At 33.5% G+C, this 142,692-nt stretch overlaps 13 protein-coding genes and 1 pseudogene across 22 annotated transcripts; 7 read left to right on the forward strand and 7 right to left on the reverse strand.

Annotated features, from left to right (window-relative positions):
* The first annotated feature begins 8,286 nt into the window (after positions 1 to 8,286).
* On the forward strand, positions 8,287 to 20,840 carry LOC112726498 (protein REDUCED CHLOROPLAST COVERAGE 1). The gene is made up of 26 exons (XM_025775903.2): positions 8,287 to 8,710; positions 8,932 to 9,037; positions 9,288 to 9,349; positions 10,063 to 10,155; positions 11,055 to 11,127; positions 11,255 to 11,548; positions 11,922 to 11,989; positions 12,100 to 12,231; positions 12,375 to 12,416; positions 12,553 to 13,077; positions 13,174 to 13,334; positions 13,917 to 14,442; positions 14,542 to 14,604; positions 14,702 to 14,803; positions 15,168 to 15,485; positions 15,818 to 15,910; positions 16,130 to 16,231; positions 16,350 to 16,454; positions 16,542 to 16,675; positions 16,770 to 16,953; positions 17,095 to 17,226; positions 17,428 to 17,540; positions 17,729 to 17,816; positions 17,974 to 20,249; positions 20,359 to 20,409; positions 20,526 to 20,840. The coding sequence occupies exons 2-24, from the start codon at positions 8,977 to 8,979 to the stop codon at positions 20,092 to 20,094; spliced, it is 5,592 nt and encodes a 1,863-aa protein (XP_025631688.1). The 5' UTR covers positions 8,287 to 8,710; positions 8,932 to 8,976; the 3' UTR covers positions 20,095 to 20,249; positions 20,359 to 20,409; positions 20,526 to 20,840.
* LOC112729545 (cytochrome b561 and DOMON domain-containing protein At3g61750-like) lies at positions 20,747 to 25,535 on the reverse strand. Its single transcript, XM_029291008.2, has 7 exons — positions 25,305 to 25,535; positions 24,785 to 24,930; positions 24,446 to 24,589; positions 23,841 to 23,961; positions 23,049 to 23,471; positions 22,016 to 22,276; positions 20,747 to 21,514 (listed from the first exon to the last, which is right to left on the reverse strand). Exons 1-7 carry the CDS (start codon positions 25,533 to 25,535, stop codon positions 21,209 to 21,211), a joined length of 1,632 nt encoding a protein of 543 aa, XP_029146841.1. The 3' UTR covers positions 20,747 to 21,208.
* A 10,260-nt stretch (positions 25,536 to 35,795) lies between these two features.
* On the forward strand, positions 35,796 to 37,177 carry LOC140176579 (serine/threonine-protein phosphatase 7 long form homolog). The gene is made up of 4 exons (XM_072208103.1): positions 35,796 to 36,092; positions 36,173 to 36,516; positions 36,598 to 36,702; positions 36,802 to 37,177. Exons 1-4 carry the CDS (start codon positions 35,796 to 35,798, stop codon positions 37,175 to 37,177), a joined length of 1,122 nt encoding a protein of 373 aa, XP_072064204.1.
* Positions 37,178 to 40,776: 3,599 nt separating this feature from the next.
* Positions 40,777 to 46,030, reverse strand: LOC112726499 (dynamin-related protein 5A). The gene is made up of 16 exons (XM_025775904.3): positions 45,815 to 46,030; positions 45,456 to 45,519; positions 45,055 to 45,159; positions 44,578 to 44,679; positions 44,396 to 44,446; positions 44,216 to 44,277; positions 43,955 to 44,045; positions 43,537 to 43,601; positions 42,951 to 43,145; positions 42,685 to 42,804; positions 42,526 to 42,596; positions 42,199 to 42,424; positions 42,067 to 42,117; positions 41,690 to 41,918; positions 41,362 to 41,501; positions 40,777 to 41,262 (listed from the first exon to the last, which is right to left on the reverse strand). Exons 1-16 carry the CDS (start codon positions 45,950 to 45,952, stop codon positions 41,134 to 41,136), a joined length of 1,839 nt encoding a protein of 612 aa, XP_025631689.1. The 5' UTR covers positions 45,953 to 46,030; the 3' UTR covers positions 40,777 to 41,133.
* Positions 46,031 to 48,492: 2,462 nt separating this feature from the next.
* Positions 48,493 to 51,384, forward strand: LOC112726500 (calcineurin B-like protein 7). Of its 2 annotated transcripts, XM_025775906.2 has the most exons (8): positions 48,493 to 48,774; positions 48,876 to 48,958; positions 49,069 to 49,128; positions 49,285 to 49,393; positions 49,491 to 49,543; positions 49,721 to 49,801; positions 49,991 to 50,103; positions 51,197 to 51,384. In XM_025775906.2, exons 1-8 carry the CDS (start codon positions 48,633 to 48,635, stop codon positions 51,255 to 51,257), a joined length of 702 nt encoding a protein of 233 aa, XP_025631691.1. In that variant the 5' UTR covers positions 48,493 to 48,632; the 3' UTR covers positions 51,258 to 51,384. The 2 variants fall into 2 exon arrangements, with proteins under 2 accessions (XP_025631691.1, XP_072064671.1); XM_072208570.1 differs by lacking the exon at positions 51,197 to 51,384 and having other exon boundaries at positions 49,721 to 49,846; positions 49,991 to 50,109.
* Positions 51,385 to 51,522: 138 nt separating this feature from the next.
* Positions 51,523 to 58,311, reverse strand: LOC112726501 (methylthioribose kinase). Its single transcript, XM_025775907.2, has 4 exons — positions 58,198 to 58,311; positions 52,479 to 52,787; positions 52,180 to 52,262; positions 51,523 to 52,087 (listed from the first exon to the last, which is right to left on the reverse strand). The coding sequence occupies exons 2-4, from the start codon at positions 52,746 to 52,748 to the stop codon at positions 51,820 to 51,822; spliced, it is 621 nt and encodes a 206-aa protein (XP_025631692.1). The 5' UTR covers positions 52,749 to 52,787; positions 58,198 to 58,311; the 3' UTR covers positions 51,523 to 51,819.
* Positions 58,312 to 58,850: 539 nt separating this feature from the next.
* On the forward strand, positions 58,851 to 66,422 carry LOC112726503 (uncharacterized). Of its 6 annotated transcripts, none has more exons than XM_025775909.3 (17): positions 58,851 to 59,351; positions 62,669 to 62,794; positions 62,876 to 63,060; positions 63,239 to 63,318; positions 63,401 to 63,499; positions 63,597 to 63,717; positions 63,915 to 63,973; positions 64,076 to 64,141; positions 64,218 to 64,288; positions 64,427 to 64,523; positions 64,805 to 64,879; positions 65,101 to 65,199; positions 65,309 to 65,452; positions 65,533 to 65,562; positions 65,658 to 65,720; positions 65,837 to 65,914; positions 65,999 to 66,422. In XM_025775909.3, exons 2-17 carry the CDS (start codon positions 62,682 to 62,684, stop codon positions 66,071 to 66,073), a joined length of 1,455 nt encoding a protein of 484 aa, XP_025631694.1. In that variant the 5' UTR covers positions 58,851 to 59,351; positions 62,669 to 62,681; the 3' UTR covers positions 66,074 to 66,422. The 6 variants fall into 6 exon arrangements, with proteins under 6 accessions (XP_025631694.1, XP_072064675.1, XP_025631693.1 ...); XM_072208574.1 differs by having other exon boundaries at positions 58,853 to 59,367; XM_025775908.3 differs by having other exon boundaries at positions 58,853 to 59,351; positions 62,633 to 62,794.
* Positions 66,423 to 66,675: 253 nt separating this feature from the next.
* Positions 66,676 to 72,928, reverse strand: LOC112726505 (nuclear pore complex protein NUP96-like; annotated as a pseudogene).
* Positions 72,929 to 75,637: 2,709 nt separating this feature from the next.
* Positions 75,638 to 77,802, forward strand: LOC112726506 (H/ACA ribonucleoprotein complex subunit 4). Its single transcript, XM_025775915.2, has one exon. It carries the CDS (start codon positions 75,753 to 75,755, stop codon positions 77,490 to 77,492), a length of 1,740 nt encoding a protein of 579 aa, XP_025631700.1. The 5' UTR covers positions 75,638 to 75,752; the 3' UTR covers positions 77,493 to 77,802.
* Positions 77,803 to 81,031: 3,229 nt separating this feature from the next.
* Positions 81,032 to 88,486, forward strand: LOC112726507 (protein HIRA). 4 transcript variants are annotated; one of them, XM_025775917.3, is made up of 11 exons: positions 81,032 to 81,549; positions 82,714 to 82,954; positions 83,262 to 83,537; positions 83,705 to 83,956; positions 84,033 to 84,430; positions 84,543 to 85,560; positions 86,127 to 86,337; positions 86,486 to 86,726; positions 86,988 to 87,110; positions 87,249 to 87,366; positions 87,588 to 88,486. In XM_025775917.3, exons 2-11 carry the CDS (start codon positions 82,847 to 82,849, stop codon positions 87,987 to 87,989), a joined length of 3,147 nt encoding a protein of 1,048 aa, XP_025631702.1. In that variant the 5' UTR covers positions 81,032 to 81,549; positions 82,714 to 82,846; the 3' UTR covers positions 87,990 to 88,486. The 4 variants fall into 4 exon arrangements, with proteins under 4 accessions (XP_025631702.1, XP_025631701.1, XP_072064676.1 ...); XM_025775916.3 differs by having other exon boundaries at positions 81,088 to 81,549; positions 82,647 to 82,954; XM_072208575.1 differs by lacking the exon at positions 81,032 to 81,549 and having other exon boundaries at positions 82,459 to 82,954.
* Positions 88,487 to 89,704: 1,218 nt separating this feature from the next.
* On the forward strand, positions 89,705 to 92,627 carry LOC112726509 (phosphatidylinositol 4-kinase gamma 4). Its single transcript, XM_025775919.3, has 2 exons — positions 89,705 to 91,889; positions 92,026 to 92,627. The coding sequence occupies exons 1-2, from the start codon at positions 90,489 to 90,491 to the stop codon at positions 92,410 to 92,412; spliced, it is 1,788 nt and encodes a 595-aa protein (XP_025631704.1). The 5' UTR covers positions 89,705 to 90,488; the 3' UTR covers positions 92,413 to 92,627.
* Positions 92,628 to 94,324: 1,697 nt separating this feature from the next.
* LOC112726510 (uncharacterized) lies at positions 94,325 to 98,987 on the reverse strand. The gene is made up of 5 exons (XM_025775920.3): positions 96,282 to 98,987; positions 95,449 to 96,062; positions 95,064 to 95,273; positions 94,722 to 94,939; positions 94,325 to 94,642 (listed from the first exon to the last, which is right to left on the reverse strand). The coding sequence occupies exons 1-5, from the start codon at positions 98,851 to 98,853 to the stop codon at positions 94,606 to 94,608; spliced, it is 3,651 nt and encodes a 1,216-aa protein (XP_025631705.1). The 5' UTR covers positions 98,854 to 98,987; the 3' UTR covers positions 94,325 to 94,605.
* Positions 98,988 to 100,335: 1,348 nt separating this feature from the next.
* On the reverse strand, positions 100,336 to 104,839 carry LOC112726511 (E3 ubiquitin-protein ligase SINAT5). The gene is made up of 3 exons (XM_025775921.3): positions 104,023 to 104,839; positions 101,016 to 101,402; positions 100,336 to 100,846 (listed from the first exon to the last, which is right to left on the reverse strand). Exons 1-3 carry the CDS (start codon positions 104,236 to 104,238, stop codon positions 100,484 to 100,486), a joined length of 966 nt encoding a protein of 321 aa, XP_025631706.1. The 5' UTR covers positions 104,239 to 104,839; the 3' UTR covers positions 100,336 to 100,483.
* Positions 104,840 to 117,753: 12,914 nt separating this feature from the next.
* Positions 117,754 to 119,514, reverse strand: LOC112726512 (aspartyl protease family protein 2). Its single transcript, XM_025775923.3, has one exon. The coding sequence runs from the start codon at positions 119,361 to 119,363 to the stop codon at positions 117,906 to 117,908; it is 1,458 nt and encodes a 485-aa protein (XP_025631708.1). The 5' UTR covers positions 119,364 to 119,514; the 3' UTR covers positions 117,754 to 117,905.
* Between the last annotated feature and the right edge of the window lie 23,178 nt (positions 119,515 to 142,692).

The following is a 142,692-nucleotide window of genomic DNA, read 5'->3' on the forward strand; positions in this document are numbered from 1 at the left end:
CACAAATAGAATTTACCCCAAACGTTGGGGACAAAAACGATACTTTACTCATGTTAGAGGTGTTAGAGATATAACCATTAATGTTGTCTTCTCCTATCAGTTTAAGCTTTTGGGATGAGTGGTTTCATAACATGGTATCAGAGCTCTATGTCCGAAAGGTCAAGAGTTCGATCTTTGGAGAACCCCAAAAGTGAAAAAAATATAAAATCAAGCAAACCCAAAAAGAGAGGCTCTTGCTATATATACCCTTAAATTAACCTGAATAATACACAAAACACTTTTCTCATATTTCTCTCTTGTTTCTAACAAGGTATCAAGAACTTAGGCTTTTTTTTTTTTTCAGAAACAATTGGTTTCTATCTCTTTTATCTTGTCTCCTCCGACAGTACTTTGTCCTCACTTTTCGAGTCTCTCTCGACACTTTGATTATACGGTTATCTAATCAGATTTATATATGTAAATAATTTTTAAAGGATAAATAATAAAAATACATTTAAATTATCTTAAGAGTGACAAGAATATTTTTAAATTTTATTATAGATAAAAATAATTTTAAAACATAAAAAAAATTCAATTGTGATCAAAGACTTATTCCATTAATAGAAAAAATGTGGCGTGGGCGCGTGGCTAAATCTGGCGTGAACGCGTGGCTAAATCTGGCGTGGTGTGGGCGCGTGGCTAAATAATCTGGCGTTAATAGAAAAAAATCTGGCGTGAGTGCATGGTTAAATCTGGCGTGGGCGTGTGGCTAGTATAGCAGTTAACGTGACAAATAATGAGACTCTAACATTTTCTGTTTCTCATTGTTAGAATATAATTAGGATCAATTAGGATCAATTAGTATTATTTAGTATATCTGAATATTTATTATAGGAAATTATATCTTTATTATTACGATTCTCTTAATACCTATAAATACCCTTTCATATTGTATCATTCCAGACAACTTGAATGCACTCAATAATATACCATCCTTTCTCCAGTTTAGTCTCTTGTTTCTAACATGGTATCAGAGCCATGATATCCTCTTTGAAGAGGATAAGTTGTTTTCCTTGTAGTGAAATTACCGTAATTTTTGTATTTTTTTTCCCTGTCATTCTTTTTTCTCTTTTGTCACTCCTTTGATACTTTTTCACCTCACCGACTAGCCTATTTTTTCTGTCTTTTTTTTTTTCGAGTCGTATGATCAAACATCATTGTCATCCGCTGCTTACCTATTCTCATGAAGAAATCATGTAGTTTTCACTCTCTTTCGGTAGTTCTGTCTACGTTCTCTTGTGGCAATTCTGTCTACATTTTCTCGTGGCAGTTTCATCTGTATTTTGCAATGTTCTGAAAACCAGACCGGACTGGCCGGTTCGACCAGGTTAACCGGAAACCGGTCATCTGGCCGATCCGGTTGAGCTACAAAACCACTTTGTAAAAAACCGGTGGTTAACCAGTGAACCAGATGAACTGGACCGATTTTTCAAAGGGCCGGTTCTCTCCTCCAGCACAAATGCGACGTCGTTTTGGTCCCTCTATATATAAGAGAGGAAAACGGTGAGACAGAGCTCCCCTTCCCTCTTCACACAAAATCCCTAATCCCTAGTAACCTAACCCTAGAGATTCAGAGGAGCACCCAGCCACTCCCCCACCATCAACCCCCGGCGTCAGCGCGGTTGTTGCCATCCTCGTTTTCTCCTCTCAAAGGTCTATTCTTCTCCTCGCATCGCCCTGTTCTCTTCGCCCTGTCTCTGTTGACAGCTCTGTCCTCCTCGCCGTCGCGAGCGTGTTTACTTGGCTGTCTTCTCTTCACAAGTCATCTCCGTTTCACTGCTCGGTCATCATCTCCGATAAGCACTCATCTACTCCTCCCTTGAGTTGCATTTTTTTGTTAATTTTTTAGATTGTTATTGTATATATTCTGATTTCTGATTTCTAAGTTAATTATATGGATTGAGTTAATTGTATGGATATTGGATTCTGAATTAATTTTATGGATATTGGAATTTAAGATTCTCTTCTAAGATCTTTGTCGTTTCAAGTTGGTTAATTAGATTTCTTAGCCCCTTTTGAGTTTTTAACCTCTTGACTACTTAGCAATTTAGCAATTTGGTCTTCAGTGATTTCTTGAAATTGCAAGATTGATTTTTTTTTCTGAATTGTTGATTTTGGGTTATGGTGCAATGTTTCCATCATTGTTTATGCTGTTGTTATAGTTTTATTATTATTTTTATAAAATTGGAATAACTGTTGTGGTATTATATGGATTTTGATTTTTGTTAGTTATAAATGTTGATTTTTAAAATTATTTTTGAATTTTTAATGGATAATTTATTATATAAAATTATAAAATTTTGAATTTTATCTATTTAAAAAATATTAAATTTAAATATTTAAAAGTATATATTAAATTTTTAATAATTTTATTTTATATTTAGTTAAACCGGTTGAACCCTGGTTGAACCTCGGTTGAACCTCTAAACCATTGAACCAGTTATTCCACCGGTTCATTGACCGGTCCGGTTCTCGCAACCTTGGTATTTTGTATGTGTTTCCTTATGACAGTTTCGTCTGTGTTTCTTTATGGCAGTTCTGCACTTCCTTCAGATAGCGGCAGTTCCGTCTGCGCTTCCTTCATACAAGCGGTAGTTTCGTTTGCGCTTCCTTCATACAAGTGGCAAAAAAAATCAATATTATTTTTTTTGTACAGGGACTAATCAGTCCCAAAAAAAAATCTGGACTGGGTTGGGTGTTTTTTTTTAGAACTTTGTTGTCCTTTCGAAGTAATTGTCAGGAGTCGGATGAATATTCACTCTAAAATTTAAAATTTAAAAATTTAAAGCAGGTCATAATACATTAATATAAGGTGAAAACTCAGGCGTAGTTGACTTTACGTGAAGTTGATATCTGAGAGCTGTTAGATGAAAATTTAGTCAAATAAGTCAAATCATCTCACGACTCTCAGGTATCAACTTCACGTGAAGTCGACTGCAACTAAGTTTCCACCTTAATATAATATTGAATATATGCAATTTCAAAAAAATGTTTATTACCATCAAATACGTACCGTCGCATTTTTTTCAATAGTAACAGTTTGTTAGATTTGTCAACCTAATTATTATCATGGTCAATTCGACAGTAATTAGCGTCGATTAAAAAAATCTATTAGTAATTATTTTTTTATGAGAATTTTTCTTTTGGATTAAATATTTTAGATTGTAATAGTAAATCCGACAATAATGTCAACGATTTTGGACAAATTTTTGATAATGTTAAATACTTAGTGTATAGACTCTTACTCTTGTTATACATTTAATATCTTTTGAAACATCAAAATTTTATCTTTTCTATAAAAAATATTTCTAAATTGTTCTTAAGAAACTGGTTAAACGAAACTCATATAATATTATTAGAATATTAAATATTTTAAATCTTTTAATATGTAAGAACATAATTTTTCTTTTCACTTTTTATAAAGCTGTCCTTAAATTTAGCTGGGGAATAGTTTAGAATACCAAAATGGATTTTTTGGGTGAAATAACATCTGAACAGGATAAATTAAATCTTAATTGTTTATATTCATTAATTAAATCAACCCTACGAAATTCAAATAAACTCCACTAATTAAACAATAAAGTAATTTATTAATTTTGATATTTTCATTATCAAAATGGGTAGTTTCTAGTTTCGTCTTGAATTATCTAACTCCAAAGTCCAAAACTCTCTAGTTTGACAATTGACATTTCCCAAGGGGAGACTGCATTTATAAAACTGATATATAATCAAAGTATTATTTTCTCATGTTAAATGAAAATGTGATTTTTGGCGAAAAAATTGATCGTCCTTAACCACTCCCTATTTCCAATAAAAATTTAGAAAAACAATATTTTTACTTCCAAATTTAATATTATCACTTTGTATCTGTGATATTTTTAATAATTTAGTTATCATATATTCTAAGAATATATATTAAATTTATTACCACTAAAAATTTGTGAACTTTTTATTTTAATAAATACATTGAAAACTAAACTTTGCATCATTTTTTTAAAAACATTTTTTAATTGTTAATTTTGACGACTGTGCTCTTAGGTAAATATTAGCTAAATTCTACTTTTAAAGAGTAATGTTAGTGAGTCATTTTTTTTTTATCAATATCAGCTATTTTTTTAAAATTATTTTATAGGTTTAGCTAATATATATATATATATATTCTAAAAGCATATAATAATATTACTATTAATGAAATTTATTAATTTTTTTAATAAATTCAAACAAATGTACTGAAAGTTTAAAGTTTTTATATTTTTAATAAAAAATTTTCTTAACTTTTAATCTCAATATTTGTACTTAAGACACAAAATAGCCAAACTATTCTTGTTTTATTTATTTTAAATTCTAGACTTTAAATTATAAATTTTTAATTTTAAATACTAAAATATAAATTCTAAATCCTTTAAAAAAATTTTTAAGAATTAAAAAAATTGACTAACATTAATTAACTAAAAGCTAGTTACTAAATTTCCTTTTTTTTTTTAAATTATTCCACATTTTTATTACTTATTTTTTATATTAGTAGAAATTTTGTTTATATACCATAAACTTAAAATAACATATATATAGTAATAAAAAATAGTAATAAAAAGGGATAATATCTGGTCTTAAATTTACACTAATTTTACATTTTTCAATTACTATCTATCTTCCTATTTTGAAGGAGTTCCTCAACGGTTCAGCAAGCCACTTTTCATTAATGCAAAATCTGAAATTCAAGCTTATATTACGAAATTCAGCCTCAAAGTTCCTAATTACGATGAAATTTAAGACCAATAATAAGGTTTTTTGACCCTATCTTTGTAATAAATGGTCCCCTCTTCTCCACCACTACATTCAGCAGCCAATAGATTCAAAAGTGAAACAATAAAATCCTAAAAAAATAATTTCGGAAAAAAAAAAAAGAGAAAATGCTAGATTATTCAAATGTTTTAATATTTTAGCCAAACTACACAATTGAAGACAGTTTTATTCAATTAAGGAAAAGTATATTTAGTATGAAAAAAAATATTCTGATACTTAGTAGAAGAAACATCTTAATGCCTAGTATAAATACTATTCACGTAGAGATTTTAGATTCATCCAGAGACATTTGGCTGGTTTTTGGTTGATACCCTTTTGGTTCCATAGCATTGTTGATTAAGGAAAAGTATATTTAGTATGAAAAAAAAATTCTGATACTTAGTAGAAAAAACATCCTAATGCCTAACATAAGCACCATCCACGTAGAGGTTTTGGATTCACCGAAAGACATTTGGCTAGTTTTTGGCTGATACCTTTTGGTTCCCTAGCATTGTTGATTAAGAAAAAGTATATTTAGTATGAAAAAAAAAATATTCTGATACTTAGTAGAAAAAACATCCTAATGCTTAACATAAGCATCATCCACGTAGAGGTTTTGGATTCACCGAAAGACATTTGGCTGGTTTTTGGCTGATACCTTTTGGTTCCCTAGCATTGTTGATTAAGGAAAAGTATATTTAGTATGAAAAAAAAAAACATTCTGATATTTAGTAGAAGAAACATCCTAATGCCTAGCATAAGCACCATCCACGTAGAGGTTTTGGATTCACCCAGAGACATTTGGCTGGTTTTTCGCTGATACCCTTTTGGTTCCCTAGCATTGTTGATTAAGGAAAAGTATATTTAGTATGAAAAAAAAAACATTCTGATACTTAGTAGAAGAAACATCCTAATGTCTAGCATAAGTACCATCCACGTAGAGGTTTTGGATTCACCCAAAGACATTTAGCTGGTTTTTGGCTGATACCCTTTTGGTTCTCTAGCATTGTTGAAACTATAAAAAAATTAAACAAACATTTACTCGTATATTATTATATTAGTAAAAATAACTCTTTTTATAATTTAAAAAAGATTAAACTACCAAAAACGTACTCAAATTATGTTGTCCCGGATAAAAATGCCTCAAATATTTGTTATTGATAAAATATCTTCAAATTATTTAAAAATATAATAAAAATACATATTTATGTACTAAAATGTTTTACGTTAATGAAAAAGAGCGATATGACAAACAGAAAATATTAGAGTCTCATCATTTATCACGTTGACGGTTATATTAGCCACGCGTCCACGCTATATTTAGCCAGGCGCTTAATAAAAAAGAGCATATGACAAATAAAAAATGTTAGAGTCTCATTATTTGCCAAGTTAACTGCTATATTTGTCACGCGTCCACGCTAGATTTAGCTACGCGCTCACGCCAGATTTAGCCACACACCCATGCCACGTCAGATTTAGCCACGTGCTCATGCCAGATTTAGCCACGCGCCCACGCCACGCCAGATTTAGCCACACGCTCACGCCAAATTTAGCCACGCGCCCACACCACATTTTTTCTATTAATGGAATAAGTCTTTAATCACAATTGAATGTTTTTTTTTATGTTTTAAGAATATTTAAAAATATTTTTATGGATAATAAAATTTAAAAATATTCTTGTCAATCTTAAGATAATTTAAATGTATTTTTTATTATTTATTTTTTAAAAATTATTTACATATATAAATATGATTAGATAACCGTATAAACTTTTTTTTGTAATGTTTAATAGTGTCAAAAATAAAAAATATATTATTTATATATTTAAAAAAAATACAAAAACATAGGACAAATTGATAATTAAGGAAAGTGGGTCTGGTGGGTCGGTGCAAAAGCGGTCGCGTGTTGAGCGAGGAGAAGCGTGGGTTTGACACGTGGAAGCGTCTGAGCCGTTGATCAAGGGTCCAATCTAACGGCGTGGAAATAATCTGGAAAGGAGAAGAAACTGATGACGATAGGGACTTCCGGTGGTGTGTGGAGGCGCGTGAGACGATTTTCGGCGACGAATTTGGTGGCGTTGGAAAGCTTGCAACGAGGAGAAGGCGAGGGTGGCGGCGATGACGAACCAAAGTGTCGAGAGAGATTCGAAAAGTGAGGACAAAGTACTGTCGGAGGAGACAAAATAAAAGAGCTAGAAACCAATTGTTTCTTGGAAAAAAAAAAAACTAAGCTCTTGATACCATGTTAGAAACAAGAGAGAAATATGAGAAAAGTGTTTTGTGTATTATTCAGGTTAATCTAAAGTACAATGTACAAGGGGTATATATAGGTACCAGAATAATCAAAGTAATAAAAGTATAGAATCCTACAATTAATATACAGATATGCTATATAAATATAAACGATACTAACTGATATAAAATGATTCTCTAACATATATATATATATATATATATATATATATATATATTCTTTTAAAAAAACCTCTTAAAACTATAAAAAAATTATACAAACATTTACTCGTATATTATTATATCAATAAAAATAGCTCTTTTGATAATTTAAAAAAGATTAAACTATCAAAAACGTATTTGAATTATGTTGTTTCTGACAAAAATGGCTCTAACATTTGTTATTAATAAAAATATCTTTAAATTATTTAAAAATATAATAAAAATATACATTTATGTACTAAAATGTTTTATGTTAATAGAAAAAAATGATGTGATAAATAGAAAATCTTAGAGTCTCATTTGCCATGTGTTGACTGTTCCGCTAACCACGTTACATTTTTTTTTGTCTCACTTGCCACGTGTTGACTGTTCCGCTAGTCACATTATATTTTTTTTTGTGATAAACAGAGAATGTTAAAATCTTACTTGACAAGTGTTGACTGTTTCGTTAGCCACGTTACATTTTTTTCTGTTAGCCACATTATATATATTTTTTTCGTTAGCCACATCATATTTTTTTTCATTCATGGAATAAGTCTTTAATTACAATTGAATATTTTTTTTGTATTTTTAAAAATATTTGAAAATATTTTTGTTGATAATAAAATTCAAAAATACTCTTGTCAAGTTTAAGATAATTTGAGAAAATGAATTTTTTCAATTTTTTAACAATTTAGGGAATAAAGTATGATCTCCCATTATTAATTTTATAAGTGGGATCAAGAATAAATATGAGAGAGAAAACAATAAAATATTAAAAATTATACTTTACACTCTTAATTTTTTTTAACAATTGAAAAGATCCATTCCCATAATTTGAATATATTTTTTACAATTTATTCTTTAAAAATTATTTAGATATATAAATCTGATTAGATAACCCTATAAATTTTTTTTGTAATGTTTAATAGTGTCAAAAATAAAAACTACATATTATTTATATATTTAAAAAAAAAAATACAAAAACATAGGACAAATTGATAATTAAGGAAAGTGTGTGTGTGTATGAGGTAGCAAGCTGCCATATATAAATGCCATATTATTATCATTTTTTCTGAGCATTGAATCTCAGCCCTTCCTTCCTTATCACACCATCCTCTATATTTGTGCTTCCTCTCTTCCATTTTGCTTCCCCTCTTATCATTTTTTCTCTCCTTCTATTCTATTCTATCTTTCTATCTTTCTATCCATTATTATTATCCACCTTCTCAGAAAACACAAAGTACTATATACTACTTCACTACTCTGAACTACCCTTCCCTTTTCTCTGCTCCAAAAACTCAACTTTCATTTTCAGTTTATACCCTTTTCATAGTTATTGTTATTGCCTACCAACTCAGCAAGCAATGCATTAAAGACTCTTACATATTCTGTCTTTGTCACTCTTCTTCAGAATTCTCATTACTATACAAAGCTCTTGCCTTCTTGGTGTTTTGGTAATTTTTCGCACTATTCTATTCAACTTAAACTTCTTCGTTCGTCTCGTGGGATAAGACTTTGTTGTTATTGCTGCTGTCGTCGTGGTGTTATTTCAATTACATATTTTTAGTTATATTCAAAATTTTTGTTTATTATTATTAGGCCATGAATAAGCCTTGGTTCATAGTTTTTTATAATCTCCCACTAATTTATAATATTTTCTTTGTATTTATATAAGAGTGCTGGGAATTAAAGCTACCAATTTGGTTTTATCAATCTGAGAATGGCACCAAGGAACAGAAGTGGAAAGACCAAGGGAGAGAAGAAGAAGAAGGAAGAGAAGGGTAATTTAATTAATTAACAAAATTTTTATCTAATTTATACAATTTTCTTAATTTCTTATTATACTTTAATAGTCTTAAACGAAGTTTATCTTAATTCTTTAAGCCAATTAATTTGAATGCGAAAAGAGACTCTGTAATGAGTTATGTCATTTAATTAGTTTTTTACTATTTTATCCCAAAAAATTTAGAATTTTCAATTTAACTATTTGATTAAAAATTTATGAAAAATGTTTTAATTATTATTTTGCAGTTCTTCCGGTTGTCATAGATATGACTGTGAACCTTGTTGATGAAACTCATGTTGTTCTCAAGGTATGCTCTTTTTTTTTTTCATTAATTTAAATTTTGACTTAATAAAATACTATATATGAAGCTTAAGTTGATAGGCTTTAATTTTTAATTTGTGCATTGACTATGGCTATTGCCATGATTCTCATTTGTTATCTTTTTTCTAGATTGTGCTTGTTCAGTGCTGAACTTTATGCTTAGTAGATTAATTAATATTATTAATTATCATTAGCGGATGGAAAAAGTGTTCAACCATTAAGTTGCTCACTTTATCACCAAAACGTTTGAAAAAAATTATTATTCCTAACGATATATTATGTCAACCAAGCATCACCAAAACGTTTTAACTAGTTTCTAAACCTATGCTTAATTTTAATTTTTTTTTTCATGTAAATATTTAATTATTAATTATATTTTATGAGTTATATAAATTTCTTGTAAATTTTTTTTTGGCTTTATTTCAATTACAAGTTGAGGCGTGTACAGTTGTATTGCATATATATATATTTGTGTGGTTGTGAAATATCATTTTGACAATGTAACATATAGACAAAAAAAATGTTTGAGAAACTAGTTTTTAATTAAACCAAATTCCAAAGCTTGAGGTCATTGTAATATTTTTCTTCTTCTTCTTTTCCAAGTTTTGTCACATAGCTTTCGCCATTTTATTTATTTATTTATTGTTACACTTAAATTGATGCGATATTATTAAAGTTTTTCCCTTTATTTTGAATTAGGGAATATCAACGGACAGAATAATAGATGTTAGACGTCTCTTATCGGTGAACACAGAGACATGTTACATCACAAATTTTTCTCTATCACATGAGGTAAATTAATTAATATATTTTATAATTTTATTAATTGTTTTAGTTTCCACCAATCATTATATTATTGCCGTATGGGACTAACTATATTGGGAAAGAAAAGAAAAATTATACTGTTTGAATTGGGACATTATGCAAGACATTCTGCGGTGTTAATTTCAATATGTTTGACTTCAGTTTGACTAATTTGAATATTGAGAACCAATAATATTCATGCACCGTCTGAGAAATATGAAATATTACCAAAAATAGATCTATATAGTTGGTATATTAGGCGAGGTCTTATTAAAATTTTAATTTTTAATTTGCGAAAAAGTTTTTAAATAATAAAAAAATATGGATGACCAACTTTCGTACGGAAGTTGTAATGTTGTATTTGGCGAATGTAAAGTCTGTATTTCGATGCAAATTATGCATAAAAAAGGTTGAATTTCAATATTGGACACAATTATGGTTGCATTATTAGTCATTAATAAAGCTACCTATTATAAACTAAACTCTATTCATAATAATAATAGAGAAATTCATAATAATTCATAATAATAGAACATTTTTTAAAGACTATTAATTTTTAATATTTTTTGTTATTATTTAATATAAATAATTATTAAATTATTTTTAATAAATAAATTTTATTAATTTATATATAAATTTTAAAAAATATAAATATAAATTATATATTTTGTGTATAAAATTTTTGTAAATATGTGAATAAATTATTATTGGTTAAAGATTGATAAAAAAGTATAATATTTATCGGTCCTGTAACATTACTCAATATATGAAAATTAATATTTTAATTTTCATATGATATTAAATTATTAATATTAATAAGATAATATTATCTTTGTTTTATTTTCTTTTTTTTTTTTAAAATTTAAAATCTACTTCTTTTTTTTCAGGTAAGGGGCCCTCGGTTGAAGGACACGGTGGACGTGTCCGCACTGAAACCTTGCATCCTCACTTTGGTTGAAGGTATAATTAAATTTAAATTACATGATTGAATTACCACACATTTTTAAAAATTAAAAATTAAATTATAAAAAAAAACAAATTATTGAAACGACGTCGTAGAAGTTATCTTGTTCCTTACCTTTCGCAGAGGACTATGACGAAGCTGGAGCGGAGGCACACGTCAGAAGACTCCTCGATATCGTTGCCTGCACCACCGCCTTCGGCCCCTCGTCTCCGACGTTGCCGGCGAAGAATCCGGCCGCCGCAACAACACCTAAATCCGGTAAGCCTCAAACGCCGTCTGAAAAGCAACCGCCGAAAGATGCGGCAGCCGCGGCGGCGGCAGCTTCTGACGGTGACGGCGAGATCAGCCACTCGTCCCCGAAGCTCGGAAGCTTCTACGAGTTCTTCTCTCTCTCACACCTCACTCCTCCCTTCCAATGTAATCTCTCTCTCTCTCTCTCTCTCTCTCTCTCTCTCTCTGCATTTTCTCTTTATTTTCACTTTCTGTTAGTTAGTTGTTAGGTTAGTTTCACCTTTTGGAGTTGGTTATTCTGCGTAACTAAGTAAGTAAGTAAATAACTAACTATTCCAGCTGAAACTAACCGAATAACTAACTCTAGTTTTGGCGCGAGCTTTGGTTGACAAATACCTGTATCCATATCGAACACATTTAATTCTTACTTGGAGAACATTCATAGCCACTAATTTGATATTTTGTATGATTTTTTAATTTTTGAAGTGAAAATGAGTGAGTATAGATGTTTTTGGAACTGTGTTGTCATACTGAAGTGAGTGAGTGAAACTGTGTGCAGATATTAAGAGGGCGGCGAGGCGGCGCATGGAGGAGATATTGGAGGAGGATTATCTCTTCTCTCTTGATGTAAAGCTCTCTGATCCTTGAATTTATTGTAGTTGCTATTTTGTTTGTTGTCTGAAAGTGAAATGAGATAATTGAAGTGCATTGGTTCTGTTTTTTTTATTTGTTATCAGGTGAAGCTGTGTAATGGGAAAGTGGTGCACGTTGAAGCTTGCAGGAAGGGTTTTTACAGTGTTGGGAAGCAGCGGATTCTGTGTCACAATCTCGTCGATTTGTTGAGACAGCTCAGCAGAGCTTTTGATAATGTTAGTGTTATACACTCTTTGTTTAAGATAGTCTCACTTGATTTTTTGTTCCGATTGAATTCACTGCAATTTTTGTGGATTATGCCTTGGTAGTTTGGTTTACTCTAATTATAACATTGTAAAGATTTATTTCTCAATTTCAGGCTTATGATGATCTCTTGAAGGCATTTTCAGAACGTAACAAGGTATTCGATGAACTTTTGGTTGTTTCATATTTTATTCATATTGTGCAATTTTCTTTGATTTGTGAGGTGAATCATAGATCATGTTAATGGCTTCTATCATTATTATTAACCTTCTTTATTTGTTATTTGTCTCCAGTTTGGCAATCTTCCCTATGGTTTCAGAGCAAACACATGGCTTGTTCCTCCTGTTTCAGCACAATCACCATCTATTTTCACTCCTCTTCCTGTGGAGGATGAAGCTTGGGGAGGAAATGGTGGTGGTCTAGGAAGGGATGGAAAGTTTGATTTGTTTCCGTGGTCCAATGAGTTTTCGTTTATTGCATCTATGCCTTGCAAGACCGCAGAAGAAAGGCAAGTTCGTGATAGAAAAGCATTCCTTCTGCACAGCTTATTTGTCGATGTTGCAATTTTCAGAGCAATAAAGGCCGTTAAAAATGTAATGGAAGATCCAAATTTTAGCGGCTCAGCTCGAGAAAACGATATTGTTTATTCCGAGAGAATAGGTGACTTGAGTATAAAAGTTGTGAAAGATGGTTCTTTTGCCAACTGTAAGATTGATACTAAAATCGATGGAGTAGATGCGACCGGAGTAAATGAAAAGGATTTAGTAGAGAGAAATCTACTGAAAGGAATCACTGCTGATGAGAACACTGCTGCGCATGTACGAAATTTTTAAACTACCTGTTTGCATTGTCTCTTTAGGTTGCTTCTTTAGTCCTTAAATATAACTGATCAATGTTCCACATTTTATTTGCAGGACATCATCACTTTAGGTGTTATCAATGTAAGATATAGTGGTTATGTTGTTGTTGTGAAAGTTGATGGTGGAGTTAATGAAAACGTGAACCATCAGTCTCAACAAAATATTGACTTCATTGATCAACCAGACGGCGGTGCCAATGCACTCAACATTAACAGGTTCTTGAACTATTCAATGTTTTACAGTTGCAATAATTTACATCTTCACATAATAGTATAATACTAATTGATTCGAATGCATTCCGATTTCATTCTTTTGTATATTACTAGCTGCAATTTCTTTTGTCTCTAAAGCTATACCGACATCAGGATTAAGGTCTCAGAAAGAGATCCATCAGCAGTTTTCATGTTTTTCCTAACTGTGGCATTGTAAAATATTTTTACCTACTTCTATGACTTTTATTTCTTATTTCTCTTCATAAATTCTGCACGAGTTTTTTGTTGTTTGTTTTTGTTCTTTATTATCTTTTTACCTAAAAAGACCATATATGAGGTGGTCAAAAGGAGATCTACCTGTCAACAGTCTCAATATAAACATGATACATGATAGGGCGCAATGGCATCATTTGATCCATATAGCCGACCCCACCTAGTGGGATAAGGCTTTGTTGTTGTTGTATTCTGTTGTAGTTTCCAACTTGCTCAGTTTTACATAAATACTTATTATTTTCCCCTCTCTTGATTGATCCCTCTCTCATTTATCAAGTCATGATAGCACCTTAATTATTCTGTTCTTTGCAGTTTGAGATTACTTCTCCATAATACAACACAATCAGAGAACAATAAACAAATGGCTCACGTGCAAACGCTTGAGCACGAAGAGGTTGGTGCTTCCCATGATTTTGTGGAGAAGCTGATAAAGGAAAGTCTTGCTAAGCTTGATAAAGAGGAAGTGAGTTTGGACAATTTTGTTAGATGGGAACTTGGAGCTTGCTGGATACAACATTTGCAGGACCAAAACAATGCAGAAAAAGATAAGAAACCTTCTTTAGAAAAGGCTAAACATGAGATGAAGGTTGAGGGTCTTGGAAAACCCCTTAAAGCCCTGAAGAACAACAAAAAGAAACCCGATTCAAACAATGCTAATTCAGCATCAGAGAATTCAAAACCCCTAGTTGAATGTGCTAATGGAGAGGTACAAGTTTCTCCATTTGTAGAATCTCAGCATGAAACTACAGCAGCTGAGAATGAGCGAGTGCTGAAGGAGATATTATCTGAAGCAGCCTTTATCCGATTAAAAGAATCAGGGACTGGACTGCACCGCAAGGTACGTCTTGTAACTGTAACAATGATCTCCTTGTTTTTTAAACTGAAATCGAATTATTTTATCCAGTTTCTTACTTTAACCATCTCATGTTTTTTACAGTCTATACAAGAGTTGATTGACTTATCAAAGAAATATTACACGGATGTTGCGCTTCCGAAACTGGTAATAATAGAATTCTGTTTGGTTGATTGTCTGAAGAGCTCTCTAGTCAAGAAGACTTGGAAGATTCATAGTTACTTTTATTAATTATGCAATACAGGTAGCAGATTTTGGCTCACTGGAACTCTCTCCAGTTGATGGTCGCACCCTAACTGATTTTATGCATACTAGGGGTCTTCGAATGCGTTCTCTTGGACAAGTTGTGAGTGCTCTGTACTTATTCCCCATTTTATTCATCAACTTAATTATAAGTCTAAGGGGTCCTTCTTTCTCCTTCCCCTTAGTCGTTATATTTGAGCTTCTAAAAAGTTCTATAGTTGTAATTTATAAATGGAAGTTTAAATATTATATTAACATGCCCACAATCCTATGACTTCAGATAAGTGTTATCTAGTTTATCCGCAATTATTCTCCTTCCCCTTTTTCGTTCTATTGCGTCATGCTTTGGTACTGTCTGCTGCATTTTTTCACAGAAGATTCAGTAATGGATTGTATCTTTGGTTTAGAATCACTTATGGTAGATTTTCCATGTTTTATGATCTTTGCTTATTGCTTGTCTTCTACAGGTAAAGCTTTCTGAGAAATTATCACATGTGCAATCACTTTGCCTTCATGAAATGATAGTTCGTGCTTTCAAGCACATCCTGCAGGCAGTGATTTCTGCTGTTGATGACAAGGGGAAAATAGCAACATCAGTAGCTTGTGCATTGAATTTGCTTCTTGGTGTTCCTGAGAATAGAGAATTAGTTAATTCATCTGAAGTTCATCCTTTAGTTTGGAGATGGCTTGAGGTGTTTTTGAAGAAAAGGTTTAATTGGGATCTTAGCAGCTCGAATTACAAGGATGTGAGGAAGTTTGCAATTTTACGAGGTTTATGTCACAAGGTACTGCTTAAAGATTCAGCTGTAATATATAGAAATTTTTGTTAACATTTAAGAATTAAGAATTAAGATATGCTTTATGTAGGCTTTTTGTTCAAGACTATCTTAAATGTGATTGTTAAACATATATTTTAAATATTTCTAACATATGTTCATATAGATATAGATACATGTAAATACTTAACCGTTTCTTATCTTTTATAGATTGTGGTTCTCCAATTGCTATAACATGACATTTATGTTTCATAGATTGTAGTTTTCCTATTGCTATGATATTGTGTAGATATCTAGAGGCTTGTTTCTCTTTTATTTCTAATAGTTACTGTCTTTGTTAGGTGGGGATTGAGCTTGTCCCAAAGGATTTTGATTTGGATTCTCCAACTCCCTTTCAGAAATCTGATATTGTCAGCTTGGTACCCGTTCATAAGGTAGAGTAAAAGAGAATATATATTTGGATAAAATAAGAATTTCATTAATATAAGGAAGAAGAATACAACTGGATGTGGATAAAAGTTTCCCATTAAGAAGCATGGCAGAAAATATTTATCTATAAAGGATAGCTTTCTGCTATATAATTATATGTTCTCTGACATAATTGTCAATGTTGATTTAATAGAACTGAACTTTGCACTCTATTATCTTTGCAGCAAGCCGCATGCTCATCTGCAGATGGAAGGCAGCTCCTAGAATCATCCAAAACAGCTTTAGACAAGGGAAAGCTTGAGGATGCAGTTACCTTCGGCACAAAGGTATATCTGTCTGTAGACCTTTTGTCCGGAAAACTTTCAGCTTCGGATAAGGTTCATATATACTATAGTTTCATTTTGGTTCTGTTGTGTGACATTTGCTACAATTTGTTGGTGACAGGCTCTTGCCAAGCTTGTAGCAGTTTGCGGTCCTTACCATCGGATGACAGCAGGAGCATACAGCCTTCTTGCTGTAGTTTTATATCATACTGGAGACTTCAATCAGGTCTAATGTCCAATGTTGAACATACTTTTCTTGTTTGAGTATCCAAGTTTACCTTAGTTTCTATAATACTTTTTTCTTTAATTGCAGGCTACAATTTATCAACAAAAAGCTTTGGATATTAATGAGAGAGAATTAGGCCTGGATCATCCAGATACTATGAAGAGTTATGGGGATCTTGCAGTTTTCTATTATAGACTTCAACACACAGAGTTGGCTCTGAAGTATGTTTTGTTGTTGTACAATGTAGTGAAGTGCCTTACAAAAATTATTTGACTTTTAATCTTATAATCGTTTTCTTTTCTGCACTTCTATCAGGTATGTAAAGCGCGCTTTATATCTTTTGCACCTAACTTGTGGCCCATCTCATCCAAACACTGCTGCAACTTACATCAATGTCGCTATGATGGAAGAAGGTCTAGGAAATGTACACATTGCTCTTAGATATCTTCACAAAGCTTTGAAGTGCAACCAAAGATTACTTGGTCCAGATCATATTCAGGTTTTAGTTTAGTCATGTTATTGAATGTACAATGTTTTTTCTTGAATTGTTAGCGCCAATAGTAACCTTTCCTCTTTTATTTGTTTATGTGATCAACCTTTTATTATACTTAACATCTCTATTGAATTTCATTCTCTGCAGACAGCTGCAAGTTATCATGCTATAGCAATAGCTCTCTCTTTAATGGAAGCATATCCATTGAGTGTGCAGCATGAGCAAACAACTTTGCAAATTTTGCGGGCAAAACTTGGCCCTGATGATTTGCGTACGCAGGTATGTTGTTACGCGTAATTTCTTCCTTGTTATGCAAACAGTAATTTGTTGAATCCAAGACTTGTTAAGTGTTAACTTGTATATTGAATTCTTAACAGTTGTCATAGATCATTGTTTGAAGAGAGTATGCCATCAGTTATAAGTAAAAATCATATAAAAATTATACCTGTTTATATTACAGTTCTGTGATAAAATGTGCAGGATGCTGCCGCTTGGCTTGAGTATTTTGAATCCAAGGCATTTGAGCAGCAAGAAGCTGCTCGAAATGGTACACGGAAGCCTGATGCATCAATAGCTAGTAAAGGGCATCTAAGGTATACCATCATTCAACTTTTTCTTATTAAATAATTTTATTAGAATTTGTAACTAATATGAGTAGGATGTGATAGAATCAATAAGGATACAGTTGTTAATAATCGTGAATATCTTGTATTGATATCCATGATAGTTGTATAATAACATCTGTAGATATTCTTTCTTATATTTCGTTGGATTTTTTCAGTGTGTCAGATCTACTTGACTACATTAATCCTAACCAAGATGCCAAAGGAAGAGATGTGGCAGCAAAGAGAAGAAGCCAGATACTAAAGGTACAAAATTCTTAACCTTTATATGGAATCAACTGCAATTTGTTTTCTGGAAACTAACTATAAACCCAAGTATGTGCTGGCTTTTTGCTGATTTGAAAAGGTGAATATAGCATAGTTGATGTATTACTAATGCCCCAAGCATTTTCTAATTTGTCAGGTGAGGGCCAAATCCTACCAGAGCACCGGATCTACGAGTTCTGATGAGTCTTCGAAGGAAACTCCAAAAGAGATTTCAGATGATGAGGTACATGAACCTGAACCTGAAGGTAGGGCAGATTCTGACCCGGGGAGCAACTCTGCATCTTATTCAGAACAGCCTATTTTAGAAAAGATCTCGGATGAAAAGCAGGATATTTCTGGTGAAGTTGTGTCTGAAGTGCATGGTGATGGGGAGGAAGGATGGCAACCAGTTCAAAGGCCAAGATCAGCTGGCTCATATGGTCGTCGTGTGAGGCAGAGACGTGCCACTCTTGGCAAAGTTTATAGTTATCAGAAGAAGAATGTGGAAGCTGGCACAGAATATCCTTTGGTAAGGAGTACTAATCAGAATAGCAGGTATTATTTCTTGAAGAAAAGAACAATTTCACATGGTGTTCATGCTGAAAATCATGCTGTGAATATCTCACAAGGCACTAAATTTGGAAGGAAAGTAGTCAAATCGGTTGCATACAGGGTTAAGTCTACGCCTGCGGCTTCCAAGACCTCCACAAATGTGACAGAAATTGTGGACAAGCCTTTGAGTTCTCATTCAGACTCTGGAACAAGTTCATCTGTGAATGATGCTAATCCGGGAAAGACTTCTCTAGTTAGCCTTGGAAAATCTCCTTCATACAAGGAAGTAGCCTTGGCTCCCCCGGGAACAATTTCCAAGTTCCAAGTCTATAATCCTCAAAGCGAGATTCCTGGTGGCGATGAACATGATCTCTGCAATGAACATGATCTTGGAAATCGTGATGCGGAGGACATTGAAGCCCATAGAAACACTGACTCAAACCTGGAAGAGGTGGATGATACACTTAAAGAGAAGCATGATGATTCACCAGCATATTGCGTAGATGGTTTACAAGATGATACTAAAGTTGCTGAGAAGAAAGAGGAAACCGAAATCATTGATTTTGTGCAAGATAATTGTGAGAATAATGAGGCTCTAGAATCTGGGGATGTAGAGGCTCAAGAAGCATCTGATAATAACATATTGGTTGGGGTAGTGGATGCTCCTGTAGACTCTCACAAACAAGAAACAGATGCAAGCAAATCATCAGGTGGTTTTGACTCGATCGATAATTCAACTCCTGTCTCCCAGGATAGTGAGAATATGAAGTTCAACACATCATCATCAAGTCCAACTCAGAGTCATGCTCAGGGCATTCCATATAAAAAATTATCTGCGTCTGCAGCTCCATTCAACCCATCACCTATCATGGCACGGGCTCCAACAATCGCAATGAATGCAACACTTCCTCCTAGTCCTGGTGCTGTTCCTACTATTGGCCCTTGGCCAGTGAACATGAATGTTCATCATGTTCCTCCAAGTCCTGCTACTGTGCTGCCTCCTCATCATGCATACCCTTCACCACCCCCAACACCAAACATGATGCAACCATTGCCATTTATGTATCCTCCGTATAGTCAACCTCAGTCAGTGCCAACCACCAACTTTCCAGTCACCACGGGTGCTTTTCATGCGAATCATTTTACTTGGCAGTGCAGTCTGAACCCTCCAAATGTATGTAAGTTTGGTCCTGGAGCCATTTGGCCTGTTTGTCAGCCTGTGGAATATCCTCTGCCAGCAGCTATCATTGAACCTCTCCAGGATCACATTTTGGAGCCACAGGTGCAGGGACATGTAACTGAAGTTTCAGGTGTAGTTCTGCCTGAGAGCATTGAAAACATTGGGGAATCCAATAAAGAAGTGAAAGGGTTGACTTCAGAGAGTAGTGAAAGTGAAGTGATTAGTGCTGTTTCGGAAGGTGTTAAAGAAAATGGTAATCCAAATTTTCCTCAAACTGAAAATGCTGGGAACAACCAAAGTCAAAGCATTGGAATAAATGATCATAGTAGCAGCAGTGAAATGAACATGGATGGTGAGAAGACATTCAGCATTTTACTTAGAGGACGAAGAAACCGGAAGCAGACTCTTAGAATGCCGATAAGTTTGCTTACTCGACCCCATGGCTCTCAGTCGTTCAAAGTTAATTATAACCGAATAGTTAGAGGAAGTGATGCTCCCAGGTCAATCAACATCTCTTCTAGTAAAGATTGTACAGCTACTGCTTAACTCGAAGTCCTGTTTGTTACTAATGAAAGGTAGCAGTTATGGTTGATAAATTGCAAAAAGTGATATTATATGGTTGGAGTTCAAGCATTTCCGGAATTCAATTACAAATTGCAGTGTATCAGCTTTATATCGACACTATGCTTTGGAAGTTTTTGGTATGTATTCTACATTCATTACTTTTCTGTTTGTTGATGTTACTATATTTGTTTGAGCTTTGAAGAAACTATGACATTTCCACGATTTAAATTCACGAAATTCATGCAGATGTCTCCTTTTTTAAGATGGAAGACTTGGAGGCTTTTCTTCAATTCAAAGGTATTGTCTCACCTACAAAATCTTTATGCTGATTCAAATTCATCAAATCTTGAACCAATTTTGTTCAAGTTGTTTGGGGAACAGCACTAATGCTGATAATCTTGCTTGGTCTGCAGCTTCATCATAATTGATTTTGGTCGTTTCAGAGATGCCTTCAAGATGAAGATTTTGGTTTAATGTAGTTTAGACAATTTTGATATATTAATTACAGGAACAATTAGACTGTTTCTAATTATTTTTTGGTTACATTATTATCAATGGCACTGGCTCTATTAGTTAATTTTGTTCAACTGTATATACTTTATTTTCTCTCTTTCTTTTTCTTTTTTCCTTCTTTTTTTTTCCTCCCTTTTTTGGTTGACTGGTTTTTGAGTTGTTATAACTGAAATAATGTGAACATATTAATAAAGATAATTATTTTTTAAATACAATAAGCAAAAGGCTGAAACTTATTATTGTATATAGTTTGTTTTCATTGTAAGCATATAGATATGTGCAGCAATGCAGGTAGGTATTTTCTTCACATCATATATCCACTTAATTATGATGCATAAGTTTATATTTGTTTTTAAACATTTAATCTTAGTGATTTCACTAAGCTTTGTACATGTTTATATTGAATTATTGATTTCAAAGTGCCTCAATTACAATGATTAGTACATTTTTTTAATGCAGAAAACTTTGTTTCTGCAAATTGTGAGACTACAACAAACAGTATTGTTGGAATGGCAATGTTTATGCACATGCTCTAAAAAATGAATTAAAATGAAAGTAAAATAAAACAGAAAATATGCTTTCACTAAAGATGAGTTGGAAATGTAGATTTTCCTCTAAAAGGGTCTATTTGGAAGTTTGGAGGCAAAGATTTCATCTCTTGTCTTCTCAAATATGCTAATACTTCAAGAACAATGGCTACAACAACTGTTATACCAAAAAGGAATCCATAGCCTATCTTCCATTCTTTTCCTGCCCCAGCAGCTTGTATTCCCAACACTATGTTCATGGTTGCAAATAACATTGCCAACCTTCCAAACCAATTGTGGTACAAATTCCAGATTCTTCGAATGTTTGAATCCTTGTTTGGTCTCAAAAATAATGCCAATATCTGAAAATTCAAATTGTACTTAGAGTGAGAGATGTAGAATACTTATAGTATTATCTAGGTTAAATTACTTTCAAGCTACTTATAGTTTCACTCAACTTTTTCAGTTAGGATTTTTATACTTTTAAGAGTTTGGAATCGAATTTCTATATTGTATAAAACTCTTTATCATGTCCCTATAATTTCAATGTTTTTAACCAAGTTCACATATTGTACAAAAGTTTTTCAGATAGGTCTCTCTGATTTTAAAAAAAAATTGTGATCAAGCCTTTTAATGGATAATATTGCAACATTTTAAAACTATTTGATTGAAAAAAACATTTATATACTAAAAAGACTTCAATAGAAATGTTTAAATTATAGAAACCTGAATGAAGACTTTTGCGCAATACAAGAACTTGATTATGAACTTCTAAACTACAACAAATTAATTGAAAGTTAAGCGAAATTACATAGATCTTCAGAATAATTAAACCTATTATATATTAAGAGTCGGTGACAAACCTGAAGAATGCTTAGTACAAAGACAAAAATGCCTATGCCTCTGTGAGCTGGTATATGAGCATTCATCTTGGTGTAGAGTTGCAATCCAAGAATGATTGTAACAAGACCAAATGTGAATCCAACAAATTGAATGGCTGCATGAAGATAGAACCACTGAGGATCTTTATGCCTGAAGTATCTAGCAATGATCACCCCCATAGGTAGGATTAGACCCCATCCTATTATACCTACAATTCCATGGTTCTTCCTCATCTGAATCAACTCATTGGATGATGGTAAAGGGCCCTTAGAATCTGATTGAAGTACAAAGTTGATCAACTATCATAAGAAGCTACAAATGTTTCACCAAGTCATATATGTAAAAGAGAAGTAACTAGTTCTTGGATTAATATGAATTTCTACTTTGGTTTGTACTTCTTAAAAGTGATAATTTGAGATTAAATTGGTGGTTAAATTTATTTAAATCTAGCGAACTCAAATTTTGTTTGTTAAGAGAAGGCGAAAAGAAAAAATTTTCAGTTAAATTACTTTAGAAAATCTTATTGTTTTATTCAATTTTCAATAATTTTTTATAGTATAAAAATTTGTAATGAAGCCTTTTTTTATTATATAAAAGTTTTAAATTAATTATATACGGTTTAAACCTTTTTTATTAAATGCCCATGTTGTTTTTCAACCAAGACCCTCTAATTTACAAATTTTGTGATCAAACCCCTATACTAGAATCATTGTTATTTCCTAAAAAATGCTGTAAAGTACACATAACTAATTGATAGTTAGAGTGAAACTATAAACATCTCCATAGTAATTAAATAAAAAATTTCTTTTGAAAGAAGAACTAGAAATTGAAAAAGCATCACATTGTGTAATAAAATAGAGAGTAATTATAAAAATAGTGCATCTGCTATGATGCTTTGATAAAAATCTTGGTTGAAAAACTGAAGAACTTAATTATAAATATTTAAAATATAAGAATTTAATTGAAAATTGCGTGAAACTGCATACACTTCAAGAATAACACTAATGTAGCAACAGTCTTATAGAGAAAAAGTTCAGTACCTGAAGTAAAATCAAATACAAAAGATGTTTTGTCATCATGCTTGGAAAGATGGTTATTGTTCTTGGGATATTTAACACTAAAAGCCAAAAGAACTTGTTGCCTCTCCAATGGAATTTCCATCTTCAACTGGAAAGCCAAATGAATTTCAGCTCCATTGGTTGCCACTGCTGCAGGCAAATTATTTAGTGGCAGTTCACCTTTGTCTTCTAAGACTTCTGACGGTTTCTTGGCGCGCAAGTAAAACTGCTTGATTTTCGAGTGGCCGTGTTTGTTAATCCATCCAACCATCACACTTGAACCAACCATCATGGCATCTTTTGAAAATCCAATTCCAACCCATCCTAGAGTGTAGGGAGCAGATAATATGATAGTTGTTGTTTGATCATTTTGAAGATACTGTAATAAAATCATCACAACACTAAACTAGTAACTAAAAGATTTTGCAAATTCAAAAGGGAGAACAATAATTTGTAGCTGGAATGTGTTTGTTTTAGCTTCCTAATAAGTTATTTTCCAATTAAAGTCTTTTTATAAAAGTTGTAAAAGTTGAAAAGTAAATTTTCTGATAAGCTGTTACTTTTAGCTTCTACAAAAAAAAGCTGAAAAATGAGTTGTTCTTAAAAAAAATCCTTATTGTTTTTTATCTTTAAAATTTATGCTAATATTTCCCTTTTCTTTTTTTTTTTTTTGAAAATTTGAAGGTAAAACACTCTGAACTAGATCAAAGTGAAAAAAATGAAATAAAAAATAAATTTTGAAACTTACCCTCAATTCATATGTATGCCATACAGGTGTGCATATCATATTGGATATATTCTGGTATGGAGGAGGCAGAAAACTTTGATAATTTGTGTTCTTGCAAGTATTTACTGATGATGCAAAACCACTGCTTCCATGATCATCTTATATATTCATCAAACCTAACGTTGAGCATCATTTCTCTACTTTATAAATTTGTTTTTGATATTTCCATGACCATTGTTTTTTGTTTTTCAATTATAATGTGTATATAGATGTTCCATGTTTCGTCTTTTTTCAGTATAAAAAATTTTATAGGTTTGTTGGGCCACCATGAGAAGAAATTTTGAGAAAGAATTAAGTGAGAGAACACAAAATAAAAAAATACCACATCTAACTCAAAACATTAAAATGTTAAGTTAATGAATATTTCTTTTAATAAACTCCTCACTCTCTTTAGAACTAATTACATACCCTTCCCACACTTTTTTTTGAAACAACGAAAGCTCAACACATTATAGTAGAGCAGTAGATTACAAAAGTAAAAACGAAACACACAAAAGAACACAAAAGGGATCAAATTTGGTCAACTCCGGCAAAGCCATCAACAGCCAAAATGATCAGTACTAGACCACTCCTTGTAGCTCAAAAACGTCCTTCGTTGTACGTCCTCAGCACCTGCTTCCCTGTTGTTGAAGATTCTATCATTTCTCTCCATCCAGATGTTCCAAATCACTGTAAAAAATCCAATCAACAACATATGCCGCTCCTCCTTCCTGTTAAGCATGCCAATCCAACTCTCAAACAGTCCTTTCATGGTTCCTGGGACCGCCCACGGTCTATCAAAATGTCTTAGCCAAGCGCACCACACCTTCCACGTAAACTCACATACAAGAAACAAATGATGAACAGATTCCGTCTCCTTTTTACACAGGGCACACATATTATCATTTTGATGAATCACACCTAACCTGCTCATCCTTTCTTTAGTATTTACCCTATCAATCAGAACGAACCAGCCAAAAAGCTCAATTCTCGTAGATACAAGTCCTCCCCAAATTGATTTAGTGAAACTATAGCTCGTAATCTCTTCCGAAAGAGTCTCCGATTGCACCACCTGCACGAAAAAGTTAGTAGAAAAAATACCTTTATTATCAAACTTCCACACAATATTATCCTCTTTACCAGTTGATAGTTTTACTGGTTTTAACCTTTCATGAAGTTGATGAGCCAATTCCAACTCCCATTGGAATAGCTCCCTCCTCCACTGAAAATTCTAAATCCATTCTAGCCCATCTCAGAACCCACAGTCCCCTATCACATATCCTTGTTAGTTTGAAATAGAGAAGAGCCTTGGAAAACTTCCTTTCAGAGGACCACCTTGCACCCAATTATATTCCCAAAACCGAGTCCATCTTCCATCCCCTACTTCCATCGCCAGGCCACTAATAAGCTTCTCTTTCACCTGTTGTTCTGCTATATTCAACTGACAGATATCTTTCCATGGACCCCCTTAACTGGTAAAGTCTGACTAGATAGCATAGCATTAGGGTCAAGATTATTACACGAACAAACAACCTTCTTCCACAACGGGCATTCCTCCTTTGATAAACGCCACCACCATTTGAACAAAAGCGCTGTGTTCCTGATCACTGCATCTCCGACTCCCAAGCCTCCAGCCTTTTTTGGAGCCTGGACCACTTCCCACTTTACTAGCGGCATACCATAGTTACCATCCCCCTTACACACCACATAAAACTTCTCTGAAGTGCAATCAACTTGTTAGCGACCGCCTTCGGCATCTTGTATAGGCTAAGGTAATAAATCGGTAAGCTATTCAAAACCGATTTGATGAGAATTAGCTTACCTGCTTTGTTTAAGACCTTTGCTTTCCACAAGCTGAGCTTCGATTCCACCTTTTCTATGATAGGCTTTCAAGTCTTCACCAACCGAGGATTCGCACCTAAAGAGACACCGAGGTACCGAATAGGTAGCGCCGCTTGTTTACATCCCAGAAGGCCACACACATGCTCAACCCACTCCTGCTCACAATTCACTGGGATCAGATTCGACTTATCAAAATTGATACTCAGCCCAAACATCAACTCAAAACAACGCAGCAACCTCTTGTAATTCACAATTGTTTATGTCTCCGGGGCAAAACAAGATAGTATCATTTGCGAATTGGAGATGAGACAATTCAATATGATCTCTCCCAACCAGCAATGGAGCAATGCGCCCGTTCCTTACGGCTTCCCTGAACATTCTATGCAAAACATCAACCACGAGCACAAACAGAAGAGGCGAGAGGGTATCCCCTTGTCTTAAACCCATTTCCATTTTAAATGCCTTGGATGGCGAACCATTCACCAGGACCGACATAGAGGCCAAACTGACACACTCCTTCACCCAGTTCCTCCACCTTTGCCCGAACCCCATCTTCTGAAGTACAATATCCACAAAGCTCCATCTGACTCTGTCATATGCTTTCTGAAAGTCTAGCTTTATGATTGCTGCCTTCTTTCTCCGTGACTTGAGCCATTGTACCGTCTCACAAGCGATGGGGGCTCCGTCATGTATCTTCCTACCCTTGACAAAAGCACTATGTGTCTCGCCAACCAAATCCGGCATCACTGTTCTCATTCTCCGTACTAAGACCTTGGAGACCACCTTATACACACACCCCACCATACTAATTGGCCGAAAGTCCTTGATCTCCTTAGCCCCCACAAATTTCGGGGCTAGCGTCACCCATGTGACATTCGCATCGGCTGGTAACTTAGCACTTTGGAAGAAATCCATCACTGCTGCAGTGAACTCCTGGCCAATATCCTCCCAGCATCGTTTGATGAAGTTTAAATTGTACCCATCACTACCCGGGACTTTAGAAGATTCACAGTCCCAAACTGCCTCCCAAATTTCCTCCACCGACGGCATCAACTCCAAAGCCGCAGCCTCTGCTCCATCAATCTGTCTCACCAACCCATCCCAAAAGCCAATCCTCGGAACCAATTCTTACCGATACAGGTCCTTATAAAACCCTCTAATTGCAACATTTATTCTTGTTTGATTCCGCACTACCCGCCCATGAATCATCAGAGCATCAATCCTGTTATTCCGCCTTCTAGCCGAGGCTATGTTATGAAAAAATCTAGTATTTCTATCCATGTACTTAGCATGCTGTGACCGCGACATCTGCTTCTAGTGAAGCTCTTTCCTAACATACCACTTCTCGCAGAAACTCACCAATGCCTTTCTTCTAGCCTCCGTCGTACCATCATAGACACCATCACTAACCACATTATCTAGTTTCTTAATCTCCTCCTCAAGCGTCTGTAGTCTCTTATCCATGTCTCCAAAGTTGTTCTTGTGCCATAGTCGTAGAGGCCCCGCCAAAGCCTTCAACTTACTAGTAAACTGAACGTCTCCCAAATTTCTCCATTCATTTTTAACCATTCTCAGAAAACCCTCATGAGTAAACCAGGAATTCAGAGTTCTGAAAGGTTGTGGGCCACCCCCAATTCTTTTATCCTCCACAATCAACGGACAGTGGTTAGACAACCCTCGAGGCCCACCTTTTAGTCGAACATCAGGAAATTCCTCAACCCACTCTATATTAACTAGGACCCTATCAATCCGACTGCAAGAACGACCTCTGAACCACGTAAACTTCCTATCGTTCAGAGGCAAGTCCACTAACTGCATATCATGTACCCAATTCTTAAACTCCTCCGCTGACATCGGTAAACTACTCGTCCCTTTACGTTCTTCCATATGTAGAATCTCATTAAAATTCCCCAAAAAGCAGAAAGGCACCTGACACAAACCCGCGACATAACTCAATTCCTCCCATACAACCCACTTCTCCTCCCTCTCATGCGCCCCATACACCAGACAAAAAGCACAATTAAAATTATTTTTCATCATCACTCCTTCAACGCACAGCCATCTCTTCCCTTTATAACAGTTGTTGGCTTTGAACAAATCATCATCCCAAATTAACAGCAGACCCCAGAAGCCCCTGCCAACTCAAACTCCCAACCCGTACTACAACCTCAAATTCTTGCAACATCAAACTTAGTAAAATCCTTCCTCTTAGTTTCCACCTCCTAACATGTTTAGCTTATAAAAATTCTTCAACGATTTTATCATATTCAATTTTCCGTCCCCCCTCAACCCCAGTATATTCCAACAACTGAAAATCATTTAACAACATTTGTACTCACCTTATTGAGATTCTTTGGCCGACTTCTTCGTGCCTTTTCTTTTTGTTTTGCCATCTTTCTTTTCACCGCTAACTCTTCATTCTTCTCTTGCAAAATCGCTATAATATCCACTTCTAGAACAGCACCTAACTCCACTGCCAAAGCCCAAGTTTTCTCATTTTCTTTCATCTGACCTTGCATAGTAGTTCTGCCATCGACTGGCCCCTGCCGTCCCTCTGTCTTTGTCTCAGCCTCCGCGTTAGCCACCACACTTCCCTCTCCATTAGCCACATCTTCTCCCACCGTGCCTATCCATGCAGCTGGTCCCGAAACTCGCGGCCCCTCATCCACCTGCGCCGGGTTTCTCGATCGGTTTCCAGAAGAGAGATATGCATGTCCCTCTTCTTCCGGTTCCGGCGGCTCCCTTATCCTCTCCAACTGCCGCGTTCTCCCCTGCCCAACATCACCGGACTTAGCCCTCTGTTGGTCGTCGCGGCCCGCCCCAGCCATGGAGCTACGTGCCTCAACCGCCCTAAAGCCCTGACTGATCAACGCATCCCTTCTTGCACCTACAGCCTCCACCCCTCGTGCGTCTGGGTAGTCTCGCACTCCTTGCGTTCCCATTTCCTTTGGCTGCAGCGTGCTCTTCCCAGCAATCTGGTTGACCCGATATCCTCCATCCCTACCCGGTTCATCACCCGACCCAATTGCTCTCCACAACTGATCCTGACCAGCCTCATCCACATCAGCCCAATCCCTTTGTGTTTTCTCCCCAATCCGCAGCCCACCTTCCTTTCCTTTGACAATTGGGCCCTTTAACACCAAGCCCAGACCACCCTCATCTTCATAACCTTCCTTAGTTTGTTCAATATAAGAGAAGCCCAATCCATTCACACCCCTTATCCTTGTAGTCCCATTAAACACCTCACCTTCACAAACGGCAATTTCCTGCGTAACTGTTCTCTCTGAATCCCCCTCCTCATTCAATCCATAACCCCCAAAATCCTCCTGTCCATTACAGCCAGTGGAGCTATCCGAACCGTAACTCCTTTATCCAAATTAGGAAAATTAAAATTTAAATCATTCAAAATCACATCGTCATTGACCATTCTACCCTCCCCCCCATCGATCATCTTATTATTGAACATCATGAGGTCTGCCGCCGGATCCCCCGGCACCACCTCCTCCATCTGCCTACTCCCACCAGCAACAGAGTTCCTTATCACCGACCAACCACCTCGGTCTCGCACCGTGCTCTATGCACCACATGCCTCATAACCCACTTCTTTAATATAAACATCAAACCCACTACCACCCACTGAGATGTGAATCCAGCCTCGAATGGCGTCAAAATTGCTTGTGTCAACTTGAATGCGTCCAGCTCTAAAGGATGAACCTGCTCCTGTGCCGATATCACAGCTAATGACGTCACCTCATAAGCCACCCATGGTTTTAAACGTCTCTGATGACCAGACATGTAACGGCACCCCATAGTATTCTAACCAAACTCGTCTGGTCTCACACCGTGCCGATTCCTCCCATCTCCAAACTTTATTAAAAAATTGTAACAGTCTATCCAGCTTGAAGGTAAACATCTCCTCTGCATGCTTCACAGAATCAAAGGTGATTAAAACTTTACAAGCGCCGAGCTCGCTTACTTCCACAACATTAGGCACATTTTTGCAAATTGCCCTTCTTAGCGATTGGAGGTCTAACGGTTTCAAAGTGCTTCCCACTAAGCTCCGCACTAACCAATCCATATTCTCCACCGCCACCGTCACTTGAACCCTCTTCATCCGCCCATTCTCGTGATTGTCAGAGACCTGCATGTCATCCTTCTTCACCTCCGCAACTTGTGTCAAAGCCACCTCTTTTCCACTACTAAATTCCTTAAAGTCCCCCTCAAGTTGAACTCCCCGCTCCACAGGCACCCGTCGGTCCCTCTCCTTCGGCTGCCTGCTGAATTTGGCTTCACCTACAGATACGATCCTTCCTCGTAGGCTCATAGGGTTTATCTCCGTAATCGCCTTCGGTGCGCCCCCTTTCGTGGTATATCGTACGAAAGCAAAGAGATAAATTAGTCCCTTTTTCTATTTACGGGCAAGGTAGATATCGTTAATTCTTCCCGTCCAACAAAACAAATGATATAATTTCCTCTTTGAAATATCCTCTGATAAATTATCCACAAACACAAAAAAAAAATCATTTTTCAAACGATGATATTCTTCTCAATTCCAAACCCTAGAATCCTTTGTGCGTGATTAGAAAACCCTAAACCCACCCCTCCCAGTGTCCCCCCCTCCCCCTCTCCTCTCATTCTCTGGCCCTCTCATTTCGAACTGTATATCTTTAGTTTAGTTACTCATTTTCATTTTGAGCTGTATATCTTTAAGATCACGAAAAAAGAGAGAAATTCTCTTACTACTTGATCTATCTGAATTAATCCATATTATATTAATATGAATAGTTAAGACATTCCAATTACAATTATGAATGTAATGGAAGATATAAGGTTGGAAGATTATGAGTTTATGACATACTAACAGAATAAGATATATGCTTATCTACATCTATTGTGTTGCTGAGTAGTACAGTGAGTAGTACAGTGTAGCAACTAATTGAACTGGAAAAAGAAAAATTATTATTATTATTATTATTATTATTATTATTTAACTAACTATAAACTAAGACTAGATAAAAACAAATAATTGTGTATGTATGTGCTCTAATAGGACCAGATGTCACCACATATAGAGAATTTATAATATTGTATCATAATGTTAAATTTATAATATTTATCATTCTCTTCTAAGTAAAAATTTATCCTTGTTATTTAGATTATTTTTTTATTAATTTAATATTAATGATAATTAATTATAGTAAAAATACATAAAATTAATTACAATTTTTGTCAATTTGTAATTAATCTTATGTACTCCTTATGTATTCCTACTCTAATTAATTACTATTAACTTTAAACTAATAAAAAATAATCTAGTTAATTTTTGATAAATAATGCATGTTGTTTCATTTTTCAAATGCGATATATATATTAAATATTCTATAATTAATAATTTTGATAGCAAGTACAAATATTAAATCGAAGTATTCATTTTATTTTTAGTGGGTCTAGTATTTTTGCACTTGTAATGTTTTTTTTTTTAATGTTCAAAAGAATAAAACAAATTATGCTAAGACAATTTGTTATAGTATATTTTCATCATATTTTTAACTACACTTACACCAGCTGTATACTTTAATTTTATTACAATTCCATATTCCTTCCAAATTTAAGGTATTACAATTTTCAGCATATAATTCTTAATAGCTAACTTTTTAAAAGTTAATTACACCTTAAGAATCACTCTACTTATCAAAAGATCAGTATTTATTGTCTCACAGCTTCCAACTTTACTTTTTTTCGAATATTCTATAATGTTAAGTAGATACTTTCCCATGGCCACCGTCTGTCCATAATCCTAAACTATTTTTTATAATAAAATATTCTTTTCGTCTTCTGTCCATTATTTTACTTTCAGGTCCAATCATCGTGAAATTCGAATATGGAGCATACTGTATGATGTACATCCTTCTTTATCATCGTGTCATTTTGATTGTCAATAATATATGTTACAAATTTATAATATTGTATTATAATGCTAAATTTATAATATTTATTACTTTTTCTTAAGTAAAACAATTATTATTATTATCGAAATTATTTTTTATTAATTTAATATTAATGATAATTAATTATAATAAGAATATATAAAGAGTACATAAAATTAATTACATTTTTTTTCTATTTAATGCTAAATTTGTAATATTTATCACTTTCTCTTTAAGTAAAATATTTACTATTATTATCAAAATTATTTTTTATTAATTTAATATTAATAATAATTAATTATAATAAAAGTACATAAAGAGTACATAAAATTAATTATAATTTTTTTATTATTTTTTATTTTTATTTATTTTAAAAATTTTAAATGAATAAAAACAAAAATTAAAAAAAATTGTAATTAATCTTATGTATTCTATTATAATTAATTACTATCAACATTAAATTAATAAAAAAAATAATTTAAGTAGCTTTTTATTTGTCATTCATTATTTAGATATAATAATTTTATGAGATATCATTCTCTCTCTAAACATTATACAACTACTTTGTCCTTTCTTAACTAACTATGGATTCAGTTATCAAAATAAATAAATAATGCATGTTGCTTATTTTTTCAAATACGGTATATAAATTAAATATTCAATCTATCTATTTTTAATATATAAAAGTATATGAATAAATTTACTCATATTATTTTAAAGACATATTTTTTCTTCTACTAATACTATGTCAACAAAGTCGTCTATTTGACAAAATTTTAGAATCAGCCACTTAATTTTTGTCAAATCACCTATTATTTTCAAATCAACAAAAAAAATAAATAAAAAAAATAAAAAATACCAATAATTAGAAATTAACAAGGTCTATTGAAAAATGTGTCGCAACCATGACACCGCTGCTCTCACCGTCGCAACAGTTGTATCTGGGAAAACTACGACACTTGAATGGTGGTAACCAGTCGGGACCTGTCATCCTGGTTTATCACCGTCATTTGCGCCCAAGAGATGCTCTGGACGTCCGAACCCTCGCTGTCGAAATAAGAGTGAAAAAAAGAAGACATTTTTTGACCCGAAGAAGAGTGACCCTTATGGCCTATATGAGTCCAGCTTTCAAGGCCAGCTTTCAAATGCCTTTCACGATTGGGCCTTTGCACGATTTTTGTAATATTTAATACTTCTTTTTAAGTAAAACAATTATTATTATTATCGAAATTATTTTTTATTAATTTAATATTAATGATAATTAATTATAATAAAAGTATATAACGAATACATAAAATTAATTACATTTTTTTTCTATTTAATGCTAAATTTGTAATATTTATCACTTTCTCTTTAAGTAAAATATTTACTATTATTATCAAAATTATATTTTATTAATTTAATATTAATGATAATTAATTATAATAAGAGTACATAAAGAGTACATAAAATTAATTATAATTTTTTTATTATATTATATTTTTATTTATTTTAAAAAATTTAAATGAATAAAAACAAAAATAAAAAAAATTGTAATTATTCTTATATATTCTATTATAATTAATTACTATCAACATTAAATTAATAAAAAAATAATTTAAGTAGCTTTTAATTTGTCATTCATTATTTAGATATAATAATTTTATGAGATATCATCCTCTTTGAACATTATACAACTACTTTGTCCTTTCTTAACTAACTATGGATTTAGTTATCAAAATAAATAAATAATGCATGTTGCTTATTTTTTCAAATGCGGTATATAAATTAAATATTCTATCTATCTATTTTTAATATATAAAAGTATATGGATAAATTTACTCATATTACTTTAAAGACATATTTTTTTTTCTACTAATACTATGTCAACAAAGTCGTCTACTTGACAAAAATTTAGAATTAGCCACTTAATTTTTGCCAAATCACCTATTATTTTTAAATCAACAAAAAAAATAAACAAAAAAATAAAAAATACCGATAATTAGAAATTAACAAGGTCTGTTGAGGAATGTGTCGCAACTATGACACCGCTGCTCTCACGGTCGCAACAGTTGTATCTAGAAAAACTACGGCACTTAAATGATGGTAACCAGTCCCAGATCTGTCATCCTGGTTTATCACCGTCATTTGCACCCAAGGGATGCTCTAGACGTCCGAACCCTCGCTGTCGAAATAAGAGTGAGAAGAAAAAGACATTTTTTTGACCTGAAGAAGAGTGACCTTTATGGCCTATATGAGTCTAGCTTTCAAGGCCAGCTTTCAAATGCCTTTCACGATTGGGCCTTTGCACGATTTTTGTAATATTTATTACTTTTTCTTAAGTAAAACAATTATTATTATTATCGAAATTATTTTTTATTAATTTAATATTAATGATAATTAATTATAATAAAAATATATAAAGAGTATATAAAATTAATTACATTTTTTTTTCTATTTAATGCTAAATTTGTAATATTTATCACTTTCTCTTTAAGTAAAATATTTACTATTATTATCAAAATTATTTTTTATTAATTTAATATTAATGATAATTAATTATAATAAGAGTACATAAAGAGTACATAAAATTAATTATAATTTTTTTATTATTTTTTTTATTTATTTTAAAAATTTTAAATGAATAAAAACAAAAATTAAAAAAAATTATAATTAATCTTATGTATTCTATTATAATTAATTACTATCAACATTAAATTAATAAAAAAAATAATTTAAGTAACTTTTGATTTGTCATTCATTATAGATATAATAATTTTATGAGATATCATCCTCTCTCTGAACATTATACAACTACTTTGTCCTTTCTTAACTAACTATGGATTCAGTTATCAAAATAAATAAATAATGCATGTTGCTTATTTTTTTAAATGCGGTATATAAACTAAATATTCTATCTATCTATTTTTAATATATAAAAGTATATGGATAAATTTATTCATATTACTTTAAAGACATATTTTTTCTTCTACTAATACTACGTCAACAAAATCGTTTACTTGACAAAATTTTAGAATCAGCCACTTAATTTTTGCCAAATTACCTATTATGCTAGGACAATTTGTTATAGTACATTTTTGTTATTCTATATTTTTTTCGATATATATTAAACCTATTAGAAATGATTAAACCAAACCATGATTATTTGGGAGCGTATCTCGTATGACTAAATTATTCCATTTTTAATACTATATTGTATATAATTTTGAGGGAATAATACATCTCAAAATTATTCAGATTATCCAAAATCAAATTTTCTTCGTGAATATTCCAAGACTTATTTCTATATAAATCAAATTTATTAAATTCAATTTAGTGAAAATAGTACTAAATCGGATCAGATAGATTTAAAATGCATGTAACTTTAGAAAGACCATAAATCGAAACAATGAGTTTTGAAGTAGGAATGAACATAAATCGAAACCATTGAATTCGATTTATGAATACATGTAAATCGAACCAATTGAGTTCAATTTATAACATGTGAAGCAAGTCCATCGAAAATCGAAGCCAATGGTTTCGATTTAGTGGTTTTTGTAAATCGATATCCAAGATTTGATTTACAAGCATTTTGCATCCCAACTAGTTTGAATCCATTGGATTCGATTTATGCACATTCAGCCTATATAAGCAAATCAAATTTCATTCATTCGAACTACAACCAAAACGAACACCACACCCAATCCCACCACTCCGGAGGCGAGATTTACGGATAGCCGCCAAGAAAAGATTGAAGCTGGAGACATGGAAGACGACCCGAATCGTCTGTATCGACTAGATGGAGTCGCGTATATTGCTGGCGCCATCCACCTTGAGGTTGGTGAAAAAAGTTTCCTTTTTTAAGCAAACAATAGTTATTCTATAAATGTTAAAATATATGGTACGGTGGTTGATTAGAGTCTATAATTAGAGATTAGGAAAAAAAATATTTTTTAATTAAACTGCATGGTATAGACTAGTAAGTTAGTAAGCGGTTAGATAGTTATGAGGAAAGGTTAGATTTTGTTAATAGGTTTTTCAATAATTTTCTGTTATGGTAAACAAGTTTTCCAAGAAAGATCATGCCGTGTTTATCGTTTTCATGTTTTTCGTTTGTTGAAGATTGTATTGTGCATGTTGTGATAAGAAATTTTCTATCGTTGTGCAACCCCATTGCTGCATCAGTAACATGAGACGGCAACACGGTATACCGTTGGATGATAGGATAGTTCTGTACTTGCAGATGGCAGGATTATACTATCTTGCGAGACTGAACGAAACATGGTTTCGATTGGATGAGCCATTGGTCAGTGCATTCGTGGAGAGATGGCGGCCTGAGACGCACACTTTTTCACATGCCGTTCAGGGAGTGCACGATCACGCTCCAGGATGTAGCATACCAGTTAGGGCTCCGATTGACAGTCAGTATGTTAGTGGATGCCTTACGGATTTTGCGCGATATGTTGAGGGTGGCCGGCCAGCGTGGGTATGGTTTGAGGAGTTATTGGTGTTTTGCCTCCTGCGAACTGCATCGACAAGTTCACGGTGAAGTGTACATGGTTTCAGGAGACATTTAGTGAGTTGCCGCAGGGGGCAGACAATGAGACGGTAAGGAGGTATGCCCATACATACATCATGATGCTCCTGTCCACACAGTTGTTCGGGGATAAGTCGGGTACCCGCCTCCACATTCATTGGTTACCGTATGTTGCCCGACTAGAGGACATGGGTCAGTACAGCTGGGGGTCAGCTGCCCTGTCATGGCTATTCAGATGCATGTGCCGTATGACGAACAGAAATGTGGTCAAGTTGGCAGGTCCGCTGCAGCTCCTCCAGTCGTGGATTTTCTGGAGGTTTCCTGGTTTTCGGCCAGAGGGGTTTGATGTCTTCCATTGGCCGTTGGCGTCCAGGTAATCTGCCTTCAGCTACGCATTGTGTATGTAAGAATATGAGGATTTACTTTATTTTTAATTAAATATTGTGCATTTCAGTTGGTCAGGTTATCAGCCGACGTTGAGCGACAAGGGGCCTCGTGTGGCGCATTGGAGGCTTAGGATAGATTTACTCCAGCACAGGAGATGTGAGTATCTTTTGTTGTAACTCTGACGAGTGGTAAATTAGTATTTACATCTTTTACTATTTATGGTGACTAATGATAAATAATTATATTCACAGTTCTTGTGGATGTCATATAGCTTGCCGGAGGTTGTTCAGGTGGTGCATCCCGAGATATTGGAGCCACGACATATGTCGTTGTGGAGGGCAGCGACAGCTTTGATCTATTTCGCTGTCATTGAGTGGCATCCGGTGGATCGGGTTCTGCCCCAGTTTGGTGGGGTTCAGGGTAGACCTCGTGCTGCCGTGAACATAGATTTTCTGATGTCGAAGGACGGACGAGGCGAAGATCGGTGGTTTCCTCATACGCTACAGTTTTGGCACCTTCATTGGGCTGACAGGGCGCAACATGTGCTGCAATTTGACGTGGTTGCGGATCCAGGGCCTTCCCATGAGTATCTTGATTGGTGGTATCAATACGGCAGAAGGTTCTTGTCACCTGAGCATCTCCTATGAGACCCCAGGGCTGCTGCAATTCCAGGTTAGGCATTACAGAGAGGTCCTAGCCGAGTTCCTGACATAGGTCAAGTCCCAGATGTCCCTGACAACCATCGGGTTGCACGGAGGCAGCATGTTGGAACATGATCGAGTCAACGTGAGTGGGTCTGGTTGGAGGAGGCCATTGATGTGATGGAGGGGAGGGGTCATGGGCGGAGAGGTGGGAGGAGTCGTGGGATGCGAAGAGGGCCTGGTCGTGGTGGTTGGCGAGCAAGGCGCAGAGGTAGAGGCGGGCAGGATGACAGTAGTGGGCAAGACGACGATGGTAGTGACGACGGGGACGGAGGTGGCGACGATAGTCACGGAGGGGGCGGTGGGGGCGGAGGTGACGTTCTGTAAGTTGGTCTGAACCCAAAATGTGCCTCCGTGGCATTCTGAAGTACCTTGATCGATACGGCAGTATCAGCTCTAATCATGGACAGTATGAAGACCAATATAACATGATAATCAAGCTTCCTATGATCACTAGATATCGATGTGGCTAGACATTTGTGAGGACCATTATATCGTTTTACCTCCCAAATACCTCTGCACTGGCGGAGGCCATCCCGAATGAGCCATGCACACCCGCTTCCAAACTCCTTACACTTCCCATAGTACTTGCGATTATCGGACTCCAATACTTTGTACTCAAATCCACGACGAATGCTATATGTCTTCACGTTTAACACGACTTCTTCTTTATCCTGAAACTGCTGACCCACTTGAAATTCAGATACAACTCCTGTATTCTGTCTCTCCCTAGCACCGAACCCAACAAGTACTCCCGGATCTGCCTCAGGTGCCATGGCATCCAAGTTTAAAGTTGAGAAGTATGGGGGGTACTGATTGGTACCCGAACTAGATGCTCCCCCACCGACAGCTGGGGTCGGCCGTGCTGTGTCGTCATCACTATCATCTGCTATTGTGGCGGGCTCCACATCATCTTCATCATCATCATCAAGTAGTGCATCCTTGATATGTGAGCATCTTTCCTACCTTTTCCTAGTGAATTTGCATTTAATTTGTTGAGTTTAATCAAGAATTAATTATCTTTTAGCCACTATGGATGCTACTTTGAGTCGTGTGTAATTTTATTTATTTTAGGTAGCATTCGGATGGATTTGATGGAGTTTCCGCAGAAAAAGAGAAGAAGGCGAATGATGTTGTCAACCCTGACCTCTCTACACTCAAACCTGAATAACTCAAGCTACAGAGGTCCAATTGACGTGATTCTAGTGGCGTTGGAAAGCTAACTTCTAGAGCTTTCCAACGATATATAATAGTCCGTACTTCTTCTCCATCAATTCGTCCAAGGCTGCGCCTAACTTGAGATTTCTCAAGTTAGGCGTGGATTATTAAGGAATCAAGTGGTCCCCAACTCTCCAAGAAGCAAGCACGCAATCTCCTATTAATTCTGATTTAAACTTTATTTTATTAAAAATATGAAAAGATATTATTTAGTTTTAGAAAATATATTTACATTAATTAGGATTAGATATAAAAGGGAAAAGAATCTATTCTCTTCTCCCTACCTCATTCCGCAGTTTACAATTTACCGGAATCCTTATTTTCTCTCTGAACCATGAGCAACTAAACCTCCACTGTTAAGGTTAGGAGATCTGTCTATTGTATGGATTGATAATATTATTTTTCTATTTTAATTCATTTACTGATTTATGATTCAAGAATTGTTTTCGTTCTTTATCTTATGAATTTAGGTGGAACGGAAGTATGACCCCTTTTTCTAATTGAATTCTTGTATAAATTGGAAAAGATCTTTACTTGAACAACAGCTTGAAAATATATTCTCCTAAATTTCTAATTATCTGGACTTAACAAGATACGTGACATATAATCCTCTTATATTTGGGTAATTAGAATTTCTGTGGCATATAAACTAGAATTAAGTTTTACCCTCTAATTGGAATTAAGTGACCAAGGAATTGGTAATTGATGAATTTTAGAGGAGACTAAAAAGGTCTAAGGAATTAGGGTTTAGTCATATATAGTTTGCCATGAATTAAATCTTGCATGATTAAAATAGTTAGTAAGAAAAGTCAATTCGAAAAATAGATAACTCTAAAGCCTTAACTGTTTTCTCCATATATTATTCACAACTTGTTTACTGCTTGCTTTATTAATTTTCTAAATTTACTGTTTAATGCAATTGAGACCCAAACGCTCTTTTCTATTTGTCTAACTATGTAATTTAATCAACCATTATTGCTTAGTCCATCAATCCTCGTGGGATCGACCCTCATTCACTTGAGGTACTACTTGGTACGACTCGGTGCACTTGTCGGTTAGTTTGTGGGTCATAAATTCTGCACCAATCCTCAGCCCCATCGGGTACTCCAACCTCTCCAATGAGCGGGACCATTGCAGGAGGTCCGGGCGTCGCAAATGCTTCTTCCCCAACGGGCCAGTCTCACCAAATCCGGGGTCACCACGACGGTTGACATTGAATGCAAAGGAAGGAGAAGCAACTAAACCCGCCTCAGGTGCAATAACCGACGCAGCCGACGAGGCACGAACAAGCATGGAACTAGAGCAGGCTGGATGTCTTAGGGATTGAGGATTCCGATTCGAACCTCCAGAACTAGATACCACATCAACAAGCTTAGCCAACAGTTCTGGAGTCCTCACTTCGGGAAACTTACGGCGACAATGGTGCAGAACTTGCAAGTCTTCGTCACTGCTAATAACAAATGAATCATACTTTACATCATAGCGTAACACGGATATCGGGATGCTATAGAACAATTTCTCTACCCATTTGACGCCAAGCAAACCTAGTTTCTAGAGTATAGTATCCTTAAACTCAACAAAACTCGTAGAAGGTTTGAGAAAAACACTCAGCGAGTCCTTATCAGTGAACTTAATACCTGATCACGTTTTTTTCTTAATGGACCCTCTATAGTGCACAAGAGCTACAAAACTCTCATCACTAGTCATTGTGAATCTCACTATTCTAAAAATTTACGTTGAGCTCGCATATATAGAGATCAATTATGTATAAATCGAATTAATTGGATTCGATTTAATCATATATTGAAACAAACACTAAATCGAATCCACTTTATTCGAATTACCTTTTTGTTCTTGATTTCTTATAAATCGAACTCAATTGGTTCGATTTATATTCATTCATAAATCGAATTCAACTAGTTCGAAACTCATTGTTTCGATTTATGATCTTTCTAAAGTTGCATGCATTTCGAATCTATTTGATTCGATTTAATACTATTTTCACTAAATCGAATTTAATAAATTTGATTTATATAGAAACGTATCTTGGGACATTCACAAAAGAATTTTAATTTTGGAAGATTTGGATAATTTTGGAGTGCATTTAGTTTATTTAAGTAAATTACCCTAATTTTGGTACAATAGAATTGTCTGCTATCCCTATAAAATTTAGGTAATAACAATACCCTAATTTTATTTGCTATTAATAATTTATCATGTGTTTCACTAATTCAAAATACTAACTTACTGCTTTTGATTAGGCACGCCAATGCCTTTATACAAAGTTAACGAAGGAATATTCCTCTTGTACATGATATGACATGACTACACATCTACTGTGATAGTTGAGATAATATAAAATACTTTCTTTATACAGTGTATCAAAATTAATCTCTGGCTATGGCTACATACCACCGTCTTCTTCTTCTTGTTTTACACAAAAGAATAAGCAAAGATGAATAAAATGGATTCCTTTATTAACTAGACAATAAAAGAATGCTGAATACAAATGAATTACATCAGGTAAAAATAAATAACTAAACCAATGAGCCTGAAACCTCAATGGTTTATGTCAAAAACTATTCTACTCTCCTCTGAGTGTTTAAAGAATGATTATGCTCCCTCCCCTCGACATACACAAAAGAATCTAAAATCCGAATTCGGCTCAGTAGCATTGGTGCTTTCTACTTATCCCATGCAACAGCTTCAATTTCTGCTTGGGCATTTCTGTATAGCTCTAGCCTTCTTGCGAGCGAGGTTCTGCGCTGCATCACTGCCGGATCCTCATTCAGCAACGCAGATAGTTGTTTTCCCTGGCGAAAAAGACATAAAAGCATGCAAAATGTATGGTCATTGCCTCATTTTTCATCTGACTTGCTATACAAGGAAAAACAAAAAAAAAGAAAACTCACATCCTTCTTCCCCAACTCTGTGAAGAAATGATCGAGTAAGCTGCGTTTAGCCTCGCGTACTTGACAATAAACTACAGACTTGGGAATAGTATTCCTGAGGCTTGCACATACCATGTTCACGTAGGACAATACAGTGGTTGCTGTTGTATTCAAGGAAACTCAGTGAATGTAAAATGCAGGAAAACAATGCCTAGTGAAAATGTGTATATTTGGGTTATGATTGTACCTATGCAATATATGATGATATGAAACACTGCTAAAGGAGTTTTGTTTGAATTATTGAAAAGAAGAATTAGAAAACAAAAACAAATATCTTATAGTTTCTTACCAATTCGACGAAGATAAGCATCGCTGTATCTGTCGAAAAGCGAGTGAGTTGGATTTCCACCCTTCTCGGCATCTTGAGGAAGTTTGCGGAAAAAGTCGATAGTTAAATAAGCACATTCCATGTCTACCAATTGCAGAGTTGCTCTCTTACTTTCTTCTCTCATCCTCTCCAATGATTCATTGGCTGCAGCTCCAAGTTCTACTTTAAGGGTGGGATATTGCTTTAGTTCCTATAATTAAAAGAGATTGCAGCCAGTAAGACGCTGAACAAAAAAAGATATATCAACTTCGGTATATTGTTGAATTATTATAAAATCACTATAGTATATATAATTATATACAGACACAAAAGATAAAAATAAACAATGAATTACTTGCCAGGGTTTCACTCATAGATGTCTTGATCAGATCCTTCAAAATTCCATGAACCTGAAAATTATAGAAGTTTAATATCAATTGAGTAACTTGCACCGGTCACTACAACTAATATTGTGTTACATGAAAACATACCATATCAACAGCTGCTTCAGCAGGGCCCCTAATAGATACTACACAAGATTCAATAAGACGGCGGTATCCTTGCTCAGGAGCGATGAGGTGAGGTTGATATCCATCTGCTTCAGTTATTAGTTTTCGCACCGTGTCCATTGAAAGATGTTTGTCAAAGTGTAGCCTTTTAAGAGCTGCTGGAAACTGATTGTCAAATACTTGGTAAATTTTATCACCACCAGGGCGTCTGTAGAAATTTAAGCGTTCCCAAAATCAATTTTGATCTGGCTGAGATGAAAGCATTCCATGTTTTTCATTGTATAAACCAAACAATAGGGAAGGACGTACATTCCATCAAGATGATCTTTAAATATCTGATCAAAACTTCGACAGATTTCCATTACCGTGTACAACTTCCCCTGAAAATGATGAAAGACAATTACAAATTGAATTTTCTTTGTTACTTTGTCATTTGGTGTTGGGAGAGGGTTGGAGGATGTGGCTTACTCCAGTATCTGCAGCAATAGGTTTCCCAATGCGATTTAGTTCCATTTCCAAATCCATGATTGTCTTACTAATTAGTGACTGAAGGCCTGGGATCCGAGACTTTATGACAGTTTCCAAATGCTGATTTAACAAGCATTGAGAAACAAAAAGGACAATAATCAACAACACATTTTTTAAACAAATTATTTGGTAATCCAAAATCAGCACTTAATGCAATTTCAAGTACTACAGATGACATTATTAAGAGAATTACAGTTTAGGCATACCTTAGATAGCACCTTTCCTAGATGCACTGAGCCCATTCTGCTTGCGAGATGTCTATATTCTGGAGTAGTTTCAAAATACTCTTGCTCTCTACGTCGAGCAGCAATCATATCAACATTTTTGTTGATATCTGCTTGGGAGCGATTGACAACACCAATCCAAGGGAAATTTAGCTTATATGCTTTCCCTTCAAGGATCTAGAAAAGGGAAACAGGAAGAAGAACTAATAAGATGAAGTGACTTTAAGAACTATAACTACATATGGTTAATTCCATTTCTTGTGTTAAGACTTGCAAAGACAAATATAAGCCAAGATAATAAATTTTTCATCGTCCAATCCACTGAGTAGATATTCAACATAAGGAAAATGAGGCTTGTCGAACTGCAGATGATAATTACCAATGTGACATACTGGCATTTTTCTGACATATAGTTGTAATCCTACTTGTATATACTATGGCCATAGTTCATACTGTTTTCACTAATCACAAACTAACTCTTCCTATGTAGAAAACTTTAAAGACACCAGAGGGGAAGGATTTTGAAATGGCAAATTTTCCATATTGTGAGAGGGAAGAGAATACTTACATCCACGGCATCCGTACCCTTGTCCATAAGATCAATCTTTGTCAAAACTCCAAATGTCCTTTCCCCTAAAAGTTTTGATAAATGAGTTAAACCGAGAAGTGTTAAAACGATTTTCAGAAACAACTAAACTTCAGCCACATGGTAATCCTACCATCCAATCAATTGCTATTAAAATTATACTGTCTTTGTTATTATTGACAAATCATATAAAAATTCCTATGCTTAGTTAAGGAGCCGGCAATAAAAACTTGAAGAAACGAAGCTTATTGTTCTGTTCTTGATGTCATAAACCTTTCTTATTATTTACAATATCAACATCTTCTATAGTTTCAGTTTAGCTAATTTATGCAATTAATTAAATATAACAAATTTAAGTAACAAATTCCATCAATCCAAGTGCTTTATGTTCAGCACTTACCTTTAGGGTCTACTTCACGGGAAATCTTAATTGCATCTGAGGTAGCAAGATCTTGATTAGCCGGAGATATTGCCAAAATGATGCAATTTGGCTGCAATAAGTAAAATTTCATAACTACTTTAAAATCTCAATTACATGATTGTAAATTTAGCTTGCACCACATTTGCTCAACAATGCAAACCTTTCATACTGATATGTTATAAGCATATTTCTTTCCTCAATATACACACATGCATGTATTCACTGTTTAAGAACTATTACCTTTTCGATAAAAGCCCGAACCATATTTTCAATGTCTTGCACAATGCTATCTGGTTGACCATCTGTAATAACCCGACCAAAATTTAGCGATTACTATAAAGGTGTCTTTTTTCATAGTATAATGCAGCTAGAAATCTGGTCTTAATGTTTTATAGGAAAAATTCAAGTTTTGGAACTCACCAACGGCGACTTTTGTAAGTCCAGGAAGATCAACTAGTGTTAGATTAACAACTGCCAAAATCACCAAATTAAATGGATGAAACAAATCTTTCAAACTTGTAAATAATTGAAGGATGCATAATAACATTGCTGCTGAAAAGAAAATGATTGCTACTAAATATGTTATATAAATCTTGTCTCACCATGAGGGGAGTAGATACTAAGATGGATAGGAACAGAAGAAATGCCCTTGGTTCGACCAGTTTCTCTGTCAGTCTCATCAGAGATCTCTTGCCTAACGGCAGCTAAAGAAAAGGAAAATTAGTATCCACTAAAGAAACGGCAGCATACAGATTAATATCAAAGTAATTAAACTCGAGAGTTCAGCTAAACCAGCGAATCGCAGGTAAAACCGAACTTGCAAGAGTTTATTCTTGAATGAATTTGGGAAACTAAACTTCTAAACTTGTTAGACTGTACAGGTTAACAGGAGAGTTTGAGAATTCTTGGTTGTTATTATTATTAGAACTAGTTATCACTTAATTATTACAAAATAATCATAAGCAACATTTATCAGATACGTAAGTACAATACATACATGACAGGGGAAAAAAAAAAGGGGGGGGGGGGGGAGATAGTGATTATTAAAAAGGGAAAAATAGATCATGTTGCACAATTACCAAAATCAGTAAACTTCTTCCTTGGAAGATGCATAAACTCTGCATACTCCCTCCCTTCATCAATCTTATGAAGTTGCAAAACAAGAGGACGCCGAGTTACGATACCTGCAATTATAAACAAAATAGTTCACTATTAACAAATTCATATCATGGAGACAGAGATTAACATCAACCAATCATAAGGCATACATAACTGTGTGCCTTGTAATTTATTAACTTGTTCATCAAAACACCTTATAATCTAAAGCTTACTAAGATAGCTTTCTTTTTCCATAATATTAAATCTAATTCAAGCATGCTCAGAAAATATGTCTGGATTAACTTACTTACGGTACATTCAATTCATATTTTATTTTTTTCAAATTTAATCAAATTCAATGTACACAACAGAATGAAGTTACCAGATCCACGAGGCAAAAAGTCCTTTCCGACAATACTCTCCAACACCGAAGATTTTCCAGAGCTCTGCAATATCATTAACTAAATTAAACAAAAATAATCCATCGCAAAAACCTAAGCTGCATTCATTCGGTGGAATCTCAGTACAAGAACGAAAGAAAACAAAGGAAACATGAGAAACCAAATGCGATCTATCAACATAAACCAAATAATAACAAAAATCATATTAATGAATCAAATTACAATTTCAATGGAGAAAATCAAATATTCCAAAAGATTTAAAACCGTAATGTATATCGCATCGGCATTGTAGCGGAAATTGTTGCAATTTAAAACCGAATGAAGAAATGAAGAGAGAAACCTGGCCGCCGACGACGGCGATAGAGGGAAGGGCGTCCCAGAGAGTGGGAACGGCACCTTCTTTGCCGTCCTCGCCGTGGTCGCCGAGGGCGGTGCATGCTCTCTGTATCTTGTTCACAAGCTGTATCAGATTCTCCATTTCTCAACTCAGCGAGTTGATTACCGAGTTGCCGGCTGAGTTAGTTAGTTAGTTAGTTAGCCGAGTCGACTCTGCGGTGACACGGAGGTGAAGAATGAAGAAGCAAGAGAGAGAGTGTAAGAGAGAAATGAAAGGAAGAAAGGAAAAAAAGGCGGTTTGAAATGTTCCAAAAGTTCGTTAGAAAACCCATTTTATAGTTTTAAAAGTGAATGTACAATATTGCCCCTCTTCTACCCGCCCTTTTTCTAACTAACCATTATCTAAGGCATATATCTTTCTTTTTTCTTTCTTTCTTTTATTAAGTTTAAGTTTAGGGTAAAGACAAAGTATGATTTTTGTTTTTAAAGGTTGTTAAAAATTTTAAAATATTTATAAATTTTATTTTATTTTAATTTTGTCTTATAAATTTTTTATTTATATTAAATATAATTTTGACAGTTAAATTTTAAAAAAATTTAGAATTAATTTATGTATGACAACTATTTTTAGTTTGTTTGTGTTGATTTGTTCTTGTAAAATTATTATTGAGTTAGTCTTAAGTTTTTTGAAAAATTAGTCGTCATGTATATATTTGATGTAGATTGAAAATTTTTTGGACAAAATTGAAATAAAATAAAATTTAAAAATATTTTTTAAATTTTTAACAAATTTTAAAGATAAAAAGATATTTTATCCTTAATTTTAACATGAATATATATATGATTGAGTAAATAAACATAATTCTAAAATATTGAAAATTGTATTAAAACTAAATTTTTATTTTATAAAAGTTATATTTTTTCTGTTACTTTGAGTTAATATTCGATACTCACAAGTTTATTAAGTTATTTTATTCATTTCATGAGCTTAAATTAATAATTTGAGTTATTTATTGAATAAGTTATACTTGAAAATTTTTTTTTTAACTTGAATAGCTAATAGTATAACTAATGAAGGTGATTATATTATTTAGAAGAGTTGATTAGTTAAATATTCATATTCTTTACCAACTTTACAACATAGCACCAAGCTTTGGTTTACTCTATTTAATTAGAGTTAGGAGTTTTGTAAAAAAATATTTCAATTCTTCCAAACAGCACCTATGAATAAAAATGTTTGGAGAAATGGAATCCAATTGTCTTTTTAATGCTTCCCATTTTAAATATTTTGATCTAAGGTGGCAGAACCATACAATAAAATTATTATTATTATTATTATTATTATTATTATTATTATTATTATTATTATTATTATTAAGGGACAGTACAAGTGTTCAAAACTTTACAAATTAGACAAATTCATTGTCACATGTCTAATGAGATAAGCATAAGCATGTTAATATTAAAATCAAACAATTATAATTATTATTATTATAATTACAAAAATTTCAAAATGCATCTAACGTAGGACACATGTACACGTATGCTCTATATTTTACTTAGCAGAAAATCCATCATTGATCTCCGAATGATCTTAGCCGTCCATTTTGTACCACTTGTTAATAACTTAATGAAGTCCACCTAGTACATTGAATCAAATTCAAGTTCCACAAGACTTGTGCAATAAAATAATTAACCATTTATTTTGTTAATTGTTTCCTTGTTTCTAAAGGGTTATTAATAAAAGATTTAATGAAAAATATTTGGGAGTCACAAAAAAAAAATGAAAAATATTTGGGGCATTATTTTTAGGGAATAAAAGATAAAAAGTTAACAATTTAATACATTTTCAGATTTAAAATAATTGTCATCGAGCCTTATCATATTTATACATATTGAGACTATTTGCAATATAAATATCTTTTTATCAATTATCACTTTATATATGGTTTTTTTTAGTCTTTTTCTTATTTTCTATCTTTTATTCCTATGGATCTTCTCTCAAATGTCTCAACTTTTCAAAAGCATTATTCTAATTTTTTTCTGATATATCTTCGTTTTTATATATATTAATTTTTTAATAGATTTAATTATTCTGTTGGTCTTTATAGTTTTATCAAATTTTCAATTAGGTTTGTATATTTTTTTTTCTTTTCAATTTAATCTCTACACTATTTTTAATTTTGTAATTAGATCTTTCTTACTATAAAAAATATTAGAGTTAACTAAATACTAATCTGCAAATTGAAGATATCTAACTATAATTAAGAATTTAATTAGATCTTTGATCACATATTTTTTTAAAAAATATTCTATTGATCTGAATATTTTTGACATAAAAATTACCTAATTATAAAATTAAAAATAGTGTAAAAACCTAATTGAAAAAAAAAATATAAAGACCTAATTAAAAATTTTATAAAACTATAGAGACTTAAACTTTTTTATATATCAAAAGTTAAAGCAGCAGTTATTTTGAAACCGCAGCAAATATATTTGAAGACAGATAAGCCTTAAACAATATCTGGTTGTGAAGTTGAAGACAAATTGAAATTTTTGTTCTGTTTAAGGATACAACTACTTTGTTCTATGCCTTTTCTCTTTCATTTAAGCATTAAGAACCTTATTTTCTCTTTTGGTCTTTTGCAACCAGTATCTAGTTCAAGAAACTGGTTGTAAATTGTAACAAGTAATAACCATTGTTGATTATATAGTGTGTCAATTGCGGCAGTTAGTTATTATTGCTGTGGTTGAAGAACTTCACAATAGGGTTATCTTGTGTGAGCAAATTTTTGAGCTGGAATAAGATTTTGGATACAATAATGGGATGCATACCCTCAAAGGTAGCAGAAAATAAGTCTCTGGATACACACACAGTGCAAAATATGACCAAACTACCCTCAAAAGGATCACAACATAGACCTCACCATGAAGATTTTTCTTTTCTTGCTTCTGAAACACCATGTGAGTAGATACATACATACATACATAGCTTCCTTTCATCATGAACAACATGATTATCTGGTCAAAATTTGATTTTTCAACTCATTTGTTATATGGGGCAGTTAGTGTAAGTGAGGTGGAATCATTGTATGAGTTGTTCAAGAAATTAAGTGCTTCAATTGTAAAAGATGGATTCATTTCAAAGGTATCTGGTTTCTAAGTCAAATATTTTTTTCAACTTCTTATGTTCATTTCTTGGTGTACTTAATAACACTAGATTTTTTTCTTTATTTTTCCAATACATGAATTTTTCAGGAGGAGCTTCACTTTGCTCTTTTTAGGAACAGTAATAAGAGAAATCTCTTTGTGGATAGGGTAAGTGAATTGAATGAATCATTTTCATTCAGAATGTTTAAAATTTACATAAGAAATCAAGAATAATGAGTAAACAGATTTCTGATAGTGTTATCTATAAATTGTATTGTAATGACCATATATGAACTTAAGAAAATTTGATTGATTCTGTTGCAGATATTTGATCTCTTCGATGTCAATCGCAACGAACACATTGATTTCGGAGAATTTATCCGATCCTTGAGTGTTTTTCACCCAAGAACTCCTGAAGCAATTAAAACAAGATGTAAGAACTAAGAAATTTGAGTTTAGCAGAACAATAGAATAATATCATTTGCATATTCATGCTTAGGACTTCGCTTATTTTCTTCTTTTTTTTGCAGATGCATTTAAACTCTATGATTTGCGCCACACCGGTTACATCGAGCGCGAAGAGGTAAATTAAATTAGTAATCACAAAAATGTTTGAACATAGTTTGGGAATCTGTATAATCAACATCAGAAAATATTGAACTTGGAACATAATAGTTGTGTATGATTATGAACTTGAAGTATTCTTAAAATGAAGTAGCTGCAATCATTTAACTTTGGAAAACTTGTGAAAATTTTCTAGTTGAAGGAAATGGTGTTGGCGATTTTGGTTGAATCTGATCTGACTCTCTCTGATGAAGTAGTCGAAACAATCGTCGACAAGGTTTGTTTTCTTGCGAGCGAAGTTATCAAACTCTCGAGTTAACTGGTAGGATCATAAGAGTTTACTAGTTTATTTCTGAGTTTAGTTTTATGATTTAAGTTTACCTGAACAATTCTTGAGTTTGATCACCTAAATCATATCTTAATTATTTTTCTATTATAAGGATTGATTTTTTGGGGGTGTTGACAGACATTTGTAGAAGCAGATTCAAAAGAGGATGGAAGAATTGATCTGGAAGAATGGAAGGAATATGTGGAAAAGAATCCATCATTACTCAAGAACATGACTCTACCTTATCTAATGTATGTTTCAAATACTATAACACAATAAAAATGCTATTTGTACAATAAAATCAACTACTAAAATTAGTCACCAATATATTTTTGTATATAAATACATGTGTAGTTTAATTTATTTTCAATATATATTTATATTCCAACATATATTTTATATTGGTGGCTGATTTTGGGAGTTGATTTTAGTGTACACATAATATAGTCGATAGTACAAACCATATTGTGTAAGGGGAAAGGAATTTAAAATTTAGGAAGAATCAAGAGGGAGAGATAATTCTTTGGAAAAATTGCAGAAAAAAAATATATCCATTACTAATTCAATTTCAATTTTTTGTTTCATTTGAGAAGGTAAAGTGTGATTTTTCACCATATATTTTGTAGGTGAGACAAAAAAAAATATAAAAAAAATATTAAAAGGTTAGAAATTACACTTTATTCTCTCAATTAAAAAAAAATTAAGAAAATCTATTTTCCAATCGCCTTTCATTATATTTTTACTCTATTTATTTATAGTAAATCAATTACTACTAAAACTATCCTAATTAAACCTTGGGCCTATTTTTACTTATTATATATATTGCCTCATGAAATTCTTCATTTTTTTTCTTCTTCTTTGAATTGTGCTCAATTAAGTGGTTTTAGAATTTGGTAATTTGTCGTATAGTTTAATTTTGATACATTTTCAATTTTTTAAAAAAAAATTATGTTGGACTTATGTAGTTATGTATAGAGATGACTCTTCAAATATTGATTTAAAAAAAAGCTATTTTTGCTAAGATAATATTAGATATTTTAATCATATTGCTTGTATACCAAAAATCACTTATTAATTAGTCACCAGATATAGAAATATGTATTTGACATCTCAATTTTTTTATTATACTATTGCAAATAAATTTGATTACTGATCTATTATAGATTTAATTATTTTACTGTAATAATTTGATTATTTTGATTATTAATTATTTAATTAAAAAATTTATGAATTAATATCTATAAATATAAACAAATATATAATGATTATTTTTAATATACATGAAAATTTTTTAAGATATATACATAATGTTTTTCTAAAGCACTATTTTTATGCCAATTTCAGGGATGTAACTCTAGCATTTCCCAGTTTCGTGCTGGATGCAGAAAAGGAAGAATCACACTAAAAGCTTCAGAATGCATAGTATTGAATGAAAAAAAATTTGTTATAAGGAAGATCATGCTAAATTGGATTCGGTCGTATCTAAGAAACAAGAAGAAAAATTTTCTCTCTCTCAACTTGAAAATTCATAATAAATTGCATTGACTTATCCAAAAAATTTTACTTTCTAGAGTTTGGCTATTCCGTTATTCGCCCTCTATTTTCGGCAGCATAAACTCGAAGGTGGTATGCACTCTACATGCATATGATAAAAACTATATAAATTGAAATTCTTAGAATAAAATTTGACAAAGTTAATAAGAAACAGTACGTGTAACGAAAGATTGATAAATAGAATACAAATAAATGAAACTGTAAAAATGCACAAACAAGACAAGGCAGGACAAAACAACAGAACAGTCCAAGGTATTTCAAAACTGTAAAAATGCACAGATTTGGCCTCCGAAAAGAACCAAAGAGAATCAAAAGCGTTTAAATCAGATTATGCAGAATAAGGGTGTGTGTGCCTGTGTGTTTTTCTATTTCATTCCTTCTTTTTTTTTTCCGATAGAAAACTTTGGACTATGCTAAGTGTAGAAGCCACAAAGAGCCACAAGAGTACACAACCAATATACATAAAGAAGGAAACCTACTTTTCGATCATTTGCTTGATCTGCATGTCCATCTTGAGAAAAGTAAGCCAGAATCAAATTTTCCAGGAATGCTCCAATATCAAAACCCATTGGTCCATAAAATGCAAATTCTGGATCAATAACTTGTGTTGATTCACGAGTAACCATAACAGAACCAGTGTGCAGATCTCCATGTATTAGAGCCTGGGCCCTCTCACAGAACCTACAAAAATGTACATTCTTATAAAGTATAAAAACCCTAACATCACAATTGCTACACATAATGCAGTAAAAGAAGTGTGCTGGTCATAATACTTGGATTTCAGCTCAGCAACTTCAAGCTTCAGCAGATTGTCTTCCCGAACAGCTTCAGCATCACGATCGAGATAAGGGGAAAACTTAAATAAAATAACCAGTTTCAGCTCAATCAATTTTGAAGCAGAGTAATAGATTGATAAAGGTGATACTATCAATCAGTGAAGATAAATAAACAATCTTCTTAGTTCTCCAATTAACAAATATATCGAATTGTCCAAAAAATGAGTTTGAGGAGTGTGAATCAATCAACAACAATTGCTAAAGAAAAGAGTAACAACGGGTAAGCTCACACATACCGTCCCTTTTGTGCTCGGAAGTTGTACGAAAAAGGAGGAAGTGAAAAAGAGTGTCTTGGCCATGAAATTAGCCATGTGCTCTGCAAGCAAAGGGTACTCAATTCTAGCTATCGACCATTTTCTTAATATTATATGTGGCGGTTCCAAGTAACGCATGCCGATCAATGACATTGTACGGTCAAAGTGGTAAACTTCAGGAACATGCTCAGGGCTCAAGCGACCCTCTTCTTTCAGCCCCAAGTATTCAAAATATGCTCTCTCCTTCGTCATCGGCCATGACTCCCCAATGCAGTGAATATAAGGCAAAGCCTTAAAATAAAAAAATCGAACTTTGAATCGAAAGCTACCAAATAAACTAAAGAGAAAGGGACAAATTAGTCCCTGAGCTTTTAAATCGTGGACAAATCCATCTCTTAAGATCTAAAAATACTAAAACGCCCCTTACTATTCAAAACGTGTGACAGATCGATCCTTCCGTGCAAAATGCTGTGCCAGACGTAACGGAGAGGGGTGATCTGTCGCTTATTTGGCGTGTGTTGGGCCTAGATGGCAAGACGGGACCGTTGAGGAAGCTTGGTGTGCCCGTTTGGAAAAAGTCTTTGACAAATAGGTCCTTATGATTGAAAATGGCAACGTTTTGAGAATGTTGGCTGTAGTCCTTGAGTTTCGTCACAATTCCAAAGAAGCCCATATCAATCACACACAATTCCAAAGAAGCCCTAGCACACATATGTATGATCTTTTTCCTCAAAAAAAAAAAAGATTGATCTTCTTCCCGTCGTCGTCTTCGTGTAATGTTGCGCTAGTGAAGCTTTGTTGGTGGAGTTGCGGGTGTCATCGGTAGTGGTAAGTACCCTTAATGAGAAAATGAATGTGACTGTTACTTTCGAACGTTATCTGCTGTGCATGTCGTGGGTTGGGGTTTAGGTGTAATGTAGTGTTGGGAGGGACATGGAAGATGAGTTGTGTGTGGTTTATGGCTTAGGTAGTTGTTTATTTGCTAATGCTTAGTGGTAATCGTTGAGTCAAACAATAATGCAGATGGTAGATATTTTCGTGATTCCTGCCACGGGGGCTACTTTCAACGGGCTCCGACTGGTGAGTTAGTTTATCTCGATGGTAAGGTTGAGAGGTTCCCCCCCCTATGGACCTGGATTTTGTAAATTTCGGTAATTTGATAACACTGTTCAAAGAATTGGGATATCAATCATACAAGGAGGCATACTGGTATGATCCAAAGAGCAAGGATATGGAGTCAGGGCTGCATGTTCTTAGGGGAGATGCAGACATCAACCAGATGCGGCAAGCAAAGATGACAAACAAAGATACTGATGAGTTCTATATATTTTTTGATCATCCTATTGATGACCCAGAGCCTGTAGATTGTGCTGGCAAGGAAAACCTTGAGGCAGAGGAAGATGATGTTGGTGTCGAGGTGGATGAATTGGGTGAGTCGTCGACGGAGCACGATAGTTACGAGAGCACAGAGGATGAGCCGTATGCACCTCCACCTCCCGGTGATGAAAGTAACAGTGATAGTGGGGAAGATGTTGTCAGTGGGTCTGTGTCTGGCAGAGGGAAGATGAAACAAGTGCCTCATTTCTCTAAGAGAACCCCTCAGCCAAGTAAGCAACCCAGGAAGCAAGCACGACGTGTGTCTCAAAGAACAAGGTCTGCTGTAAGAAAGAAAGGGCCTGCCCATGAGCCCGAGGCAGGTGGGCCTGGTGGACAGCCCAGTGGATGTAGGCCTGCAGGGGAGTCCAATATATCTAGGCCTGCAATGGAGCCCAATAGGGCCAGAGGACCAAGACCAGCACTAGTAGACTATGTGAGTGATGTAGACACGGATGGTGATGATATTGTATAGGAGTATGAATCTGAGGAGCTGCATACACCTGTCTCTTCTGATGATGAGGGAAACAAACATCATTGACCTGAGTTCAATGACCAATATAGTTTCGGAGAGGAAAGATTTGAGCTTGGAACAAGGTTTGCAACAATTGAGAGGTTCAAAGAGGTGGTAAATGACACCTTTATTGCTGAAGGCCGGGAGTTGGTGTGGATAAAGAATGATAGGGAAAGAGTTAGGGTTGGATGCAAGGACGAAGAGTGTGGTTGGATTGCCCACTTGTCTTATAATCGGCAACTACAATGCTTACAGGAGGATATTGGTGATGTAGGCAACCACGGTTGGAATTTTATGTCGGATCAACAGAAGGTTAGTTCCCTTTTTGTCATTTCGTGTTTGTTGTCTTAGTCATTTACTGGATTATATATTGTTGTAAACATGGCTTCATGCCTTCATTGTTGTTAGGGACTGCTACCTGCACTGAAAGAGGTAATGCCTGGTGCACATGTTAGAAACTGCGTCATGCATATGTGGAAGAATTTCATAAACCGATTCAAGGATCTGTATATAAGAGAAATTGTGTGGGACTGTGCTAGATGCACAACCATCTCAGAGTTCAAGACAACCATGGAAAGACTGAAAGTAGTGAACAAGGATGCTTGGGCCTATCTTATGAAATTTGAACCTGCTACCTGGGTTAGAGCATACTTTAGCCATGGTCCCAAGGTCGACAACCTAACAAACAACATGTACGAGTCGTTTAACGCAAAGGTGGTGAAGTACATAAGCAAGCCCATACTTACAATATGTGAGGAGTTACGGTGCTATGTGATGCGGCGAATGGTTCAACACAAGAAACTTCTGGGGACTCATGAGGGAAAACTGGCGCCAGTGTAAGAGAAAAGGCTACAGAGGCTTATCAAACTAAGCAACAAATGGACAGCAGAGTGGATTGGTGATAACGAGCGCAAACGATTGAAGTCACTCACAAGGGATCCAAAGTTGATGTGGATCTGATCAAACACAGCTGCTCGTGTAACAAATGGCAACTCACAGGTTAGTCAGGTTCCTGAATTTCAATATTACCATGCTGTGTATTTTTTAATTTAAGCCTGCTGTGAATTCATAGTTGATGTGAATTTCAATTTTACTCATAGATGATGTTAACCATGCTGTGAATTTGGACATGCTTGGTGTGAATCTAATTAACATGCTGTGAATGTGTTGATATTAACTATGCTGTGAGTTTGTATTAACATGCTATGAATATGTTGATATTAACTATGCTGTGAACATGTTAGCCATGCTGTAAATTTATATTAGTTCATTCAACTTTTAGTCATGTTTATGACATTCTGTTGTTGTGAAACTGCTATCCTGCTGTGAAGGGATGCCGTGCATTCATGCTATAGCAGCAATCAGAAAATGGCATGATAATCCCGATGATTATGTTCATCCATGGCTATGTATGGAATCCATTTGAAAGACATACGAGCACTTCATCCAGCCAGTAACGAGTGAGGAATACTGGACAAGATCTGAGTTTACTAAGCCTGCTCCACCTGTGTTAAAAAGGCCAATTGGATGTCCCAAGGTTCATAACAGACAGAAAGACCCAGCTGAGGCTGTTATTGATGGTGACAAATTGAAGAGGAGTTTCTACGTCACATGTAGCAAGTGTGGTGAGAGGGGACACAACTACAAGACGTGCAAAGGGGCCCCATCCAACCCAAACTGGAAGCCAAAGACGAAAAAACCAAGAACAAAGGCCAAGGACTCTTAATCACTTGTGGTTCTACCTTTGTCACAGTCAGCCCCCGAGGAAGAGGTAATCCTTACTTTTCCAAGGATGTAATTGTCCCTCCGATAATAAATTCAGGGATTTAAGTGTCTATTTTAATTTTAGTTAGGGTGCTATTTGTCTATATTTTCAGACTTCAAGGTTTTAAATGTCTTATGATATAATGTGCTTTACTGGGACTGTTTAAACTAATTGGATACATTTTACACAATGCCTCATCTCAGAGTGTGGAACAGAGTCCCCCTGCTGCTACGAACTCTCCTCATGTTGAACAAAATTCTGCTAATCAGTCAGTTGCTAATGAGGTAACAATTTTGGTGAGATTTCATTGTTGTTGCTTGCTGGTTTCATTGCATTTCACACTTGTTTCGACCTTCATGCAGGGTAATTCCAATGCAAACACTGCACCGATGAATGAGCAAGAATCTGGTCCCTCAGTAGCAACGGTTGAGACACAATCAATGCCTCCAAAAGCACCATTCAAGCCTCCAGCCCAGTCTACATCACGCCCGGCACGAGGGACATTTAGGCCTAAGCAACCAGTTAGGAGGAAGCCTGTGACAAATAAACCCTCGCAGCCTGTGCCACCTGCCCAGAGTGAGCAGCATCTCCCCTCTCCACAACAACCAACTGCATCAGGAGCATCTCCACAGACTTTGGCAGCAGCAGGCAAAGCAACTCAACGGCTATTTAAGTTCATCCCCATTCCAGGACTAAACAAGCCAAGTAGTTAATGCTACATGTTTAGACTTTAGTCATGACATCAACTCCTTTTTGAGAAACACTGTTATTTTACTAACCAACTCTTTTTGGAAACAATGTGATTATCTATAGCTGGCAGGCTTAAGTTATGCCTTACTTTGGCAGTAGACATGTAGTTGACTTCTTTTGTCAATATAAACAACTCTTTCATGAGATTAAATTATGCTTTACATATATAATGATATCTCTAAATAATTATGCCACTCACTTGCTTAGGGCAATCACTTTGCTGAATATATCATAATTTAGCTTACAACATTGTTTGTTCGAATAGCATACAACAAAATGAAAACTCATCCCATACTACATTACAAGATTTTTTTTACCTACTTTTCAGCCAAGATTGACAATGACAGAAGCAAAAATTACACAAACCACTGCTAGAATAACCAAATACAGATTAACATTCTTCTTCCTCTCTAGATACAACACCTTCTTCTCCAAATCAATCAGCTTCTGTTCCACTATCTTCTTCCCAAAATACACTTTCAGATCATCAACCTCGTTCTCTGTAGTAAACTTTTCAAGGACTCTTATTGTTGAAACATGGTCATCCAGCCATAAGAAGAACTTGCAGTGATTGGGATTTTTCAGCTGCATGTTCATCGTTCCAAAACAAACAGAACATAATCAACTCCCCTATAATCAAACTGACCAAATAAAAGCACCAACATACCTTAAAGAATGGACACCCAAAGAACAATCTATTGGGGTTCGTCGTCGTCCTTGATTTGTATAATATGGCGTACATACCGCATTTACACGTTGGAGTAATCTCGTCCTTCTCCTCTGAAGCTTCTACGCATTTCACGATTGGCGGCAGTCGAACTCGTCGTGAGCTGGAGGAGGCTCCGTCACTGGCCATTTAAGCTTGCACAATACCCCCACACTCAACCACTCACAGAAATGAACAACGGTAATGGCGAACGAGTTCCATTTGAACAAATAGGGCAAACAGAAAAGCGACGTCGTCTTTCCATCCAGGGACCAATTCGTCCCTAACCTCAATCTACCTTGCTTACATGTGCACCGTTACGGTAGTCTAGGCCCAACACACGCCAAATAAGCGATAGATCACCCCTCTCCGTTACGTCTGGCACAACATTTTGCACAGAAGGATCGATCCGTCACACGTTTTGAATAGTAAGGGGCGTTTTAGTATTTTTAGATCTTAAGGGATGGATTTGTCCACGATTTAAAAGCTCAAGGACTAATTTGTCCTTTTCCCTAAACTAAATTTGCGAGTTCCCACGATTTTTGAATCAGTGGGGAGAAGTTTTTTTCTCCATATATATATAAAACGTTACCTGCTTGATGACAAAAGAACCTATGGAATTGAGAACGATGAAGACGAAGTTAAGGTTGCCATCTCCAACTTCTTTGACGGACAAGGTGTCGAAGTCGTTGGCAGTATAATTGCAGAGTAACTAAATATGAAGTAACAGCGGTTGGAAACTGGAAGTTGAATGAGTAAAAAGATACTCACAGGAATAATAGAACGGAAGAGGTCGCAGCTACTGAGACTGAACAACAAGAAGGAAGAGGGAGGAAGGAGCGGGGAACGAAAAGTGAAAAGAGAAAAAAAATTTTCGGTGCCAAATCAATTTGGACTTCCAAATATTCAGGCCTTTATTGGGCCGGGTTGAGTTTGTTTTAAGGCCCGTTAAGCCATCACCAAACTGGACCATTAAGGGTTCTCCTTCTCCTCCTCGTTACTCTCTGCTACTGCTAGCTAGCTGCTGCCGCCACCATTCTACACACCAATGTTCTGAAAACCGGATCGGACCGGCCGGTCAGACCGATTTAACCGCGAACCGGCAGTATTAACGGTCCGATCAGACATATAAAACCGATAATTAAAAAACCGACTAAAAACCATTGAACCGGACGAGAACCGGCCGGTCAGACCGAACCGGAACCCGGCCGGTTTACACAAAAAGGGAAGCTCCTTCGTTTCTTTCTCCCGTTCTCCCTTTCTTTCTTTCAGTCAGAGAAATCACACAAACCCAACCACAAAACCCTAGCACTGTAAGCCTACACCACCACCACAAGGAGGGGCATACTGCTGCCGTCCGTCGCACTCAAAGTTCGCCATCCGTCATCTAGCTTCCCTCGTGCTCCAAGTCTTCAACCCCTGTTCGCTGTCACCGATCGCGGTTGCTTCCTCGAGCTCGGCGTCCGTCGTCTTTGTCTGCTCAGCCACGCTTCCGTCGCCGTTTGTTTGCCGTTCACGTTCGCGTCTTCGTTCGCGTTCGCTCGGCGTTCACCGTTCGCGTTCGTCTGGAAGCCACGTTGCTCTGCTTCAAACTCTGCGACCAACCCGCGTGCTCCACTCGTCGAACTGCTCTCTGTTGTCCCCGCCGTGAGTTCCCTAAACCAGCCACCAGACAATACACTCACACAACAGACAACACCAATACTCTTCTTCAAACTCTGCAACTTCTGATTTCTACTACAACAAGTAATTATTTGATTTGGTAGTGGTTTGGATTTTTTCATAGACTAAATTAAAGTTACAATAGTTTTGTTTTCTTCTCTATCACATTGAAATTAAGCTTTGGATTCTCTTATTTCGTTTTAATTTTACCGCACTCAACATGTTTGATGAAATGCTTTAACCATATTTCTGATTGGTTTTATAATTTCTAGCTTTTATAATTTCTCAGTCAAGGTTAGTGGTCTGAACTCTGAAATTTCAAATTACTCAAATATGCAATTTCTGAAATTAGGGATTTGTGAATCTGAACTCTGAAGTTAGTGATTGATTTCTGATATGTTACTGATTCTGTTCTAATATGTGCTTTTGTTACTGATTTGTTACTGATTCTGAAATTGAGTAATGGATTTGTTACTGATTCTGTTCTATGGTCTTATGGCTGATTATTGGATTTCTAGCCGTTCTGTTGCTGTTTTTAATTTGGATTATGATTTATTGAATTTAGTTATGGATGAAAGTATTAATCAAGAAGCAGTTGCTTATAATGCCTGTTTGAGTAATAATTCGTCTGCCAATCCTCCTAATTCAAATGATTCTGCTAATCCTAATCCACCTAGTTCGAATAATAGTCGGTCACAAGGTTCTAATTTATGGATTTTGATGATTGATAAATCTTCATGTTGGTTTTTAATATTTAGATATTTCTTTTTACTATTTAACTTTTGAGATTGTATTTTGATAAGATCATATGGATTTGATTAATGACACTTTGTTGTTGAATGCTAATTTTTGTTGTTGAATGCCCTGTTTGTTGCTGAATGCCCTGTTTGTTGCTGAATGCTGAATGCTGAATGCTGTTGGTAATGGTGTTTTTGCTGCTGAATGTCCTGCTGTTTTTATTTCTTTATTTGTTGCTGAATGTTGGTGGCAGAATTTAGATATGCTCATGTTGATAATTTTTTGATTTTTCAATGTGCTATGGCTAGTCTTTAATTTCGTATCTGGTTATGGATACTTCTTTGTTTTGTAGTTGCTGGTTTTGCTTTGATTTGTAGTTGGTTTTGCTTTGATTTGTAGTTGCTGGCTCCTAATTATTGCTGGTTTTGCTGTCTTTGTTTGTTGCTGAATGTTGGTGGCAGAATTTAGATATGGTCATGTTGATAGTTTTTTATTTTTCACTGTGCTGTGGTTGGTCTTTAATTTTGTTTTAATTAATAAAACTTTTATTAATTTCAGTTATGGATAATAGTATTAATCAAATAGAGATTAATAAAACTTTTATTAATTTCGAATGATGCTGCTAATCCTAATCCTAATCCACCGAAGCAAATTTGCAACAAGTTCTTGCGGATTTTGATGATTGATAAATCATGATGTTGGGATTTTAATATTTAGATATGTTTTTTTACTATTTAATTTTTGAGTTTGTATTTATATGGATTAGGTTGATGATATTTTATGTAGTGTTTTAAATTTTGAAGATATTTTAAGATTTATATTAGACTATAATTATATTTTAGGATGTTTATTTATAATTTATTTATTATTTTATTCTAAAACGGTTTTTTCGGTTGAACCACTGGTTGGACCGGTTGGACCAGTGAACCAGTGACTAGAACGGTTCGATGACCGGTCCGGTTCTCAAAACCTTGCTACACACACCACTTTCTTCTTTCGTTTGATTTCGAGTCAGAATCAAGGTTCTGAAAACCGGTTTGAACCGGCCAGTTGAACCGGTCGAACCGTGAACCGACAAGAAAAACGGTTCGGACACATAGTATAACCGCTCATTTCAAAAACCGAAATTGGATCGTCGGACTGACCGGGAACCGGTCGATCGGACCGAACCGGAACCCGACCGGTTTTCACATTTCAACTTACCGTTTTGAATTTTAAATTAAAAAAAAAAAAAAAGAAAATTGAAAAAAATAAAAAGAGCCTCACCAAGTCACCGTCTGTCTCCCACTCATCTAGTCATCTTCCCTCTGCATCCCTCTCTCAAGAAAAAACCCTTGCCTCCATCGCTACTCTCTTCTTCAAGCTATCACCGCCGCCGTCCTACCGCCGCCGTCGAATCTGGTCTAGCCGTCGCCCCACTGTGTTAGCGTCGTCTCCGCTCGTCTTAGCCGTCGCGTCGCATTGCATCGCATATGCTCGAAGCCGCCGTCCCACTGCAACTCGTCTTGTGTCGTTTCTCCGTGGAGCAGCTGCTGTTCCGCCGCGTCGGTTCTGGTCCACCGCGCTCCAGCCCTCCTCTGCTCCAGTTCTGCCGCGTTCCACCCTCCTCTGCTCCAGTTCTGCCGCACTCCACCCTCCTCTGTTCCAGTTCTGCCGCGCTCCACCCTCCTCTGTTCCAGTTCCCCCGCGTTCCACCCTCCACGGCTCCAGTTACGCGACGGTCCAGCCACCCCTTCTCCAGTTCCGCGACGGTCCAACCACTCCTTCTCCAGGAACCCTATGTCTATACCTTCATCATATAACTGTTTCAATTTAGAAGATTCATATGCTTCACCCTTTTACTTCTGTTATGTTGTTGCTCTGTTTACTTTAATATTTTTGGTTTTATTGTGATTTTTTGTTATTAAACTTGTTAAGTTGATGATTTGCTAAATTATTGGGCTGCTGTTGTCTTAATTTGCTAAATTGTTGTGTTGCTGTGATTGAATTTGTTGGATTTTTCTATTCAAGTTTTGTTGTTGTTTGTTTCATATACCTATTATTGTTCTTCAGATTATTGGGTTGCTGTGTTTTTTTTTTAAATTGTTAATTTGTTGATTTTTTAAATTGTTATTATGATTCTTGGATATAGATTGCTTTTGTTTTTTGTTATTTGGTTGTTGGTTTTTTTTATTCCAATCTTGCTCTTGTTAATTCATTAAATTATTGTTATTGTGATTCTTGCTGTTGAGATTGTTCTTGCTAGCGAGTATATTAATTTGGATTTGTTGAAATTTGTTAGACTATAACTATATTTGGTGTTTATAATAGAGGAATAGAGAAATGGGCAGCTAGCATTGTTTGATTTGTTTCATTGATTGTTGTTTCAATTCTCCCTCTTCTCTGCTGCAAGAAGCTCACCCTCTCACTAATTCAATCTTCCTTCTTAATGGTTGTGAATTTGCTTGTTTTATTGATGGTTGAATTATTCACACTATACCTTATACTTTCCCTAATTCAATATAATAGTTGAGTTTGCCTGCATGGTTATATGATATCAGTTTATTTATATTTATTATTTTATTATAAAATGGTTTTTTCGGATCAACCACGGTCGAACCGGTTGAACCTATAAACCAACGAACCAGTAACTAAAACGGTTCGATGGTCGGTTCGGTTTTCAGAACCTTGGTCAGAATGATTTCAGCTATTTCGTGGATACCGATTGGTGCTTCGAAGGCAGAACCCACCGTAGCTGAACCTCCTTCCAAGGAAGAAATTCAAGATATAATCACCACCGCCGCCGCCAGGTCTTTCTCTTCTTCTTCAAAACTCACTTAGCCAATTATAAAATTTTATCAAATACTTTACAATACATGTATGTTATGCAGTACAGCAGACAGTGAAAATGAGGAAGAAGCAGGGGATGAACGCATGGATGATGCCGGTGGCGCCGTCGATGAAGTTGCGCGAGCACTCAATGTTGCTGATGCTCTCGGGAAGGCTGATAAATTGGACGATATTGCCCTCGGTTTGAAGGAGCTTGACATGGAACATTACGATGATGAAGATGAAGGTATACAATAACATCTCAGGGAGTTATCTATCATAGTTAGTTAGTTAGTTAGTTAGCGGTTTTAATTAGAGTTAGCTATCGAATCACTTAGCATGATATCAGCCATGGCTATGGTTAGCTAGCTAGCTCTGTCTCCTTGTGTTGTCTGTGTTAATTTGCATCTTTTTATTGACCTTAGGAGTTGAGGTATTTAGTTCCGGGATTGGTGATCTTTATTATCCAAGTAACGACCTGGATCCTTATATCAAAGATAAGAACGTAAGTTCCAATACTTTGTCTGCATTCTGCTGTTGACCTTCATTTGTGACTCTACAACATCATATTGTTTTACATTGTTAAGGATGATGATGACTCTGAGGAACTCGAAGACATGATCATTAATCCAACTGATTCCGTCATTGTTTGTGCTCGTACTGAGGACGATCTCAGTCTTCTCGAGGTAAACAAATCCTCACTTATTGGCTGATGTATTTTTCTTTGATGTTTGTTATGTGATGCAATGGTAGACTTATATGAGTTGCGTCTTTTTCTACAAGGTTCATATACTTGAGGACGTCGGTACTAGTGAGATGAACATGTATGTCCATCATGATATCATAATTCCTGCATTTCCACTATCCACAGCTTGGCTTGACTGCCTTCAAGGAAGAGAGAAAGGTGGGGAATATTGCCTTTGTCAATGCATCTCGCATGTTTACTCCTTTTTTTTATTAAATATGTTGGTTTTTTGTGCTCTTGTCTGTTTTAGTAAATAAGTTCTAAATTCTAGCCTTCGTTTGCATGCTCAAAATTTGACTTGATCCCCTTATGCTTCCTCTACTTTCTATCGCATTATTATTTCATTATCATTGCAGGAAACTTCTTAGCTGTTGGTTCAATGGAACCGTCAATAGAAATTTGGGACCTTGATGTTGTAAGTGAATATGGTTAATAAATTTCACTGAAAAGTTGGAAACATCATTCAGAATATAAAGCCACTTTCATTGAATACCTTCTAAGCTTCCTTTGTTCCCAGATTGATGCAGTGCAGCCATGCATGGTTTTAGGTGGCATTTCAGAGAAAAAGAAGAAGGGGAAGAAGGTTTGTACATCTTTTTGTGTTGAAGTGCAATTCTGAGTATAGACCCAGTTACTGATTCTGTTAATTGGTTTTGTAGAAATCAATCAAATACAAAGATGACAGTCACACTGACTCTGTACTTGGTCTTGCCTGGAACAAAAAGTTCAGGTTTGTTAAATTTAAAACTGGATTTTGGTATTATTTCATCTGTTGGGCACCTTTTGGGACATAAAGGTTTCATTTATTACTTATTTTGAAACTCTATTCTTTTGCACCTCTGATGACAGTCATTCTTAAAACATTCAGGAATGTACTTGCTAGTGCCAGTGCTGACAAGCGAGTCAAGATTTGGGATGTGGCTACTGGGAAGTGTGAGAGTACAATGGAGCATCACTCAGACAAGGCAAGTAGTATGCTAAAGTGCAATCAATTATTACAAATATGAGCTTCTTTTATTGATAAAGAGGACTTTCCCTCTTCATGTCCATCATCTTTTCTTTTCTTTTTTCCCTTAGTTCTAAATAGTGTACAAGCTCAGAAATATTACTTATACGTTGGTAGGAAAGATTTTCACTTTTTTCCTTAATTAAGTCATTTAATATTGTATATTTTGTCTTACTAACATTAATTTAGGTTGCTTGAGTCAATATGTTGTCTGATGCCTTTGTTCATCTATCTTGACAGGTTCAAGCAGTTGCTTGGAATCATCATGAACCAAAATTTCTTCTTAGTGGTTCATTTGATCATACTGTGGTCCTGGTAGTGACAGAATGTTGCTTATATACTCTATATTTTTGCATTTCTTTTTTTTATACTGTGGTCCTGGAATGGATACTTATTACACTGTAGATTTTGGTTGTATAATATTCATGTGCCAAAACAGACTTTCTCTTTAAAAATGATCACATTGGAATTTCTGTCTGCCTTTTTTTCTTAGTTATCTAACATTCTAATGCTTTCAATGCTTTTACACTTTGCAGAGGGATGGAAGGACGCCATCCCATCCTGGTTATAAGTGGTCAGTCACAGCTGATGTCGAGAGCTTGGCCTGGGATCCACACACTAACCACGATTTTGTGGTGAGTTATGGTTAATTTTGATTTCTCGTTTCAGTGATTGAATTGGTAATTGTATTTTTATGGATGCATAGTTTTAGCTTCACTAATAATAATTAAATTGTGCTTCTAGGTGAGTCTCGAGGATGGTACTGTCAAGTGTTTTGATGTTCGGACCGCAACGTCTGAATCCACATCTGATCTAAGTTCTACATTTACTCTTCATGCACATGACAAAGCTGTTACCTCAGTATCCTATAATGTGTCAGCACCTAATGTATGTATTTTCAACGTTTTGATGAGAAATACCAAGTTATTATGTACTCAGTTTAACCATACCTTGTTGCCTTCTTGCAGCTACTTGCTACTGGATCGATGGACAAAACGGTAATTGTGAAGTCCGTTTGTTGTGTTCCTATTCCTTTATACTATATCTTGCAGAATTGGAAATCATCTCATTCGAGTACTATTATTTGTTGCAGGTAAAGCTTTGGGATTTATCGAACAACCAACCATCTGTTGTGGCATCTAAAAACTCCAATGCTGTAAGTTTGCTTCTTTTATTTGTTGAGATTTAACCGAAAGAAAAAAAGGTATTCTCTAGTCTGAATCATGATACAAGTAACAGTGATGATTTCTGTTTTTGGATGCGGCTTTTCAGGGAGCTGTATTTTCTATTTCGTTTTCAGAGGACAACCCCTTTGTGTTGGCTATAGGAGGCTCAGAGGGAAAATTGCAAGTGAGTGAAAAGTGCCACAGAAATTCAAATGTGTTCTTGATAGATTTTTCTGTGGAATTTACTGTTGTTACTCATACCTTGTAGGTTTGGGACACTTTATCTGAGTCTGCTGTCTCTCGGCGTTATGAAAATTACAAGAAGAATAGAACTCGGTCGTGATACCCTTCATGTTACTGGTAGGCTAGAAGTATTTATGTTAGATACAGTTGTTGAGAAACAGGTTGAAAGCAATATATTAAGGATGGTAGATATATAGAGTTTGATAGCATGTTCTCTCTCATAATTCATGTAACATCCTTATAAGTTTTGAATGAACATTTGTTCTACAGCTTGGATCATTGAGTGTTTCAATTTTTTGCCTTTGTAATATAATTGCGGTCATGCGCTTGTGAATAACGAGTTGCAGCGTCTTCTGTAATCGAACTTGTGTGCCAAACTGCCAACGTTGTTCTCAACTGTTTATTACAATGGTAAAGCAAACGAGTTGTTTGTTTTAATTTTCTTAAAATTGATTTTGAAATACTACGTGGGTGTTTGAATTATCGGTTGTTAAGTTAAAATTAATAAATTATATTATAAAAAAATAATAATAAATATAATACACAGTTTGAAACATCTCAAATTAATCAAGCACTATTGATCTTTGAACCAACTTGTACGAAGGAGCATGTACTGTAACTCATAAAGAGCACTACTACTCTCCTTAGGACGAGGACTTATGCACCTTCGTCACCTTCGTAACTCATAAAGAGAACTGAATATTGAACAAAAGAAGGCTAGCATTTCAATCTATCTGCAAAATATAAACTTTTCCCCTTTCAACATTCCTACATGGATTACCTTATGCAAAATTAATCAAGGATATGGGCCATGTAGCATATATCTTTAAGATTTCGATAAAACTTATTAGCAAAAGCTCAGGAGAAATCTATGAGCAAAGTTGGTAACAGTCCCAAAAATTTGCTATATGCAAAAAAGAGGTAATCAAAGCTGGTGTTTGATTTTGTAATTTAGTAGACAATCTCATATCTTCTGGAATTTAGTAGCAATCTCAGAGAGAAAGCTGGTAAACAGATACACTGCGTCCTGCAAGTGACCAGAGCGAACATCTTCTGGAACCGGTGCACTGAAAGCAGTGTCAAAGCAGCTAAACTGTTCATCTCGGCTAGCACCCTCGCCCACAGCAGATAGCAGCAAATCACATATCTCACCCCCCATTTTCGAATACACCAATCTGCAACAGAAAGTAGTAAGCATCGATACAACAATTGAACAAATGACCTTTCTCACAGCATAGCTCAAAACATGCATATACATGGCAAAAGATACCGGTCCTGAATTTACTGAACTAAAGTTGTGTGTATACGAAGATATTACAAAAACAAAAAGCCAAAATACCAATTATTAAATTAAAATGTAAATTATTTTATCAATTACTATATTCCCTTATTCTTTATCATGTTTTTCGGGTCCTCTTCACAAAAAGAGTGCATCTCCAAAGAGAAAAGGGCTCTATACATGTATTTTGACCAACCTACAAGATCAGCATTCGAGCTATAATGCAACCTTAAAATAGGTCAAAAAGCAGTTGGAGGGCAACGTATACCTTGCATCAACAGGTAATTTGCGGTCCCGAACAGCCAATGATGCATTAAGCTGACTGACAAATTCCTGACAGGCAGCATTTTTACTTTGAAGAGAATCCTGAAAAAGGAAAGTTTATGATTTTGAGAACATAAAAATAAAAGGAAATAGGAAGGCTCAAGCTAAGGACACACCTTTATTTTTATTTGACTGTAAACTTAACAACTCATACTTTCACAACTCCTAATTGTATGTACCCCAAATAGGCAAATACCATCCTATGGTGTGATAAATTTGCACTTTTAGAATAATCAATGTGTACATGAATGATAATTAAAAAAAGAGAAGGGGGGGGGGGGGGGACTCCTTTTATAAATTGGCATACCAATTGAGTCATCGCATTGGTGTCTCCCTGAAGTGAGTTTCTCATCAAATAATATGAAATATATATTCCACCTCCCAACTCCCAATTCTCAATTTCAGATTTATGGTCCTCCATGGATGTTGCAATCCTCCATATCTCTGAGTGTTTGGCTACACAAGATATTAAAGTAGTTACTTATGATGATGCACTTGCTTGGATTTAAGGAGAAAAATTCTCGCAATTTTCAGCTATGCAAAACAGTATAATGGGTCAAAACAATAGCACCCCAAAATTATAGGTGACAATGCACAGGTCTTTTATAAAAATTAATCAGTATTTTTTTCAAGTAACAGGCGTATACAAGAATTACCTTGCAAGAATAAACTATGAGCAACTGATGTTACGAAAATGGTATGAGCTTTCTGCCAATTTGCACACTGAAGAAAGTGCTCAAGAGCTTTTGGCAAATCACCATTATAATTATAGTAAATTGCCTGCATCACAACAAAGAGCTTGTATTACTAAAATATCATTCACCAGAGCTTTCAAAATTCTTCAAGCATTATTGAATTCAATGACCAGCCAGGAAGATCAAGAAAACAAATTAATGCAGTTTTACACAAAAAATGGCTATAATGAGCGCCTCTATGTATGTCTAAAGAGTGGGTGTGTTGTAAGTGCGCGTGGTTTTTCTGTCAATATCATTAATTTGAAACTCAACAAGTAAAAGCATCTGTACCAGAAGATGATTGTAAGAGAAAGATAGGGTTGAAAGGGTACTCTAAAACAAATTATGCACATTGTGGACACTCCTTCATAAATAAATAAAATAAGGAAGGATATATGATGCATACCAGAGCCTCATGAATCCATTCTGAAGAAATGCCTAAATCCTCAATGAACTGTTGCTGAGATTCATCTGAACTCCAAATTTCGCAGTACTGGAACAATATCTCCCGAATCAAATTCACATGAAGAAATTGACAGTCTTCTCGAAAGGGTAAATGAAGGACCACATATATGGCCCAATGGCATTTCCCTAGGCTCAAAAGCTGAGACACAAATCCCATGTCTAGAACATGAAGATCATTAGATTTGATAACACCCACTGCTTCCAAGACTGCTCGTTGATGCCATATCATGTGATAATCAAGTGGATCAGGGGTTGAAGAGAATGCACTAAACATAGCCTTCAAAAAGCTAAATTCTCTCTCTTCACTAGAATGAAGAAGCATAAGATAGAATGAAATGTCAAAGTGTTTATCTGCATTCCAGCTGATAGGAAACACTCTCTCGCAACCAATAACTGAACTCTGCCCTCCTCATAAGTGGGAGTGCTTCTTGGTTAACATCTTGATAAACTTCCTTCATATCCTGCATCATATCTTCCTCATTGTCAGCACCCAAAGATTCTACTTGACCTTTTTGTTTTCTATCGAAGAAAAGAACTCTAATTAATTCCCAGGTCATTACTTGATGTGTTAAACCCAAACGTGTAGTGGAAGACAACCCTGGTACAGTCAATTGCCTCTCAATAATATCACAGTAGCCATGTGAAATATCTGACAACATTGAACAATTCGCTTCAAGCTTTAGAGGTTTCAATTTGCAAGGACCAATTCTAACCTCTTCCTTCACATGGTTTATTTCTTTGTGAAAATTTAATGGAGACATCAAGGCAGATTCAACAAGTTCCTCACTCACTTTGTTATTTTCATCCCTAACAAAATTGTCAAAAGCAACTTTCTCCAAACTGACAACAGATGATAATACCTTGTACTCACTACCACTTCCTACAGGTGCACCAGAATGTACAAGAATGCCATTAGGTCCCCATCCAACTCGGAATGACTTCCCCATAAATAGACCTGCATCTACAATATTGCGAGCATAGTTTGTTGACACTGGAGTTTCATGCTTGAGGTCTAACTTAAAACCTTCCGCTTTTATTGTCTTCAGAGGCATTCCCTTATGTTGCTGAACCATCAAAATAGACCCAGGAGAATTTGCATCAAAACATCCATGTTTATATTCAAGTAAAGGAAATGGAGTTTTCCTTGCAATTGGTGGAGTGGATCTATGGAGCATTGCCTGAGCAGAATTTTGCAAAGGCCTTGCATATTCCTTACTGATGGATGCTTTATGACTCAATTCCTCAGGCTCTTCTTCATGTGGGGACATCAATAATCTCATTTCTCTCATTTTAACAGGGTCAAGCCTTAGATGAGCTGGAAGAGAGTGAGAAAGTTCAATCCCGTTCATGTTTGTGGAAGGTTCTTTATCATCATCATACATCTCACCATCAGCATCATCCATGACAATGTCTTCCTCGTCATCTTCGCCAAACCCAAATCTACTGAAGTGATCTACCAAGAATTTCCATTCACCAGTTGTTAGGTCGAACGAAATAAATTTTTCTCCTTGCCTCTCAGTACTTTGTTTTACTTTTTTCACAAGAAAATCATCTTTCCTGTCTTTAGACTTCAGTAGTTCAGTATCTAGAACTAAAACTACTTCAGCTGCCTTGTTAAGGCCTTGACCAACTGCAGGTTTATCATTTTCGTCGCTGTATACAACTATCTCATGTTTATAAAACTTCACAATTTGATCTAGATCCAACCCCCTGACATCTGTTTTCTCAAGAAACCTGACAGATCCATAACCAAGCCTCCCAACAGTGAAATTAGGAACTCGGGTACAATAACCGGGGTCAAGGAGTTCCTGGGCCACTAACTCCTCCAGAGATGGTTTGGTATAGTATCCAGGGGAGTGCAAGATTGGCAAGGAAGCTTCCGTTTCTCTCATGCTCTCATTCAGTGGAGTAATTAAGCCTTTTAAAGCCCTTCTTTTTTTGCAGTTATGCACAGTGCACACATCAAAGAAGCTTCCTGCATCAAATTCCATCACACGGCCTGTTCAAAGTGACATGTTGCTCTTCAAAAATTACAAATCCAACACAATTCCCTGATATACAAAAAGCATATCAGATTGGAATTGCAAAAGAAAGCACCTGCACAACAATCTCTAGGACAGAAAAGTAAAAGTAAAAGAAAAAAAAAAGGACATCCCTACAATACATATAGAGTATGGTGCATATCAAACTAATAATACTAACAAAACAGGGACTATATAAGGTTTATACTATAAAAATTAAATTTGTAAAACAACTACACAAAAAAGCACCTGATCTTTATCAAACGAATCCCATGAATAAATAATTCTTACACAATTATATATTAACAGTGGTAGAAATAGAAGGAAATAAAAATAAAGAAAGAAACGAACAATAAAACCAGATTTACAAAGACATTGAGCTGAATCGCAGCACAGTGAAGTAACGCAACATCAATTTAAGAGGGCAAAAAGAAAATAGTTGGCAGTAAAATTGCAGAGTAACTAAATATGAAGTAACAGCGGTTGGAAACTGGAAGCTGAATGAGTAAAAAGATACTCACATGAATAATCAAGGTTGCGAGAACCGGACCGGTCAATGAACCGGTCAAGTAACTGGTTTAATGATTCAACGGTTCAACGAGGTCAAACCGTGGTTGAACCGATTTAATTAAATATAACCTAAAATTATTAAAAATTCAATGTGACATATATTGTGAGATAAGGTGCAGAATAATTAAAGCATTGTATGAATTAAACAATATCAGTTTCTTAATCTTCATGTATATATAACACATTAGCAATAGGACTTCTAAACTTGGTCAAACAATATCATTTTCAGATATAACAACAGAAGATAGGCAAGCAAAATTTGAGGCCACAAATTTTAGTATGGTGCAAGGTGGAAAAGAAATCAGTATAGTCTACAATTTGAGCTGGAAGAAGCAATTCCACAGTACAGTAAGAAGCCCAGAGCACAAAAAAACTAAACAATTAAATTAACTAAACAAGACAAAAACACAATAAAGAAGCATAAATAACCTTTATAAATTAGGTTTCCATTCCTGAATTTTCCATTTTCATAAATTAGGTAATCTTTTTGTTCTTTGCTTCTTAACTTCATTCTCTTTTCCTATGAGTAAACCATCTCCTTGTCTGAACTTCACCCAACCCTTATTTTGAAGGCATATAGTAAATCCAATGCAGAATTGTAGCCATGTTTCTCTTTTGAATCAATGACAGCAAAATAACAAGTAAAACAGATTGGATTTATAACTCAATCTCAGCAGAATTAATTCATATCAATCTCAGCAAAAATCATTCTCAGCATAATTAATAAATTAAACTTAAAACAAATTTAATATATAACTCCATCTCAGCAGAATTAATTCAACATCAACTGACTGAATTCAAATAAAACTTAAGAAAATTAATATCTCAAAACTCAGCAGAAACATCAATAATACATCATATGTATATTCAGAACAAAACGAGAGTAAGAGTATTTATATTTGCGGAATAGTGAACGAGTGTACGAGTGTAGAGCAGAACATCGGAAGCAGAACCACATTGAGCAATGCAGTGAGTGTGAAGGCTATTATATTATCTCTTTGATTTCTTGGGATCTTGCTTCTTGTTGCTTATCGGGTTAGAGTCGGTGGGAGAGGAAGAGGGAGTAGGGCCACGGCCGAAGGCAACCTCGTCCATGCTTTGTCCGTATCGGCGATAGCGACCACCGGAGGCCACGAAACCCGGGCATGGTCTATAAGCTTTAATGGGCCACCAACCAAATCCAGGAACCGTGGCAATCCCACCCTGCATCCTTCCTTCACCGTTGCACCCTTTCTCTATCTCTTCTCTTCCACATGCCTTACAACCCCCGCTCTGTGTGATGCCGTATCCAGATTCATCAGGAACCCCAACCACTGAAGAAGAAGAAGAAGAACTCGGTGAAGGAGAGCACAGAGCAACAAATGACTTAGAAGAAAGATGGTAAGAGATTGTTTGACATGAGGTATTATGCTTGTTCAATCGGGCATGAGGCTGAATAGGAAGAGGGAGAGAAGATGGAACCGAGAAAATAGCTATATCCATTCTCTTTCTCTCACTCTCTGGCTGGATAACGCGCACCACTCTTTTATTTTCAACATTCTCAAGTCTCAAAAAGAAAGAAAAAAAAATTATACGGCTATCTCTTCATATTCTATTATACAGATATGATCAACTAATGTCACACAATACTAATAAAAAAAGAGTACTAAAAAATACTAGTAATATTCATACATTAATACCGATTACATCGAGCATAAAGAGGTAAATTAAATTAGTAATCACAAAAATGTTTGAACATAGTTTGGGAATCTGTCAGAAAATATTGAACTTGGAACATAATAGTTGTGTGTGATTACGAACTTGAAGTGTTCTTAAAATGAAGTAGCTGCAATCATTTAACTTTGGAAAACTTGTGAAAATTTTCTAGTTGAAGGAAATGGTGTTGGCGATTTTAGTTGAATCTGATCTGACTCTCTCTAGTCGAAACAATCGTCGACAAAATTTGTTTTTTTGTCAGCGAAATTATCAAACTCTCAAATTAACTCGTAGGATCATAAGAGTTTAGAAGTTTATTTTTAAGTTTAGTTTTATGATTTAAGTTTATGTGAACAATTCTTGAGTTTGATCACCTAAATCATATTTTAATTATTTTTCTATTATAAAGATTGATTTTTTGGGGGTGTTGACAGACATTTGTAGAAGCAGATTCAAAAGAGGATGGAAGAATTAATATGGAAGAATGGAAGGAATATGTGGAAAAGAATCCATCATTACTCAAGAACATGACTCTACCTTATCTAATGTATGTTTCAAATACTATAATACAACAAAAATGTTATTTGTATAATAAAATTAACTACTAAAATTAGTCACTAATGTATTTTTGTATATAAATATATGTGTAGTTTAATTTATTTTCAATGTATATTTATATTCCAACATATATTTTATATTGATGACTGATTTTGGAAGTTGATTTTAGTGTACACATAATATAGTCGATAGTACAAATCATATTGTGTAAGGGGAAAGGAATTTAAAATTTAGGAAGAATCAAGAGGGAGAGATAATTCTTTGGAAAAATTGCAGAAAAAAATATATCCATTACTAATTCAATCTTAATTTTTTATTTCATTTGAAAAGATAAAGTGTGATTTTTACCATATATTTTGTAGGTGAGATAAAAGAATATAAAAAAATATTAAAAAAATTAAAAATTACACTTTATTCTTTCAATTAAAAAAAAATAAAAAAATCTATTTCTCAATCGCCTTTCATTATATTTTTACTCTATTTATTTATAGTAAATCAATTACTACTAAAACTATCATAATTAAACCTTGGACCTATTTTTACTTATTATATATATTGCCTCATGAAAATTTTCATTTTTTTTCTTTTTCTTTGAATTGTGTTCAATTAAGTGGTTTTAGAATTTGGTAATTTTTTTGTATAGTTTAATTTTGATAATTTTCAATTTAAAAAAAAAATATGTTGGACTTATATAGTTATGTATAGAGATGACTCTTCAAATATTGATTAAAAAAAAAAAGCTATTTTTGCTAAGATAATATTAGATATTTTAATTATATTGCTTGTATACCAAAAATCACTTATTAATTAGTCACCATATATAGAAATATGTATTTGACATCTCAATTTTTTTATTATACTATTGCAAATAAATTTGATTACTGATCTATTATAGATTTAATTATTTTACTATAATAATTTGATTATTTTGATTATTAATTATTTAATTAAAAAATTTATGAATTAATATCTAAAGCACTATTTTTATGCCAATTTCAGGATGTAACTCTAGCATTTTCCGGTTTCGTGCTGGATGCAGAAAAGGAAGAATCACACTAAAAGCTTCAGAATGCATAGTATTGAATGAAAAAAAATTGTTATAAGGAAGATCATGCTAAATTGGATTCGGTCGTATCTAAGAAATAAGAAGAAAAATTTTCTCTCTCTCAACTTGAAAATTCATAATAAATTGCATTGACTTATCCAAAAAATTTTACTTTCTAGAGTTTGGCTATTCTGTTATTCGCTCTCTATTTTCGGCAGCATAAACTCGAAGGTAGTATGCACTCTACATGCATATGATAAAAACTATATAAATTAAAATTTTTAGAATAAAATTTGACAAAGTTAATAAGAAACAGTACGTGTAACGACAGATGGATAAATAGAATACAAATAAATGAAACTGAATTAAGTTGGAATTGATTCATTTCAAGTCAAAATTGAATAGTCAATAGATTTAGTTTATTTTAGATTAGATTAGATTAAAATAATCCTCATCTATAATAGACGTGATTATGTGAATCATGTAAATTCATCGTACACATTTGGTGTTTATTATCAAATTAAAACAACTTGGTTTTACAAGGATGCCAACATATTACTTATTCAAATAGTACACTAGCACACTAGAAGACCTAATTTTGCTAGAAAAAAAAAACCAATAAAAAGTTTATATATCTAAAATTTAAAATGTATTTTCACTTTCAGGTTATGAAATTTTATTTTTCCACAACCCTTAATAGCCGAATTATAATTAATTTTATGTTTTTGAATTATAAAATATATATAAAGTAACAGATAATACTTATTAAATAAATGAGACAGCCAATTGTTCAACTGGTTCACTTGTTAAAACCTTAAAAAAAAAAAAAAGAAAAACAGTATCTTTACAGGTGCAAAACCCTTTTTTTTGTTATGGGCTATAAGCCCAAAATAGTGTGGAAAAATGGTTTTTGGGCCTAAAGCAGAAGAAAAAGCCCATGATATCCCTAAACCCTAAAGAGTTTCCTGAAGCAGTATCTTCCACCCTACAAAAACCTCCATTTCCATCACCAAAACCCTACACCTCCTTCCTCCACTTCATTCACCTCACTCTGCCTACACTCTACAAAACCCTAATCCCCAACAACCATGACGGAGCTCGACCATTCTCTCTCCGAGAAGAAAAAGAAGAAGAACAAGAAGCACACCGATGACGACACCACAACCACCACCACCACAGACACCACCGTCGCCACCGCCGCTGACTTCATGATCAAGCCGCAGAGTTTCACCCCAACCCTCGACACATCACAATGGCCAATCCTCCTCAAGAACTACGACCGCCTCAACGTCCGTACAGGTCACTACACTCCGATCCCATCCGGTTACTCTCCGTTGAAGCGCCCCCTCCCCGATTACCTCAAATACGGCGTTCTCAACCTCGATAAGCCCGCCAACCCTTCCTCCCACGAGGTCGTCGCCTGGATCAAGCGCATTCTTCGTGTCGAAAAAACCGGCCACAGCGGAACCCTAGACCCTAAGGTCACCGGAAATTTGATCGTCTGCATCGACCGCGCAACGCGATTGGTGAAATCGCAGCAGGGCGCAGGTAAGGAGTATGTGTGCGTCGCCCGGCTCCACTCCGCCGTCCCTGGTGACTCGACTCGAGTTGCCAGGGCTCTGGAGACTCTGACGGGCGCTGTGTTCCAGCGCCCGCCGCTTATCTCCGCCGTTAAGAGGCAGCTTAGGATTAGAACTATTTATGAGAGTAAGTTGCTTGAGTATGATCCAGATAGGCATTTGGTTGTGTTTTGGATTTCTTGTGAGGCTGGGACTTATGTTAGGACAATGTGTGTTCATTTGGGTTTGATTCTTGGTGTTGGTGGCCATATGCAAGAGCTTAGGAGGGTTAGGTCTGGGATCATGGGGGAGAAGGATAACATGGTTACTATGCATGATGTCATGGATGCTCAGTGGGTTTATGATAATTATAGAGATGAGAGTTATTTGAGGAGGGTTGTTATGCCGCTCGAGGTGCTACTGACTAGTTATAAGAGGCTTGTTGTTAAGGATTCAGCTGTTAATGCGATTTGTTATGGTGCCAAGCTGATGATTCCTGGTTTGTTGAGGTTTGAGAATGATATTGAGGTTGGGGAGGAGGTTGTGTTGATGACAACGAAGGGAGAGGCTATTGCGTTGGGGATTGCGGAGATGACAACTGCGGTGATGGCAACTTGTGATCATGGTGTGGTTGCGAAGATTAAGAGGGTGGTTATGGATCGGGATACCTACCCGAGGAAATGGGGGTTGGGCCCGAGGGCTTCGATGAAGAAGAAGTTGATTGCAGAGGGGAAGCTTGATAAGCATGGGAAGCCGAATGAGAAGACACCGCAAGAGTGGATGAGGAATCTGGTTTTGCCAACAGGTGGGGACAGCATAATTGCCGGAATGGCTGCTTCGGTTGAGGCAGATGGAGAGGGGAAAAAGAGGAAAGCTGCGGAGGCCGATGGTAGCCCTGCGGCTGTTACTGCTAAGAAGGCTAAAGTTGAGGAAGTTGAGAAGGTTGAAGTGGAAGAGAAGGTGAAGGTTAAGAAGGTGAAGGAGGATGTTGTGGATATTGAGGTCGAGAAGAAGGAGAAGAAGAAAAAGAAGAAGAAGGATAAGGAGAATGAAGTGGCATCTTCAGATGAGGAGAAAACTGACAAAGAGAAGAAAAAGAAACACAAAGAAAAGGAAGAAGCTACTTCACCGGAGAAAGATAAATCTGAGAAGAAGAAAAAGAAGAAGGACAAGCATGCTGAGGAAAATGGAAAGGATGGTAGTGATGCTGACAGAAGCGAGAAGAAGAAGCATAAAAAGAAGAAAAATAAAGATGCAGATGAAGAATAGGCAGCAGATATGTACTTAGGAAGTTTGGTTGGTTAATCACTTCTCTCTGTTGTCCATCTTCCAAAAAATTTTCCCAGTTTGCATTTAGGATATGCACTTTATCTTTAATACCTTGATGTTATTGGTAGTCTTTTTAGCCTTTCGTCAATAGTTATGTTTCAGAAAATTTGTGGTATGCTTATATGTACTCTGGTTAACTCTGTATTGTGTTTTTGAATGAGCATCCACTAATGGTTATATTGGCTGGCGAATATCTGTAGGAACTTCAAATTTAAATTGTTTTGATTTATCATGATTCATGATTGACCTATTTCAGGGCCCGAATTTTCCTGCACTGTTTTATTGATTGACATGAGATGTTCCTGTTTGATGTTCACTTCATTATTGTGGCTCACATGTTGTTTTGTGAACATGGTTGTAAATCCTTTTTCTTCCAAGAACTACTTTTCTCCAAGAATTAATTGTGTTCCTTTTGTTCCCGTTTCGATATAATATACTTCTTCACATTGACAATAATCAGTAGCAGTGTGTTACATTGAATATGATGCTTCAGGAATTTGTTTCCACTGCCATAAGTAATTCTCTATTATGTGGCCTCAAATTACCTGATGGAAATCTGGAAATCTGTAATTCTCTATTATGTGTGCTGCAATTATTTACGTTGTTTTGATGGAAATCTGTAAGTATTTGCAAACACCTTATGAAAATCTTAAAAAATATTCTTTTGGCCATCGTAGTACTATTATAGTATTATCTCTTCCATTTGCTGACATGAGATCTTCCAGGTGTGTGTGTTCATTCCAAATGTGTCTGTCATACCCATTTTTGGATTGACGCACTTGCATTTCTCCTTTTTGGTTCAAGGTTTTGGATGAAGTCATTACCCATTGTAGAAAAAGAGTAAAAAGTATAAACAGCTATGGTCTATGGGGTCTATGGGTTACTCAGAGATTTTAGATTTTCATTGGTTTTATTCTCAATGTGTATTTTATATTTTAATATGTATTTTATATGAGTAATTAATTTGGTAACTATTTTTTGTATACACATAATATAATTAATAAAAAATATGTGTTTTTATTATAGAATGAAATGTAAAATTTTATAAAAGTTAATAACCAAAATAGTCTCAAAAATTAAGGTGCATTAAGTTAGATCTCAGAAAAATTACATTGGTCTTTAAAAAATACAACTATCAATAAGATTGATTTGTTTGATTTTTATTAAAAAAATTAAAAAGTATGTATCAAAGCTAATATATAATTATAGTGAGAGTGACTACAAAAAGGCATCTCTTATCATATTCTAATTCAAAATGTAACTTTCAAAGCTGTGTTATCCCTGTCCAAAAAAGAAATAGATGTGTACTGTGTTATCCTTTCTAGAAATGGTACCCTATTAACTTTTTGTAATAAACTAATTTAGCTATTTTCTTACCAAAAAAATCTTGGACTTCTTGGTGCAAATAAAATTAAATGCTAATCTTGGTGTTCTTGGGTTGCAAATTGCAATGACAACTAGGATAGTATCAAACACATTTTCTTTGTCACTTACACTTTCAAATCCATGGAAACTAAGGGTACTTCTCAGTGGTTCTTCTATTTTCTTCCTTTGGCATTTTCCAAATTATATCATGCATTTAACATTAGTGATCTTTCAAAGTTGCACACTACTCAATATGGGTACAAAGAAAAAATATAAGAATAATATAAATTATGAGTTTCATTTTATTGATTCATGTTTTTCTTTTTGTGTGAAAAAAAAGGTACAATAGCATAGACACAAAGTATATGGTGAAGTAGTTTATATATTCAAATAACATTAACAGGAAAAAGTATTTATAAAATATGTTTTTCTTTTTAATGCATTTCTTCTTGCCGTGGAATTGTTTTTGTGTATTCTGCAATATCTATCTTATCCTCCAACTTTCTTTTATTAATATTAAAAAATATTGTGCACACTACAAATCTACTGAATTAACTACAGGTTATTTGGGAATCAGTCATCTGATCGTTTCAGTTGACATTGAGAATCACCTGGCAAAAAACTGGTCTAAAAATTGGTGGAACTGACAATTAACTAATATACTGTTAAAAGTTAAAACTGGTCGAGTTTCTTGAGAGTTATCAGCTCGGTGGTATACTTTTAAAATGGTGTTGTTTTCATTTTTTAAAAAGAATAAAATAATAAATAAACCCTTAAAGATTTATATTTTGTACAAATTAGTTATTAAAAATATATTAATAAAGTTCTCCAAAATAATAAACGTAAATAGTTTAAATTAAGATTTTTTTGAAGATTTTATTAATAATTTTTTTAGAGTATATATTCAAATAGGTTCTTAAAAAATTTTGAATCAGATGTTTCTGTCTCTAAATTAGGAATGGATCCTCTCAATTTTTTTAACAATTGAGAGAGTAAACTGTGATATCTCACCAATAATTTTATAAATGGGATAAAAAAAAAACGAGAGAGAGAGAGTAATGAGAAATTAGAAATTACATTTTACTCTCTCAATTTTTTTTAACAATTGAGAGGATCCATTCCCATTTTATTATGTTAAGATTCCTAAACTTTATAAAAACAAGACATATAGATCTTTCTATCATATTTTCTAGAACCTATTTATTCAAGTGAAAACCATGGAATTGATTAAAATACAGATTTATGTATCTTATTTTTCTAAAGTTCAGGACCTCAATGAAGGACGAAAATGTCTAATGCAAAATTTTCTAAAGACCTATTTAACTATATATTTTTTTATTTATAGCATAGTTATCAAATTCGGACTAGACTGGCCGGTTCGACAAAAAAATCAAACCTTAAACAAGTCTGAGTTAACATTCTAATCAGACAAACAAACAAACTGATCAAACTCAAAAAATCCAATCAAATTCGGTCTAAACCAAAGACTGAATCGGACCGATTGATCCGTTGACGTCAGCACGCGCATCGCTCAAATTTCAAAAAATTAGAGGATATGCTGCTAGGCTGGGTTCAAACCTGAGACATGTAAAATAACCACTAGACCAAGTTTACTCTTTATAATATATGGTATCTTTTTATAAATATATTACGAACTATTAAACATATCATAATTAATAACTTGATGTATTAATTTTTAGTTATGCAAAATTTAAGAATTTTTTTTATTTTTTTATTCTAATGAATAGTGTTTATATTAATTTAATTTATTTTTATATTTTATATTTACTCTTTTTTAAATTAATTAATTATTTTTTAATTATATATAATTATTAAAATAAATATTAAACTTTGTTAAATATCTATAAATATTAAAAAAAGATAAACAAAAATTTTTTATTAATCATAACATATTTTTGATAATTATATAACATTTATTAATATTAATATTTTTTAACATATATTTAAATAATATAATAAATATTAATTAATTAATAAATTAAAAAATAAGTCAATTTAATATAAAAAATTAAATTTTATATAATTATTTAATTATAATAAAATTAATCGATTTAATCAGTAATTTATTAGTTAAACTAGTGATCCAATAATCCAACCGAATCAATTGCAGATTCAATTCTAAATTTCCAATAACTATAATTTATAGACTAATTTATTCAAAATATAAATTTTTAGAACCCAACCCTCTCTCTCTCAAGAAGAACCCAACCCTAAACCTTCTTCGAACGTTGCCAGCAGCTCCCATCCCTCTTCAAAGTCGTCGTCGAACTCTTCTCCTCCGGTAGAGGGTACTGTCGCCGACGGCGGGACACACCGTGGGTGCCGTCGTCATCCGGGGAAGCTCTATTCGGCCCTCCTTGCATCGTTCCTCCTCTCCTCGCCGTCGCACGAAGTTATGAGCTGAGCTCGTGGCGTCGCCGTCGCGAAGGGTTCCTCCGCTCCTCGCGTGGGTCGTCGCTGCTTCTCCCCTCCTCGCCATTTTTGGCTGTTGCCTCTTCTCTTCTCCTCTGATTTTAGGTAACTCTGTCTCACACTCTCATCGCGAGCTCACTCTGTCTCGCACTCTCCGAGCTCACTTTGTCATCGCCGTTCTTCTCTCGCCATCCCTCCGGTAAGCCAATGCTTCTTCAGTTTCATCTTTTTTCCAATTAATTTTTAAGATTCTGAGCTGAGTTTGTGCTCAGAGTTTGGAATTGGATTATTTATTTAATTTGTTGGATGCTGATGTGATTCTGAATTCAATTTAATTTGGATTCTGAGCTTGGAATTGGATTCAATTTGATTTAAATTTTAATGGTTTGTCTATATATATATGATCTATGAAAGAATGCAGAGGCATTATTTATCATTTAATTTATATGATTGATTTATTTTCTGGGAAAAATTAATTTTTTATGTAGTTAGTAGCTTATAATACAAATTGGTTTGGTCTTAAGAATTGCGCATGTCCTTTTCCAACTTGGGAGATTGGCTATGGCCTTTCCCAGAATTTTGAGTACTGAAATAAGTATTGGAAACAAGAAGTTTTGGTGTTAATGATTATGTTGTGACTTTGTTTATACCTTTTTGAAATTGAACCTGCTATTTTATTAATTATGTGTTGGTATTTGGTATTTTATTGCATATGTAAATAGTTTAGGACAGATTTTTAGTACACTAGATATAATTAGAATATGTTATTCTTTTGAATTAGTATAAAAAAACCCAAAAACCGAACCAAGCCAATCCAATTTTAATTGATTTGGTTGGTTTTTTAAAAAAAAACCAAACCAAACCAAACTAAATATTTTATATATAATTAATTCGGATGAATTTTTTTAAAAACGAACCAAACCAAACCGAAAACTGAACACTCCTGCTAGTTAGTCTTCTCTACACTTTTTTTTTTTTCAATAATTTTCTTCTGGTCCCTTTTTCAACTTTAGGGTCTTTTGAGATGTGACCGCTAAAAGAGGAAAATTAAATTCACTCTTCTCCAAACACTCCCATCATTTTATAGGGTTTTTTGTTACTAGCCCCCAAATATTGGTGCTTTGTCTTTTTCACTTTTAATTTTCCCCCTTTTCGGTAAATTGAAAAAACAAACGAAAATTGAATATTGTTTTCACTTTTCAATTTAGGGTATTTTGTTTTTCTTGGGGGGTTTTTCTCAATTTCAGAATTTTACATGCCAAATTTTCACTAGGGTTTTTTCTTTTTTTTTCACAGTGGGGGGTTTTGTGGAGGGTAAAGGGGGTGTTTCAGAACCATCAATTTTCTCTTTGGATTCTCTTAGGTTTTGAACGGAGTGAGTGAAGTTCTCAGCTCCCTCCACTCCCCCGTTGGGAGAAAAAAAGGAGAGAGATTGAATTTGCATCGAACAGTGAAAAAGAAGCTGTTTTTGGTGCAAAAGAAGATATTTTTGGAAGATGAAAGCTGAGAAACCAATCTGGGTTAGGCATGAGGGTATGCAAATTTTCTCCATTGATGTTCAACCAGGTGGCCTACGCTTCGCTACTGGCGGTGGTGACCACAAGGTATGTACTTTTCTTCTTCTCTAAGTCTTAATTGCTTTCTTTTTTTCCTTTTTTTTTTTGAATTTTTCCAAGGGTCTCAATTTACTGATATCAGTTTGAATTTTGGATTATGGAATTGCTTGGTGTCTATGGATATGGCTTATCGTTTGTTTATATGGATAAGTCGAATATTTTTGTTCCATTTTGTTTGATATTTTTGCTGAACTCATTGGGAAAAAGAGAGTCTGTTTAGATAGTTGGCGCATGATTACTTGTTAGTCAGGTACTCTGAGGCACGATTGATTTCTTTTTTGTTTGAATCGTGTAGGTTCGCATATGGAATATGAAGTCTGTTTCTCTAGACTTGGCAAATGATGACTTCACTCAGAGGCTTCTTGCAACCCTGCGGGATCATTTTGGGTCTGTTAACTGTGTTAGGTGGGCTAGGCATGGGAGGTATGTTGCATCGGGGTCTGATGACCAGGTGATATTGATTCATGAGAGAAAACCTGGTTCAGGAACCACTGAATTCGGCAGCGGAGAGCCACCAGATATTGAAAACTGGAAAGTTGCGATGACTTTGAGAGGGCACACCGCAGATGTGGTAATGCAATCGCTTTTACTATTTCAACCTCTTTTGATTTACTAGAGAAGTATTCTATGTTTCAGAGAAATTAACTCATCATTATTTCATTACCTTGCTCCTCCAATGTCTTTACATTTTCAACGAGCATCTTTAACTTGGGATCTATTTATCCATGCTTAAAGTAGGTGGATCTCAATTGGTCACCTGATGACTCCACATTGGCTAGTGCGAGTTTGGACAATACTATCCATATATGGAATATGAGCAATGGCATTTGCACTGCTGTTCTAAGGGGCCACTCTAGCCTTGTTAAGGGGGTTGCTTGGGATCCTATTGGATCTTTTATAGCGAGTCAATCTGATGATAAGACTGTCATTATTTGGCGAACTAGTGATTGGAGTCTTGCTCACAGGACAGATGGTCACTGGGCAAAATCAGTATGTATCTTTGTTCTGAAATCTCTTATAGCCCGATAATACTTTCTGTTTTCTAATTGAATTGCCTACTTTTCAGCTTGGATCAACCTTTTTTAGACGGCTTGGATGGTCTCCCTGTGGTCATTTTATCACTACTACTCATGGCTTCCAGAAGCCGAGGCATTCAGCGCCTGTCCTAGAGAGAGGGGAATGGTCTGCAACATTTGACTTCTTAGGACACAATGCCCCAGTTATTGTGGTGAAATTTAACCATTCAATGTTCAGAAGAAATTTTTCCGATGCTCTAGAAGGGAAGGCTGTACCTGTTGGGTGGGCCAATGGTGCTTCCAAGATAGGAAGCAAAGAGGCACAACCATATAATGTTATTGCCATTGGAAGTCAAGATCGAACTATAACAGTGTGGACGACTGCAAGTCCTCGTCCTCTTTTTGTGGCTAAGCATTTCTTCACACAAAGTGTTGTGGATTTATCTTGGTATGCTTGTTATCTATGGCTTCATTGTGTATTTATGTGTGTGCATGGACTAGTTTAGTTCTTCCATCTTGCTAAGTGATACCTATTATTAATTGTTTCCCATTTTAAACAGGAGCCCTGATGGATATTCACTTTTTGCGTGTTCCTTGGATGGAACTGTGGCCAAGTATAATTTCGAGGTGAATGAACTTGGTCAGAGACTAAATGATGCTGAATTAGATGAGTTGAAGAAGAATCGCTATGGTGATGTGAGAGGGCGTCAAGGAAACTTAGCGGAAAGTCCAGCACAATTATTGCTAGAAGCAGCTTCTGCCAAGCAAACACCTAGCAAAAAAGTGGTTTCTGATATCCAACCAAACGAAATAATCGCAAAACCTCATGTCAATGTCACCATTGCTACAAAGACAGTTGAGCCGCAAGTTGGTGATAGTAAGAAGAATGGAGGTCCTGTTGGTGATGGGTCAACCAAAGTTATGAACTCTGTCCGGATTTCTAGCCCAGTTAAACAAAGAGAATATCGAAGACCTGATGGTCGAAAAAGAATTATTCCAGAAGCAGTTGGAATCCCTGCTCAGCAGGAAATCATGTCTTCTGCAGTTCAGTCCCAGGCGCTTGATTTTCCCGTCCTGGTTTCTGATAACAGAAAGGGTACTAATGGGGTTTTACCCAATGATGACGGCATAAGAGGTAGTACCTTCAGTGGAGCACTTGGCCGAAATTCAGATTTGAAAGAACGTTCTGGGGTTACTGCTAGGGCTACAATATCTGAGAGCCTGGTGATTGAGAAGGTCCCAGCTACTACTGGAAGGGAAGGAATCATCAATGTTGAGCAGTTGGGAAATTCGGCAACTTCTAGTTCCTCGACTGCTTCTGGTGCAAGTCTTTCCATCAGGGTATTCGATAAGAAAGGTGGAGACGATACTTCACCTATTTGTTTGGAAGCACACCCAAGAGAACATGCCGTGAATGACATTGTAGGGGTGGGAAGTACGTCCACAATGAGAGAAACAGAAATCTCTTGCACAAAGGGGACTCAAGTACTGTGGTCTGATAGGATATCCGGAAAAGTCACTGTCCTAGCTGGAAATGCAAATTTTTGGGCAGTTGGGTGTGAAGATGGATGCCTGCAGGTAAACATGATTTTATTTGTATATTATGGTTTGCTTTTCACTCTGGCTTGTTAAACCCAGTGTCCTTTATACTTTTTCACCCCTTCTATCTTAACCTTTCAAAATGTCATCATAGTATATTTTGATGGTATTTGGAAATATCTGTTGTGTTAAATTGCACATGTTTTATGCTAAATAAATATCCCTATAGCTTCTTCAGAGCTAGTAAGCCATTACAACCTACCTAAGCAAAGTTTTATTCTTTACACTGTGCTTGTCTTTTTGTTGTCAAATTAAGACTCATCCTGAAAGGTTCCTTTGCACCTATCATCACATATGACATACCTTGATGTTTTCAAGACCTATGCTAATTCTTAAATGATCGTTTCTGTTTTAATATTTATGCTTATATAATAATTTTTCAATACAAATTTTTGTAACTGGCCATGGTGTGTCCTATGTTGTTTAGAATTTTCCTTACCCATAGATGTGTTCAGCTGTATTGTGTATCGTGTTGTATCCATCTTCTTTAGAATGTCACACTGACTATTCTATATTAATTGATGCCTATGTTACCAAAAAAAAAGATATACACAAAGTGTGGGAGACGAGCAATACCTGCGATGATGATGGGATCTGCAGCAACATTCATAGATTGTGATGAGTGCTGGAAATTGTTGCTGGTGACAAGGAAAGGGTCCCTTTACTTATGGGATTTATTTAACCGAACCTGTCTTCTTAATGACTCGCTGGCATCTCTTGTTGCTTTGGGACCTAGTTCATCTGCCAAAGATGCAGGTACTATAACTTGCCTGCATATGTTTAATATATGAGATGCTTGGTTTCTTACTATTATATTAGTGCTAATTGTAATCCTTATGTAAAGACAAGTATAAGTTTCCGACAATTTTTTCATATTCTTCTGCTATAATTTTTTCTTTTCCAGGAACAATCAAAGTTATATCTGCAAAACTATCGAAATCCGGTTCTCCTCTCATTGTTTTGGCCACTCGCCATGCTTTTCTATTTGACATGAGTCTCAAGTGTTGGTTAAGGGTTGCAGATGACTGCTTCCCTGCATCAAATTTCGCCAGCTCTTGGAGTTTAGGTTCAATTCATAGTGGTGAGCTGGCATCCTTGCAGGTTGATGTTAGAAAATATTTGGCCCGGAAACCAGGATGGACTAGGTATGTATTTATTTATTTCTGTATTTGGTACTGCGTCCTCCCCTCCCCCAGGCACCGAAAAAAAAATTGATGTTATTGAGTACTTTTACGACATTGATTTATCGTACTTTAGGACATGTAAAAAGCATTAACCGAGTAATGAAAACAAAGCAGACTTCTTCTCTAGGGTGTTTGATTCATGCTTGTAAATTACTTTTCCACGTGTACGATAGTATCGAGTTTTAGTGAAACACTTTCTAAACATGAACATTTTTCATGCAGATTGACAGATGACGGAGTGCAGACACGTGCTCATTTGGAAGCTCAACTGGCTTCTTCTTTGGCTTTGGGATCTCCCAATGAATATCGCCAGTGTTTATTATCCTATGTTCGCTTTCTTGCAAGGTATTCTTATACACTCCATTTACTTGATGTAAATCAAATGTGATTTGGAACATTCTCATTCTTGCATATATGGACCATGAGGCGCTCTATGCAATTATACTACCTGAAGACTAAACCAAGATTATAAAATGATTTCAGAGAAGCAGATGAATCTCGATTACGAGAAGTCTGCGAGAGTTTCCTTGGACCTCCAACAGGGATGGCTGAAGAAGCATTATCAGATTCAAAAAGCTTAGCATGGGATCCTCTTGTACTTGTAAGTCTAATCTATTTATATACTTTTTCAGGCAGGGGGAAAAATAGTTGAGAGATAGAATTGTGAATGCTTGCTAAGATTACTATTTTATTTTGTTCTGCCTGTTTGTTTTTGCTCTCATAAAATGAAGCTATATAGTGAATGAATCAGCTTAAGTGAGTTCGATTGTTAATGAATTTTGTTCCTCATCATCTTGAAATTTTCGATTTGGATATTTGCAGGGACTGAAGAAACACAAACTTCTTAAGGAGGATATCCTTCCATCAATGGCTTCAAACAGGAAAGTCCAGAGACTGCTTAATGAATTTATGGACCTCTTATCGGAATACGAGATTGCCGACACCAATCAAGACCAAAGAAACCCCGCGGTACTCAAGACAGCATTGCCAAAAGCCGATCAAATTGAGAATTGTTCATTAACAACAGATAAAGTCAATAATGCTCTGCAAAAATCAGATACGAACCCTCGTGAATGTGCAGCCATAGATTGCAACAAGGACAGTCCCCAGGTAGCAAAAGATCCAAAGGATTCCACTCCTTCCCTTGGAAATGAAGAAAATCCAGATGCATGCGGAGTTGATGAAGTTGTCCCAGATTCACAGCCGATGGAAGACGGTTCTTGACTTGGACATAGATAGTGCATGCAATTGGAGGAAGCCTTTCACCATGTAGTGTATCAACTACTTGGTATGTTTTCTAACATGGCCTGAATGAATGAATGTTGAATCCACACCCTTCTGCATTTTCCAAGCAAATCTATTACATTACACCTTTTTCCATTTTGGCCAATAGGAATCAATTTCTATTGATGCTCAAATTATGTCTAATTTGTACACTATAAGAGCTTTCATCTAAAGCTAGCTGATCCATCTTCACTAACTGGAGTACAACAGTTCTTCTAAAGATAGCAAAGATATATTTAGTTTCTATTTTGCTTTATACAATTTCAAGTGCTGGCAAAATTAGAGCTGGTCAATGTTGTAAATCTGAACCATGGTGTTAGTTTTGTCTAACAACTATGGTAAACTCCATCTCTGTATAATATGTGACCGCTGATGGTGTTTTTTATTTATTTATTAATTTTTTTATGGAAGCAATTATTATATACTTTTAATAAACGGTGCTCACTATTATTTGTGTTATTTTTTTTTTCAGAGGAATGTATGAGTACAAGTTTAACACTTCACATTTTGAAATCCTCAATAAAAAAGGTACAATAGCATAGACATACAAAGTATACGGAGAAGTAGTTTATATATTCAAATAACATTAACAGGAAAAAGTATTTATAAAATATGAGCAACTTTATAAATAAATTTGAATTCTTAAGAGCCTCTTTTTATGCATTTCTTGTTGCCGTGGAATTGTTTTTGTGTATTCTGCAATATCTATCTTATCCATCAGCTTTCTTTTATTAATATTATTAAAAATTAATTATTGAATCAGTTATAATATACTTGTATATAAATATATGTTTACTGTAAATATGATACATAATAGAGCATAATGAAGTTTGATTTATATAGGTAATCTTATTTAGTGGGATAAAGTTTTTTGTTGTTTTATTGTTATTTAATTTATTTTTAATATATATTTTGTATTTTAATTTTTATATTAATGACTGATTTGATAATTAAATTTTAGTGTAGTTGATTAATATTTTGTAAAAATGAGTTGTTCGTGGTGGAATTCTAATCATAAGATGCAAAGCAGCAATTTTGGTGTCCAATTAGGTTAATGTCAAATAAAATCTGAATAAATTTCACAAAATTGATTATGCTATTCTATCACTATCACGAATTTGACCGTGGGAAAAGCACAAGGGAGGAAGAGATGAGACATGAGATGAGAAGAGTATCACTATAATTTAATGTTTGTTCAGATTTCAGAAGGTGATTCTTTAATTTCCCTGCTTCAATTAGCTTCTAAAATTGAGATTATTCAAATGAAGTATTGAGAGAGGAAATGAATTTAAATTATCTAACTCTAAAATAGGAGAATTTTAATCTAGTAAAATTCTTTATAAAATGCATTAGATTAGATATTCCATTATTCCTTCAAGAATATGAAATTTCTCACCAACACAAGTGATTCAGTGTCACTTGTTAATCACTGTTTCAAATTTCAATTGTAACGTTAGAAAACCATTACAATGTCCTTTTCTAGTTTTCTTTATTGCTCTGAAAAGGAGGAGCGCACACGGTTTTGCATAACGGTATCTCCGAACATAATAACGAAGAATATTGCTCTTTTCTATGCAAAAGAAAAGGCCAAAAAGAAATAAAATAATGTAACCCTTCAATCAAACCCTTTTACACGTGTATACACCTAGGTGTGTATGTGTATGTGTACGGTAACCAGGGTTAACACTTATCTCTTTCTTTCGTCAAAACAGTATATTATACGGAGTATGAAGTAGAATGCTACGTATACTATACTAGGCGGCTACACGCGTTTGTCTTGTTCCACACACAAACCATTTTTCTCTCTCTTTCTTCCTCTCCTTGTGTTTTTTCATATTTTTCCGAGTCAATGTTAAGAACCCTTTACCTGTTCTTTGTTTTCTCTGCAATCTTGAATTGAAAACTCTTCATTTGGCTCAATTAACAGAACCCCATTACGCCATTTCTTCTTCCTGGTGCTAAAGCTAGGAACTTTCTTCTGCTTCTGCTTCTGGGGGTGGTAAGAAAGATATTACTTTTCTGTTCTTTCTGCCCTTTCTTTCCTCTGTTGAGTTATGCCGTTGATTATTCTGATCTATTTGTGATTTGATCCGAATAAGAAGTTTCTTAGAGATTGAATTTGATTGATCTTTGGCTTTCAAGGGAGGGAAAGATGTGGAATTAGGGGAATTAGGGTTTCATTTCCCCCTTTTTCGTATGCTGTTTTCCAATCAAAAGATTCTATCTTTCTGTGCATATTTTGGTTCAATTTGAGCTTGTTTGGTCATTTGTCTCTGGTGTGTGTCATCATCACACCTTGGGTAGCTCCAATTGCACAGAAGTTATGGCTGACTTGTGAAAATTGTTAGGAAGTTAGGGTTTCAGGCTTTCTAGGTCAGAGACTCTGTCAACCTTAATTGGTTTTCAAATTTTCCGTTTGATAATCCTTTGAAACTGAAAATGTCATCTTCCGGTGTTACCATTCTTAGTCCTGTGCCAAGGGAGTCACTGTTTACTCCAAATGGGTTCACTCCACTGCACTTGTCTATGGACCAAGAGTCCATATTCATATACCTTTCCTTCTCGGGGTCTGTGACCCCGATGCGCGTGCTTCCCTGCGATACCATCGAGTCGGTAAAACTCAAAATCCAAAGGAATGAAGGTCTTCCTTCATTGAAAAACAAGCAGAGATTAGTTTGCGGCGGTCGAGAGCTTGCGCGGAGCAATTCGCTCCTCAAGGACTATGGGATTACAGAAGGGAATGTCTTGCATTTGGTGATCCGGCTCTCGGATTTGCAGACCATCAATGTGAAAACTTCTTGTGGCAAGGAGTTCACTTTTCAGGTGGAAAGATGCAGGGATGTTGGGTATGTCAAGCAAGAGATTGCGAAGAGGGAGAAACAGCTCGCTGATCCTGAACAGCAAGAAGTAGTGTGTAATGGGGAGCCACTCCAGGATGAGAAGATTATAGATGAGATATGCAGCAAACATAATGATGCGGTGATACATCTATTTGTTAGGTTGAAGTATGCAGAAGTTAGTACAGGACTCGACGAGTTGTCTGTTGTTGCGACGGAGTTGAATGATGCAAAACATTTCGACGCCGATGAGGATGGTTATAGGAGGAAATATGATGCTGGTAAAGAAGATGCAGGGAAGGAGCATGAACCAAATGAGAAAACTGTGCCAAGGACTCTTGGTACAAATGATCTTTTGGAGCCGATCATTGTTAACCCTAAAGTTGAGCTGGATTCTGAGGTTTGGAATATGATAAACGCTACATATGATGGATTAGATCATGGAAATAGTCCAATTAGATCTGCAGAGGGCACAGGAGGAGCTTATTTCATGCTTGATTCGACAGGGCACAAGTATGTATCTGTTTTTAAGCCTATTGATGAAGAGCCAATGGCTGAGAATAACCCTAGAGGTTTACCTTTGTCATTAGATGGTGAAGGCTTAAAGAAGGGTACTAGAGTCGGCCAAGGAGCATTCAGGGAGGTTGCAGCTTACATTTTGGACCATCCGATAACAGGGCACAGGTCGTTATTTGGCGATGCAAAGGGCTTTGCTGGGGTTCCACCTACTGCTTTGGTTAAGTGCTTGCATGAAGGATTTAACCATCCGGGTGACGTGACTACTAAGATCGGCTCCTTGCAAATGTTCATCGAGAATAATGGAAGCTGTGAGGATATGGGCCCCGGTGCTTTCCCCGTGAAGGAAGTGCATAAGATTTCCGTGTTGGACATGAGGCTGGCTAATGTAGATAGGCATGCCGGGAATATTTTGATCGGCAAGGATGCTGAAAATGGCCAAGCTGTTCTCATTCCAATTGATCATGGATACTGCTTGCCCACAAGTGTAAGCACCATTCCAATTGTTGTTGATTTATTCATATTTGATTAAAGCTATGCACTTGATGATATAGGGTAAGATAATGTTTTATTCTTATTCATAACCAATAATAACTTGAGTCTTCTTTTCCTTGTTCCAACAGTTTGAGGATTGCACCTTTGAATGGTTGTATTGGCCGCAAGCTCGCCAGCCATACTCGCCGGAGGTTATTGACTATATAAACTCACTGGATGCTGAACAGGACATTGCCCTTTTGAAGTTCCATGGATGGGATCTTCCAGTTGAATGCGCCCGTGTTCTTCGGATCTCAACCATGCTTCTGAAGAAAGGAGTTGAGAGAGGAATGACCCCATTTGCCATTGGAAACTTGATGTGTAGAGAATCCTTGAACAAGGAATCAGTGATTGAAGGGATTGTGCAAGAAGCACTGGATTCTGTTCTTCCTGGCACAAGTGAAGCCACATATCTTGAAGCTGTTGCATCCATCATGGACAAGCACCTTGATGAGATATGCACTTCAATTTCTTAACTAAAGTAGAAATTTGGTATATTAATTTCTATGTACATGTATTCTCTAGTACATACATAACTAATAGCTCCAATGATTGTTGTTTTCTATCATAGTAGTTTCCAATATTTCACAAATTTCTTTCAAGTTGTTCATTTGTTCATTTCTTTAACTTTTGAGTTCCTTTGAAGGAATATTTTTACCTTTTTATGACTAGAGACGGTCTTGGTTTCAAAGTTCTTGGGTTTTTTTAGTGGCATGCTTGTGGTTCTTGCAAATTTAGGGTTTTATTTAAGTGCAGACTCTAAAAAGAGTTCTAATTTGTGATGGATTAGACTTTGATTTGTCAGTTGCCAGTTTGCAATAGGGTATTGCATTAAAAAAAATGAATTTCCATGAGGGTGGGGGAAAATGTGTTAATTTGTTTGAGCTAAAATCTTATGGAGGACATATCCAATTTTGTGTGAGACAAATCCCATGGGGAATAATATAGGATATAAGTATATATAGGATAATAAGTTTTTTTTTTTTTTTTCATTTGTTCCACTCATTTCAGGCTCTAAGATTTTAGTATGGATAATAATCTCTGCCACCCAAGAAGAATATGATTAAATGATAAAAACAATAGCTAATTTAATATGCAGAATTTCTCCTCTTGAGATATTAATTAACCTTTACTATTACATCAATAGTATATAATTATATATTAGTGCTGCTTGAATAAAATATATAGTTGGTGTTTTATAAGGTCAAGAGAGTCTGTATAATCTCTATTAAAATACAGCTGTCAGTTAGGTAGAGTGGTTGACACTTGACAATGCAACTCAAGATATGTGGGAGAGATTGCTTGAACCTATGCAATTTTGTCTAGAATTATGACTTTGAAGCAATGAATTGTTCAACTCAATTCATAAAAACAATAGCAATTTGCAAAGCATGCTTCAATTCAAAGGTCAAAGATATATTGTTGATAAAACAAAATAAGAAGAGTAAGTCTTCTTGCACAGTAAAGTTGTCATTCTTTTTATTGTTCTTTGTTCATTTCATGTTAAGAAAGTTGTTGCTATTTATAAATATCAAGGGAATAAAAAAAATACAGAATTGAATCAAAATTTAGCTATAATTTATTATGATAAATAGTTACATAATCTATTGTCTATCTATTATCTACTATATATATATATATAAAAGACTTAAATAGTATTAAACAAGTTAATAACACCTACATTTTTAAATTTTCTATGAATTTATCATAGTCAACACTAAATTTAATTTGTAAGAATATATCTATATAACTACATTTATAATATCATAGTAAATGGTATCTATAGAACCAACCTATCATCAATTTTATAATTTCTCACATTAAATTTTTCAATTATATAAAAGAAATTATATTATATGAAATGTTAATTCATATAAAGAATCTAAATCATCTAATGTTGCATATTTTATTTGTTAAATAAAATTTATTTTATAAAATAAAAGATAAAAAATATATTAAAGTAAATTAATGACACCTAAGTTTTTAAAGTTCTATATAAAATTTTCATGTTAACGCTAAAGTTAATTTTTAACAACAGAGAAAAAAAAACATGTTCATTAAAATTCTTTACTAATAATAATAATAAAATTTGAAAACTTAATTTATGAATGTTACAACTGAAAATTGTGTGAATATTCATAAATGACTAGAAGTTAAAAAAAATATATTTTCTTTTATTTATCATTATTTGAGTGTTAGTTATATATAGTTTCTCTTGGGTTAAAAAAATCAAAATGCAAAAATAAATCCATATAATTGTGAATTTTTTAAGTCATTAAGAAAATAAATTTATACAAAATATATATATGATAAATTATTTATTATATATTTTAAAATTGGTCTAAATAATTCTATCAAAAAATATTTTATTAAACAATTTTAAATTACTTTATTTTTTTAACACAAATATTGTTATTATATTCTTGTATTTCTCCTAGAAATCTATTTACAAAGCAAGTCTGATTTGAGAAGGGGAAAGAAGTACAAAACTACTATACCACCATGAAAGTTGAGCATGGATGGAATCATTTTACACTCTCTCTTGGCAAGAACAGGAAAAACCAAGCCAAGGCCAAAGCCACCATTACCTTTTATAAATTATATTTTGAAGTTGGAGGTGATGGTGAACATATGCATATCATAATCCTAAATCCTAAACTCTAAACTCTTCACCCGTTTCTGGGTTTCTTCAACCGCCGCTTTAACCTTCAGTCAGTAAGAATGAAATTAATAAATCTATGCTTTAATTTAATGATTATAAATCATAATTATACCAGTTGATTACCTCTTGGTGGTACTGTCACCGAAACCAAACACACCCTTCATTATTGAGTTTATATCCACAGACCTCTCCTTCATCATCATATCATGATACATTTTGCTGCCAATCTCAGTGATTTGTTCCTCCACTTCTTCTAGTGGCTGGTCTATGTTGAGTTGAAGCTCGCCTTTCCTGATGACCGTGACACCAAATCCATTCGCTTTAGCTTCTCGGAAAGCATCCTATCGCACCGGATAAAAGTTAGAAGTGTTTGCAGTTGGGTTTGGATCGGTTCAAAACAAATTAACAAAAGCAAAAATAGAACTAAATGAGCATTGACACTGGCGAGAACATTTGATTCGTTACCTTTGGAGGCCGAGCAACGACGAATGCATTGCCTTTCCCAAGCATTTCCAGATGAGCCTGAATTATGTAACAAAAGTTTTTGCAGTCACTTGCATTTTGGAAGGCGATCACATGGTTCGGCTTAGGTTCCAATTCAAGATCAGAAGCCATCTCCAATGCATAAAATCCCACTCTCTCTTCTCCATCATCAATTGTGTACATCTCAATGCACTGACAGAAAACAAACAACTCAATTCACCATCAATGAATAATAGAGTGGAAAATCTCCAATAATTTTGATCCATCAAAAACTGTAACTCAAGTACATAACATTCATATTTCATCCTTATTTTCAGGATTTGTAAAAGTATTGGAACTAAGAATAAAAGAGATATACATATCTTACCAGCACATGTGGAAGATCTAACCACCACAAGTAATCTTCTTCTTTATCATCTGCATATTCGCGATATTTACTGACTACGGCTTGTGGTCCGAACAATTCCATCTCCCTTTTAAGTTTGTTGAGTTTCTTTTCCATGAAACTCTTGTTCCTCTCAGGTAACCTGTTCATCAGATCAGCTGCTTCCTCGATTTCTTTCTCGGTGATCCAACGATCCAAATCCTTCCCAATATCCTTCATTGTGGCCTTAACTTCTGGGTCTGTTTCGGCATTGTAAGAATCCAGGAAACCTTGGGACCATTTCTTTGTGTGCTGCCAATATTCCTTCCCTGACTTTTTGCCAACTTTCACAGATCCATCACTTCCTTCAATAATAGTCCTCGGTTTCTTCAACTTCTTACTTGGTGCTTTAGAACCATCAACCTTTTCTTTGGAAGATGAATGTGCTGATACTTTTGTAGAGCAATTTTCATCCTTCTTCACAGGGTTCAAATTTTGGGTGGAATTTGTCTTTCTTTGTTCTAGGAATTGATTTAGAAACTCCGGAACTTTCTCCACAGGGGGTCCTTTCCAACGGGGAATTATTTTCTCCGGTGGATCATATATACTAATGCCATCTACAAGAATAAAAACCAAGAATTAGCATTAACCTCAAATCTTTTAAAACAAGATAGCTAATATATCTCAAGAATTTAATCCTACAGAATATGCTTATAAGAAACTCAAGAATATGTTAATATATCATGTCCATGACAAAAGCAACTAAACAATGTTGCCAAAATCATTTCAAGAAATTAAGTTCTCTATATCACATAATTTTGAGAAAATGCAACTACCTGCTCCATAATCAAGATTCTCAATATTTGCATGGAGCCATTCATGGATGTGAGAGAGTTTTTTATTTTCTATTTCCACTTTCTTCTCAAGACCTCTGAAGAAGGCTTCTTTATCTTCAGCATTCATCGAATAAAATGGATCTCGTCCAGATAGTTCATTATCTCGGACTCGAAAAACAATGTCCCTAAGATGATCATCTTGCATCCAATCAAGTTCTCCACCATTTTCAAATCCGAGTGATTCCATCTCAGTGGGAATACCTAGAGGTTGATCAACTCTCTCTCTTGCAACCATGTAATTATCTCTAAATCCTTCTCCAATTTGCTTAAGTATGGGCTCAACTTCATGGAAGTTTTTCTCCAGCCAATTTTCTGTCTTTGCAGATGCCCTTTTCTCTGTGCTACCACCATTAACTTCATGATCTAAAGTGATCTCAGACTTTCGAAGTTCTTCTGCTTCAAGTTCAAAACCAAAGTCTTTGTAGACATCCTTTGCCAGGTTGAATTCCTTATTGTTCTGATCAGAATCTTCACTGGCATTTATGGCAGGTTTAGATTCTGATATTTCATTCAAAGAATCACTTATAGTTTGATTGCTCATGAGCTCATCTTCATTTAAGTTTTCCTCTAGCTGATTTTCTGCCTTTATAGATAGCGTTATATCTGCACTAGTGCCATTAACTTCACTTTCTAAGGTAGTCTCAGAATTTTGAAGGTCTCCTCCGGATTCAATACCGGTGTCGGGGTTTTCTTTCATTGTTGGACCAAATTCTTTATCCGCATGATCAGAATCTTCAGCAGAATTTGTTAAAGACTTAGAATCTGATATTTCACTTAAATCATCAGTTCTGGACACAATTCCATTCATCTCCGATGTTTGGCCATTAAAGTCAATATTACTCGACGGCATAGAATCGTAATCCTCTTTCACATGTTCAAAATTTGTTGATACAGTATCAGGATCTTGTTTGTCATGTTTCTTTGAAAGATACTCCCTAGCTTCCTTTACAGACCGTATGATCCTTGGTTTCATTTCCACAAAGCTTTCATTTGTCACAGATGAGCCATTAATAGGCATAGCCAAGGGTTGGTGGTTGCCTTCTCCATCCTTTGCTCTTACACTATTATTGGTAAACTCTAGTTCCTGTTTATTGGTCTCTGTATCACCTTGAACTAGGATATCTGAAGCATGCGCATTGCATTCATCCTGAATTACCCCATGCGATACTGAACTATCAATAATTCCTGTGTCCTCAACAGATGCTGATTCCAAAATTGCATTACTATCTGTTGTTTTTCTTTCAACTTCATCTTGATCTTTCTCATCATTCTTTTGTACAACTTCCATCTCATTGGATGACTCCTCAATCACAGGACCGTTCCTATCAGTATCTTTACTAACTTGAGACTTTTCTCTAGCCTCAATTCTCCGTGCCTGCCTAGCCATTTCTTGAATTTCTTGAACTTTATAGTCGAAATGCGTAGTTTTACTTGTCACTTTAGCAGACGAACCTTGTACCGCAAGTTTATCAGCAGTAGCCTTAGCCTTAAGAATATTGTTCTTAAGTTGATCCTTATCTAGCTTGGGCTTCTTAATGTCCATTGTCAGTGACTCCGACTGCTCGGGAATAACCTCAATGGCACCCTTCACCAAAACCTCTTTCTCCTTCCTCGCCTTGATCTTCCTCCTCATCATTTCCTTCTCCATCCCCGTGTACTCGACCTCCTCACCTCCAATAGTAAACAACTTCTTCACTGCCCACATCACAAGCATGACACACAATACTCGGCCGCCAACCCGCGAAATCTTTGGAAGCAATCCTGGTTGAGCAATAAAGCCACCAACACCACTAAAAAAACCACTCTCTGCCACCTCCTCCCCTTGAACAACAAACTTAGCCACAGAACTATTCCTTGAAATTACATTATTGCCTTTCTCCATTTCCCTAGCCATGTTCTTAGCATTCGAAATCTTATAAATCACTTCAGGGAATTCCTCAATCACTTCCCTATCAACCTTGTTCCTTCTCAATATCTCATCTTCATCAACAATTACCCTTTTGACACCACCATTGGAATCCTCATAAACAGTGAATATAGAGCCAGAACCTATACCCCAATACTCAAAATCCTTCTTATACTGTTCAACCCAATTCTCTAACTTATTCAACATAACAGACTCACCCAAAGAAAACTTAGACTTTTGTTGTTTTTCCACTTCAAAGTTTTCAACTTTAGTGCCCTCAGAAACACTATCTTCGACCCCATTATTGAAACTAGAAGATTTTTCGTGGAATTCAGAGGGTGGTGGATCAGTGATAGGCTTATTGGGACTTACCCGGTGGTGGTTATCATGGAGGAGCTTCTTCCTGAGATAGTTGCGGCGGTTGGTGGGTCGTCCAAATTGGGCAAAAGTTTGAAACTTTGTAGTCTTTGAGCTGAAAAAATGGGGAGAGAATAATGGGGTTCTGTGAAATCTGGGTTTGTTGCTGTATTTTGATGGGAATTTTGTGTCGCTGAGAGTTTTGGGGTTGCAGAAGATTGAAAATGTTGAAACATTGAGAACGGCCATGGATGAAAGAAGAGAAGCAGCAGCAGCAGCTGCTACACAGAAAGAATCGATGAAATCATAGTTGGATTTGGATGAAGCTTGTTTGAAAGATCCAAGGTTTTTTTGCTTTGGGGGGTTTTAGCTTTCTGCTAATGTTTTCTAATGGTGCTGATGCTAAAATCTTCTACACATGAAGAACTGATGTGGAGTGCTTGTTTGAGTGACACGTGTCCAAAAAAAGTTTAGTTCATATTCTCTCAAATTTTTTTAAAACTTAATTTTATACATGCATAAAACTTTATTTTACATTTTCTTTTAAAAACTATTATATATATTCTAAAAATTAATCAATAAATTAAATAATGTGTATTTATTTATATTTATAGAATAATCAAATTTATCGATTATCACAATAAAATAATTAAATATACAATATTTTTTCTCAATTTGACTAGCAAAAATTAATTTTTTGTGGATCTAAGTTCTATTTAAAAATGTGTCGCATTTTAATGGATTGTTACATATACAATACAAAATTTGGATCTCAATACTTACTTAAGCGAGCAGAACACTCAATCAATCCAAATTAATTTCAATAATTAAATTTATTTAAAATAATATAATAAAAAAATTTAGAAGATAACAAATACATATCTCCATTAATCATGACCATGGCATCATTACTCTTATTATTTGTTGTATTGTCTGATTTAGAGTTGGCTCACATAAGTGCTACAATTGATGGCGCCGGCCTAAAAAGTTGACAAAAATAAATCATTTATGATTTTTGTTGGCGGTGATATGAGTTTTCCATGTTACTATTGTTATATTGTATGTCATTTTCACTCCTAAGGGAGTAATATTTTGTGAAACATTAATGTGAAAAATTGGTACCAATTCCTGGAAACAACTCTTTAAAACTAGATGCAACTCCCTTTTCCTTACAATAATGACTTCCATCATCAAAATAAATAAAATAAAGACCTTCCCATAACATGACACCCTGTGTTTTTTTTTTTTTTTTTTTGTATAGCACTCCTACCTTAGAATATGATTCCCAAAATAATGTACAAGCAACCAACAAAGTGTGTGAAGTGTGAACTATAACATTGATGTTCAAGCAGCAAACCTCATGTTATTTGAGAAATTTAAACACTATTTTTGAGAACATCTTAATAATTGCATCATCTCCATGAATTAAAATGTGACAAAATTTTAAGTTAACTATGGCAGGCTGAATAAAATTCTACTGGATTCAAAGACATCATTGCTTTGTGACCATGTATTTAGATCCAACGTAGTTTTATATTGGTTGTCATAAACCTAACAACCGTCGTCGTTTTTTCCGAATTTGGGACCAGCTATGTACACATAGGCAGAATTTTTTTGAGAATATATGCTTTAAGGAATTTAGCATATCATACACCTAGGACCAAAGATTTGATAAGAATCATGGTTAGAACTTTGGGGAAGAAAAGAGAGAGAGAGGGGAACAAAATCTTATTTTGTAAGTTGAAACTTTCAATCACCATTCATCATTCTTGAATTTCTTTTTTCCAAAATTATCAACACTTAGCAAGAACACTACACCCTCTATTTTTAACTCAATATTGAAGAGAAAGATGCTTTTGTTTATGCTCAATATCAATATCTAGCTGCACAGATTTGGTATGCACACACCACTTTCCGGGTTTTGCTGTTCTTTCCATATCCTTCCAGTTACTCTCAGCTTCAGCTCTTTCCGGTCCCCACCGGAGAAGAAAAGCGCCATGTTTCGGTATACAATGAGGCCGTCATGGCTATCTCTAACCTTCTTGTGGCTATCTCTTATGCTTCTAGGACTGCCCTCGAAGGTTAGTTTCCGGCCGTTTCCTCCTACCTCCAAGCTGTAGCTATAGCTCCGTGCATCTCTTTCGTCGCCCATGAAACGCAGGAATGCCATGTAAACAGGAGCTGTACCGAGCTGGAAGGCTTCGAAATGGAGACAGAAGTACTGACCAAAACAGTGGAAGACCTAACAGAATCAACAAAACAATTACCATATCAATTTTCCAGAGAAATAACAAGTAATTCTAAGCTCATAATTTCAAAACCAACAAAACAGCTTATAAGCATAAGTAACATTTTAGAATTGTGATGTTTTTACCAAACTTAGAACTCCATACTAAACTTTATATGCTTACAGTCAGCATCCACGTGGCGTTTTCGACTTCCATCGGATTAGACTTGACATAACGATGGTTAAAAGTGCATCCAGAATGCATATCAACCCTATGATCATCCCTTAAATGAGCAACAAGGTACGGAATATCCCCGACAATAGAGCAATCCGATCCGGCGTAGGGGCAGTTGTAAGGTCTGAAGTTACAAAGAGACTCATGTTTGAGTTTGCTGTAATATGGAAATATCTCTGGACAGCCAAGAGAGCTATATCTGCAAGGCAATTCTAGTGATTCCGCAATCTTCTCCAACGCCAAACACCTTATGTCACCGAGTTCTTGTCTACAAGTAGGACACCGGTTATGTACCCTTGTCTTACAAGTTGAACAAAGGGTATGTCCATTGTGGCACTGCATGACAGAACAAAACAAAATAGTTGGTTTAAGAATAATCAATAGGCATCATGAATCCAAAGCTAGGTAGTCTAAAACATTCTTCACAATAGAAAATACCAAATTTGACTCTATGTATATCAATAAACAAAAGTACAAGGCAAAACATGGAATTAAGAAATCACCAGACTTGACTACACTCAAGATATATGCACAAATAAGTGAATGGACTTCATGCACTAGATTCTCGCTTAGTTTGGTAAAGTTTTTACTTTTTGAAAGTAGCTGTCTTTTAAAAGACAGCTTTTTAAAAGCTGCAGCACTTTGTGTTTGGTAAAATCAAATTAAAAATGACTTTTAATAAGTACAAGCACCACAATTGTGTTTGGTAAAATAACTTTTAAAACTTAAAAAAATTTATAATAAACATGTTTATAACGAAGAATAATTTCTTTTTTCAAATTCTTTAAAATTTTATATAATATTTTAAAATAAAAAATTATTTTATATATTGGCTCACCTTTATAGATCACAAAATAGGACACGTATCTCAAATAAATTACTCTTATGATTATATATCTATATTTACATATGTATATACATGTTGTTATTATAATTTTGACTAATGTTCATGCAAGGAAAATTTTATGATTGGTTTTCATAAACCAAGTCAACCTCTCCACGTTTCAAAGAACAGATAAAAAACAAACAAACATCATAGATCTACTGAAAAAATATAAAAACAATGCACAAAAAAATAATATAGATAGATAGAAGTTCATACCTAATATGTGATAGAGATGTATTTGTGTTGAAATTTGTGAAGATTAGGTTGAAAAATAAAAAATATATGAAGATTTGTGAAGGTAAAGATGAGAAGTTAGAAATATAAAGATTTCAATGGCAATATAATAGCGGGAAATATGTGCCGAAAAATAAATAAAATTTGATAAGCACAAGCCAGCTTTAAAAAGCTTCCACTTAGGTGCTTTTAAAAGCACAAGCACCTCTTGAAAAAGCTTTACCAAACCAAGCCTTTGAACCTTGGTAACTACTAATGATCCTTTTATTAATCTTCTAGTTAATTTCCACCGCCAATTACTAAGATTTGATCATGTTCTTATCCTATGGTAAACTCTCTTAAAGAGTACGTTTGGTTTTTGGTGTTGGGGGGATGGGGTGGAAGTTTTCGTGGATGAGTGTAAATTACATATCAAACTCATCCACAAAAATTTTCGCTCCATTTTAACCTCTCAACCAAACACACCCGAAGGTCGTAACCCGTAACCAATAGTAAAAGGACGATTTAGTATCTTCTCGTACCTGTTTGAAAGAGATGGATGTACCTAATTCTCCCATAGGCTATACCACCCCAAATGAAAAGCTCAATCAGAAACTACACATCTCCAGATATCTCATCTACTTACACAAACTCTTATAATTGCTGTGTAGAAATTTGTGTTAGATCTTGTAGCCTATCTAGCAGCATCAATGAATTTATTCATAGCATAATTCAGAAACCTTCCCTGCAAAGTGACTTGCATAATATCCATCCTATTCTACTTAGATTACTACTTTATAGGTTCCTCTCTTTACCAAGATAAAGTTATTTAACAAAGTTCTTGATTGATTAAGATGCATTGATTAAAGACAACAATCCTCATAGGAATAATCATAAGCTGTATATTAGCCTTATAGTTAATGTGCCCAATTCTTTATTCCCTTAAAGTGCAGTCTATAAAGGTATCCATTATTGTAATTTTCACCCTAACTTTTACAAGCCCTTTATGTAGAGATAAGTGTGTGCAATCACACCAAACCTTACCCTATCATTATGCTTTCTAGCAATTAAAGCCACTTAATTTGTGTCATCCAACAGAACAGTGTTAACCAAATAGCACTACACCCTAAGGCCGCGTTCGACGACTGTTCCAATACATCAAATACAAGAGATACCGAGACAGTAGAAACCGAAAAATTTGCTCCCATTGTACTCATATCACTTATTTTCTTCTTCAAACAACTTAGTTTCTCCGAATGTGTCTGAATTCCTATCCCGGGACAGTCCCCAAATGCGGCCTAAGAGGGCAAAAGCTAAACCATGAATCCATGATGCATATTGCTTTCCACCAAATGAGGCATAAATCTCAGTTGTTAGAACTTGGAAGCACTAGTGTTGATTCAAGGAAATAACAAACCTAACTTTGAATCAAGCTCATCAGTTGAACCATTAATAATTTAATATGCAATGCCAACATTTGAATTCAGCAACTTTCTTTAGCGTTGATATTTTGAACTCATCACCCTAAACCTAACCCCAGAAAAAGTCAAAAACTTTTTGAGCCACCAAGCTTTGAGTCAATGAATCAACAACCCTTGTCTCTTAGTCCTGTTTTCAACAACCCCCCATATGATTCAACATCACCCAAATCATTCAAAGCTGAAATCTTTTTCCTTTGGAAACATGAGATCCATGAAACAAAATCCAACCCATAATTCCTAAAATCAAATTCAACACTTCTAATGCAACCCTATACCTTAACAACCACAAAAGAACAAAGGCTACCTAAGTCAGCATAAACACATAACAAAATTGAAGCTACCAAACCAAAATGGATTGATGGAAAAAACAACAAACCTGATGGATTGGAGGGTACATTGAATTTGTGCAAACAGGACACTCAAGAAGCTCATGAACACTTGTAGCTGTGGAACCACCACCACTGCTATGATGAACCTTGTTGATTGAAGAAGAATACTGATGATGATGATGATTGTGATGTGGATGATGCACATCTTCATCATCCATCATGATCAATGATGATACAGTACTATTACTATCACCAGATTCCATTCCTCTCCCAAAGCTAACACACTAGTAAGCTCAATTTCCTCAAATCTATGTATTCTTCAACGATGTGTGTCTTTCTTTTCAATCATATATGCATCAGAAAAAACAAAACACAACAACTAAAAATTGAAGCTTTTTTGTGTGTGGGATAAAATGTAAGCTCAGTTTTCAATTGGGTGTGAGAATTTGAAGATAGAAAACAAAAAGGAAGAATTTTTTTATTTGTGTTGATCACAGATAAACAAGACCAAATACGACGTTTGTTTTCCCTCTTTCCTATGTTGTTCTTCTTCTCAGAAACCCTTTGATCAGAATCAAACAGTTCTCAGCATTTCATAGAGTAAGAGGAGGAGGAAGAAGATTAGAAGAAGATTAGAAGAAGAGAAGTAAGTGCAAGGAAAGAGTCAGAGAGAGAATAGAATGCAACACACAATGTAAGAAGAAGAAAAAAAATATGTGGAAAGTGTATTGAGTTTTTTTGGGTTTGTGTAAGAAAAGCTGAGATTTTTCTATCACAAAAAAGAAAGGAAAAAAAAAAAGTGAAAGTAATTTTTATTTTTATACATCATTGGAAGCTTGAAAAAGCATAAGTAATTGATGTATAAATATTAAATAACTAGATTTATTGGTTTTGTATTGGATATTATTATTATTATTATTTTCAAAATTAATGATGAGACTCGAATCCAAAACTTTGAAGTGAGGAATGAGAGACTATGTTATTTGAATTACAGTTCGTTGATTATATTATTATTATTATTATTATTATTATTATTATTATTATTATGGATGTAACATTTTTAAACTAGATTTATCCACAAAGAAAATAAAATTCAAATTCTTAATTATTAAGAAAAGAGATTTATATATATCATTAATTCGTTTTACTTTTTTATTATTTCAGATACGGTTTAATAGTCTAATATACTATGGACATTTTTAAATGAAAGCATGTTTTATAATGAGGAATGCTAGAGGCCAGCAACTTTTGTGATTTGTAGCCATTAAATAGTCATCAATGATGGTTTTAATGGTGTGAGATTGGTGTAAACTTTCATCCAATTGTTCACTTTTCTTTGTGGTTACATGCTGACCAGAATTTAACAAAGTTGCTAGCTCCTAGACTTTTTCTTTTATAATTTAAATCTTAAATTTTATTATTTCAAACATACATGACCGAAGTGTGTAATTAATATTTACTAAACTAATGTAAAAAACAGAACAATTTTTAATTGAAATTTATAATGACTATTGATTTAGAATAAGATAATTTGTAAATAATTCCAGATTAATTAAGCCTCTATCTTTGATAATTTATTATTCTTACCATCCTCATTATTGGTCAAGGCTATGATGCAATACAAAATAGATGTATTCAATGGAAGAATAATAAAATTTGAAGGTGAATCTAAATGAATTAATTAATTACCTAACCAAAATCTAAACCAAACTAACTTATCACAATAAGCCAAAATATATATATATACTAATCTTCAAAAGTATTTACTACACATAATATCTTTTTAGTACAACTTTTATTATTATTTAATTAATTATTATAACTCATTAGATTTCTTTCTATTTGTTACATTGATCACTTCATACAATAATAAACATTAGGTGAACATTATTACACTTATGAAACCCAGTTGGTTCTTTAATTTAGGTACTTTATTTATAACTCTCTAAACCATGTGAAGGTAGAGAGAGATGTTGTGGTCTCAAAGTCTCAACCATTAAAGGATGCACGATATGTTTCATTTGATTGATGATGGACCTATAATGCCACTATCTCATCATCATTATTGGAATAAATAAATAAATAATATTTTCATTTTTCTTTGAGCTGTATAAGGGTCCTCTATGTAAAACTTTTTCCATGCATGCGGGGTGTTAGGTTTAACAAAAGTTTTTATTTTTTATTTTTTCTATTTTTTAAAGTGTGTTTTTTAAGTGAGATAATACTTAATTTAGTTTTTGAAATTCTCGTCACTCATTAAAATAATCCTAATAAACTCTTAAAAATGATCAAGTTGTTTTTTAAATTTACAAATTGTGAATCTCCATTCGTTATTAATTTAACTGTCGTTACTCGTTAAAACAGTGTTAATATGAATCGCTATAATAACAAAGTGAGATCTCCAATAATAAAATAATGTGGTTAAAATTTTAATATAATCAGAGAAGTGTACTAAATTGGTTAATCAAATTTATTTTAACTCATGATTATATATTGATATAGACATAAAAATAAAGGTGGAAACTCAGGTGCAGTCGACTTAACGTGAAGTTGATACTTGAGAGCCGTTAGATGATTTGACTAAGTTGACTAAATTTTCATCTAACGTCTCTCGGGTATCAACTTCACGTAAAGTCGATTGCACCTGAGTTTTTACCAAAAATAAAACATAAAAGATAAAAACTTTTGTTAATAATAGTGTGGCAAAAATTTTAAATAACTAATAGATATACATTTCTTATATTAACAAATTATTTTCCATTTTCAAAATTTGAGATACTTTTTCGTAATAGTAAAAGAGAAACGCATACTTTTAGCAAACTTATATAAATTGTATATGGGAATTTTTACTTCCAATTTTAAAGTGGTTCTTGCAACTTTGACGAATATTAGAGTTGTTTCGTGGCCAATTTTTTTTAATCATATTTGGATTGTTATCACTAATTTTCATTAATATTATGATGTTTTGGTATAATATATTAACACGAGAATATTTAAGATAAAAAGAAATTGTAACTTATGATTTTAAACAGAACAAATACTAAAAAAAATTACTAAAAATTGTGGGTCACGATTTCAACAATTTAAAATATTTATATTTAAATGTTATTAACGATTTTAAATTAATCTAATATCCAACTCAAATTGTGAGTGACAATTTATGTAAATTTATGTATAATTATCGTATCTACGAATTACACTTTTTATCCTTAAAATTCAGTATTAAACCCATTTTATCATCATATTAAAAATAATTTTTTTTTGTAGCCGATAAAATAGTAATTGAAATAGGATAAGATATATCTTGAAAATAAATGTCATATAAATTTTTTTAGTGTGATAATAATTATGATGGTCTTGACTTATTCAAAACAGATTGTCTTCTGGTTATATTATTTAGTGTATAGTCATAAAAATTATTAAATGATTAAAGTAGTTGATGAAAATTAATCATATACCTAATATAAGTTATATTGGTTTGTATGGTAGAATAGAAAATATAGCGATTAATTTAGCTATCGAATTTTAAATAAAATTACGAAAATGTTTGATAACCAAAGAAAATTAGCCAAAAATAGCCATAACTTGCTTTATTTAGCGTTCATTAATTGTTGCGACAATTAATAAATGCTAAATAAGGCAAGTTCTGGTTGTTTTTTTGTCTCCCTAATATTACCGGTAAAATTAATTGTCAAATCCTTAGCAATCGATTTGATAGGTCGCAAAATTTTAGTTACTAATTCGCAAAAGTTTATATTAGCGACCAATTTTTAGTTAAGAGTGACCAAAACAATGACAAATTAAATCTGTCGTTAAAAATCGATTACTATCTTAAAAATTTCTTGTAATAAATTACTAAATTTCCTCATTTGGATTGGCTACCTTATGATTTTTTACTAAGAAAAGAAAAAAAAAACTCCAAATAATGAAAGCTACGTTTCCTAATAATAATTTATATAGTTTTGGAGTTATTCATCTTTGTCATATTAAGTATTATTGTTGCTTAATTAGAGGGCACATCTTGAAAACGTTTGAGGAACGGATAATCTGAAAATTATTTAAGGTATAGCTTTCGGGTCACTTATTGCTACAAATTTTAATGTTAACTTCCCCTTCAAGGCTTAATTTTTAATAACATTATAAATAATTTTAATCATTTATCTCCGGCCTTATGATTATGACAATTCTTTTCTTCTCTTTCTTTTATTTTTATTTTTTTTTTAAATTTGCTAGACATCTTCATTACTTAATTTATTTGCCTTTTTCTTTGGATTTTGTTATGTACTATATTTTGTTGTCTACTTATAGAAATAACAGATTAAACGGATTAATATTTATAGATTTCATATTTTACTAGATTATTATTAATCTTTATGGAATTTATTGCCATGCTTACACTAGATAAGGTGGGAATAAATGAGAACAAAAAAAAAAAAAAAAACAATATCCCTAATCTCTATCATAAAATAAAATAAAAATTACATTACTAAAAATAACAACTTTCTATAAAAGATTAGAGAAATTAAATAATCAACTAATCCACTAGGTCTATATACTCTACATATAAGGAAAAATTTCAAGTGTACCGGAAACACCGGTTTTTCAATTGTTTTAACCGTTGATTTCAATTAATATATATTATATATATTTTTTATAATTTAAATCAACGATTAAAACAACTGAAAGACCGATATTTTCGATACACTTAAAATTCTTCCCAACATATATACATATGCTTTATTATACATAGATCTACTTCAAGTATTAAACTTTTTTCCTCAAAGAGTTACATGCCATTACATTCCTTGAAAAGAGTTACACGTCATTTTCAAGTGTTTAAATGACATGTTAGAATTGAAAACAAGTAACAAGGACTAATAATTAATAGAAAACAAGAAATTGTGTTAAATAATTTGGCCAACTATTAATAATACTCCTTCCTTGTTAAATAAATATTTTTATTTTTTAGATTATTATTAAAAATTTAATATATTTACATAATTTTTTATTATTAGATACATTAATTTTCTGAAAATATTAAAAATAAAAGACACACTTATGTAAAAAAAATGAATAATTAATAATAACCAATAATAATATAACGTGGAATTCAGGACAAGATTGTGATATATATATATATATATAAGGATCATATTAAGGCATGGATTAAGTGTTTCTCAAACATTGCAAGAGATATGTTTGTTTTGTGCTACATGGGAAGCGTTAAAACAAAATTATTGGCATCAGATATGACTTGGAATCAACGTTACTTCAAGGCAAAATCACCATGCTGAAAGATTCCACAGTATATAAAAAATAATTATTTAAATTAGTTTCTAAATATTTTAAAAACGGATATTTTAATTTTTTTAAAAAAATTAATACGTAAATTAATTTTTAATGTTTTCTTCCATTAAATATAACAATTTTCAGATTATTTTTTAACATAACTCACTAATAAAAAATATTAAATTAATACGTAAATTTATACACATAATAATTAAATATTTACCTGTACAAAAAGGATAAAATAGTCCATAATCTTAACTATAATAATAAAAAAAAACTTATATTAGAAGGTAATGTACTATGTACTGTCAAAAAAAAAAAACTATTTTGTAGGTCACAAACAAAAATAGTGATGTAAGATGCTTCATTATTTTTATTTTTATTTGTAGGAGTATATTCTCACAAAATTCACCCTCTCATGATTATAAAATAGAGTAACATGTACTTAATTGTGGGTCCATATTTTAATTTATTCTATACTAACAAACTGAGTATATATATATATATATATATATGGAAAAATATAGAGTACCAACATATTATCTGTCAATTTATTGTCAATAATAATTAATTATTATATTTTAAATACATATATAAAGAGACACATCCAGAAAATATATTTATAAAGACACTTCTATTAAACACAATCATAAAAAAGATATTTTTATTAGACATATTTACAAAGACACTTCTATTAAACACAGTTATAAATAAGAGTTGGCAAAAATTGACAAAAATACTGTTGGTAATATAACGGGATTATATATATATATATATATATATAATAAATGAATACACAAAAAAAAAGGTATATAAATTTTTGTCTATCCATGTTACACAACTCACAAGTGATTTAACCACACAAAATTAAAGATAGATATTATTAGGGCCAGAAACTCTCAGGTTGGTTCCTAAAGAATGGGGCAAAGGGAATATTTCATGAACATTGATCCACCTCTACCCCTCCTCTACCTTTTTAATTTTGTGGAATGATTATGAGTGTTTCTTTTTTCTCTTAAAAAAAAATCTGTTTACATATGATGTCACCCATTATTGGTGATGAGTAATAAGCTCAGTTCCAAAATTTCAATTTTAGGGATATTATCTTCTTGTAATTAATAATTTTTATTTTTTTATTTTTTTTTAAATTAAAACCCAACAATTTGCTCTCAATTCATGAAGGTCCACCATCACCAGACATGAAGGTAAGGTGCTTATTATCATTAATAGTAATGGAAGCCATTTATGATATATAAGACTTTTTGACGCTGCTGATTATTCTTAAATATAGTTTGATAGAATATTTATAAGGTAACGTTTATTTTTAGAAATTAAAATTGAGATTGTGAAATTGAAATTTAGTATTGTGTTTGATGGTTAGAAATTGAAACTAAAATTTTGTATGATCTACAAAATTTTAGTCCCTTTAGTAAAAGTATAATAATTCCATACATTTTTTACATTTTTATTTAAATTCAATTTAATAACTTGATGTGTTAACTATTTGTTACTTTTATGGTCTCTCTTACCTAGAATCATTTGCAAACCCTCTTCATATCACCAAATGGGAAAGAATGAGTTGACTGCTGACACTTATTTAAACAAACGAATTCTAGTACATGCAGCAGGCGGGATTCGAATTCTCGACACTTATTTAAACAAACGAATAAGTTGACCACTCAATCAATCCAAATTGGTTAAACCTCCGTCATATTTGTGGTAGAGTATGAGATGGGAAAGATTGTATGGATGGAAGAGTTGGGCCGGGCCTCAGTTGTGGGCCTATAGCTATTGGACCTTTGTACATGAGATGCTTGGGCCAATTCCTAATAGTTATATATAGTAGTATATGATTGAAAAATTGTTGTCACCTATAAAAAGATATGGTTGATTTTTTTCTTTACAATTAGTTAAATCTTTTTAATATTTGAAATGCTAAAACAACTGCTGAAGCCCGCCAAAGAAGGAACAATTGAAATATACAAAAAGAAAAGAAACTAATAGCATTAGAATGGTCCTCTCCATTTTTGTCAGAAAAAAAAATTGGTGTTAATCCAAGACCTTTTTATTTTTAATATTAGAGTGATAATAGTATTTTTTAAAATGTAAATTATTGGAGTGTTATTCTCAAATGTGAAACCATTTAATTAAAGAAGTAAAAATCAGACCGTCTGATTTATTAGAGGTACAGAAATCAGACCATCTGATTTGTAGAGGTACACAAATCGAACCGTGCGATTTGTGTTAAAAAAAAAATTAAAAATTTGAGGTACAGAAATCGGACCCTCCGATTTGTGTACTATCCACGATTTTAAAAAACACAAAAAATTACAATATTAAAGTATATCACTACTTTTATTCCATAACAAAAAAAAAATAGCCTTAATACAAGCATATTTGTATATTTATGTCAATATATAGCCTAAGTTGTTTTCATCTTTCACCTACCATATACTAAACAAAAAATGTTAAATCATGTCAAAGAAACTATGTATGAATTCGTGAATTTTGTTTTAATTTGTTAAATTTAAGTTTTAAAAATCTTACTTTGTGTTAGATTTAAGTTTTAAATGTGGGATTCACTTAATTTTATTCTAAAATAATTTACTAAAGTAATGGTATCTTAATATTAAATCCAAAATTTTAGATTAAAGTATCTTACTTCATAAAATATTAAAATCAATCTTTTAACAGCTTAGAGTCCAACACCATGGGAAAGAGACAAAATTGATCAATTATTCTCTTTTTCTCTAATTCCAAAAAGGGTAGTTTTACATTCCTTCTCCTACTAACCATTTTGACAATTTTCTCCATTTGTCTCCTTTGTGCTCACACATTTTGACTTATTTTTACATGCATGTGCTACATGGGCATTTTCGGAATTATGTGAGATATTCCAACAAAGCATGTGCCCTTGTCTGTCCATGCTTATGAATTATATGTGTAGGAAAAAATAAATAATATACACCAATAAAGTATTATTATCACTATGCAATAATGCATTAACCAACTTTGTTGATAATTGAAAATATTGTATCTTTTTTTGGTGTCTGAAAATATATTGTATCTAAATTGTTGAAGTTTTGCTATGTAAAGAGTTCATGTGTTTCTATACATTATTGCAGATGGAGTCAGAAAGAAAGAGACAATTGGATAATTTTTTAAAAGATAAAGTATTATTTGTTTATAATATTTTGTTAAAAATCAAAATTACTTTTAACATTTTTTACTTTTAAAAATGTCTCTTTATAATAAATTTTTAAAATAATAGCCTGTCAAAATATAATTTTTAAACAAATTTTTATTTTAAATTCATTGTCACCTATCTAAATTTTTAATTTTTAATTCTATTTTGTTCTGCTTAAATTCGTTTATTGTCACTTCCGAATTCTTTTATTCTACCACTCACAAAAATTACCAACAACAATTATTCAACAAATAATAGAGCCAGTATGTATAAATTAGAATGAAAAAGACAGAAGTAATGATAGTAACGATAATAAAATGAGTGTGGAAGAGACTATATTTTTATTGATTAGTTTGGATTTAGAATGAGAATAAAGAGAGGGTAAAAAAAGGATTTTGTTTCCTAACTAATTGGCATAAAAAAATAAATTTGTTCAAAATTTAACATTTTTTTAACAACATAACTATTTTAAAAATTAACATTTTTTTTCATTTTTAAGATCAGAATAATATTTTATCCGACCATCAATTTTAACAAGAGATATTCCTTTATCTTTGTTTTAGATCCTTAAATTAATATACTTTAAGAAATAGATATATGGAATTATGAATGGTGAAAAAAGAAAATAACAAAAAAAATATAGAGGTCATGAAGTGACATTGTCATTAATAAAGCTGTGAAAGAATAAGAAAAAAAAGATGAAAAATGTTGTACTTTGTATTTCTTGATTATTATTGATTGATTGATTGTATTGTGAATTATGAAGGTAAAATTAAATATACATAGAGCATTAACCTATGAAAGATAAAAGCAAATAAAGATAAGATAAAAACAAATAAAGAAAAGATAAAGATAAGATAAGATAAAATAATAAAGACTAAAATTGTAACTAAATTTATCTATTTTGTTAGGCTGAATTTGTGGGTCGCGAGACTTCTTTATTGTTGTCATGAGCTAAGGTGGAAGAGTGGTTAAATATGGCCCCGTAAGCTAGTGGAAGAAAGATGTCAATAATCCACGACTTGGGTAAGTTCTGGTGAAATGGTTGAGGAAGACGCGTGTGACGTGGTGACGCAGAGGGAGATGTGAGCGGCGAAGCTAGAGCTGCTGACATAAAAAAGAAAAACATAGAAGGAGATGCTGTGCTTGAGGGAGAGAGAACAAGCAGCGATCTTCTGAAGGCGCGTAGAGCGCGATAAGAGAGAGGGCGTGTAGAGCGCGATGATAGAGGGAGTGTAGAGCGCGATAATTTTAGGTCCATTGGACTCTGAAGGATAAGAAAAGAAAAGATTAAGGTGATGCAGAAACATAGAAGGAGATGCCGTCTGCACTCCATTTCAGATATTAAACATAAATGTGGCAATCTCCAGAAAGTTGAGGTCAAAATTAGGGTTTCTGCCTTAAAGAAAGAACAATAATGTGAATGTTATTGATATTGACATTGATGAAAACCAAGTTAACGACGAAGAAGAGATACAGCCACCGCCACCAACATGTGGTATATGCACCATCCCTATGTCCGCCGACAACGTCTTCAACAACAACAATCGTTGCATGCACCCTCCTTATTACTGCCATAACTGCATCCGCTTCCACCTCATCCATCGCATCCGATTCGTCACCGCACAGAACATCCCTTGCTCTGACTTGAACTGCACCATAAAGTTAGATCTAATGGCATTCAAGACTCTCATCTCCAAAGAAATGTTCAATAAATAGTTCGATACTACGGTTAAATCTGCACTCTCTTAGATGAAGTACCAGTGTTTCTGCCATTTATGCTCCGAATTAGTCATCAATGAGTGTAAAGATAAGTCTGTGAGGAAAGTGGAGTGCCCTAATTGTAAGAAGAAGTTTTGCTTCAAGTGTCAGGTTCCTTGGCATCATGATAAAAGTTGTTATGATCATGGTGTGCACGGTAACGATGTGAAGTTAGCGAAGCTTGTTCGCAAGAAACAATGACAAAATGTCCTCATTGTTCTTGCTGAGTTGAGCGAGTTGATAGATGTAATTTCATTTATTGCAAGTGTGGGTTTTACTTCTGCTACATATGTGAAAAAGATCATGGCCTTGATACCATAATAAAACTATGAAAGAACAAGAGAAAAGATAAAAAAAAATTATTGTTTGTTGTTGTTTCTTGTTAGAATAGGAGTAACTAAGACTGATGTAGATTTTCACTTGGATGGATGTAATAGAGATTGGTCAAATTCTGAGCTAAATTGGAAGATTGAATATTCATTGTGGGAGAAGGTTGAAAAAAAAAAGCATGGTGATTTCTCACCGGAAAGATGATAGCTTATGTATTCTCCTCAAGGAGGATGATAGCTTATGTATCCTCCTCAAGGAGGATGATACCATAGCTCTGATACCATAATAAAACTGTGAAAGAATAAGAAAAGAAAATATGAAAAATGTTGTACTTTGTATTTCTTGATTGATTATTGATTGATTGATTGAATTGTGAATTATGAAGGTAAAACTAAATATATAGAGAGCATTAGTCTATGAAAGCTAAAAGCAAATAAAGATAAGATAAGAACAAATAAAGATAAGATAAGATAAAATAATAAAGGCTTAAATTGTAACTGAATTTATGTATTTTGTTGGGCAGAATTTTTGGGTCGCGATACTTCTTTATTGTTGTCATGGGTTAAGTGGAAGAGTGTTTTTATAGCCATCAAATGGCAAATATGAACATATATTTTTTTAGATATTGACCAAATTTTGGGAGATGTATTGTCTTGCTCTCATATCCAATGTCCAGAAAATCGGTTTAGACCATCCGGTCGAACCGGTTGAACCGTGAGCCGTTGCTAAAAAGAATCGGTCAAATTCTAGAACGGCCAATTTTAAAAACTGCTATTAAACCGTCAAACCGACCGAAAAATAGTCAGTCGAATCGAACCGTGATCCGGCCGGTTTTCTGAATTGGAAGCAAACGCCGTCATTTAGTGTGTTGAACTCTAACTCCACTACTCTAGTCCAACCCTAACTAAACTCCAGCCTCCAAAACGCCCTCTTTGCCTCTCTCATCCTCAGTCCCGAGCTCCTCTCATCGAGCTCCAGGTCCTCCCTCACTTCTGTCCAGCCACCACTTGCTCCCTGCAGCCTTCCTTCCCCTCCATCGCGCAGCCACCGTGCGAACATGGAAGCCTCCGTCGCGCAGCCACGGTCTCGTTGGTTCTGTTCCACCGAAGCCACTGTCTCGTTCGAAGTCCGTTTGAAGGTGCTCCTTGTCTCAGTGTCTCTCTCTTGCATGCTCTGTTCAAGGAATTTAGCTTCTAAGTACTTTTTTAACTGTAATTGAATAATTTTTCGTTACTATAAAGTTCTGTGAACTGTGAACTGTGATTTTTTATTTTTCTGTGAACTGTGAACTGAACTCTGATCTAGTTTTGCCGCGTCCACCTCTCCCCACCGCGTTGTTCTGTTGTGTTTATTATTTTTTACTATGATTTTTTTCTTGATCTTGTTAAGTTGCTATTTTGCTAAATTGTTGGTTTTGCTGGATTCAGATTGGGATTGCTCTTGTTTTTTTATTAGGTTATTGAATTTTTTATTTTGGTCTTGTTCTTGCTTATTTGCTAAATTCAATAAATTCTTTTTGTTGTGTACCTATTGTTGTTCTTGAGATTATTGAGTTGTTGTGTTCTTGCTAAATTGTTAATTTGCTAATTTTCTAAATTGTTGTAGTTGTGATTTTTGAGATTGAGATTATTCTTATTTCTTGTTATTAGGTTGCTGGATTTGCTATTTGCTTGATTTGCTATTATTTGTGACTTTTAAGATTGAGATTGTTAGCTGGATTTGCTATTGTTGTGTACCTATTATTTTTCTTTGAGATTATTGAGTTGTGTTTTTGCTAATTTGTAAAATTATTGTTGTGATCTTTGAAATTGTTGGGTGGTTGTTGTCTTTTTGCTATTGTGTTGTATTTTTTTGTGCTTTGCTGCTCATTGTTATACTTTTCTGTGTTCAATTAAGTCAATTAAAACTATGCTTTGGACTTAATTGTGGTTAGATTGTTAAGTTAGCTATTTCAGCATATGAATTTTGTCAATTATGCATTTCTTAATTTCTAGATTAAGACTTGCACTAGTTTCTTTCCTAGTAACAACCTATGTGACTAATTTTGCACTATTATAAACTTATCCATTCACCTTGTAGACATGCACTTGGTGGCTTTGATGGAAGCATAATGGTGTCAACCGTTGAAGTGTTTGATCCTCGACATGAAGCATGGATAACCAAGGAACAAATGAATCATCCTAGTCTCGAAGCACAATTGTGTCTACTAACATTAGTTTTAATTGTAATTCAGTGGTACCTGTTCTATGTTGTGCTAATTGAATGTGTCTATATATAATAATCGGTAGGTGGAGATTGGAGAATTATAAAGAAGTAACTTTCTAATGATGTCATATAGAAATTCTTCATAGTATTTTTATCTAATCTTGAATGAATGTTTTTTTATCCTTGACTCTAGATTGTCAACTGTAAAAAAATATATCAGCATTTATTTATTGTTTTTTTATTATAATACATAAAATATTCTTGATTTTGTTATTATTATTTGACTTTTAAATTTGTGTTTGAATGAAATTATAATATTGTGGTTGATGTAGTATATTTAATTTGATGATATTTTAAAGTTTATATTAAATTATAATTATATTTTAATATATTTATTTATATTTTATTTATTATTCTATTATAAAATAATTATTTCGGTTAGATTACGATTAAATTGGTTAAACAAATAAACCAATAAACTAATAGTTAGAACAGTTCGATAACCGATTCGATTTTCAGATCCTTGCTCGTATCATAAAATTCAATAACGGGAGTGTCGTATCAAAGTTGGGTCAATATTTAAAAAAAATTAATCCAAATATGATTAGAAAAAGGGATAATAATGTAACCCAAAAAAAAAAGTTGTTGGCCATATGCCAAGCGTGATTGGTGATCCAATATGAAAGTTTGACATGCTTATTTCATTTGTTTCTAAGATTCACTCAATCATTTCCGACACTCTTCACCACTAAAATTATTGACATGTCTAATTGTTTTTTCCCTTAGGATGATAATTGAATGGAGGGAAAAATAATTGAGCATGCATTATTGTTGTACCGTATTTACCTGAGTTATTATTGCACACACGATTTCAGTCATATTCATCTAAGGTATGATCATGACAATTCACTCTTCTCAAATCTTAATGTTACTCTATTGTATACAACATAAGTGAACATAAGCATTTCGATGATGCTACAATTACTAATTAAGATACCAAACTAAATTACCATTGTTAAATCGCCAAATTACCATTTCATTAAGTTAACCAACACAAAACATAAATATCTATTCTTATATTTAGTTTGACCTAAACCAAAAATAGAAGCCAACTATTACAAAATTAACTTTCACCACTACAACTCACATTGATTCATTTTATGCGCACCCTCTTGGTGCAAACCCGATCCGAGAACCCGCCAAATCAAACACGACCCGAAACCCTTGTTGCTGGATATTCCCAATTATGGATAACCCGCTCATCGTCCCAGCGAACGCGAAACAGTAAGTTCCCTTATCATCCACCGGAATTAGGTAATTCCCGGCTGGAAGTGACACATCGGCACCTCGAAAATGTAGCACTACGGTCGGAACTTTCACTTGCGTCATCCCCGAAAGATCAAAGCAAGTATCAAATAACGAGTATTCGGGTGCCCGTTTCAATCGGGCTGCCCCAACCCGAAAAGCGTCTCTCAAAGCCTCATAAGCGGGTCGGGTCAATCGAGTCACTGAGGTGCCCGAGTCAATAATTACCCCACCATTTCCGGTCCGGTCAAGCCGAAACAAAGAAGCCGAAATTCCACGAACCAGCACCCCGCCAACACTAATTCCCAACAGTTCGACATAGTAAAATGTGTCGAGCTTTGGGTTCTTTAACAACGGAGTGAACCGTGCCGCTCTCGAAACTGCCAAATCACCAAAAACCATTGAAGACGGTTTTGATGAAGCAGCTCGGTCCACTAAACAATAACTGAATTTGTTATTGAACCGGGCACCGGCTTGGGTCGGAAAGGAAAGCATGCCCCGGCCCAGGCCCAAAAGGCCCGCAGCCCCAACAAAGAGCCCCTCGTTGTCATGTCCACAGCCTAAGGCCACGCGCGGGACGCTGGCGCGTCGCCGGAAAGTCAATGTCTCAGTGGCAAAATCGCCGACGGTGAAGGACCCGTCTCCATATGAGACCTGATACTCGCACACCTTTTTCCGGGCGTCGCATCCCGGCGAGTCCAGCTGCCGGCAGAGCGGAGAACCGCAGGGTACTGGGGCAAAGGTCCGGGACCCTTTCGGGTCGAAAACTGGGTCGGACTCTGAGTAGCACTTCTTGCACGGCGCACATTGGAGCCAAACGACGTCGCTTCCGGTGTCGAGCACCATGTAGAGGTAGCGTGGCGGCGTTCCGACGCCGAGGCGCGTGAAGTACTCGCCGCTGCCCTGAGCCAAACCCGAAATGACTGAGCTGCTGAAGCTGAAACCGGGTTGTGATCCGAACCCGGTTTGGTTCTTGGGTGAAGAAGAAAATGGAGCTTTGGAGACGAAGGAAGTTACGATTTTGACCCTAGCAGCGTCCCTTTGGAGCCTTTGGGTAAACAATTCGTGCGGTGTTTTGTTGGAAGAGAGTGCATCGATGTGGTGAAGAGAGACAGAGAGCGAAGCTGATTCGGGTTCCGGGTCGGGTTGCTCGGTTTCGAGTTCGGGCCAATAGAGGGTGGGTTGAGATGGGAGTGGGTGGAGGATAAGGGTTTGGGTTTCTTTGGTGGCGGTGGAGAGTGTGATGAACACTGAGAAGAAGAAGAAGAAGAAGAGAAGAAAAGCTTTGGCCTTTGCTTTCTTCTCTTCCATTTTTGTTTTGGAGAGAGAGAGTGTGTGCAGTGAAGAGAGGGAAAAAAAAGTGTTTGAGAGTTGAGTGGTTGATGAAAGGGGGTGGCAGAGAATAAATAATGCTTAGTGATAGTGTGTGAGGAATGCACTTTCACTCAAGTATCAAGTGTGTTCCCATTTGGTGATTATTTTCTTCTTTTTACTTAATTAATTATTCAAAGTTGCTGTTAGATTTGATGCTATGGGTATGGGAATATATCTCAAAATTTTGCATTTTTGGCTGGGTGATATGTCTTTTTTTTGGGATAAAAATATACTTTTTTTAAAAAGAAAAAAACTTTATCATCATAAATAATTTTAGACAATTATTAGAGTAGTCAAAATAGTATTTCATTTAAGTTTAGTGACATCTAGATTAAGATTGTGTTATGGTAATTAGTAAATTGGAGTGTGAGATTACTAGCTTGTCCATAATAGAAAGATTAGTAGAAAAGTGGTATATGCAAAAGGAAATTATCCTTATATGGTGATTTGGAAAAGTTAATACACATGAAAGAATATAGTAATTCTTGCCTAGGTATAAGCATGTGATGAGATACAAAAATGTACTAGTATTTTTTGATACATTTGTTCGTAGAAGTTGTTGATCTGAATAGCAGGACTAATAAATGATTTAACAGACATTAGATGGCTACAATTCTACAAACTTCTCTTTTAATGAATTGGAAATAATATTGCTAGTAGATTTACAATTGCTATATTTGGTTAATTTAAATAAATTTTTTTTATTAAAAATAGAGAGACTCGAATTTATAACTTTTTAGTTAATGTTCATAAAAAAGTTATGTCATTTAAAAAAATTTACAATATTATAAATATATTAATTAAAAAAAAGTATATTATACATAATAACAAAAAAGAAAAATATACAAGAATCACCAATATTATAAATTACACATAATAATTTTCATTATATAAAAAATACATAGTACAACATACTCAACTTCTACCAAAGTTTTATATTCTATCTAATGACAAAGTGTAACATCATTGGTGAAAAATTTATGTTTGATTACTCTGTTAGTTTTTATAGTTTTACAAAATTTTTAATTAGGTCCTTATACTTTTTTTTTTCTTTCAATTGAGTCCTTGTATCAAAATTTTTTTTTAATTTAGTCTCTATACTTTTTTTTATTTGAATTTTTGCACCAATTTTTTTTAGTTAGGTCCCTATAAAATTAAATCAATTATTGTCAAAAGAGACTTAATTGAGAAAAAAAATTAGTACAGAGATCCAATTAAAGAAAAAAAGTATAAGGACCTAATTAAAAATTTTACAAAACTATAAGGACCAATACAATAATTAAACAAAAAATTTATTTCTTTTCATAATTTAGTATTTAAGAAAAGTGACATATATTCATGAGAATTTAACAATTTCAAAATTTATAGACACAAATATCCAATATATCCAAGTGATCACAAACCTTATGTCATATATTTTCTTTGTTCATTTTATTTGTTGCTAGCTATCTCTTTTTTTAACATATATTTGAATCAATATAATTAAAGAGAACCAAGAGACAGATAGAATATAATATATGTTTAACAAGATATGTAACTTTTCATCAAAGATTAAGATCATGCACTTAAAAGGGTCAAATATAATAAACAAATAAATATTATTTATTCATTATTATTTTTAAGTACATGTCACTTTCTTGATTTATGAATATTTTAACATAAATAAGCAAGACTCCATATACATCAAATAATTGTCAGCACCTCAATATACATGGTGCCACATTATTTGTTTTTTTCCTTAAAACCAAACGAGAAATTTAGGCTTGATTAGAGGACTTATTTGAACAACCACATGCATGGAGAGGGAAATTTGAGATCAAAACCTCACGAATCTATTTCTTTTTAAGAGTGAAAGTGAATGTATTATATTTTGTATTTAGTAAAAGGACAAAATATAGAAAAATGTGTTATTGCCTTTTTTTTTTTTTGTCTTTTTTTCTCTTTATATTTATATTTTTGTCGTGTTATATTTGAACTACTAAATATTTTTAGAAGGATTTCCGAATATAACTATAAATTAATTTATATTAAAGTGTTATTAATAAATTTGACATCAATCATTTTATCAGAAATAGAACATATACAGATCATCACTTATAAAAATAACATTAATTAATAATAATGTGTATTAAAAAAATGTAATAAGTTGAATTCATATATAAAGCTATCTGTGTTCATTAGTTCACCAACCAAATAGTTTAAGAATTGTGATTTTCAGCCTTGAGATCATTATTTCTCGTGATAATTATATTATTGTTTACCCTTATCCATGATCTTGAGTACTTGGACTTCGATTCTTGTTTCTTTTTCAATAGCTTTATTGTTAATTAAATTGAGTAGATAATGTTGGAATGAAAATAAAACTATTAAATTATTTTTCTTTTATTTGCTTTATACTATTTTTTTTTATTTCTAAGGTTTACTAAGGATAGAATTTTTGACCTTTCGAACATAGAATTTTGATACTATATTATGAAATCAATTATTCCAAAAGCTTAAGCTGATGAGAGAAGACAACATTAATGGTTATATCTCTAATATTTTGATTATTTAGTTTATACAAAGAAAAAAGTTAAACTGCCATACAATTGCAATCGGTCACTCTGATCTTATTATTATAGAAGAAGAATTTAACTTAAAAATAAGATCAACCTATATGTCAAGTATATAAAGTCATCAATAAAATAAGATAATTATATAATTCAAGTATTTATTATCTCTACCATTATTGTCTCAATTTTTTTTCTTAATTATTTGATAAAATATAATTTTTTATTTTATATTTTTAAGTGAAATAAAAAAACATAAAAAAATATTGAACGATAAAAATCACGCTTTTACCAAATAATTAAAGAAAAATTTTGAGAGAATCCACTCTCTTATTTATGAGTAGTATCAATAATCTTTACAAAAAATTACAACTAACTCTTATATATATATATATAGGTGGCTTTTTAAGTTCGCCGTCAAATCCCAGGGCTCAACCCTGGACAGGCGGTGGAAACTATCAAGCTGGAGTACGGTAGGGGCAGAGGGAATTTCCGGTGGAGCTCCGCACTTGGCTACCCAGCGTTTACCGTGGGCACGATAACTGGCACACCAGAGGTGCGTCCTTCCCGGTCCTCTCGTACTAGGGAAAGGTCCTCTCAATGCTCAGCTATATTCGAGTAATTATGTTGGAATTGAGTCGTATAGCTTCTCACCTATTATGGCTGGGACCTTTTATGGCGGATATTGGTGCACAAACCCCAGGTGGCGAAGAGCCGACATCGAGGTGCCAAACCTTCCCGTCGATGTGAGCTCTTGGGGAAGATCAGCCTATATATATATATATATATATATACTATAACATAAAAGTTTTTTTTAGTATTTTTATTTTTACTATTAAAAATTTGTTAAATACATAAAAAAATAAAAAAAAATTATTAAATTTTTTTTATCGATTTAATGACACATAAACAAACACTAAATTTCATTATATTTATTTGTTATATATCTTGCTCTCATTTTTTTCCTTTTGGCAGAAAAATATTTTATTCATGAAAAAGTCATTCAACACTTATATATAATAAAAAAAATATTAAATCTAACTCTAAAAAAGCATATTAGCTAGATTCGTTCTATGTTAAACTAAAACACCAGAGAAATTCAAAATTGGATTAAAAAAAATCTTAACTTAAAGAAATAAATGGACAAATATAAATCTCTTTTATTTTTAGGTCTACATATAAAAAAATGCAACATGATAAGATATATTTTCTTTAAATTTGAATAAATTTAAACTATTTCTTCATTTGAATATATTTTCACGAACAAAACACTTTCTCCAAAGTACTTTTTTTTCCCAAATCCAAAAAATTTGAACCTAAACCAACAAACCAAGACTACCCATAACAGGAGAAAAATAAAGATACCATAAAAGGAAAAATATTAGGATCAATTTTTTCTATATTATAAACGCATGTGTGATATTTAATGATATTTTAGTAGTATTGTATTTTACTCTGTTATAAAACGTCATCAACATTTTGTGGGTGGGTGAGCTTTTTTTTAATAAAAAAAAAAAGCAAAATGGCGTCCACAGATTGCATAATTTTTTTTTTAAATTTAGCATGGACAAAATATCAGTATTATATAAAAAATATTTTTTTAATTTTATTATGGATAAAACGTCGGCGATGTATTGTATATTTATTTTTTTTAATTGACAAAAAAAAATATCAGTGACATTTTGATTGAAGACATATTTTTAAATTATTTTTCGGTCAAAACGTCATTGACGTATTGCAAAAAAAATAAAAAACGTGGATGACGTTTTGTGAAAACGTTAGGGATGTTTTGTACTAGAAGGAATAAAAAAATATAAAATTAACTATAAAAGAAGTTTTAGATTGTGCTAAAACGCAAAAATAGAGTATGAGAATAAAGTTCTAAATAGAAATGGAGTGACGAGAGCTTTATTCTACAAAATATTCTCAATTTGAGAGAGTGAAAAAAGTTCGTGAATGAGTGTGATAAGTATATAAAATAGAGGGTTATATTAATTTTAAAATATACTACAATGGTCAGATTTTATCTCATACACATGAAGGCGTGAGTTTTTCATGTGAAAATCCATGTGTTATTGTTGTTCTTCTTTCAATAACATATAAAGGACTTAAGAGTATACTTTTTCAAAGTGTAGATCATCAAGTGCAAAAAAAAGTTATAAATATTCTGTACAGATAGCCTGTGTTAGTATTTGGTGGTTTCGACCAATTTCAAATAATGCATGTGACTGATGAGTCTTGTATGCAAAGAATATTTTTTATCTATCATCAAACTAGAGTATGGGCCTCACTTATCGAGTTGTATGTTGAGTTCGAATAAATCAATGATATTGATTTTCCAGAACTCAACATAGACTGGGTGGGTTATAATACTAGGTGGGTTAACATTAACACTGAGTCACTAACAATAATTAATTTACTGAAACTAACCCTAACACTAACTAATACCTATACTAACACCGGTACTATTACTAACAATTAATTAACTTACTATTAACTAATAACAAAATAACCTAAAAAATTACAAAATCTTATCCAATTTTTTAAAAATTTTTGTTCACGCTTTCAGTTCAAAAAACAAAAAAAAAAAGAGCAATAACTAAGACATACAAATATTTACTTGAATGACTTTGGTTTAGTTGTGGTGACTGATAAATATGGATGCTGTCGTTTTACTTGTTTTTGGTGGATTTGCTTATTTTTGGTGGAGTAAGAATGACAATGATAAAAGAGAACCGTTTTGTGGAACTAGAAAGAGAAAAAGAAGAAATGAAAAAAATGATTACTAAGGTGAAAAAGTTTTATGCTGAAAAGAGAGAGCCCGTCAGCCACATGTTAACTATGCATAGAAAACGTCATTGACGTTTTGTGCAAAACGTCGCCGACGTTTTGTTAAAGAAGATAGTGATGTGGATAGAAAAATGGCGGTAACATTTTCCTGTAGCCATCAGAAATCCCTACAACGGCGTCAAACACTGTTTTTTGGGTATTTTGGAGGATTACACCAATTTGAGCCCAATATTAGAAATAAAAAAGCTCTAAAAATCACATCACAAAAGGATTATTAAAAATAAAAAAAAAACTAAAAAATAAATCAATCTCAAATAGAAAGTAAGACAAAGGAAAGAGAAGTAGTGGAGAGAAAATGAAGAAAAAAAAAATTCAGAAGAAAAAAGAGTGTAGTAAAAAAATTAAGAATGAGGATGAAAAAAATAAAAAAAAAGACACACAGAAACACAAAAAACAATACGAAAATAGAATTAATAGAAAAGAGGATTTTTTATTAGACCTGTAAAAAATTTGTTTTTAGCAACTTAGACCACTTGAATAGAATTTTTTACTAAATATTTAAAGAACTTGTCTTTGACAATCTAGATTAAAAGGTTGAAAATTTGAAAAAACTAACACTAAGAATTACTTTAAGCAAGATCTTTCAAATTTTTTCATATAATAAGCAAAATAAATTATTCACCTCATTTGATCACACAAAAAAAACGTGCACAGTATAAAGCAATTCAAAAATTTTTATTTGTCAAAAGTTGTTAAATTATCTCACAAAAAATGTTTAAATAGACTCATATCAGATTAGTCTAAAAGTAGGCCAAAAAGTCTTTTCATAAACCAAGTCCAACCAAATTAAATTACAAGGCTTAGAATAATACTAGTCATAACTAATTTTTGTTATGTTAAATCAACTTGATTGAATTTGATTAGCAAAAAAAATTAAATATATAGAATATCTAAATTGTCTTTCCAAACAAGTATCAGGAAGTGAGGAGAAAAATGGAGGGTAACTCTCTTGCAAAATTGAGGTAGAGATAGTTAGGGGTGGTAATGGATAGGGTAAAATAGAGTTTGGAACTAACTCTAACCCTACTTGCAGGTTGAGATTTTTATATAAACTCAACTCTACTCTATTTGCGGGTTGAGAATATCCCAACCCTAACCCTATCTGTTCTTAATCTATGGGTACCCGATTTTACTCGCGAGTTACAAAAAAGATGCAACATTATTATATAACTTGATGATAATTTAAAATAGAACTGACTTTTATGTAAAAGAAAAAAGTATTAAATTATCAATTAAAAATCTTTTATATTTAGTGAAAAATTTTTGATTCAACATCACTTAAAACATATTTTTGCATAAGTATATAATATATACGTATATAAAGTGTGAGTTGATTGAATAGAGTTGATGTTTAACCTGCACCTTATCCAACTTACACAAAAATTCTACCCGCATCTTATCCTATCCATTATGAATTAAATTGACAATCCTACTAGATGGAATGAGGTCAAATTGAGTACCACAAATAAAATGCATATTGTCACCCCCTAGTGACAGCCCTCCCATCAAGACAATCTCGTTGAGAATAAGAGAGAAATAAAAGAGCATCTGTTTATTTCGCTCATATTCTCATTTTGTACAAGTATACAACTAACAAGTTGGTTTTTCATTTAGCTAGCTATTAAAAATAAATAAATAAATATATTAAACTCATATTAATAAATTATGTATAAAGTTATAGATATCCGATCCTGGTGATAGTGATTGATCATGGCATATATATTTACGAAAAGAGTAACATAAACTATAGAAAGCAGGCTTCAATTAATTTCTTCCGCCCAAATCGCTAAGTAATGTAATTGAGTAATTCAATGTGAAAGAGATCTTCATAGTCATAATATAATACTAGTAATTCTTTTGCCTTGGAAAATATGTAGTCCTCATCACCAAAAAAGACTCGGATACATTTAAATAAAGGGAGAAAAGTTATTGTAAAATCACACACGGGACCTTCTAACTATCCGTTTGTTTAAAAAGGATTTATCAATCTAAAAATTTTAAACAAGTTTTTTTTTTTATATTTATTTAAGGGCAGAAATTGACCTTGCTACTGGTCTTAGGTTGTGACCAATATATAATATTAGGGCAGATAAGATATTTCGGAAAATGCAAAAAAAATCAGCAATTAAAATGCATAGTATAACACCTTCAATCACGTGAGTCAATTTCCGAATGAAGCTGAACTATGCATGTAGATCTATTGGTCTATGTTCAAGTACCTGCTCCCCACATTATTACAGTATATTTAGTGGGTAAATATCAATAAATTATTGTCATGAAATCAATTATCAACCTCTAAATTATGTATAGGTTTATTTCTTTGTATTAAGTTCTTTTGGCATAACAAAGTTAAAATTTAGATATTTTAATTATATAAATTCTAATATTATATTTTAAATATTCTTAAATTTTGTCTTTTGTAATTTATTAGCCATCAATAAACCTTTAAATGGAACTTAAATCTGTGACGGATTAGTCATTAACTTATCAGATTAAAAAATACCATGGACATAAAAAAAAAGAGAGAGTTAAATTTTCATTATCTGCAAATAGTCTTTCACTTCAGATAAATTTTAGGGTAAAACACATGCATAAACTAAATACATAACAATATTTCAAAGCATAAAAACGTAAATCAAAACTACCTGATTCGATTTATATACATGGAAGAAATGTTTTCAACTACTTGTTTTAAATTATTTTAGCACCATGTAATTCGAATCATATTAATTTGATTTAATACTATAATAGCTAATTTGAATTCAATGAATTCGATTTTATAGAATTATGAACGAAAACATACATATAACATTATTTAGTTTGAAACTTTCATATAATATTATTATGTGTTTGGTTCAGGGGCAGTGCTAGGTACAAGAAAAGGGGGACAATGACCTCTCTAATTTTAATTTTTTACATGTAAATTATATGTAAATTTTAGTTTAGTCCCCCTTTAAAATTTTATTTTAGTCTTATTTTATTGTGTAAATATTTTTTACTCCCTTTAATATTTCTTCTAGTTCCGCCCTGGTTTGGTTTATGCATGTGCAGGTTTTACCCTAAATTTTATTCAGTTTTTATATACACATCCTCTTAAAATACCTGTTGACTTTAATATCAAAATTCTTTGCATATATTTCTTAACCGTCGCCCTAAAAAAAAACAGCAGTTCGAGGTGTTTTAACACCTCATTTTCAAGCGTCACAATTCACTTTCAAGTACATTTTGGTATACATATATATATGTTTTTTCTTACCAACTTATAATTTTAAAACAGATGATTTCATAGCAAATTAGTGTAGGAGAATATATTAACAAATCAAATAGTGGCATCCAAATTAAAGAGGCAAGTAAGCAACGAATCCGGTAATTTTTTAAAAAATGACAATTTAATAATAAATTTTGAAAATACATTAAGTGTTAACAATTTTAGCCAAACTCTTATGTATATACTCTATTTGTTTTAAAATAAGGTTAACTATGATTTTGAGTCATATAGGCCAAAAAAATTTTTTTGTACCTAACTTTTTTTTGCATACAAAATCGCCCTAAAGTTTAACTTGGTTTTAAAATTGTCCTTACCTTAAGGATCAAAGTCGTACGAAGATGGCGGTGGAGTGGAGGCAGATGTGGATCGTGGACAGCTTTTTTTTCTTCTTCTTCCCCTTTCGTAGGAGAAAAAACACTCTCTTTCTTTTATTTATCTTTTTTTATTTATTTAATATTTTTTTGTTACGAATAATTTGGTCCAAAATTTTAATATTTAACTAAAAATAATGATTTTAAAACTTAGTTCTAAATTTTAAAGACGGTTTTGTATGCAAAAAAAAGTTAGAGACGAAAAAAATTTTCAACATATACCTTAGGGACCAAAATCTTACTTAACCCTTTAAAATAAGTGTCATTTTTATTTTTTGGGTTCATTGAAAAATTAATTTTTTTAATGAAACAAAAAATAAAATAAAAGCAATACTTATTTTAAAATTGAGGGAGTATATAATTGCTACTAAAAAACTAATTAACAATGGGAGAACAAATAATACTCTTATTAAGTAGTTGAACGACCCAGGAGTATAATTAATTCTACATTTTTTACATAACCGGATAAAAAAAAAAGGACAATAATTCATAACATCCATAATTGCTTACTGTTGTTGTTTTTTTTTTTTTTTTAATTTAGGGTTGGATGGATTAGACAACCCAATTCAAGGTATTACTTACTCATCCACACTATATTCACATACACAATATTAAAAATTTTATTTACTATTTGACATCAATAAATTTCGCATCTAAATGCATTCATTATAGGTCATAGAAGATGACCACTACACTAAAATCTTACATAAAAAGAACAAAAGTTACTTAGATGGCTTACCCAGGCCAAGATCAAAACTGGCCCCATTATAATAACTCTTTAATTCTAGCATCAATAGTTGAAGTTAAAGTCACCATATCAATTCTCAACTATACACTTTAAAACATGTACCTTAACACTTTAATAATATTCAGTGAAAAGTTATTGGCAGTACCCAAATTTAAAATGATAATAGTTTTTTTGAAAAAAAAAAAAATCAGAAACAATAAAATATGGTAGGTTGTATAAAAGGGTCCGGTAGCGTTTGGTGGAGAGACAGAGACGGAAAGACTGAGACTGAAAGACAGAGACTAAGAAACAGAGATTAAAACAAATTTCAGTATTCTGTTTGGTGCAAAGTGGGAGACAAAAATTAAAACAAGAATAAAATTCTAATTTAATTTGTACAAAGGGTAAAATTGGAATTAATTAATTGAAATGAAAATATAAAAATTTTAGTCCCCTGTGTCCCTACTTTTTGGAGGTACTGAAATACTGAAATTTTGAGAACAGAAACAAAAATTTTAATACGAATCTCTAAATCAACAAACATGATACTGAGTGTCAGTCTCTCAATCTCTTTCTCAGTAACTTCAAAACAAACGTTAGGTTAGTGGCAATTTAAATTTGTTCTTTTGATTAATAATAATATATTATTATTATGACTATTTTTTGGCATAAAAGCATGTACTATTGAAGGGCACATTTCCAGATTGTGGGGCAATAAGAAGCATTAAATTAAAACATAAAAAGGGAAAAAAGAAAGAAAGGTAGGAGGAATCAAATGAAAAGAAAGAATATATAAAGTGGTGTAGACATTATGCATTTATACTCTCAACAACACATGCAGATAAAAATAAATAAATAAATAAATAAATAAATAATAAAAACGAATGAAAAAAAGCACAAAAGATATTCCCAACTCAATCATGTGTAACCAAAACTTATTGTTTGAACTTTTTGGGTGGACATATGGATAAGGTAAAACTTTTTTCTTTTCCTTTACAAATAATGGTGCTTTATTATTATTGAGCTCTAAGCTAGCAAAAATAAAAATCTACACAAATTAAAATAAATTAAATACATATATAACGTATTAAATCATAACACAATTATTTGAGTTGTCAAAATAGTAATAAGATGAAAAATTATTTTTATATATAAATACTTTTTTAATTCGTTGTTTGCACTTCTAAAAATAATAATGGAGGTTAAAAAAAAGGATTTTTTTTTTCATTATTACAAATAGAAATGATGTACCATATATATCAATTATTAGATTTTATGAACAATCTTGTATTTTGATTAGAAGTTCCACATTGAAGAACTTAGGGTTATATATAGGATCCTGGTTGTAATATTTAAAATAAAATTTCTGAATATCAAAATTATCTCTTACATTTTGAAATTAAGTCTTTTATTGAATTTTAAGGGTTCATAAAATATTGAGTGTTTAGACACAAGATATTAAAGTATACTAATTATTTATTCGTGATTGTCCTTAGTGATTGGTTCTATGTCAAAATAACCTACTTTTGAATAAAAGTAAAAAAAAATTGTAAATATTTATCTTCATTATTGTTTGCAATTAATTTTTTTCAAATTTATTCTTACAATTTGCTAAACAAAAATTATCACTATTGATTAAATAAATTAAATTAGCATATACATATTACATAACTAACTAACCAATTATATATATATACTTTATATTTTTCTTTTCATGAATTCTTTCTATTTCAATCCATACACTTTATATTTTTGGTCAAGGACCTGGACTAATAAAAGCCCAAAGCCCAAAGTCCAAATCAGAACCCGCACAACTTTTTTTTAGTCATAGCAGCAGCTACAATTCCTCAATATGGTGGCGCAGCGGTGATGACATCAATAAACCCTCCCACAACTTTTTTTTGGTATTGTCCTTTGTTTTTTGGTCAACGGTATTATACAAATATTTGTTGTTTAGTAATGGACCTCTAAAAAGTCATAAGGCCCTATATCATTAGCAATTCTAAATTATTTGCATGATTTGGATCTATGCCCATTAACAAAATTGGACTCATCAGCTTTTGACCCATTAAGACCTTACAATACCACCTTTCAATACCATTAAAAAATGTACACAAGTCCTGACCAAAAATCAAAAGTACACAAGTTGACAAAAACATATCATAATACTTTGGGCCTTTGGGGTACATTATTTCCAAGTTAATAAAAGTTGTTCCCATATAACCAAGTTGGGTTGGTCTAGTGGTTAGCTCACTAGTCCGCTTAAGCAAGTGTCGGGGGTTCGAATCCCGCCTTGTGCATGCAGCAACCCATTGGCCAGCGGCAAACCCTTAAATGGAGCTCAGTACCGCGACGGATTAGTCCTTGACCTGCCGGGTTGGGGGATACCGTGGGAAACCAAAAAAAAAAAAAAAAAAAAGTTGTTCCCATATAATTAAGCGGTGGATTCTATGACATTTTTTATTGTGGTGCCTAAATTACCTAACTTGTTTTTATAAGTAAAAAATAAAATGTATAAAATAAAAGTAAAATATTTAAAGTTTATTAAATATTATTTCTTTATCTTTTTTAGTAAGTTAGGTACTATGTCTTAGGTACCATAGCATTTACCTAACTAAATTAGGTTGGTCAAATAGTTAGCAACGAATCAGTCATTAGCCTGTGAAATTAAAAGATATTATAAAAAACCAAAAACAAAAAAAAAATTTCGATTTAGGGATGTCCTATGGTCTCTTGACCTAGTTAGTTTTGAATTTCTTGATGGCTATGTCAAACAGATCCTAGGCGAGGATGAGTTGTTATTTTGTAGGAAGAAATTAAAAAACCTTTTATGAAAAATTGTTGTTTGTAAAATATATAAATAAAATTATATATTTTTTAAATATTAAAAAAGGTTAAATATATAGTAGTGATATTTCTATTTTCCGTCTTTATCTTTATTTATTTGCAAAATCGTAGAAATTTCGTAAAACTCCATTTACTCTTGCATGGATAATTCTTAGATATATATTTTTTTGAGTAAAGTATCGTTTTTGTCCTCAATGTTTGGGGTAAGTTATATTTATGTCCCTAACGTTTAAATTGTCCTATTTGTATCATTAAAATTTATAAAAGTGATTCAATGTTATCCTACTATCAATTATACTAACAAATCAGATTATATTTTTCAATTATTCTTACTTGGATGTATTCATTCTCAATTAGGTCTCACTTGGATGTGATCGATTTTAATATTATACCCACTATTTGTGTTTAGATTCAATTATGTCCTTAGAAAAGTGAATTATGTGAATGTTGTAGGAATTAGTTTTAACATTGATAAGCTATTTTTCGGAGTAGATCATCGATTCTATCCCAAACATTTATATTCTAACTTTAAGAAGAGATTTTTAAAACTCAAACTAGAGCGTTCATGATGTGTAATTGACGGCAGGATAACATTGAATCACTTTTACAAACGTTAGGGATACAAATAGGACGATTTAAACGTTAGAGACACAAATAGAATTTACCCAAAACATTGGGGACAAAAACGATACTTTACTCTATATTTTTTTACCATCCCAATCCTTTGCTCAACTTGATTAACAGTTTCTTGAAATTTATTGAATCCTTTATAGTTTTTCTTAGGCATAATATTTTATATGTAATACCCTAATATTTAAATTCTTATACTCGAGTCATAAGTCAATGATAGTAAGGTGGTACGACTCACAAGGTGGATTAAAATACACATATATCTATATAATTGAAAGGAGTTATTTAACGAGAAGTCTGAAAAGGAGCAAAATAAAATCGCAATCGAAAACACTCTCGTATCGAAGAAAAGAAGATAAAACGTATTTGGATAGCGAATAAAAATAAGGTATAACAATAAGGAAGAATAGAATAAAGACAAGGTACATATATGTATATAGACATGAATATAATAGCCACTAGTCACAATCTGAGAAGTTTAGGCCGACTAAGGTACAGTAATAAAATCAGTTGACAACAGTAATTTTTCTATCTCTCCCAAAATATACATCAAAGTCTCTATAGACACGTTTTCAAAAGGAAATAAATACATAATAAAAGATTTTCAAAATAAGTTCAGAGAGATTCTAAACAAAAGTAAAACAGAGTCCAACGATCTTCGCCATCTTTCAGATAAACCACAACTCACTGCTGAGCACCTAGACCTGCATATAAAAAATAGAGAATATGTAGGGAATGAGAACCCCCGATCCATGGATTTCCAGTATGGTAAAAGTACCAAATAAATATAATGCACTATAATAAGAACTCACTAAGCATCCTAATCTCCCTTTCATCAATTATTCACCCTAGGTTCTCACTAATCCATAACTTAGGCAATTGTCCTAGGGGATACTAAATCTAATTCAATCTCTCATCTTTCCCGACCTTCCAAAGTTTTCAACTTCCAATTCATTGCAGAACCATGACCAGAACCAACACCAGCTAATTTGACTTAGTAATTATATATCAATACTTCACATTTTCACCTGAAGCAAGTGAAATCACTTCACTGCGTCTATCCAGGAAACTCAAATAATCTCTTTCAGTATTCATCATTATTAATCAGTTATCTCTTCATTTCATTTCAACAAAGACAGTCCTCAGCGTCAACCAACACCAACATGAGGGACCTCTCAGTTGTACAAACACAAACAATGCAAACAAGTAATACACAAGTAAGGCAATTAATGCAAGTAAGCAAGTAGCAGTTAAGCATGTAACATATTCAATTTGGCAAACTCATAATTAAGCAAACCCAAACAAATCAAACATATGCGAATGATGTATGCTTGCCCTATGGCCAATGAGCTCATCTGTCAGTTATACAGCCAACTCGACACACCCGGTAGCTAACTCGGATATCGTCTCTCAACACGAAGGGAATCCTCAACCTTCAAGGAGGGAATCCTCAACCTCCCATTTTAGAGAGAGACTGTTATGTAATGATAGGGAATCCTGAACCTAACTCATTCACACCACAGTCATCAGGAATCGAATCGAAGGGAATTCTCAACCTTCTCCATTCAATTCCCCGATGTAGCAAGAGAGGAAATCCTCAACCCCGCTTTTCCACCGTAACAAGAGTGGGAATCTTCAACCTCGTCTTGTTCATCATAGCAAGAGAGAGAATCATCTATCTCAACTTGCCCTTTCCGACATTCAAATTAATAATCACAGAGTTAAATCGAAGGGAATCTTCGACCTTCAATCCAATCCTCTGGTGTGACAAGTGAGGGAATCCTCAACCTCAAACTCGCCCACCCCTACAAGAGAGGGAATTCTCGACCTCAACTTGTTTATCACAGCAAGTGAGAGAATCCTCAATCTCAACTTGCCTTTACATGAGCTGGATAATACTACCGTCCCCACAACGCAAATCTTATTGCCTCTTTAATTATAATCACAACACGAGAGAGAGAATCCTCTACCTCAACTCGCCTATTCATTCCGAGATATAGTACTCGTCACACTTCACCATCATCCTCATTATCAATCTTGTGATCATCATTATTCTCGTTATTCATCTCATCTCAATTCATATTCAATCTTAATTAAGTTCAGTCATCATTATCCATTCACTCTCATCATCAATTATCTCATTCATAATCATTATATATCACTTAACATCTTATTCATTTCTCTTAATTTTACTAACTCAATTCATTTGGCTTTATCCCTAATTTGTCCATCCTCAATTCCACAGCTTTAGACTCATATCGAAGTTTATAAAGGTTTAGAAGGCCAAAAGAATGGTTAAAAGCCATAAAAACACATTTTTTGCATATTCTGAGAGGTGTGCGTACGCACAGGCTGAAAACTTGGGATCCGCATATGCATGCAAAGGTCCGCGTACGCATGAGGTGAAAATTTAGTAAGTTGTGTACGCATGATCCCAATTTTGGACCATGACACGTACGCATGCGATATCCACGTATGCAGACGCACTTGGCAGAGGCCAATGCCCGTGTACGCATGTCAAAGGCCGCGTACGCATCCATATCAGAAAACAGAAAATCTGATATGTTGCAGAAATCAGTTTTTCAGTCCAATTTTCAAAACCTCATAACTTTTTCCACAAAATTTCTTTTTCAACCATTCTTAAACTGTTGTAAAGATCGATAAATGAATTTTCATAAAAATCTAACTTTAAAAGTTTTCCAACTCCGAGGATCGAGTTACGACCCGCCGAAGTTGGCAAAAAATCTATTTTTACCAAAAACTCACATTTACCAGTCCTTCCAATTGTTCACCAGCCAAATTTATTTTTTCTCAACAATTTTTACCACAAGTTGATCTGATGAGTTTATTTTTTCTCAACAATTCTGCCGAAGTTGATTTGATGAGTTGTGATGTTGAACTTTAATGTTGTTATTCATTATCAAAATGAGATTTGAAAATGATGATTGGAGTATTAATAGTGAATTATGAGCTTATTGATATTGATAAATGTTGGAAATGGAGAAATGATGCTTAGAGTGTAAACATTGATAATTTGAGGAAGGTAAGAGAGAATTTTGGATGAAATTAGTGAAATTACATGATGGTAGGATGAGGAATGAATTGGAAGGTGTATGAACATCATTTAGGTTTATTGGAACTATTTTGGTTGTAGGATATTTGATTTTGATTGTGAATTTTAGAAGTTTGAGAACCTAGTTAATTTTTGGTAAAAACTAGTTTTTGATGAATTTTGACGGATTTTAATTTGAGTCTCAGTTTTTTAAATTAGTTGAAATTTATCTTAAATAAAAGTTTATTAAAAAAGATCTTTAAATTGATATAAATTTTGATGAAAATAGATTTTTGTAGAGGAAGTTATGAAGGTTTAAAGTTTGGTATTAAAAGTTGATTTCTGCAACTTTACAAAATTTTGCAATTTTTGAGGGGTATGCATATGCGAACCACCCATACGCGAGCGTGCCATTCTGTCTAGCACCTATGTATATGTGAACTCTTGTATGCGTACGCGAAATGGGCAAAATTTTATGTATGCGTACGCATACAATGGGATTGCGTACGCATAGACCCTGTTTTTCTGAAAAATAAATTTTTTTTTCATTTTCAAGGATTTTCTAACTTTCTAAACTTCTTTCAAATGCTGTTTAAGAGTACTATCGAGGAATTATATTCTAATATTACTAAAGATGAGTTACTGATTTATTTTAGTGAATTTTTATATGAATTTAGAAGATGGAGACTTAGGTTTCTGGAGTATTGAGGATGGATTAGTTGAGTAAGATGGCGGAGTTTTATAGTGACGATTGAAATGATGAATTGTGAATTTTGGGTTGATATGTTGAGACGAGTCAAGGGCTCGGAGTAGATTGAATACTGAAAATGATTTCTGAAAACCATTGGTACACTGTTTTATGCTGATAATGTTGAGACGCTATGCTCCTGACGAGGACGGTTGGTTAATCCCGCTTGTTGAGGTCGCGGCGGTGACATAAGAACGGTTGATTTATCCCTTACTTACGTTCAGATGTGAGGTCTGTGGCAGAGTATCCTGCTCGCATCCTTTCGGATCACAGGAGTGTGCCCGATACTATAGCCGTGGGGGGTCCCATATCTATATTCGTGATCGAAAGGTGACATCTCTATGGAGATGTGTCAGGTTGGCAGTTGAACCGATAATGTGATATCACAACTAAATAGGACAGACATTCATCATGTGCATCTTCTATCTGTTTGCCTGCTTTGCCGACTTGAATTGCTTGCCTAATTGTATAACATGATTATTTGCTTCTTGATATATATGTTATACTTGTGTTTGCTATTACTTGTGTTTTCTACTGGGATTGAGGGGGTTCGGAAGGTGGTAACGATAGGATCGCATGGCGGTTAGGCTAGCGAAGGTTGTGGGACATCGGTGTATCTGTTAGTTTAGAAATTCCTTTAAGATAGAATACCCCGTTTCATTATGGTTTTAAGTAATGGTTATAAATTTAATTATGTTTTAAGCTTGAATTTCATGATGGATATGAAGTTCTAGGATTGCCTCTGGCATCCCGGAGTCTTATATTTTATATTACTGGGCACTGTTACCATACTGAGAACCTCCGGTTCTCATTCCATACTTTGTTGTTGTTTTTCAGATGCAGGTCGCAACTCACCTCGGTGAGTTACTTGATGGTGACAAAACGAAGGACCTTTATCATGTTTTTGAGCCTTTTGGTTATTTTGATTTAGTTCTCTCACTTTTGTATTTATATTGCCTTAGAGGCTTACTTTGAGAGAGATATTTGGTATAAACTATTTTACTTCAAAACTTTGTATGTCTGTATATACTAGTCGGCTTAAATTTCGCGGGCTGCGACTAGTTCCTTATGACTATTATACTCTCTTATATACTTATATCTTGTTATCTTGTATCTTTATCTTGTACCTTAAGTTTGTAGCTTCGTATGAATGTTTTGTGCTTTTGTAACTCTGTTTTTGAGCTTGTTTCTTCATCGGACTTCTAGAATTATTATCTCTTTCTATACGTATTATGTATAAGCCTTAGATTTGTCGTAACCTCTGATTAAACTTTGCTTTACAGCATGAGGTAAGGCTTAGGGTAATTAGGGTGTTACACCGTACCTCTTGTAGTCACAGTAATTTGGCCCTTCCTTGCAAATTTTCTACCAAGCACTAGCTCCAAGCTTCACCAAGAATTTCACAACCCAATTCAAGTTCTCAAAGTGTGCCAAATTCGCCCCAACAACACTAACATAGCTAATTTTACATATACATTACTCTAGGATTTACAAAATCTCATAAATCACAAGGATTGGAGGATTCTTACCTTAACCCATAAAAATAGTTGATGAAACTCATCAATAGCTCATACTAGAGCACTCCTAAACAATCAAAATCACAATATTTCTCCAAACCCAAAGCCAAAACACATTTTCATAGAAAAAAAAATTAAAACTGGGCAAAGGAAAGAGAAATACTCACCACAATACCTAGATAGAATCAAAGAGGGCGAGGAGAGCGATGTGTGGCCGCAAACGGCTCGTCAATCGGAGCTCTGGAGAAAAAGTTGTGGTAATTTGAAGTTTGGGAAGCTAAGTTTTCTTTCTCTCTTCTCTCTATCCGCCTCTCCCTCTCATTTTTAGAGTTAAATGAGCTTCAATACTCATAAATTATGTTTATATACCTTGGACTTGGGTCCACTTGGACCCAGTTCATATATACGACTCCTTGGCTCAATTTTAGGCCAAAACATTTAAGATTAACGTTTTAAACTGTGTTTTAGATATTTTTGTTTTCTAAATCATAAATTCTAACTTTTTAATCTTTCTCACTTATAAATTATTTTCTCAACTGCAATATCAGACGAGACAGATCTCAGTCGGTACTACCGATTAAATTTCTAGTGTGTATTTTCACGCAAAAAATTATGTTTTCCGACTCGAAAAATTCACTAAATTCAAATATCATAGTTAAATTGTCAAATTCTAATTGCTAATTTTTCTAACTATTTTTACCTATTTTCAATTAATTACGATTTAATCAGATTTTACATTATATATTGTCCACCAAATTATTCTTCTTTCTTTTTTTTTTCAATATAAATATATCATTATTAACTAGAATATATAAGGGAAATGAATATAGACCATGGGCTGCTACTAAACCAATCCACATGTTATTGTCCTAACATTATTTTTTGAAAAGAAATGAGAAACACATGTGGTTTTTTATTTCTCATTTGCTTGATTGTATCTTACTAGTCAAATTGATAGACAATCATTCATCTTTATCATTTCAATTCTGCTAAGTAACCAATAAGATACTAATTAACAATAAGTTAACAAGTATTTTTATTTTAAACTGTATTTTATAATAATTAATTATCATTAATTAATAATTATTTAAATTTTATTTTTAAAACATACAAAACTCATAATGAATTATAATTATTTAAAATTAACTGGTTAAAAATTGTTTACTTATATTTTTTTTATTCTAAATATAATGATAAAAGCTCCATCATCCAAGTAATAAGAGATTGATTTTAATTCAATAAAAGGTATAAAATATTTTTGCAATATTATTATGTCATCTATATTCAAAAACTCACTTTAGACTATTTTTAAAGTAAGAAGTAATAATTCAAACTCACTTTTTCTAATGTGACACTAATAATATACTGTTAAAAATTTAAATTTATTAATTAAATCATATGTCGTTTATATTATTCCTTCATCTATCATACTCAAGTTGGAAAATTCTTGCTTGATAAATTAAAATCCTTCATGGATCCCACTATGATAAATAAGAAAAGACATGTCAATAGGTTTTCACATATTGACCCTTGTGTTCTATAAAATTACACATAGCCTCACTAGAATGCATGGTCATGGATCCTTACTCTTTCACTTCCAACAAAGGGCAAGGATGCTCAATCAAAAAATGTTATTTATTTCTACTTATTATTTTAATTTAATTTCTTTTATATTGATTGAATTAATATATTTGTACTTATTTTTACTAATTTAAAATAGTTTCAGTCTTTTGCTAAGGTTTTGCATTTTCATTCCAAATTGAAATTGATTATATTTCAACTCTTTCTTGAAGAAGATGATAAAAATTCCGATTAAAACCCTTATAAAATCGAGTGAATTCCAAATATTGAATTTTTTTCTTTTTTTGAAAACGAGATCTCAAATCTCAATTCCAATTATTATAGTTTCATCATCATACATATCCCTTCAGATCTAGTTCTTCCATCACCGGGAATTCTAACAATACTTAGATTTAAATATGATCACTTTTTAGTTATTTTGCGAACCCTAATGTTCTAATTTGAATTTAAGATAAGGCTTTTAGATTTATTTTGGGTGTACTTACATATAAGGTAATAATTTAGTCAAACATGTTAAATTATTTAACAATTTTTATTTATTACCTTTACATAAAAATATCTTTACGTGAGTATCTAATCACCTTTTTGTTATTCTTCTGATAAACAAAAAAAAAATTATTGATAAAATATTTTAAGTAGGTGTGTAATCATGTTGGGTTGAATTGGATTTGACGAATTTGAGAACTGAATCGATAAAATTTGATTGGTTCGGATTGGGGTTGAATTAGTGTATTTTTTTTATTTGATCCAAATCGATTAAATTCGGGTTGAATCGGTTCGAATAATCAAATACCCTATTAATATTAAATTTATAAAAAAAATTTAAAAAATAGAAAAAATTATATATCATTGAAAAAAATTATATTAATGAAAAAAAATGTGACTTAGGTAAGAGTCCAATGACGAAGCTTAGTTGAGACAAGGGGGGCATGGCCCCTCCAAACTTTTGTTAAAAAAATTAGTAGTACTTTTTTAAAAAATAAAAAATAGTTCAGTTGGCTCAAATACTTTATTATTACTTAAAATACCAAAGTTCAATTTTCATCTCTATTCAATAAGTAATACTCCCTCTACCTTTGAGTTCAAATATAAAAAATTAGGTATTTTTTATTTATGTAATTTGATATTATTTTATATTTTACTGTTTATTTAATTTAATTTTTTATATGATAAAAAATATTAGAATAGAACATATAAGTAGGTTAATATTCAAGAAGGAGAACATATAACTTTTATAATATCAACATTTGTAGATAGTTATTCTACTTTAATAAATCATGAAAGTGAGATACAACCTTCAAAAGTTTAAAGAGTTGCATCTGATGAGTTTGACCTTAATTCTTTGGAACGAGACCTTGAAAAACGGTTTTAAATTTGGCAATATCACCCAAATCAGAGAAATGAGGTTAGACAAATTTATCTTTAATGGAGTTTATATCAAAAATATCTTGACAATTATCTTCTATCTGGCTCCCCAAAATTTTGTTTCAAGATCCGTCACTGGATAAGACTAAGATTAATAAAAAATTATAAATATTATATTTTTAATATAATATATTAGATAATCAGATATTCGGGTCTGATATAATCGTATAACTACTGGTAAGAGAAGCGTGGGCATGCATTGATAATAATTAATCTAAAGCTTATTAAACAAGCATGCATGCATAGATGCATGTATGTTCTCTATATATCTTTATGCTTTTGGGCACATAAATTTCTTTTCAATAATATACAGCGTGTCAATGATAGCACGATATGCACGTTTCAGTGCATCTATAGTTCTTGTTATGGGACCATTTTAATTATTCAATATAGTTCCTTTTTTATATGAGAAACATTTGAATTGAGAGATTAAAAATCATATGGAACTTATTTTATTCACGAGGAAAAAATGACAATCAGCAGCACTATCAGTACAACAAGTAAAAGAAACAACTCATTCATTGAAGGATGTTCCGATGGAAAATAATAATAATAATAATTTAGTGACGGTAAAAAAATTTATATCATGGTCCAATGAAATAATCCAGTATTTTGAATAATTACTTTGATGTTGTATTTTTGTATATATAAAATACGTATTAATAATTGATACGATAAATCACTAGAAATAATAAAGATAAAAAAATAGTTGATAAGAAAAGTATAGAAAGATAATGTAAATATTAAACAACGTAAATAACGGTTTAAAAAAAAGAAAATTAAATTAATTATTAAAATCGGATTTTTAATTTACTAAAAAAATTAATTTTTGAATTTAAATTTTTAAGATACAGTTAGACAACGTCTGTCACACCACCTTTTTATTCCATCTCAACTCTCTCCTTTTTTAACTCACGTTTTCTCCTTTCACTACGCCGCCGCGACGAAAATATCGTCGTAGTTTCAACCACCGCAAGGCACCAAATGCCGTCTATTTTTTACTTTATTTATTTGATGAGCAACATTTCTTAATTGCATTAGTAATATAACACCCTCAAAATAGTTTACTTATTTTTTATATTAGTAACATTATTTATTTGAACATTTATTATTTGTTGTTACTTGCGATTGCGATTATTAAATATCGTTTCTAGCTTACTCCATTCGTTTTAAAATAACTATCTTTTTTTATTTTTCATTAAAAAAATTAATCTATCTAGCTAGACAAATCCTTTATCCATATACATTAATGTTTTAATGAACCAAAAAAGTAAAAACGACACTTATTTTAAGTCAAATTTAGTTAATCATACATAAGCTTTAATTTTGTGTATTCAACTTCAATATATCATAGCATGGATGAGTAAAGAACTTAGGATTATATATATAGAATTAAGCGAACTCTTAACTTTACCATAATTATTATCTTACAATTTCAGAAGTCAAACACACCTTGGGTCTAGTATTTTCCATGTTCAATTAATTAATTCCACCAACTAATAGATAGTCAATGATAAAAAATAATAAGATAAAATTGAGAAAGATTACAAAACATTAGTGGACAATAACATGATTCAACTAAAGTGCTAGGAATCTAAACACAAAATAAGTCCACGCAATTTTGACACTACATTGTTGGATTTACCCAAGAATCAATTCATGACATTCCATGCTATATAGATTAGGTGGTTTGGTCACAAG

Source organism: Arachis hypogaea, chromosome 12, assembly GCF_003086295.3.
Source record: "Arachis hypogaea cultivar Tifrunner chromosome 12, arahy.Tifrunner.gnm2.J5K5, whole genome shotgun sequence".
Classification (NCBI taxonomy): Eukaryota; Viridiplantae; Streptophyta; class Magnoliopsida; order Fabales; family Fabaceae; genus Arachis; species Arachis hypogaea.

Bases quoted from the DNA above. Each gene is read 5' to 3' on its own strand.
- LOC112726498 (XM_025775903.2), top strand. From the start codon at position 8,977: ATGGCACCAAGGAACAGAAGTGGAAAGACCAAGGGAGAGAAGAAGAAG. The intron at 12,417-12,552 runs GTATTCGATGAA...ATTTGTCTCCAG, and splicing joins CATTTTCAGAACGTAACAAG to TTTGGCAATCTTCCCTATGG. The intron at 15,911-16,129 runs GTAGAGTAAAAG...TTATCTTTGCAG, and splicing joins GCTTGGTACCCGTTCATAAG to CAAGCCGCATGCTCATCTGC.
- LOC112729545 (XM_029291008.2), bottom strand. From the start codon at position 25,535: ATGCCGCTAGTAAAGTGGGAAGTGGTCCAGGCTCCAAAAAAGGCTGGA. The intron at 23,472-23,840 runs GTAAGTTTCAAA...ATTTTATTACAG, and splicing joins GGCATACATATGAATTGAGG to TATCTTCAAAATGATCAAAC. The intron at 21,515-22,015 runs GTTTGTCACCGA...TTGAATTTTCAG, and splicing joins TTGTACTAAGCATTCTTCAG to ATATTGGCATTATTTTTGAG.
- LOC140176579 (XM_072208103.1), top strand. From the start codon at position 35,796: ATGAGACGGCAACACGGTATACCGTTGGATGATAGGATAGTTCTGTAC. The intron at 36,093-36,172 runs GTATGGTTTGAG...ACATGGTTTCAG, and splicing joins AGGGTGGCCGGCCAGCGTGG to GAGACATTTAGTGAGTTGCC. The intron at 36,703-36,801 runs GTAACTCTGACG...GATGTCATATAG, and splicing joins AGATGTGAGTATCTTTTGTT to CTTGCCGGAGGTTGTTCAGG.
- LOC112726499 (XM_025775904.3), bottom strand. From the start codon at position 45,952: ATGGAGAATCTGATACAGCTTGTGAACAAGATACAGAGAGCATGCACC. The intron at 42,425-42,525 runs GTACGTCCTTCC...AAATTTCTACAG, and splicing joins AAAGATCATCTTGATGGAAT to ACGCCCTGGTGGTGATAAAA. The intron at 41,919-42,066 runs GCAAGTAATTCA...TTTTAATTATAG, and splicing joins CATCTATGAGTGAAACCCTG to GAACTAAAGCAATATCCCAC.
- LOC112726500 (XM_025775906.2), top strand. From the start codon at position 48,633: ATGGGATGCATACCCTCAAAGGTAGCAGAAAATAAGTCTCTGGATACA. The intron at 48,959-49,068 runs GTATCTGGTTTC...TGAATTTTTCAG, and splicing joins AAGATGGATTCATTTCAAAG to GAGGAGCTTCACTTTGCTCT. The intron at 49,802-49,990 runs GTTTGTTTTCTT...GGGTGTTGACAG, and splicing joins TCGAAACAATCGTCGACAAG to ACATTTGTAGAAGCAGATTC.
- LOC112726501 (XM_025775907.2), bottom strand. From the start codon at position 52,748: ATGACGAAGGAGAGAGCATATTTTGAATACTTGGGGCTGAAAGAAGAG. The intron at 52,263-52,478 runs GTATGTGTGAGC...ATTTTATTTAAG, and splicing joins TTCCGAGCACAAAAGGGACG to TTTTCCCCTTATCTCGATCG. The intron at 52,088-52,179 runs GTATTATGACCA...ACATTTTTGTAG, and splicing joins GTTGCTGAGCTGAAATCCAA to GTTCTGTGAGAGGGCCCAGG.
- LOC112726503 (XM_025775908.3), top strand. From the start codon at position 62,649: ATGGTCGGTTCGGTTTTCAGAACCTTGGTCAGAATGATTTCAGCTATT. The intron at 63,718-63,914 runs GTGGGGAATATT...TTATCATTGCAG, and splicing joins CCTTCAAGGAAGAGAGAAAG to GAAACTTCTTAGCTGTTGGT. The intron at 65,200-65,308 runs GTGAGTTATGGT...TTGTGCTTCTAG, and splicing joins ACACTAACCACGATTTTGTG to GTGAGTCTCGAGGATGGTAC.
- LOC112726506 (XM_025775915.2), top strand. From the start codon at position 75,753: ATGACGGAGCTCGACCATTCTCTCTCCGAGAAGAAAAAGAAGAAGAAC.
- LOC112726507 (XM_025775917.3), top strand. From the start codon at position 82,847: ATGAAAGCTGAGAAACCAATCTGGGTTAGGCATGAGGGTATGCAAATT. The intron at 83,957-84,032 runs GTATGTATCTTT...CCTACTTTTCAG, and splicing joins ATGGTCACTGGGCAAAATCA to CTTGGATCAACCTTTTTTAG. The intron at 86,338-86,485 runs GTACTATAACTT...TTTCTTTTCCAG, and splicing joins TTCATCTGCCAAAGATGCAG to GAACAATCAAAGTTATATCT.
- LOC112726509 (XM_025775919.3), top strand. From the start codon at position 90,489: ATGTCATCTTCCGGTGTTACCATTCTTAGTCCTGTGCCAAGGGAGTCA. The intron at 91,890-92,025 runs GTAAGCACCATT...TTGTTCCAACAG, and splicing joins GATACTGCTTGCCCACAAGT to TTTGAGGATTGCACCTTTGA.
- LOC112726510 (XM_025775920.3), bottom strand. From the start codon at position 98,853: ATGGCCGTTCTCAATGTTTCAACATTTTCAATCTTCTGCAACCCCAAA. The intron at 96,063-96,281 runs GTAGTTGCATTT...TTATTCTTGTAG, and splicing joins GAATCTTGATTATGGAGCAG to ATGGCATTAGTATATATGAT. The intron at 94,940-95,063 runs GTAACGAATCAA...CCGGTGCGATAG, and splicing joins TCGTTGCTCGGCCTCCAAAG to GATGCTTTCCGAGAAGCTAA.
- LOC112726511 (XM_025775921.3), bottom strand. From the start codon at position 104,238: ATGGAATCTGGTGATAGTAATAGTACTGTATCATCATTGATCATGATG. The intron at 101,403-104,022 runs GTTTGTTGTTTT...TCTGTCATGCAG, and splicing joins TGTACCCTCCAATCCATCAG to TGCCACAATGGACATACCCT. The intron at 100,847-101,015 runs GTAAGCATATAA...TGATTCTGTTAG, and splicing joins ACGCCACGTGGATGCTGACT to GTCTTCCACTGTTTTGGTCA.
- LOC112726512 (XM_025775923.3), bottom strand. From the start codon at position 119,363: ATGGAAGAGAAGAAAGCAAAGGCCAAAGCTTTTCTTCTCTTCTTCTTC.